Source organism: Phytophthora ramorum, assembly GCF_020800215.1.
Source record: "Phytophthora ramorum isolate Pr-102 chromosome Unknown Phyram_PR-102_s0009, whole genome shotgun sequence".
Taxonomy (NCBI): domain Eukaryota; phylum Oomycota; class Peronosporomycetes; order Peronosporales; family Peronosporaceae; genus Phytophthora; species Phytophthora ramorum.
Window position 1 is genome coordinate 1,062,465 of NW_027150655.1, and position 110,504 is coordinate 1,172,968.

At 54.3% G+C, this 110,504-nt stretch overlaps 16 protein-coding genes across 16 annotated transcripts; 6 read left to right on the top strand and 10 right to left on the bottom strand.

The window, feature by feature from the left end:
- Nucleotides 1–53,170: 53,170 nt before the first annotated feature.
- KRP23_10036 (uncharacterized protein) lies at nucleotides 53,171–55,661 on the bottom strand (the record flags this gene model as incomplete). The annotated part of the gene is made up of 6 exons (XM_067895670.1): nucleotides 53,171–53,317; nucleotides 54,272–54,515; nucleotides 54,611–54,670; nucleotides 54,744–54,809; nucleotides 54,895–55,143; nucleotides 55,219–55,661. The coding sequence occupies 6 exons, from the start codon at nucleotides 55,659–55,661 to the stop codon at nucleotides 53,171–53,173; spliced, it is 1,209 nt and encodes a 402-aa protein (XP_067741865.1).
- Nucleotides 55,662–57,352: 1,691 nt separating this feature from the next.
- On the top strand, nucleotides 57,353–58,578 carry KRP23_10037 (uncharacterized protein; the record flags this gene model as incomplete). Its single annotated transcript, XM_067895671.1, has 2 exons — nucleotides 57,353–57,376; nucleotides 58,366–58,578. 2 exons carry the CDS (start codon nucleotides 57,353–57,355, stop codon nucleotides 58,576–58,578), a joined length of 237 nt encoding a protein of 78 aa, XP_067741866.1.
- A 253-nt stretch (nucleotides 58,579–58,831) lies between these two features.
- Nucleotides 58,832–60,029, bottom strand: KRP23_10038 (DNA-directed RNA polymerases I and III subunit RPAC1; the record flags this gene model as incomplete). Its single annotated transcript, XM_067895672.1, has 3 exons — nucleotides 58,832–59,409; nucleotides 59,509–59,911; nucleotides 59,979–60,029. The coding sequence occupies 3 exons, from the start codon at nucleotides 60,027–60,029 to the stop codon at nucleotides 58,832–58,834; spliced, it is 1,032 nt and encodes a 343-aa protein (XP_067741867.1).
- A 513-nt stretch (nucleotides 60,030–60,542) lies between these two features.
- On the bottom strand, nucleotides 60,543–61,527 carry KRP23_10039 (Cytochrome c1, heme protein, mitochondrial; the record flags this gene model as incomplete). Its single annotated transcript, XM_067895673.1, has 2 exons — nucleotides 60,543–61,316; nucleotides 61,489–61,527. The coding sequence occupies 2 exons, from the start codon at nucleotides 61,525–61,527 to the stop codon at nucleotides 60,543–60,545; spliced, it is 813 nt and encodes a 270-aa protein (XP_067741868.1).
- A 347-nt stretch (nucleotides 61,528–61,874) lies between these two features.
- On the top strand, nucleotides 61,875–62,223 carry KRP23_10040 (Protein kish-A; the record flags this gene model as incomplete). Its single annotated transcript, XM_067895674.1, has 2 exons — nucleotides 61,875–61,877; nucleotides 61,993–62,223. 2 exons carry the CDS (start codon nucleotides 61,875–61,877, stop codon nucleotides 62,221–62,223), a joined length of 234 nt encoding a protein of 77 aa, XP_067741869.1.
- A 489-nt stretch (nucleotides 62,224–62,712) lies between these two features.
- KRP23_10041 (Mitochondrial phosphate carrier protein 3, mitochondrial) lies at nucleotides 62,713–63,750 on the bottom strand (the record flags this gene model as incomplete). Its single annotated transcript, XM_067895675.1, has 1 exon — nucleotides 62,713–63,750. The coding sequence occupies one exon, from the start codon at nucleotides 63,748–63,750 to the stop codon at nucleotides 62,713–62,715; it is 1,038 nt and encodes a 345-aa protein (XP_067741870.1).
- Nucleotides 63,751–63,976: 226 nt separating this feature from the next.
- Nucleotides 63,977–65,149, bottom strand: KRP23_10042 (Mitochondrial phosphate carrier protein 3, mitochondrial; the record flags this gene model as incomplete). The annotated part of the gene is made up of 1 exon (XM_067895676.1): nucleotides 63,977–65,149. The coding sequence occupies one exon, from the start codon at nucleotides 65,147–65,149 to the stop codon at nucleotides 63,977–63,979; it is 1,173 nt and encodes a 390-aa protein (XP_067741871.1).
- Nucleotides 65,150–65,987: 838 nt separating this feature from the next.
- Nucleotides 65,988–66,874, top strand: KRP23_10043 (uncharacterized protein; the record flags this gene model as incomplete). Its single annotated transcript, XM_067895677.1, has 2 exons — nucleotides 65,988–66,225; nucleotides 66,315–66,874. The coding sequence occupies 2 exons, from the start codon at nucleotides 65,988–65,990 to the stop codon at nucleotides 66,872–66,874; spliced, it is 798 nt and encodes a 265-aa protein (XP_067741872.1).
- Nucleotides 66,875–67,033: 159 nt separating this feature from the next.
- On the bottom strand, nucleotides 67,034–68,032 carry KRP23_10044 (Isopentenyl-diphosphate Delta-isomerase I; the record flags this gene model as incomplete). Its single annotated transcript, XM_067895678.1, has 4 exons — nucleotides 67,034–67,306; nucleotides 67,375–67,519; nucleotides 67,613–67,745; nucleotides 67,828–68,032. The coding sequence occupies 4 exons, from the start codon at nucleotides 68,030–68,032 to the stop codon at nucleotides 67,034–67,036; spliced, it is 756 nt and encodes a 251-aa protein (XP_067741873.1).
- Nucleotides 68,033–68,376: 344 nt separating this feature from the next.
- Nucleotides 68,377–68,760, bottom strand: KRP23_10045 (Mitochondrial import inner membrane translocase subunit tim16; the record flags this gene model as incomplete). Its single annotated transcript, XM_067895679.1, has 1 exon — nucleotides 68,377–68,760. One exon carries the CDS (start codon nucleotides 68,758–68,760, stop codon nucleotides 68,377–68,379), a length of 384 nt encoding a protein of 127 aa, XP_067741874.1.
- Nucleotides 68,761–68,959: 199 nt separating this feature from the next.
- On the bottom strand, nucleotides 68,960–70,000 carry KRP23_10046 (Calmodulin-like protein 1; the record flags this gene model as incomplete). Its single annotated transcript, XM_067895681.1, has 3 exons — nucleotides 68,960–69,135; nucleotides 69,239–69,419; nucleotides 69,506–70,000. 3 exons carry the CDS (start codon nucleotides 69,998–70,000, stop codon nucleotides 68,960–68,962), a joined length of 852 nt encoding a protein of 283 aa, XP_067741875.1.
- A 960-nt stretch (nucleotides 70,001–70,960) lies between these two features.
- On the top strand, nucleotides 70,961–73,297 carry KRP23_10047 (Cyclin-A2; the record flags this gene model as incomplete). The annotated part of the gene is made up of 1 exon (XM_067895682.1): nucleotides 70,961–73,297. The coding sequence occupies one exon, from the start codon at nucleotides 70,961–70,963 to the stop codon at nucleotides 73,295–73,297; it is 2,337 nt and encodes a 778-aa protein (XP_067741876.1).
- Nucleotides 73,298–73,648: 351 nt separating this feature from the next.
- KRP23_10048 (Transcription factor IIIB 90 kDa subunit) lies at nucleotides 73,649–75,817 on the bottom strand (the record flags this gene model as incomplete). The annotated part of the gene is made up of 3 exons (XM_067895683.1): nucleotides 73,649–73,723; nucleotides 73,808–73,921; nucleotides 74,003–75,817. The coding sequence occupies 3 exons, from the start codon at nucleotides 75,815–75,817 to the stop codon at nucleotides 73,649–73,651; spliced, it is 2,004 nt and encodes a 667-aa protein (XP_067741877.1).
- Nucleotides 75,818–76,121: 304 nt separating this feature from the next.
- On the top strand, nucleotides 76,122–76,511 carry KRP23_10049 (NADH dehydrogenase [ubiquinone] 1 alpha subcomplex subunit 13; the record flags this gene model as incomplete). Its single annotated transcript, XM_067895684.1, has 1 exon — nucleotides 76,122–76,511. One exon carries the CDS (start codon nucleotides 76,122–76,124, stop codon nucleotides 76,509–76,511), a length of 390 nt encoding a protein of 129 aa, XP_067741878.1.
- Nucleotides 76,512–76,823: 312 nt separating this feature from the next.
- On the bottom strand, nucleotides 76,824–78,637 carry KRP23_10050 (26S proteasome non-ATPase regulatory subunit 3; the record flags this gene model as incomplete). The annotated part of the gene is made up of 4 exons (XM_067895685.1): nucleotides 76,824–77,235; nucleotides 77,315–77,409; nucleotides 77,499–78,457; nucleotides 78,541–78,637. 4 exons carry the CDS (start codon nucleotides 78,635–78,637, stop codon nucleotides 76,824–76,826), a joined length of 1,563 nt encoding a protein of 520 aa, XP_067741879.1.
- Nucleotides 78,638–108,700: 30,063 nt separating this feature from the next.
- Nucleotides 108,701–110,229, top strand: KRP23_10051 (Dynein axonemal assembly factor 11; the record flags this gene model as incomplete). The annotated part of the gene is made up of 2 exons (XM_067895686.1): nucleotides 108,701–109,939; nucleotides 110,008–110,229. The coding sequence occupies 2 exons, from the start codon at nucleotides 108,701–108,703 to the stop codon at nucleotides 110,227–110,229; spliced, it is 1,461 nt and encodes a 486-aa protein (XP_067741880.1).
- Nucleotides 110,230–110,504: the final 275 nt, after the last annotated feature.

A 110,504-nucleotide genomic window follows, 5' to 3' on the forward strand; every position in this document is an offset into this window, starting at 1 on the left:
ACTCTAACTCACGTGTTTACATATGTGTGCAAATTTTCAGAAGATTCCTGAGGCTAGTTTTTCCAGGGACCCCTCTACTAACGGTTCTCGACAGTACCGTATCTTCTCCATAATATAATACCTGTCGAATCCGATCAATCGGTTTCACAAGGGTATTTGTTTTAATATTCATTTTGTCATGTCCAAAAACCTTGTAAATATGATGCCCTGTCAAATCCGTTCATCATTTTTGACGGGATATCAACTTTCCTAAACCTGTAAATTAGCATACCTGTCAAATCAGATCAATCAGTTTCACCAGGGTATTCGTTTTAATTTTCATTTTTTCATGGCAAAAAAAACTTTTAAAAATGATGCCCTGTCAAATCTGCTCATCGTTTTTGACAGGATATCAAGTTTTATAAACCTGTAAATTAGCATACCTGTCAAATCAGATCAACAGTTTTGCCGGGTTTATTCGTTTCAATAGGTTTATTTTGGTCCATTTTGACCCTTTCATAATTGATATCACCGTGGTAACTGATATCAGCTATATCAGGATATCAATGTCCACAGGTGCACAGCCACTTACTAATTTGCCAGGACAAATCTTCATCAGGGTGTTAATATGCAAGATTGGATCTAAACATGCTCTTAAATTGTAGATCAGCCTCCACTCGATACTTTCGCTAATTTGAACCAATCACAACACTGCAGCCTACACTGGATTCCGTGTAGCCTCCACCGGATTCCATGTAAAACATGCTGTTTAACTGTCAGTTCTGCCATTTAACTGTCATTTAGCCTCCACAGCCTCCACCGGATTCCAGTGCAGTGCGCGTATTCTGTATACAGCCCGACGCTAACTCGAAGGGTTTGTGCGAGGACGACTTTGCAGGTTTCTGCGAGGGCGCTACTCCACAGAGGCGGGAGTCACGGAGGGCGAGTGGCGAAGCCGCATCCGCGACAACTCCGGCAGCAAAAACAAATCGCGATTTCAAGCCGTGGAGCTTCTGCAAGCTGCTCCAGTTGAAGACCGCTCGGTTGAGCGGCGCGCTGCCTCGTTGGCGGGCGTGTCACGGCATCTCATCAGTGCACTGGTGGCTGAGGATGAACTGGCAAGGGTTACGGCCCGCATTCGTCCTACTCTAACGGAGGAGAACCGGCTTGCTTGTGTCGAGCATGTTCTCAGTTGTATTGACGATTCGACCCTATTTTTCGAACCCATGGACAATATCGTCCATGTGGACGAAAAATGGTTCTACGAGGACAAGACAAACGCAGCTACCTCTTGTTTCCAGGAGAGGAACCTCCACATTGGACCCGGAAGAGCAAGCGCTTCATCCCCAAGACGACGTTCTTAGCAGCGGTAGCGAGGCCACGGTAAGACCTTTAATATTTAATATTATTTCGAATATGATATCCCTCAAATTGAATATTTGCAGATAATAAAACACGACTCTCATCGGAAGTGCCAATGGGACGGAAAGCTTGGACTGTGGCCGCTGAAAGAAGAGCATTTAGCCCAGCGCCGCAGCCGTAACCGACTCAAAGGCGCGGTTTGTGCACGGAACATTGACGTGGTAAATAGAGATGTTTACAAGGACGATCTGCTGAGGTGTGTCGTCCATGCCATCAAGGATCAGTGGCCTTGTGGGCAGCGCCACCCCATCATGGTTCAGCAAGACAATACCAAGCCGCACGTGTCTCCCCTCGACCCAGACATTGTGGCAGCGGGGATGGAAGACGAGTGGTGTATTCAGCTGCTGTTTGAGCCCCCTAACTCGCCCGACCTCAATGTCTTGGACTTGTGGTATATTCAACGCTTTTCAGAGCATCCAGAACCGTGTGCCGATCCATGGAATCAAAAAGCTCATCACTGCTGTTCAAAACGCATACACCAACATGAATACGAACACGCTGGACAACATATTTCTGACGTTGCAGAGCTGCATGTTATGCATTCAAGTGGAAAGTGGTGGGAATCGCTATGCGCTGTCGCACATTGGCAAGGAAGCACTACAAAGAAAAGGCATACTGCCTAGAGTGTTGAAGTGCGACCAGCATCTGTATGATAGCGCTAAGGCATGTCTAATCGAAGCTGGTCGCCCAAGTCTGATCTTCTTTGATCCTGCTTAGTAGATAATACCTGTTAAAAATGATCGTATCAGTTTTGTAATGCCAATGCTCACCAACTGGACCTATAGCCTGTTATATGTCATTGTTTCCATCAATTTCGACCAGAGGTAGTAATAAATAACCATATCGCAATAACCTCTTTGCGTGAATATGCCTCGTGGTTATTTTTTTTAAATGCTTGTAAATCTTATACCCTTACATACTTTTGAAAGACACAGCTCACTGTAATATTATTGTGGGTGTCATTGTCTGCAAAACCTTTACATTACTGTACAAAACAAGCAGGCTGAAATACAAATTCACTTTCAGTACCGCTAATATTACATATCTCCATTGATTTTGAATCACCCAGGTGACTGTTGACCCTGTCGCCGAAGGTCCCATCTTTGGGCTGGAAGTCATTTAACCCATTCGCGATGAGCAGTTATAAGCTGTTCTACACTATATTATACAAAGTTAAGTCAAATCAACTTAAAAGGGCGCAAAAATCGCCCTTTTAGCAGTTGATAGAGACGGGGAGGGTGAGCAAATCCGACTTGATGCAGTTGTCAGTCATGATTTCCAGGCCAAAAGGGCGCAAAATTCGCCCTTTTAGGTTGCGTTTTGATTGGCTAATATATGAACGTTTGGCGTGACAGAGGCCGATCGAGCCCTCCGCTTTTGTGATTGGTCAAAATAAAATGGTACAGCGTACTCCATCGGAAATATAACGGCGAAACTTACGAAGATATTCGCCTGGCCGAGGTGATGGCGCAGCGGTATCGATGGTGACGCGCCACCGTGGCGAAGATGATGGCTGTGGCATACAGGCTGTGTGGGGTGCGGTCGTGCTCGGGTTGCGTGCCTATAATGGCGCACCCCGCACAGCATTATAACGGAGGCGAATACTAATGGTAAGTCGGCGGTGTGGTGCCCACGTATCATATGTGGTGGTTTTGGTGTTGATTATGTTTATATAACCACTGTTGTACTAGATGAGAAACAGGCACTGATATAGGCAGCCAGCACGCCACACTATCTATTGGTACTGCATATTTAATGCTGTGCTGTAATGGGTCTGCTTAGACCCACTACTTAAGCTTACACGTGTGCGCACGTGTAGGAGGAAGCGTAGGAGTAATTTACTTAAGTTCAGTATACTTGTATCCACAAGTATACTTAAACCTAGATAAATGAACCAAACGAAAGCTTTGGTGGTAAATGAGAACTGTATTGATTGTAAATGGGGTTTCCTCCTAAAACTGATATTTCTAATGAGAGGTTCTGCCATTGGATGGCTGGCAGAACCCCTATCTATTGAATGACTCTCATTGGTAGAAAGGTGTTACTTTCTACCAGTCATATGCCTTTTGCTATGAATGTGGACCACCCTGTGGTGGTCACCTGAATGTGTGCCTTAGTGCATGTTGCACTAAGGTAGGAGGTGAACCGAATGTGTAGCCCCGCTACACCATCCCCCCGTTAGGATTTGACGTACACGTCAATCCGTATTTTCTTCGGGAGAACACGTGCTCTTCCTAATGAGCACGCCAACGACGTCTTCGTCCAAGACGCCGGCCGCTTCGGCAACAGCAAGTGCTGTCGTCGCCTCCAAGGCGACGACGGCCGCTGCCTCAGCCACGACCGCTACTGGCATCGCCTCGACGGCGATGCCGACAAGCGCGGCAACAGAGAGTCGCCTCTCTGTTGCTGGATACCACTCGAGATGGCATGAGAAACATGCCATCCGAAACAAGACAGGCAAGATCATTGCTGTCGAAACCGGAGTGGGTATCTACTCTCCGGGTGGAGAGGGAGTTCCCCTCGACTACGGAAGCGAAGTCGAGGAGGGGGAACTCGAGGGAGACAAGGACACCTTGTCTCCGGGCCACACTGACCCCAATGTGGGTCTACGTCGTCCACGCGAGGACGACTCGAACGCTTCGGGCTCGAAGCGTTCGCGCAGCGGCAGTGGAACACCGCTCGCTGCAGCTGGAGCCTTGACGACTCCGCGGGATGGAGATGACTCCGCTCCATCCGCTGTTGTTGCGGCCTCGCGCACTGAGCGAGTGCGCGAGCCGTGGATGCCGTCTCAATTTGAGATCGGCAGCCGATTCGGTGCGACCGCGCCACCGAATCTGTATGCGCTGTATTCGTGCAACGCCATCGTTGACGATGACGTCGCGAAACGAGTACACTTTGATCCGTTAACGAATCAAAGGCGCGACTACTAGATCGGGCTCTTCCATGAGCTCCGATGGTTTGCGAGCAAGAAGACTTCTCGCAGAAGCAAAGTGCCGGAGTGGCAGGCACTTTGTCAAAGTTGGAGTGCCTTTGTTGAAAACTTCAACAAGAACCCCGCTGGCTATCGTGACCGGATTAGCCAGGCGCGGGAGCGCTACGAGAAGTTCTCGAAGCGTGGTAAACTTGAACGACTGCACCATGGTGCAGTCGGTATTGGACTTCTTTGCGCAGTGCCTTATGACACTGCTTGTGAGTACTGCTACCCTGGAGCATTACGCATCACCGAGCGGGATGTCAACGGGTACACGTCCATGTGTGTACCTGACGACCTCAAGACCCTGCGCGCCAGTTTTCAGGTGCAGGCGTCTTCTAGTGCTGCAAATATCCGCAGCACTTATCCGAGTGCTGTAGGCGACTACAGCGCTCGTCCAAGTTTTACGCCCTTCGGCGGAGGTGGCGGTGGCGGCCTTCGTACGCCGTCACCATTTTCGGAATGTCCTCCATCAGGACATTCCGTGATTCCCACGTATCGTGTTGGGGAGGAAATCCTCTCCAACGAATTCGAAAATGAACCGGACCTTGGGTCTGGTTCCGATGACCAACAATTCGCTGGACGATCCAGCGAGTTGCCCCGCGTGCGTCTCGCAACGGGGGTGGGGGGGGGGGGGGGGGGGGGGGGCGGGTAGACGCCCCGGGTTTGGTCAACCAAACCTTGAGTCTCGCTTGGAGGCTGTTGAGCGTCTCCAAGCGTCGCAGTTCGCTGCTCTGCGTCAGGAGCTGAGCTTGTTAAAGGCTCAGCTCGCGGAGGTTGCGCAGACGACCTCGAACGTAAAGGTCGAGGTCGGGACGAGACTCTCTGGCGTCTCGAAGCGCGTCGCCGCGCTCGAGAGCGCTTTGGCGAGTCACCAGACGTAGGTGACTCGTGCTGCACGTACGGCTTCAGTCGCCCAACGTAAAACGTTGGGTGCAAGCGCATGCTGGACGGTATGTCCAGTGTGTACGCGTTGCCATGCTTCGCCAACACGGTGAATGGCCCAATGAAGCGCGGAGCAAGCTTGCTTGCTCCGAAATCGGAAACTGCATGTTTAGCTAGGTTCTGAGTAGCTAACAGAACTAATGAACCAACTTTGAATTCATTTGTGTTTCCCCTGCCGGTGTTATCGGCATTCAGCTTCTGTCGATCGACAGAAGCTGCTATTGCATCTTGGACAAACCGAATTACGGCTTGTCGACGCTGGACAAAGTCCATTGCATCCGAGCTGAACCCCTGGTTCAGTTCGTGTTCCTTGTTCGCAGCAGGCCCAGCCTGCGCGTGATGTTCGTTGTCGTTTAAAGTGTCTACGCCCGTCGTGGACACTGTCTTGTCGTCGCCATGACTGCGCGCAGTACGTGCGCGAGTCGTTACAGCTGATACATTGCTTGTATCAGCGTGCTTAACCGGTTGTTTTGAATTAACCGGATATCCTCCCCCACTTAAGGAAGGAGCTACCGCACCGAGTACGCTCGGTACGCGTGGGTGCCTCATGGCATTCACGTAGAACGGTGTGTGTCCTGTCGAGACATGCACCGAGTTGTTGCTGGCGAACTCCGCCATCGGCAAGCAGTCGCTCCATTGATGGAACGAGTGCGCGTAGCTCTTCATGGTGTCAACCAGCACGCGGTTGACACGCTCTGTTTGTCCGTCGGTCTGCGGGTGATCCGCAGTCGACATGGACAACTGCGTCCCAAGAAGTGTAAACACTTCTTGCCAGAATCGCGCTGTAAAGCGCGGATCCCGATCCGACACGATGTCGAGTGGTGTCTAAACACCATGTCGACAAACAGACATGCCGTCTGTTTGGCTGTCACCTCGGCTGGTACTGCAGCAAGATGCACCATCTTGCTGAAGCGGTCAACAAAGACCACAATACCAGTCCTCCGCTTGTTGTCTTGCGGAAAACCAAAAACGAAGTCCATTGAAATGGACTGCCAGCACTCCGACGGAGTCGGTAGTGATTGAAGCGGAGCCTGCGAGTTGGGCGCAGGCTTCACACGCTGGCATACCTCGCAAGCACGAACGTACTTGCGTACCCATTTGTACTGGTGACTCCAGTAGAAGTCACGCGCGAGAAGCAAGTATGTCTTCTCACGGCCAGGATGTCCCGATGTCGGGGCATCGTGGTACTCATACGTGATCTTGAGCTTCAGCTCATGATCATCCGGCACGACAATGCGATCTGCGTTGTCGTCGACTGCGCTGTAAAGCAGCAGACCATTGTGTACACGATAACGGTGTACACGGGCACGAAGGTGTTTGGCCAGCTTCTGACGAGACTGGTCAGAAGGTGTGGAGAAGTACTCCACCAATTGCTTCGCATCCGCATCATGTGCGTATGCGGCCTTCACGACATCCAGCAAGGACGACGCCAACTGCGTTGGCGTCGGCCTCTTGCACCGCATAATCTGGTCGACGCGAAAGCGCGTCGGCCACGACATTTAACCTTCCAGGTTTGTACTCAACCTGGGAGTTGTAATCAGCAAAGAATGACAGCCACCGTGCCATTCTTTGGGATATGTGCGGCGACTTGATCGCCGTACGCAACGATGCGTGGTCGGTGTAGACCACGAATGGTCTACTCCCAAGTAGATACACTCGAAACTTTGCGAGTGCATACTTCATGGCAAGGAGTTCCTTGTCATGTACCGGGTAATTGCGCTCAGCTGGCTTCAGCTGACGCGATTGGTAGTAAACCACACGATCACGACCTTCGTGATCGAGTTGCATCAGTGCGCATCCGATCGCGAAATCGGATGCATCGCACACAACGTGGAATGGGCGATCTTGGTCGGCCACCGCCAAGATCGGCGCCTCAGTCAAGCCCTGCTTGACTGCTTCGAAGGCCTGCTGACAATCAGCAGTCCATTCCCATGCAGCCTCTTTCTTTAAGAGCTGCGACAGCGGGCGAATCTTGCCCGCGTAGTTGCTCACGTACTTGCACAAGTACGTGGCGAGTCCAAGGAACTGCCGCAGTTCCTTTACGTTTGAAGGCGTAGGCCATTCATTGATCACTCTGACCTTTCCTGGGTCAGGTCGTACGCCGTTCTTCCCCACGAGACAACCCAAGTACGGGTATCTCGGTCGCCCCGAAGATACACTTCTTCAGGTTCGCATAGAGCTTGTGCTTTCGCATGAGCTCAAGCAACTTGCGGAGATGCTCTGTATGCATCTCCACATCCGATCTCCCATTCACAGCCCGGCTGTGAACGAACACATCATCGAAATAGCTCGGTGCGAAGTCGCGCACCGAGCGCAACAAGTGCGTGATGCACCTGTTGAACGTCGCTGGGGCGTTCTTCAGCCCCTGTGGCATCACGAGCCACTCCCAGAGCATGCCGCTCGGAGTGCTTACCGCTATGAGAGGGATATCACTCTCACGCATGAGGATCTGATAGAACCCGTCTCTCAGATCCAGAGTACTGAAGATAGTACTCGAGGTCATCGAATCGATGATCACATCTTTTCGAGGTATCGGCGTCTGTACCGGTACCGTCGCATCGTTCAGCTTGTTACACGCATGAACAATGCGCCACCCGCCCTGTGGTTTCTTCACACAGAACGTAGGCGCGCTGTGCGGGGACTTCGATTCCCGCACTTGTCCTGCATTGCGACGACTTTCAAAGAAGTCGTCGATTGCCTTGACTTGCTCACGCGGCAGTGGCCACTGTCGCGTGACGCAATACTTCGTTCCCGGCACGAGATCAATCTCGTGCTGAACACCCTTATCCTGCGGTAACTCCGCAGGAATGTCGTCCGGGAGTACATCCTTGTACTCACGCAAGACTTTGTAAAAGGGGCTCGCCTTGAGCGAGTCCCAGCCTTGCTCGTCGAAGTGTTCCTTCTTCGACTTCGCGCTGAGGGCGTCCGCGCCCTCAGAGATGAGCTGATTCAGCTCTTCTGCTTCACACGTCATCCTCTCGACGTCCGAGAGGATGCAGATCTGCTCGATGCGTCCATCGTGCAGTTCGCGAGCGAAACGCTTCCAGCTTGTGACTGGGAGCGACATCAACTCCGACGCTAACGTCGGAGGATTATTCAGCCTCATCTTCTTGTATTGGAGACCAATACTCGTACGCGTCAAGACACTCACTGTCTCGACGGTCGTCTCCAACTCCTGTGTCTGCCCGGCAGACACTGCTTGTAGCGTCTCGGTCCCTGACCGAGACTTGCGCAGCTTTTCTCGCTTGCGCCGTTCACTTCTCGTGTGGAGCCCGGCTCCGCGAGTTTCTTCTTGTCCAGGCCCGGCCGTGGACAGTTGTTCCTTGTATTCGCCGGCGGGTTTTACCCGCGGGCGCACGCGTTCAAGCCCGGCTTGATCGCGCACCGCTTCGTCGTGCAGCCCGGCTGCACGCGAGCTCGCAAGCATTTCCGGTGCGGGACGTTTGCAACCGTCCGCACTGCTTGCAGCGTCGGCTCCCAGAGCCGACGCGCCTTCTTTACCTCGACGCCTAACGGCGGAGTGTCTTTCGACCAATTGTGTGTCGACATTACCTGTCGACACTACCGCGTCGCCCCGGACGCTTCGAGACCCTCTCGAATCGGATTGAACCAGGCCCTGCTGATTCGGTTCACATCTTCTCCCAACGACTCTCGCAGTCGTTGGCGTTCGCTTGGGGTGGCCGGAGACAGCCGCATTCCGCGCTGTCTCTGGTGGAGGGCCGCATGCACCACGCGGTGCATGTGCTGCGCCGACAGGGCCATCGCTCTCTGTCGCGCTGCTGCTGCTCCCGAAGCGCATGATCGTGCGCTTCGTCCAGCCGATCACCGGATCATGCCGTGCAAGCCACGGCATGCCCAACACCATATCGAACTTATCGTCCAGTTCCAGGACGATAAGCTCGTCGACGAACTCCTTCTCTTGGTAAGAGAAGCGTACGCGTACGATACGCTTCTCGGTTCTAACAACGACACCCGTTGCTAGCCTCACTTCCAATAGACTTCGAGGTGTTTTCACCTCCTCCAAGTCAAGCCTTGGAAGGCTCTGCAGTCGAACAAAGTTGTTCGGCGCACCACAGTCCACTAGAGCACGAAGAGACTTCTCTCTCTTCGAGCTTACCTTCAGGATGACAAGGTTCGGCTTGTCATCTTGCTTCTTGCAGTGAGATTGACTCTCACTGGGGGCAGCGATCTTCATTGCAGCGTGTCCGATGTCGACACGCTCGATCGCATCACCAGCAGGGCGCCCCGCGCCTGCTGGTCCCTCTAGTTTTTTGTTAGCCCGTGACGATACCAAGTATCGCCACGACGGCTCCTCGCCGCGTGCACAGGTGCTGTGCACTCGCGGGCATAGTGACCGATGTTTCCGCAGCGGAAACAACGCACATTCGTTGATCCACGACGCTGCTGGGAACCAGCAGCGGTCGCACTCGAGAGGTCCATTGGTTCGGGACCTCCCGACGGCCTTACCACCGGTCGTGGCATCAGCCGTGGGGCGTTCACATGCAGTTTAGCCTGCCGCAGGCTAAACTCTTCTTGCATTGCAAGCGCAATTGCAGCCTCGAGAGTATTTGGATACTCTCGGAAGAGATAGGTCTTCACAGGCCCATCTCTAAGGCCTTTCATGAACGTGACGACCTTTGTCGCCTCGTCAATCGGGTTGGTCACGATGTTCGAGACCATGTACCGTGCTCTTTGGGCGTAAGCATGCACGTCATGCTTGCCCTGTTGCAGATCGAGGAACTCCGCCCTCGATCGGAACTCGTTCTGCGGGGGCTCAAACGCTAGTTTGAGCTCCTCCTTGAACTCTTCGTACGTGCTAAAGCACGTAGGATCTGTGAGTCGGCGTCCGTACGCCCAACTCCTCGCTCGTCCGCCAAGACATGACATGGCGAACGCAACCTTCGACAACGGGTCGACGATACGTCGAGCCGTAATGGCAGTGTCGACCTCGACAAGCCAACGGAGGAGAGGCTCCCCCTCTCTTCCAACGTAGCTGCTTACGTGGAGTTTCAATGACTCCACGCGCGGTGTGGCCGATGGCGACACCGAAGTTCGAGCAGCGGTTTCACGCTGTTCCTTCACGATGAAACCCAGAGCAACACCGTGTTGCTCCGTCGGTGATAGCGTTCGCAACATCGTTGCTACCGCCGCTTCCCCAATGACTGTTGACAGTCGTTGGAGGGCCTCCCACTCTGGTTCCGACAGGTGGGGGCAGTCTGCACGCGCAACATGCGTTGCAGATGTGTTTGGGCTACCCACGGACATGTTACTGTCCGAGGGCAGGTTCTCAGCCCCGCGTTCGTATTCCATACGAACGTGTTAGTCGGTCGTTGGACGGACTACAAAGTGCTACCAGGTGTAATGGGTCTGCTTAGACCCACTACTTAAGCTTACACGTGTGCGCACGTGTAGGAGTAATTTACTTAAGTTCAGTATACTTGTATCCACAAGTATACTTAAACCTAGATAAATGAACCAAACGAAAGCTTTGGTGGTAAATGAGAACTGTATTGATTGTAAATGGGGTTTCCTCCTAAAACTGATATTTCTAATGAGAGGTTCTGCCATTGGATGGCTGGCAGAACCCCTATCTATTGAATGACTCTCATTGGTAGGAAGGTGTTACTTTCTACCAGTCATATGCCTTTTGCTATGAATGTGGACCACCCTGTGGTGGTCACCTGAATGTATGCCTTAGTGCATGTTGCACTAAGGTAGGAGGTGAACCGAATGTGTAGCCCCGCTACATGTGCATTGTTGCATGTATCTTATGCTTTGTATTTGGCAAGATGAACTGTGTATACAATGCTTTGGAAGCCAAATCTTGGCGCCCAAATTTTGTTTGTACTCTATAAATTGATGGCTTTGATTTCTTATGTATATTAACTACAATATCTGTATTTTTTAACCTTTATAGTTTCCACGAATAAACGACGCGTGTCAGCCTTCCATTGATTCTCTCTATCCTTTGGAAATCGCGCTAAAATGGCGGAAGTGCCGCCCGGACAAAAGCGCAAGCACGACGAGCCCGACAATGCCAGAAAGCGCCGCCGTGTGCGTTCCAGCGCCGAGAGACCAGCCATCGAGACGGCCAGCAGCCTTGGAGGCGTTGCGGTGTTTAAGACCGTATGGGGGGCGTTAGTAAAAAGCTGGCTGGACATCCAAGCGTCCCTCCAGCAAGTGTCTCGACTCATGGTACAAATACATCCGGCCTGGAGGGAGGCACGATGGCGAGGGGTCGACTACCTCCTGGGTGAAATTGCCGTATTAATGTAAATTGAAGAAATGCGCGCCCGTGAAAACATGGCAGCCGCCACTCAAGCTGCAGGCGACGCAGGAGGTGCTGTCACTGCCGTGGGGATACTGGTGTTAGTAGTGTGACTAACACTGTATGGGTTTGTGTCGTAGGTGGAGGGGGCGAAGACACCGGTGCGCGGTGCCCGCTCGGCAGATGGCGTCGGTCATCGTGTTCGAGGTTGTTCTGCGCGTGGCGGGCGCGGTGATCGTACGGCTCGATGAGCCGCGAGCACCGCCAGTGCTGAAGGTGAGAAGTGCGTCGTGGCGATGGGAGAGGTGGTGAAGTGTCTGACATCGTACTTGTTTGTGTTCTAGGTGGAGGGGTCAGTGGCGGTGGAGACCGCGGTGATTTTGGTGCCCGCGATGGTGGAGCTATTCTCGGTCGGGTAGCTACCGCCGAATCACCGCTGCCAGGGACCGAAACAGGTGGCGGAACGACGCCGTCACGGACACCACCGATCATGCCGCAAGATGTCTACGCGAGAAAGTTGGTGGCGTTCACGCCCGATAAGGAGAAGTGGATGAAGGCGAAGGCCTATCGTCCTATTGGTACTACCTTCATTATTGGTCAGGTGTATCGCCAAGTGAAGAAAGGGAAAAACGCTTCGCTTTTCGAGATTCGCTGGCTGGACAGCCAGTTCCAGAGCGCAGTGGAGCATATCAGTGTTGGGGCTGTGCAGTTTGGCATCAAGAACTACGTTGCACTAACACTTGTGAAGAACCCGGATTGGCGGATACTGGTTCGACCAGATCTTACCGAGGAAATCGCGTTTGAGAAGGACGATTCCGATTGCAAAGAAGAGGTTCTTGAGGCTTTCGACCCCTCGGAGTTGCTTCCAACCAGCCTCACCGAGGTTGAGGCAATCAGACGTATGCGATTTGTTCCGTCTGGAGAAGTTAAAGGACCATCATACCTGTACGAGCATGGCGACGGATCGACGAAAACCTACTTGCGGTCTGAGTTCAAGCATTTGTTTGACCATTCAGCCAGATCAAGCTTCTTCGCCTATATAGCTCTCTACTTTGGCGCCACGTTCTGCATGAAACCAACAAGTACGCTGTGGTGAACAGCGTCCGTGTGGCCACACCGTTCACGCTTGACGAGTTGATGATTTTTCTGGGCATTCTCTTCTACATGGCCACGAATGATGAGGGTGAGTACGCCAACTTCTGGGATCTTCAAGCCGAAGATCTCATTTTCGGTGGAGTTACCACGTTGCTAGACAGTATCATGACCCTACATCACTTCAAGCTGCTGCGTCGGTGTTTGAGCTTCAATGCTTCTCCTAACACATTAGCCCAAGATGCGACAGCGCATCCGACCACTTCTGAACCTGCTGAAGATTACAGGTGGCCAGTACATTCACGTTGGGCGAAATGTAGCTCTCGATGAAGCCAGCGTTGCCTGTCGCTCTCGACAAGGCCGCCACATGATTGTCTACAATCCTATGAAGCCGACTGGTAAGTACCATTTCCGACTCTACATGGTTTGTTGTTCGACGACGTGGATTGCGCTGAACTACAAGCTCCACTGCAATCGCAGCGACGTCGTGGATCGCCTGAGTGGTGTCGTTGATCAAGTTGACGCACAATCGCTCAGAGAGGAGCTGGAGAAAGTGTCGAAAATCCGACAGCATGTGTTGGAGGTGACGGGGCCACTGTTTGGTACGAACCGAATAGTAAACATGGACAATTACTATACATCGGTTCAGCTGGTTTAAGAGCTTCGACTAAAGGGTCTTTATGCGCGAGGCACTATACGTACCAACAGCAAGTATTATCCAGTCCACACTATCTTACACAAAGATGATGTACCCGTGGAGACTGTCGGCAGGCTGTCTCGCACGACCACAGTATGGTGGCCGCGTCATGGTGCGACGGAAATATTGTCAATATGGTCTCAAATGCTGACTCTACAAACGTGACTACTGTAAATGACTGTTTCGCGCTGCAAGCGCGAAACAGTCATTTACAGCCCCTGAGTGTGTCGCTCAGTACAACGCCAACATGCAAGGCGTCGATAGGCTGGACCAAATAAGAGGGCGATTCTCTACTGCGGACGGGCATTCCTACAAACGATGGCACAAGAAGCTGGCCCTCGCGCTAATCGATGTGGCAAGATCTAACGCGTATCTTACGCGGCGGTTGGTAAAGTCTGATCCAGCGACCCGTGATCCCCACAGACACTTTGTCATGGAGCTTGTTGGAGAACGTTTGAACGGGCAATGGAGGAACGTGCCCAGCGACGGACGCATGCTTTACAGTGGAGGAATGCTGGACGACGGAGAGATAGAGCAGGTTGACACTCCTTCATCTCAGCGGCCGGCCGGCAAAGCCGCTGTTATTGCGACGACTGCATGCACTTCGGTGTCCTCTCTACAAATTCACGCGAAGAAGAGCAGGAAGTGTCGTCGTTGTATTGTGTGCAGATGGGAGGGAAGGTACCCGACTGAGGTGACAAACTATTGCCTGACGCACGGTGTTTGGCTGTGCCGGATTGTGCACGACTGTCCAGCCAAGCCCTGGATGTGTCCGTCAACGACGTCAACATGCTGGGACAAGTTCCATCTGTTTTACTACCTCAGCGGGTTATTTACTGACAAAGTAAACGTGCGTCGCCACTCAAATCTTGCAACGTTGAAGGGGAAGCATGAACCTAGACGTGGAGTCGGATTGCGACCAGCTGTTGCCCGCCAAATTGCGTATGGTATCGGCAGCGATCCGACCGCATACGGACTTAGTAGTACAGGCCTTGGCGTTGGTGGACAGACATGTCGTGGTGAGGGTGGGGGCAGTGGCCCCGATGGGCTTGCTGCGTTTGAGCCGATCCGCAATTTCGATTACGGGCTTGGTGACGCTCTCGTACTTGGCGCTGACAGCACCACAGCCCACACTCTTTACACTAGTAGACGTGGCGTCGGGGGCAACACGACCTACGGGACTACATCAGCTATCGGCGGTAGCGCTACCTACGGTGGCGTAGCAGCACTCAGCAGCAGCGTTTCCCACGGACTTAGCAGAGCCCATGGGCTTGCAGCAGCGCTGCCCACGGACTTGGCACCACGAATGTGGTGACGCCACCGCTGGAGCTTGACAGCAGCGTGTCCCACAGAACTGGAGACGCCCACTCACTTGACAGCACACAGGGGCTTTACAACAGCGCTCTTAACGATGGCGTGGCTGCTGTTGGCAGCGCGGGCGTGGAGGCGCGATCGGTGGAGCTTGGCAACAGTCAGCATGGAAACCGCGCTCACGGACTCGGCAACAGAGCTACTGACACACACAATATTAGCACAGCAATATAGGTTTGAAGTCTCCTACGATAGATGTAAATAGGATGGAATGACGACTTCCAGCTACAATATACTTTTACCTGGCGCTCTAAATCCCAGCACTTGCAATAGGGCTCCAAACATGTGGGGCGACGTCTTGGACAAAACAGCGATGTTGAGACGATCACACGTGCCAACGGCATTGCACTAAGTTCTCTCAAAGCTAATAACTTCGCGTCTTCTTCAAACAAGAAAATGTTAGCAAAGATAATGGTAGCTTCACGCATGGGCGCTTGCCTTGAGAGCGAAACATCTCGAACATCAACCGGAATGAGCAACACCTCTCCAAGCCGTGGGTGGTGTCTGAGCTGGTGTTGTATACAGCTCTGTCTAAGTGCGACCAAATCGTGTCGAAGATCGACACCCACGCACGCTCTCACGTCCGTCATAAGCGCCACTTGGACGAGAATGTTTCCAACGCCAGCTCCGACGTCGAGAAAAACGTCCTCCCCTCCGAGGTGTCCAACTGCTTGAAGTATCCTTGAGACTCCCGATGGTAACACTTCACCAGCATTATCAAAGGTACGACCGGGTTGCCGACGAACGTCGTTAGCGCTTATACCTTCAATAATAGACTCGACAGCCTCCGCCGCTTGCTCTGCGTTGAGAGTCTTGGAGCACCTCCCTTCCATCAGTGACGCCGCACAGCCTCCGCGACCACCGCGTCTACCTGTCCCTCGCACTTCACGACCAGCGACGATTGCCTGACGAGCAGCACCATTACATGTGTCGCCGCCCCCAGCATTTTTTTCTACATCCCCCAACAAACATAGCGGTAAGGACATTCTTAGTATATAGCCCCCTGACACGAGACTGAGTGCAATTTCTCGGTTGGAATCAATGGGTGACTAGTGACGTGGATATGTGCTGATATTTGATTGGCTACTGAATTTTTTGAGTACTGGTTATGCGCATTGCGCATGTTGAATGTGGAATTCGGCTGTGTTCCGCGGAGCGGATGCGCTCAGGCTTTAAGATGGGCCCCCCAGATTTGGAAGGTCAGATTAGGCTCCAAACAGCCTGAAACTGGATCTATGTCTGAATCAACCCCGTCCTTAAGCGGGTTAACCCAATGGAGTTGAAAATGCCTATGTGAATGTATCACATATGGTGTCCCGCCTTGTCTAAAGCCTGAGCGTGTGAATGTCCGTGTACCCGGAGTGCACCGTAAGTCACCAGACGCCAGACAAACAAAAAGCCCGTTGAAGAAATGCCGTGTGGACACTCACAATGAAGTATGATTTTGGTCATGAGACTTTGATCACATTAGATGTCTGAACGCAGATGTCTGAACGCAGATGTCTGAACGCGGATGTCTGAACGCATGTATTATACGTGCTCAAGACTATCCTGTACTGTGAGGTTGTACACACTGGTTTCAGCTAAATGTCCAAGTTGAAGAACCCTGAGCGTGAGTTTGAAGTATCTACGTTCAAGAAATTGGAACCTGAAAATGATGTTCAAGGTCAAGTAACTTGAAAGTAGGTTTGAAGAACCCACGTTCAGACAACCCAGAACCCAATGCGAGGATTTGACTCCTTGAAGATGGAAAGTGAACCCACGAAGTGACAGCCAGTATACTCAAGTCAAGTCAAAGTCAGAAGGTCGTCAGGAAGAACACGGAAGAACACAGAAGAACACAGAAGAACACGGAAGAACACAGAAGAACACAGAAGAACGAAGACAGACAGATACCCTTTACGAAGAAGCTAGCGATCGGCTAGCAAAGATAACAATTAGAGTTCGTTTAACCCCCTACTACGCAAGTCGCTCAAAGTAAGTGAGCTTCTGACAAGCAGGACACGGGTCCGCCGTTCAGTTAAGGGCAGTTCGGTGCGGGGCTCTCTACAAGATTCAAGCCCAGTTGCGAGGGGATCATTCACGTAAGTATTTGACGTGATCCTTGCATTCCCTATATTAGTTGGACCCGCTGCGCGTACGGTAAGGGCGGGGTTTTCATTTCATATTAACAAGGCCTTCTTGGGTGATAGTAGCAGTCATCCCCAGGAATATTTGATAGACTGCGTTTGAGATAGGATTGTATTGGTGTGTATTATTTCCCTCATCTGAGGGTGGTGCGCGTGTGAGGAAAAGGCTTCAGGATTGACCAGTATCCTGGGTTCAGCCTCAGTTGACTGGTGTTCAGACCCACCGTTCAAGGGTCTATAAGAATAAGTAACGGCTGCGTGTTGTATATAACTCTGTATTTGTATTGGGTATCTGAAAGTGGTGTTTGTTCCGAGTTCTCGATACCGGTTCCAGACATTGGAGAAGTGCGTTCAGGAAGTGGACGTTACGCTCAGCATTTTCAAGGCCTATTTGTATTTGACAACTCATTGTGGTGATATATCCGGGCTTCCCCCGAAGCAATCGACGCCGATAGGGATTACACAAGGTGCCACGCCACTCTGAATCACGGTTTCAAGGAACCGCGTTCAGGGTTTACACCCCCCAGGCTTAAGTTTCAGGACTAAGTCTAGGCTACCGCTATACACTTGGGCGAGAAAGTTTCATCGACTTCGTCACCCCCCCCCCCCCCCACACACACACACACACACAAGGCAGGTAGCACCTCCAACACTGGAGCTGATTGCTGGATTTGCTTCGCCTTGCCCCGCCACACGATGAGCTTGGACGTGAGGCCGAGGGGGGAGATGCTGGGAAATGCGGGGTGGTAGCGGCGGGATCCCAGGCACGCGCAGAAGGCATCTAGTGAAAAAAACAAGGCGGGAAGCCGCTAATCGACTTCCCGTACGTCCTCTTGAGGCTGGCCAGACGAAGCCGGAGCTCTCGCGCAGCGCGCTTCAGAAAAGGGTTAAAATACAAATATGAAGTATTTTGGATATCTTGTATGTTGGGTAGACGCGACCGAAACCTATTCCTAGAGAGGAGTCCCCACACTAATCGTGTATCTCCATGATATCAAGAGGAAGATCGACGCGTTATACTGGAAAGTGTATCGTTTTGTGGCAAAGTCAGTACAACATAGCGCTAAAGAATGGACTAAGAATTGCAAAGTCAGGCAAACAATGGCCAAAGCTGTGCCTCTGAAAGACAGATGTCGTTTATTAACCCTTTCGCGATACGAGGGCGCATTTTTCGCCCTTTAAGGCATATCCCAAAAGTGGGTGAGAAATGGCCTTCTTAAAGGGCGAAAAATGCGCCCTTTGAGCTTTACAGCTGTTTTCATCTACCTGGTTTTGTTACTACCAATCAAAATGCACGAGTCGGCAGGGCTAGGCCTAATTATTGGGAAGCCGTCGGATATATTCTCCACTGGTTCAAAAATATCGTAAGATATCGTGCCACGTCGCCCACATCAATTGATTTGCCTGCCATAAAACGTGAGTTTGCGCATCTTTTCTTCATCATTCTGAGCATAAAATGTGGAGATCAGATCTCTGCTGTCCGCAATGGGGGCCACAAGTGGCCCCCAGTAGCATACAAAGGCTAAGATGTATGCATCCTATTTGATCGCCAGCCCATACAAAATCAAAGAGCAATGCACATTTGCTTTCCATGATGAGGACCTCGACCACAGCGCCGCCTGCGAGATCAACGGCGGCCCCAACTCGTTCGAGCCCTGTTGTAATGAGTCTGCTTAGACCCACTACTTAAGCTTACACGTGTGTGCACGTGTATGAGGAAGCGTAGGTGTATTTAACTTAAGTTCAGTATACTTGTATCCACAAGTATACTTAAACTAAGACAAAGGGACCGAACGATAGCTTTGGTGCCAAATGAGAACTGTATTGATTGTAAATGGGGTTTCCTCCTAAAACTGATATTTCTAATGAGAGATTCTGCCATCGGATGGCTGGCAGAACCCCTATCTATTGAATGACTTTCATTGGTAGAAAGGTGTTACTTTCTACCAGTCATATGCCTTTTGCTATGAATGTGGACCACCCTGTGGAGTGGTCACCTGAATGTATCCCTTAGTGCATGTTGCACTAAGGTAGGAGGTGAGCCAAATGTGTAGCCCCGCTACACCATCCCCCCGTTAGCATTTGACGTGCCGGTCTCGACACGTCAATCCGTATTTTCTTCGAGAGAACACGTGCTCATTCCCAATGAGCACGCCAACGACGTCTTCGTCCAAGACGCCGGCCGCTTCGGCAACAGCAAGTGCTGTCGTCGCCTCCAAGGCGACGACGGCCGCTGCCTCTGTCACGACCGCAACTGACATCGCCTCGACGGCGATGCCGACAAGCGCGGCAACAGAGAGTCGCCTCTCTGTTGCTGGATACCACTCGAGATGGCATGAGAAACATGCCATCCGAAACAAGACAGGCAAGATCATTGCTGTCAAAACCGGAGTGGATATCTACTCTCCTGGTGGAGAGGGAGTTCCCTTCGACTATGGGAGTGAAGTCGAGGAGGGGGAACGCGAGGGAGACAAGGATACATTGTCTCCGGGCCACACTGACCCCAATGTGGGTCTGCGTCGTCCACGCGAGGACGACTCGAACGCTTCGGGCTCGAAGCGTTCGCGCAGCGGCAGTGGAACACCGCTCGCTGCCGCTGGAGCCTTGTCGACTCCGCGGGATGGAGATGACTCCACTCCATCCGCTGCTGTTGCGGCCTCGCGCACTGAGCGAGTGCGTGAGCCGTGGATGCCGTCTCAGTTTGAGATCAGCAGCCGATTCGGTGCGACCGCGCCACCGAATCTGTACGCGCTGTATTCGTGCAACGCCATCGTTGACGATGACGTCGCGAAGCGATTGCACTTTGATCCGATGACGGACCAAAGGCGCGACTACTACATCGGGCTCTTCCATGAGCTCCGATGGTTTGCGAGCAAGAAGACTTCTCGCAGAAGCAAAGTGCCCGAGTGGCAGGCACTTTGTCAGAGTTGGAGTGCCTTTGTTGAAAACTTCAACAAGAACCCCGCTGGCTATCGCGACCGGATTAGCCAGGCGCGGGAGCGCTACGAGAAGTTCTCGAAGCGTGGTAAACTTGAACGACTGCACCATGGTGCAGTCGGTATTGGACTTCCTTGCGCAGTGCCTTATGACACTGCTTGTGAGTATTGCTACCCTGGAGCATTACGCATCACCGAGCGGGATGTCAACGGGTACACGTCCATGTGTGTACCTGACGACCTCAAGACCCTGCGCGCCAGTTTTCAGGTGCAGGCGTCTTCTAGTGCTGCGAATATCCGCAGCACTTATCCGAGTGCTGTAGGCGACTACAGCGCTCGTCCAAGTTTTACGCCCTTCGGCGGAGGTGGCGGTGGCGGCCTTCGTACGCCGTCACCATTTTCGGAATGTCCTCCATCAGGACATTCCGTGATTCCCACGTATCGTGTTGGGGAGGAAATCCTCTCCAACGAATTCGAAAATGAACCGGACCTTGGGTCTGGTTCCGATGACCAACAATTCGCTGGACGATCCAGCGAGTTGCCCCGCGTGCGTCTCGCAACGGGGGGGAGGGGGGGGGGGGAGATGCCCCGGGTTTGGTCAACCAAACCTTGAGTCTCGCTTGGAGGCTGTTGAGCGTCTCCAAGCGTCGCAGTTCGCTGCTCTGCGTCAGGAGCTGAGCTTGTTAAAGGCTCAGCTCGCGGAGGTTGCGCAGACGACCTCGAACGTAAAGGTCGAGGTCGGGACGAGGCTCTCTGGCGTCTCGAAGCGCGTCGCCGCGCTCGAGAGCGCTTTGGCGAGTCACCAGACGTAGGTGACTCGTGCTGCACGTACGGCTTCAGTCGCCCAACGTAACACGTTGGGTGCAAGCGCATGCTGGACGGTATGTCCAGTGTGTACGCGTTGCCATGCTTCGCCAACACGGTGAATGGCCCAATGAAGCGCGGAGCAAGCAAGCTTGCTCCGAAATCGGAAACTGCATGTTTAGCTAGGTTCTGCGTAGCTAACAGAACTAATGAACCAACTTTGAATTCATTTGTGTTTCCCCTGCCGGTGTTATCGGCATTCAGCTTCTGTCGATCGACAGAAGCTGCTATTGCATCCTGGACAAACCGAATTACGGCTTGTCGGCCCTGGACAAAGTCCATTGCATCCGAGCTGAACCCCTGGTTCAGTTCGTGCTCCTTGTTCGCAGCAGGCCCGGCCTGCGCGTGTTGTTCGTTGTCGTTTGAAGTGTCTACGCCCGTCGTAGACACTGTCTTGTCGTCGCCATGACTACGCGCAGTACGTGCGCGAGTCGTCACAGCTGATACATTGCTTGTATCAGCGTGCTTATCTGGTTGTTTTGAATTAACCGGATATCCTCCCCCACTTAAGGAAGGAGCTACCGCACCGAGTACGCTCGGTACGCGTGGGTGCCTCATGGCATTCACGTAGAACGGTGTGTGTCCTGTCGAGACATGCACCGAGTTGTTGCTGGCGAACTCCGCCATCGGCAAGCAGTCGCTCCATTGATGGAACGAGTGCGCGTAGCTCTTCATGGTGTCAACCAGCACGCGGTTGACACGCTCTGTTTGTCCGTCGGTCTGCGGGTGATCCGCAGTCGACATGGACAACTGCGTCCCAAGAAGTGTAAACACTTCTTGCCAGAATCGCGCTGTAAAGCGCGGATCCCGATCCGACACGATGTCGAGTGGTGTCTAAACACCATGTCGACAAACAGACATGCCGTCTGTTTGGCTGTCACCTCGGCTGGTACTGCAGCAAGATGCACCATCTTGCTGAAGCGGTCAACAAAGACCACAATACCAGTCCTCCGCTTGTTGTCTTGCGGAAAACCAAAAACGAAGTCCATTGAAATGGACTGCCAGCACTCCGACGGAGTCGGTAGTGATTGAAGCGGAGCCTGCGAGTTGGGCGCAGGCTTCACACGCTGGCATACCTCGCAAGCACGAACGTACTTGCGTACCCATTTGTACTGGTGACTCCAGTAGAAGTCACGCGCGAGAAGCAAGTATGTCTTCTCACGGCCAGGATGTCCCGATGTCGGGGCATCGTGGTACTCATACGTGATCTTGAGCTTCAGCTCATGATCATCCGGCACGACAATGCGATCTGCGTTGTCGTCGACTGCGCTGTAAAGCAGCAGACCATTGTGTACACGATAACGGTGTACACGGGCACGAAGGTGTTTGGCCAGCTTCTGACGAGACTTGTCAGAAGGTGTGGAGAAGTACTCCACCAATTGCTTCGCATCCGCATCATGTGCGTATGCGGCCTTCACGACATCCAGCAAGGACGACGCCAACTGCGTTGGCGTCGGCCTCTTGCACCGCATAATCTGGTCGACGCGAAAGCGCGTCGGCCACGACATTTAACCTTCCAGGTTTGTACTCAACCTGGGAGTTGTAATCAGCAAAGAATGACAGCCACCGTGCCATTCTTTGGGATATGTGCGGCGACTTGATCGCCGTACGCAACGATGCGTGGTCGGTGTAGACCACGAATGGTCTACTCCCAAGTAGATACACTCGAAACTTTGCGAGTGCATACTTCATGGCAAGGAGTTCCTTGTCATGTACCGGGTAATTGCGCTCAGCTGGCTTCAGCTGACGCGATTGGTAGTAAACCACACGATCACGACCTTCGTGATCGAGTTGCATCAGTGCGCATCCGATCGCGAAATCGGATGCATCGCACACAACGTGGAATGGGCGATCTTGGTCGGCCACCGCCAAGATCGGCGCCTCAGTCAAGCCCTGCTTGACTGCTTCGAAGGCCTGCTGACAATCAGCAGTCCATTCCCATGCAGCCTCTTTCTTTAAGAGCTGCGACAGCGGGCGAATCTTGCCCGCGTAGTTGCTCACGTACTTGCACAAGTACGTGGCGAGTCCAAGGAACTGCCGCAGTTCCTTTACGTTTGAAGGCGTAGGCCATTCATTGATCACTCTGACCTTTCCTGGGTCAGGTCGTACGCCGTTCTTCCCCACGAGACAACCCAAGTACGGGTATCTCGGTCGCCCCGAAGATACACTTCTTCAGGTTCGCATAGAGCTTGTGCTTTCGCATGAGCTCAAGCAACTTGCGGAGATGCTCTGTATGCATCTCCACATCCGACCTCCCATTCACAGCCCGGCTGTGAATGAACACATCATCGAAATAGCTCGGTGCGAAGTCGCGCACCGAGCGCAACAAGTGCGTGATGCACCTGTTGAACGTCGCTGGGGCGTTCTTCAGCCCCTGTGGCATCACGAGCCACTCCCAGAGCATGCCGCTCGGAGTGCTTACCGCTATGAGAGGGATATCACTCTCACGCATGAGGATCTGATAGAACCCGTCTCTCAGATCCAGAGTACTGAAGATAGTACTCGAGGTCATCGAATCGATGATCACATCTTTTCGAGGTATCGGCGTCTGTACCGGTACCGTCGCATCGTTCAGCTTGTTACACGCATGAACAATGCGCCACCCGCCCTGTGGTTTCTTCACACAGAACGTAGGCGCGCTGTGCGGGGACTTCGATTCCCGCACTTGTCCTGCCTTGTGACGACTTTCAAAGAAGTCGTCGATTGCCTTGACTTGCTCACGCGGCAGTGGCCACTGTCGCGTGACGCAGTACTTCGTTCCCGGCACGAGATCAATCTCGTGCTGAACACCCTTATCCTGCGGTAACTCCGCAGGAATGTCGTCCGGGAGTACATCCTTGTACTCACGCAAGACTTTGTAAAAGGGGCTCGCCTTGAGCGAGTCCCAGCCTTGCTCGTCGAAGTGTTCCTTCTTCGACTTCGCGCTGAGGGCGTCCGCGCCCTCAGAGATGAGCTGATTCAGCTCTTCTGCTTCACACGTCATCCTCTCGACGTCCGAGAGGATGCAGATCTGCTCGATGCGTCCATCGTGCAGTTCGCGAGCGAAACGCTTCCAGCTTGTGACTGGGAGCGACATCAACTCCGACGCTAACGTCGGAGGATTATTCAGCCTCATCTTCTTGTATTGGAGACCAATACTCGTACGCGTCAAGACACTCACTGTCTCGACGGTCGTCTCCAACTCCTGTGTCTGCCCGGCAGACACTGCTTGTAGCGTCTCGGTCCCTGACCGAGACTTGCGCAGCTTTTCTCGCTTGCGCCGTTCACTTCTCGTGTGGAGCCCGGCTCCGCGAGTTTCTTCTTGTCCAGGCCCGGCCGTGGACAGTTGTTCCTTGTATTCGCCGGCGGGTTTTACCCGCGGGCGCACGCGTTCAAGCCCGGCTTGATCGCGCACCGCTTCGTCGTGCAGCCCGGCTGCACGCGAGCTCGCAAGCATTTCCGGTGCGGGACGTTTGCAACCGTCCGCACTGCTTGCAGCGTCGGCTCCCAGAGCCGACGCGCCTTCTTTACCTCGACGCCTAACGGCGGAGTGTCTTTCGACCAATTGTGTGTCGACATTACCTGTCGACACTACCGCGTCGCTCCGGACGCTTCGAGACCCTCTCGAATCGGATTGAACCAGGCCCTGCTGATTCGGTTCACATCTTCTCCCAACGACTCTCGCAGTCGTTGGCGTTCGCTTGGGGTGGCCGGAGACAGCCGCATTCCGCGCTGTCTCTGGTGAAGGGCCGCATGCACCACGCGGTGCATGTGCTGCGCCGACAGGGCCATCGCTCTCTGTCGCGCTGCTGCTGCTCCCGAAGCGCACGATCGTGCGCTTCATCCAGTCGATCACCGGATCATGCCGTGCAAGCCACGGCATGCCCAACACCATATCGAACTTATCGTCCAGTTCCAGGACGATAAGCTCGTCGACGAACTCCTTCTCTTGGTAAGAGAAGCGTACGCGTACGATACGCTTCTCGGTTCTAACAACGACACCCGTTGCTAGCCTCACTTCCAATAGACTTCGAGGTGTTTCCACCTCCTCGAAGTCAAGCCTTGGAAGGCTCTGCAGTCGAACAAAGTTGTTCGGCGCACCACAGTCCACTAGAGCACGAAGAGACTTCTCTCTCTTCGAGCTTACCTTCAGGATGACAAGGTTCGGCTTGTCATCTTGCTTCTTGCAGTGAGATTGACTCTCACTGGGAGCAGCGATCTTCATTGCAGCGTGTCCGATGTCGACACGCTCGATCGCATCACCAGCAGGGCGCCCCGCGCCTGCTGGTCCCTCTAGTTTTTTGTTAGCCCGTGACGATACCAAGTATCGCCACGACGGCTCCTCGCCGCGTGCACAGGTGCTGTGCACTCGCGGGCATAGTGACCGATGTTTCCGCAGCGGAAACAACGCACATTCGTTGATCCACGACGCTGCTGGTTCCCAGCAGCGGTCGCACTCGAGAGGTCCATTGGTTCGGGACCTCCCGACGGCCTTACCACCGGTCGTGGCATCAGCCGTGGGGCGTTCACATGCAGTTTAGCCTGCCGCAGGCTAAACTCTTCTTGCATTGCAAGCGCAATTGCAGCCTCGAGAGTATTTGGATACTCTCGGAAGAGATAGGTCTTCACAGGCCCATCTCTAAGGCCCTTCATGAACGTGACGACCTTTGTCGCCTCGTCAATCGGGTTGGTCACGATGTTCGAGACCATGTACCGTGCTCTTTGGGCGTAAGCATGCACGTCATGCTTGCCCTGTTGCAGATCGAGGAACTCCGCCCTCGATCGGAACTCGTTCTGCGGGGGCTCAAACGCTAGTTTGAGCTCCTCCTTGAACTCTTCGTACGTGCTAAAGCACGTAGGATCTGTGAGTCGGCGTCCGTACGCCCAACTCCTCGCTCGTCCGCCAAGACATGACATGGCGAACGCAACCTTCGACAACGGGTCGACGATACGTCGAGCCGTAATGGCAGTGTCGACCTCGACAAGCCAACGGAGGAGAGGCTCCCCCTCTCTTCCAACGTAGCTGCTTACGTGGAGTTTCAATGACTCCACGCGCGGTGTGGCCGATGGCGACACCGAAGTTCGAGCAGCGGTTTCACGCTGTTCCTTCACGATGAAACCCAGAGCAACACCGTGTTGCTCCGTCGGTGATAGCGTTCGCAACATCGTTGCTACCGCCGCTTCCCCAATGATTGTTGACAGTCGTTGGAGGGCCTCCCACTCTGGTTCCGACAGGTGGGGGCAGTCTTCACGCGCAACATGCGTTGCAGACGTGTTTGGGCTACCCACGGACATGTTACTGTCCGAGGGCAGGTTCTCAGCCCCGCGTTCGTATTCCATACGAACGTGTTAGTCGGTCGTTGGACGGACTACAAAGTGCTACCAGGTGTAATGGGTCTGCTTAGACCCACTACTTAAGCTTATACGTGTGCGCACGTGTAGGAGGAAGCGTAGATGTATTTAACTTAAGTTCAGTATACTTGTATCCGCAAGTATACTTAAACTAAGACAAAGGGACCGAACGATAGCTTTGGTGCCAAATGAGAACTGTATTGATTGTAAATGGGGTTTCCTCCTAAAACTGATATTTCTAATGAGAGGTTCTGCCATTGGATGGCTGGCAGAACCCCTATCTATTGAATGACTCTCATTGGTAGGAAGGTGTTACTTTCTACCAGTCATATGCCTTTTGCTATGAATGTGGACCACCCTGTGGTGGTCACCTGAATGTATGCCTTAGTGCATGTTGCACTAAGGTAGGAGGTGAACCGAATGTGTAGCCCCGCTACACTGCCATTGGATGGCTGGCAGAACCCCTATCTATTGAATGACTCTCATTGGTAGAACGGTGTTACTTTCTACCAGTCATATGCTTTTGCTATGAATGTGGACCACCCTGTGGTGGTCACCTGAATGTATCCCTTAGTGCGTGTTGCACTAAGGTAGGAGGTGAGCCGAATGTGTAGCCCCGCTACACCTTCCACCCTTTCGTCCATCTTCTGCGTGAAGTGGTTGTTGCTCTTTCAGCTATATTCTCCCACAGAGTGGGCGGCATGAAGAAAAAAAAGCGCCTGATGCTGTAAAACGCAGCTGTCAAGGCCTTTGCTGTTGGTCCATATTCACCGTCGTACAGCCTAGGATAGTCTTTTTGCATCGAGTCTGGAGGTCGTGGCTCGTAGAGCTCGATTAGGTAGTCATACGGAAGCTGCTTGATAAGTGGCGCCCACTTGGTTCTTGCCATCTCGCTCAGCAAGGCGCGTGGTACTGTGCCGGTCAATATCTGACCAACGCCACCCACAGCTTTGCTCAGCGTGTCTTCAAAAAGCAGCTCAGGCAAGGGAGGTGCATCCTCGTCAAGACCCAGATAAGACTCTTCTGCTCCGGTAAGCTTCTCCCTGTCCCAGGCAGCTCCTTCGTCATTTTCACCATCTGAGTCTAGTACGGCGTAACCCGCCCCATCGAATTCTACAAACAACAGCATAATATGAGGAAATACAAGTTAGCAAGTGCAGTTATCATATACATACAAGGTTGACGTACCGGGATCTGCTGCCGCTTCTTTCGTTTCTTCATCAAGCGTCGCTCCGACGTCACTACCGCGATGACAGTCTTCGTCAGCCGACGCACAGTCCGTGCTAACGAACTCAGTGTTCAGGTTTCGTCGCGTCTGGGTAGATGACAAGACTGCATAGCGTACAATTGCCGTATCAGTACCAATCCAAAGAAACAAACCCATCCATTCCAGTTCGTACCACTTGCGATGTCATGTTCGGGAGTACCATCCTCGCTTGGGTCTTCAACGTTGTGTTATGGGTCGTGCGGGGATACACCTTGAACAATGGTCACTTTTACGGATAGGTGGTGGCGTGACCGGTCCAGTTGCCTTCAATTCACAGGAAGGTTCCTTGTGATGACCTATACAGGATATCAGACCAATACAAGATTAGATTCCACCCTATCTGGTATCATACACGAAGATAGCATCGTACCGTCTAACAGTGCTCCAGCATGAGCCACATCAATCCTCGTCGGCTTGCTGCCGCTCTTTGGCACCACCACAGTGTCTCGTCGCTCGGCATGCTTAGCTGCAGTAAAATCACAACGTTAGTATGTTTCAGGCGCTACATCACCAATGCAAAGCTTGTAATACTTGCCCAGGTCCATTCGGTCGAGATACTGCATGAGCGCCTCCTCACCGACGAAGTAATCCAGCCCGCAAATGCCCCCCCCCCCCCCCCCCTTCATCCTCTTGCCTGGCTTCAGGTACATGTAGTCGTTTGAGAGCCCGCTGGGTTTGCTGGAAGACCAGCCAAGCTTGCGCAGTTCCCGCCATCGTGCTTGGAACGCCATCTGCACCTGAGCCGACGATTCTGAAAGTGAGAGAAAAAAACGAGTGGCGGCAGATATTTGATGTGCATCACACACCTTTGATCCGATTTTAACACGAATGTCTATGTCCGGCCAATCGGTTTATGTTCAACGGTGGATACATCGTGGGAGGGTGAGGTTAAACCACCTACCCCTTGTTGACTTGACTTCGTATACTTCAATACAAACTTTCAGTCAAAAATCCTTAACGTGGACCGTACACGTTAACGATTTGTGGTAACATGTACGGTCCAGGCACTCGCGTTCAAGGGGTTAGAAGACGAAAAATGCGCCCTCGCACCGCGAAAGGGTTAAGCGGTTATTTATTTCTACAGTAGTGTTTTTCTTGAGTTAACCCCTCCAGCCCGAAGCGATTTTTTTTGTTTCTAAATTGCATATGCACCATTATTTGACTTGATATTTGTATATAAAGGGATGGGGGTAATTGATGGGTCTGGACAAAGTCGAGCGTAAATGGACATGGACAATGCTATGCTGCATTTAAATTATCATTCGGGAGCGAAATATTCCCGGTTAGTTATGCATTATGCAGCATAATGCGGAATGGAAGAGACAGACACAGTACAGAAACGAAATGCATCCCCCGCTTTATACTGCTCGTAGAGCTCCAATTTTCCGAAATTTGAAAAAGGAACTTCCCATACAAAGCTTAATACTCTCAGGCGGGGTGTCACCCTCATGAACTAACGCAATCAGTTGATGCGCTTCCTGTAGGCATAACCAACTTGAATGAAAAAACATATGTACAAGACCCCAACTACTGCCAGATGAGCAAGCGCCCATGAGATCGTGGAAATTTGCGCAAAGACCAACCTCAAGGACTTGGTCTGCATATATTCAGCTTATGGCGCTACTTTTTGAGCCAATATGCAGTTTACCAACTAGTTGTCCGTCCTACGCCGTTTGTTTCTGCTAGCCGGAGCAAGAGGGGTCAGTGGTGGGACGGGTGTACCTGGCGTAGAAGGTGCTCCTCTAATTGGGTCGCCGGTCCGACGCACTCTGATACTTCTTCCAGTGTCCGCAGGAATCAGCTTGCCATTCACCCACTCTCGGTGACAAATATCCCAGCAAGTAATCGCCACCCCACGGATCTGGCGGTGCGGCTTCATGCACAGGAATATCGGCCCAGCCTCGCTGCATTCGTCACAGAAGAAGGATGCCGTCGTTGAGCGCTTGTCCCCGACCCGTAGCAGCGAGCAGATCTTGCACGATCGCTGGCGACGCTTGGGCTGTGTGTCCCTGTCACGCCACTCGTTGAGTTGCCTGTGAGTGTGGGTCGTCTGGTCAGCTCCAGCTGAGGCGGTCGTTGGAGTATCTTGCTGCGTATCCTCCTGCGCTCCAAATGTGTTTTCTTTGTACATGTCGGATGTTCGCATCTGGCAGAGTTGAAGGTGCAGCTTCTTCATGTACTTGACGTGGGTCAACGGGAGAGACGTATTGTGCTTGTGGAAGGCCCTGTGCACGATGTATCCATTCACGATGGCCATGTCGATCAACCCAAGCACGAGTGACGTATAGTATTTTCGGAACCTGACTGCTCGTTGGATAGAGTACCGCTGCAAGCGGAGCTGATCATGAACATTCACGCCTCCCATGAAGGCGTGATAGTCTTTTACTACGCGCGGGCATGGTACTTCCACCTTGTCTACCCGATCCTGGCGAAAAACGCGATCCAGCTCCAGACTTCCTCCCGTGCACAGGAAGTGAACCGGGCGCGAATCCCACCAGCTAATGACCGCCATGTTCGGCACAAGCTTGGATTTGACACACTTGAAGGAGCCACGAGCAATAGTGGCAGGTCGGGACTTCTTCTTCTCAATGACGCCTTTGCAATAACCCAGCCGATGTGTCATTATAGTCCCTACGCAGTAGAACCCCATGAGTAGCAACTGAATCGCCAAAGCCACCGACGTATAGAAGCGATCCACAACCACAAGTCTCATGCCTTGCTTCCGAGCGTCTGGACCGAATACAGCAAGAAGGTTGCGTATTACAGCAGCTGGACCTGACTTCATGCCCGTTGTGTGGGCGTCGCTGGTGTGCTACTTTCTGCTTCAGTATACCTCGAGCCTGCATGAATGCAGTATTAGAAAACCAAAGCAGTCCATGTCAGTAAGCATAATGCAGCATAAGAAAATATTTGAGCCAAAAAAAAACGTACCGAATGGAGTATGCGGTCTCCGCACTGACAGTATGAAGAGTTTGGTTCCCCATTTGTGCGGTTTATCCTTCATGTACACACGCATCTTGTTGAACGAGGAGCGGCTAGGAAGCATTGCTTCATCGAAGGCCAGGTGCGACGGCGCCACGTATCCACGCTCGAACGTCCTTTGGAGCATCTCAACAACTTTGCGAATCTTCCAAGCTCTGTCAGTTGTTGCCCGTGGGTCTCCGTTTGGATTGAAGTGCAGATTGCGCGATATCTCCATGAATCGATCACGTCGCAGCACGGAACCAACGGCCCCTCGCGGAATGGAACCCTCGTCGGTTGTCTTCCAATGGTGACTAAGCTTTCCGTGATTGGGGGCGATCGTTCGGGCAATCAGCAAACCCACAAAGCGACACAACTCATGGGGCTGTATAGACTTCTTCCCTTCCAGCTCTGTCAGGATGTTGCGCTTTGTCTTCTTGGGGAGGTCCGGTTGGAGACGGTGCTTCATGCGGTAGCGGTTGTACCTCTCATCGACACGTAGGGTAGTCATTTCACTCCCCAACTGGTTCGAGCAGACGGCACTGTGCTGCCATAGCACAACCGGCAGGAAGAAGAAGAAAAGCACGACCGGGGAGTTAGCATTGCGTAGCGCTTCTACGGTAGGGCCCGCGTATCCTTGGCGCAATCCCGGGTAAGTTTGCCTGGTATCGACGGGAACGTACGGCATCCGCAAGTACTCCTCGACATTCGGACCTTCGACATCTTCCCAACCCGTCACCGACATTTCGCGCAGGACCTTTTTTCAGGTTGCCATCCAGGATCCGCTCCTCACCACCAAAGCTATCCAGAAAGCGTTCCGCGAACAGCTCTTCTGCAGTAATCTCCGCCTCCGTTGCTTCCGGATCGTCGCCGTCTTCATCCAGGTACGTTTCAGCGCAATCATCATCACTGTCTTCCCCATCAAACAAGTCATCCATCTCCCCATCGTCACCAGATTCCATTGCGCCGTAATCTGCTTCTACTTCTCCCTCGTCAACGTCGTTGAGAGTGTCGCCCTTGTCGACGAGTAGCACATTGCTGTCGTCAACGTCGTCTGCTTCGCTGGCAGCTATACAGCACAACACATCAGATTTGATGTCAGTATACAATGCAGCATAATATGCAGTACTGTATGCAGTATATATGCAGCACGAGATACAGCATAGTATGCAGCTTACCGTGGTCGTTCTCGCTTTCTTCCTCAGCAGATTCAACGGAGGCATCACCAGGCGGCTCGTACTCACTTGCCTCTTCGGCAGACGCGACTGATGCGTCATCAGGTGGAAATGTTTCGTCCAAGTCGGCGTCATCACCCATAGACACCGCGCTTTCATCACCGATGTGCGGTGACGTTGAAATCAGTCCCGATGACTGGAACGTTGGCTGGCTTGAACGTGGTGGGGGAGTCAAGGCCATCGGGCTCTCAGTGACAGCCAGCGAGCGCCGTGTAGGGCGTGTAGAACGAAGCGAATGCACTGGTGTAGACGGTGGGGCTCTTGGATCATCGCTTGGAGCCCCCGCGCTTTCAATCATGTCGCCGTAGATCTCCTGGACGACTTGAGCTGCCCGCGCCATCTCAGCGTCACCACGATTCGACGAAGGAGAAGCCTACGACCGAGTACGAAGCACTAGGTAGACACAAACAGCGTGTGAGTTCATTGGTGGCAGCCACGTCATCGCAAAACTCGTACAATTCGCGTAATACTCGAGAAAAGCTTGCTCCCCCCCCCCCCCGTAAGAAGTCCATTCCTTCAACTCCGTCGGACCTGCACCCGGGCCGAATATACTGCTACCGATCGTCCAGGCTGCGGCTTGGTGGTCGCTTGTTTGTCCATCCTTGCGCTTTCAGCTCTCTCCACACTGAACGGAACGACAGGTCTTGCGCCCTGACGTCACAGTCGCGGACCACCTTTCCTCTCGGCCGCATCATTTTGTTCCAGCTCCAGCTTGTGCGCTTCACTCGAATGTGGTTTTTTTTACCAATGGCTGGCAGCGGCTCCCTGGCAAATCTGTTGCCTCAATTTTAGAAAAATCAACAGCCAATCTCTTGCGGATACACTGATCAGGTTTAGGTACCGCAACAGAAAAAGAGCCAATTCTCAAATTCGTTTCTCTTAACCCCCCAGTACTCGCGCCGATTTTCACGTCAAGTCCTGGTCTTAACATGTTGTTAAAAACAACATGTTAAGGAAAGCTTACATTTGAGGTTTGTATATACCCGCATAGGTGCGATGTCTTTTTCTGAAACCAAAAACTGGATGTCGGTGCATGGACATTGGTGCAGGACGTCTCTGTCCGTTGAGGGTGTATATGACGCCATCGTTTCGACAACCCCAACGCACATGTCGTATATACTACATCTGTTGATGAACTTTCTATCGAGGACGTCCTTTCCATGGTGGGCCGATGAGCAAAATGCAGACATCAATACTTAGTTTCATGGATTGCACACGTAAAATGTATTGCGCTTAGCGTCATGACGCTACAATGCCGCTCACACATCAAGCGAGACACTTGATTACATTTCCTGCGTGGCGTCTTCACCGGCGTCATCCTCAGCGCTTTCCACGTTCTCTGCAGCGTCTTCTTGCTCCTCCGCCATGTCTTCTTGCTCCTCTGCCGCGTCTTCTTCCTCCTCTGCATCGCTAGCTCGGCGTCTCTTCTTCCCGAGGCCCCGCATCTGGATGTCGCGCCCGACGAGAGGACGCAGTCGGTTCTGGCCGTTGTTCCACTAGACGTGCCATATCTGATGGCACGTCAAAGTGTTGCCGGAGTAGTGGCCGGGCCTCACACGATCGCAAAGGTAAACCCTTCAGGTAATAACAACATGTTAGCTACCTCTCATGTGGTATAATACAACATGCCATCTTACCTCTTGTTGCCGTCACTGCAGGCCTCGCAGAAGAAGCGCGTCGCGCAGCGCTCGCCCTTCTTCTGCTTCCGAATGGAGCAGACTTTGCATTGGTGCTAGGGGCGCTTTCGGATGGCACCGACGTACTGCCAATCCGGGAACTCCGTCAGCTTGTGCTCAGTGGGCACAGCACGCATTCGTTCGCCTTGAGCCGGCGGCCCTGGTGACATCATCTAGCAGTAAAATAGAAAGACAATTAGATAACAATGAAATAAAACGAAATACAATAACTCACCGCGTCCGTGAAGTCAGCAGGCGTGAGTTCCAGCATCTGGGCTTGCAGGACGCGCAGGAACTTGGCATAGTCGGGTGGAGGCTCGCCGCGCTGCTTCTGGGCCTCTCGATAGACAATATAGGCGTTCACAATTGCCATATCGACGAGGCCCAGAAAAATCGTCTTGTAGTTCTTGCGGAACACCACAGCCATTTGCAGCGAGTAGCGCTGCAGGCGGAGTTGGTCGTGAATGTCCACGCCCCCCATCCAGCGCTGGTAGTCGCGCATCATGGCTGGACAGGGGACAACAACCTTCCGCCCGCCTCGCAGGCGTCGCTCTGAGCAAGGCATGCATGCACAACACAAGTAGTTAGATAGTAGTCGAACAGCGAATTCCAAGCAAAAACTTACTGCACGACTGCAGCACTTTGCTGCCGCCTGCACACAGAAGGTGTACAGGTTTGCGGTCCCACCACAGCAAGGCAGTGAGAGGGGGGCAGCACTTGGCAACCGCCATTCTGGTGGTGCCGCGCGGGATGTGCGGCGGGCGATTCTCGTACTCGGCCTTGATCACAGGCGGGAAGCCCTGCTTGTTGGTCTGGATCGTGCCGACCGTGTATACGTTCCGGCTCAGCAACTGCAGTGCGAGCTGCACGGAAGTGGAGAAGCGGTCGGTCACGACCGCATGGAACGCCCCGGCCTGGGGCGCCGGCAAGACTTCGTGCAGATTTCGGACGACTGCAGCTGGTCCCGAGTTCGGGTCCGCCGAAAACTTGGTTGGCGACTCTCCGCCAAGCTCACTGGTGTGCTGGTCAGTCCCGCAATAGACCTCCAACCTAACATGTAGTACATACAACATGCCAGTAATTTAGTATGCTGCATATACAACATGTCCAACTTAGCCACACAAAAAAACACCGCGGACTCCATGATGAAGCCGCGGTGGGAAAAAAAACATACAAATATGCAGCACACCCGTGCGCGTACCAAAGACAATACGCAGTGTCAGTACAGCAGGTCATGTACAACTTGGTCCCCCATTTGTGCGGCTTGTCCTTCGGAAACTGCCGCATCACGTTGAAGCGGCTTCGTGACGGGATGACGGCTTCGTCGAAGGCGAAGACCGGAGGTACGTTGTATCCGGCGAGAAACGTCCGCTGCATGGTCTCCACGACTGGTCTCACCTTCCACGCACGATCCGTATCTGCCTTGGCATCCGAGTTGTCCGAGAAATGCAGGTTTTGCATGATCCTGCCAAACCGAGCTTTCGGCATGTAGCGGCCGAACGTACCAGCAGGAACAGCACCGACAGTTGTAGTAGCCCAATTGTAGCGGGGCTACACATTCGGTTCACCTCCTACCTTAGTGCAACATGCACTAAGGCATACATTCAGGTGACCACCACAGGGTGGTCCACATTCATAGCAAAAGGCATATGACTGGTAGAAAGTAACACCTTTCTACCAATGAGAGTCATTCAATAGATAGGGGTTCTGCCAGCCATCCAATGGCAGAACCTCTCATTAGAAATATCAGTTTTAGGAGGAAACCCCATTTACAATCAATACAGTTCTCATTTACCACCAAAGCTTCCGTTTGGTTCATTTGTCTTAGTTTAAGTATACTTGCGGATACAAGTATACTGAACTTAAGTTAAATACATCTACGCTTCCTCCTACACGTGCGCACACGTATAAGCTTAAGTAGTGGGTCTAAGCAGACCCATTACACCTGGTAGCACTTTGTAGTCCGTCCAACGACCGACTAACACGTTCGTATGGAATACGAACGCGGGGCTGAGAACCTGCCCTCGGACAGTAACATGTCCGTGGGTAGCCCAAACACGTCTGCAACGCATGTTGCGCGTGAAGACTGCCCCCACCTGTCGGAACCAGAGTGGGAGGCCCTCCAACGACTGTCAACAATCATTGGGGAAGCGGCGGTAGCAACGATGTTGCGAACGCTATCACCGACGGAGCAACACGGTGTTGCTCTGGGTTTCATCGTGAAGGAACAGCGTGAAACCGCTGCTCGAACTTCGGTGTCGCCATCGGCCACACCGCGCGTGGAGTCATTAAAACTCCACGTCAGCAGCTACGTTGGAAGAGAGGGCGAGCCTCTCCTCCGTTGGCTTGTCGAGGTCGACACTGCCATTGCGGCTCGACGTATCGTCGACCCGTTGTCGAAGGTTGCGTTCGCCATGTCATGTCTTGGCGGACGAGCGAGGAGTTGGGCGTACGGACGCCGACTCACAGATCCTACGTGCTTTAACACGTACGAGGATTTCAAGGAGGAGCTCAAACAAGCGTTTGAGCCCCCGCAGAACGAGTTCCGATCGAGGGCGGAGTTCCTCGATCTGCAACAGGGCAAGCATGACGGTACTTGGTCTCGAACATCGTGACCAACCCGATTGACGAGGCGACAAAGGTCGTCACGTTCATGAAGGGCCTTAGAGATGGGCCTGTGAAGACCTATCTCTTCCGAGAGTATCCAAATACTCTCGAGGCTGCAATTGCGCTTGCAATGCAAGAAGAGTTTAGCCTGCGGCAGGCTAAACTGCATGTGAACGCCCCACGGCTAATGCCACGACCGGTGGCAAGGCCGTCGGGAGGTCCCGAACCAATGGACCTCTCGAGTGCGACCGCTGCTGGGAACCAGCAGCGTCGTGGATCAACGAATGTGCATTGTTTCCGCTGCGGAAACATCGGTCACTATGCCCGCGAGTGCACAGCACCTGTGCACGCGGCGAGGAGCCGTCGTGGCGATACTGGGTATCGTCACGGGCAATCAAAAAACTAAAGGGACCAGCAGGCGCAGGGCGCCCTGCTGGTGATGCGATCGAGCGTGTCGACATCGGACACGCTGCAATGAAGATCGCTGCCCCCAGTGAGAGTCAATCTCACTGCAAGAAACAAGATGACAAGCCGAACCTTGTCATCCTGAAGGTAAGCTCGAAGAGAGAGAAGTCTCTTCGTGCTCTAGTGGACTGTGGTGCGTCGAACAACTTTGTTCGACTGCAGAGCCTTCCAAGGCTTGACTTCGAGGAGGTGGAAACACCTCGAAGTCTATTGGAAGTGAGGCTAGCAACGGGTGTCGTTGTTAGAACCGAGAAGCGTATCGTACGCGTACGCTTCTCTTACCAAGAGAAGGAGTTCGTCGACGAGCTTATCGTCCTGGAACTGGACGATAAGTTCGATATGGTGTTGGGCATGCCGTGGCTTGCACGGCATGATCCGGTGATCGGCTGGACGAAGCGCACGATCATGCGCTTCGGGAGCAGCAGCAGCGCGACAGAGAGCGATGGCCCTGTCGGCGCAGCACATGCACCGCGTGGTGCATGCGGCCCTCCACCAGAGACAGCGCGGAATGCGGCTGTCTCCGGCCACCCCAAGCGAACGCCAACGACTGCGAGAGTCGTTGGGAGAAGATGTGAACCGAATCAGCAGGGCCTGGTTCAATCCGATTCGAGAGGGTCTCGAAGCGTCCGGAGCGACGCGGTAGTGTCGACAGGTAATGTCGACACACAATTGGTCGAAAGACACTCCGCCGTTAGGCGTCGAGGTAAAGAAGGCGCGTCGGCTCTGGGAGCCGACGCTGCAAGCAGTGCGGACGGTTGCAAACGTCCCGCACCGGAAATGCTTGCGAGCTCGCGTGCAGCCGGGCTGCACGACGAAGCGGTGCGCGATCAAGCCGGGCTTGAACGCGTGCGCCCGCGGGTAGAACCCGCCGGCGAATACAAGGAACAACTGTCCACGGCCGGGCCTGGACAAGAAGAAACTCGCGGAGCCGGGCTCCACACGAGAAGTGAACGGCGCAAGCGAGAAAAGCTGCGCAAGTCTCGGTCAGGGACCGAGACGCTACAAGCAGTGTCTGCCGGGCAGACACAGGAGTTGGAGACGACCGTCGAGACAGTGAGTGTCTTGACGCGTACGAGTATTGGTCTCCAATACAAGAAGATGAGACTGGAGAATCCTCCGACGTTAGCGTCGGAGTTGATGTCGCTCCCAGTCACAAGCTGGAAGCGTTTCGCTCGCGAACTGCACGATGGACGCATCGAGCAGATCTGCATCCTCTCGGACGTCGAGAGGATGACGTGTGAAGCAGAAGAGCTGAATCAGCTCATCTCTGAGGGCGCGGACGCCCTCAGCGCGAAGTCGAAGAAGGAACGCTTCGACGAGCAAGGCTGGGACTCGCTCAAGGCGAGCCCCTTTTACAAGGTCTTGCGTGAGTACAAGGATGTACTCCCGGACGGCATTCCTGCGGAGTTACCGCAGGATAAGGGTGTTCAGCACGAGATTGATCTCGTGCCGGGAACGAAGTACTGCGTCACGCGACAGTGGCCACTGCCGCGTGAGCAAGTCAAGGCAATCGACGACTTCTTTGAAAGTCGTCGCAATGCAGGACAAGTGCGGGAATCGAAGTCCCCGCACAGCGCGCCTACGTTCTGTGTGAAGAAACCACAGGGCGGGTGGCGCATCGTTCATGCGTACAACAAGCTGAACGATGCGACGGTACCGGCGCAGACGCCGATACCTCGAAAAGATGTGATCATCGATTCGATGACCTCGAGTACTATCTTCAGTACTCTGGATCTGAGAGACGGGTTCTATCAGATCCTCATGCGTGAGAGTGATATCCCTCTCACGGCGGTAAGCACTCCGAGCGGCATGCTCTGGGAGTGGCTCGTGATGCCGCAGGGGCTGAAGAACGCCCCAGCGACGTTCAACAGGTGCGTCACGCACTTGTTGCGCTCGGTGCGCGACTTCGCACCGAGCTATTTCGATGATGTGTTCGTTCACAGCCGGGCTGTGAATGGGAGATCGGATGTGGAGATGCATACAGAGCATCTCCGCAAGTTGCTTGAGCTCATGCGAAAGCACAAGCTCTACGCGAACCTGAAGAAGTGTATCTTCGGGGCGACCGAGATACCCGTACTTGGGTGTCTCGTGGGGAAGAACGGCGTACGCCCTGACCCAGGAAAGGTCAGAGTGATCAATGAATGGCCTACGCCTTCAAACGTAAAGGAACTGCGGCAGTTCCTTGGACTCGCCACGTACTTGTGCAAGTACGTGAGCAACTACGCGGGCAAGATTCGCCCGCTGTCGCAGCTCTTAAAGAAAGAGGCTGCATGGGAATGGACTGCTGATTGTCAGCAGGCCTTCGAAGCAGTCAAGCAGGGCTTGACTGAGGCGCCGATCTTGGCGGTGGCCGACCAAGATCGCCCATTCCACGTGGTGTGCGATGCATCCGATTTCGCGATCGGATGCGCACTGATGCAACTCGATCACGAAGGTCGTGATCGTGTGGTTTACTACCAATCGCGTCAGCTGAAGCCAGCTGAGCGCAATTACCCGGTACATGACAAGGAACTCCTTGCCATGAAGTATGCACTCGCAAAGTTTCGAGTGTATCTACTTGGGAGTAGACCATTCGTGGTCTACACCGACCACGCATCGTTGCGTACGGCGATCAAGTCGCCGCACATATCACAAAGAATGGCACGGTGGCTGTCATTCTTTGCTGAATACAACTTCCAGGTTGAGTACAAACCTGGAAGGTTGAATGTCGTGGCCGACGCGCTTTCGCGTCGACCAGATTATGCGGTGCAAGAGGCCGACGCCAACGCAGTTGGCGTCGTCAGGACGACTACACCCTCGTCGTCCTTGCTGGACGAAGTGAAGGCCGCATACGCACATGATGCGGATGCGAAGCAATTGGTGGAGTATTTCTCCACACCTTCTGACAAGTCTCGTCAGAAGCTGGCCAAACACCTTCGTGCCCGTGTACACCGTTATCGTGTACACAACGGTCTGCTGCTTTACAGCGCAGTCGACGACAACGCAGATCGCATTGTCGTGCCGGATGATCATGAGCTAAAGCTCAAGATCACGTACGAGTACCACGATGCCCCGACATCGGGACATTCTGGCCGTGAGAAGACATATTTGCTTCTCACGCGTGACTTCTATTGGAGTCACCAGTACAAGTGGGTACGCAAGTACGTTCGTGCTTGCGAGGTATGCCAGCGCGTGAAGCCTGCGCCCAACTCGCAGGCTCCGCTTCAATCACTACCGACTCCGTCGGAGTGCTGGCAGTCCATTTCAATGGACTTTGTTTTTGGTCTTCCGCAAGACAACAAGCGGAGGACTGGTATTGTGGTCTTTGTTGACCGCTTCAGCAAGATGGTGCATCTTGCTGCAGTACCAGCCGAGGTGACAGCCAAACAGACGGCATGTCTGTTTGTCGACATGGTGTTTAGACACCATGGTATGCCACTCGACATCGTGTCGGATCGGGATCCGCGCTTTACAGCGCGATTCTGGCAAGAAGTGTTTACACTTCTTGGGACGCAGTTGTCCATGTCGACTGCGGATCACCCGCAGACCGACGGACAAACAGAGCGTGTCAACCGCGTGCTGGTTGACACCATGAAGAGCTACGCGCACTCGTTCCATCAATGGAGCGACTGCTTGCCGATGGCGGAGTTCGCCATCAACAACTCGGTGCATGTCTCGACAGGACACACACCGTTCTACGTGAATGCCATGAGGCACCCACGCGTACCGAGCGTACTCGGTGCGGTAGCTCCTTCCTTAAGTGGGGGAGGATATCCGGTTAATTCAAAACAACCGGATAAGCACGCTGATACAAGCAATGTATCAGCTGTAACGACTCGCGCACGTACTGCGCGCAGTCATGGCGACGACAAGACAGTGTCCACGACGGGCGTAGACACTTTAAACGACAACGAACATCACGCGCAGGCTGGGCCTGCTGCGAACAAGGAACACGAACTGAACCAGGGGTTCAGCTCGGATGCAATGGACTTTGTCCAGCGTCGACAAGCCGTAATTCGGTTTGTCCAAGATGCAATAGCAGCTTCTGTCGATCGACAGAAGCTGAATGCCGATAACACCGGCAGGGGAAACACAAATGAATTCAAAGTTGTAACGGGCCAGGTGAGTGCCCGTCACTAGCTTACACGTAGCGGTGAGGAAGCGTCCAATAAGCTCAGGTATACTGAGACCAAGTGTTTAGTCTAGGGTAAAATCAACTCTGGTTTATTATTGGGACCGGGGCGGGTGGCCCTCGGATCCATGTGAACCACTCAAATGCAGGTTGACACCTGATTGGTCGAAAATGGGTCTGGCTCCCCACTTTCAACCAATCGCAGGATGACAACGAGGCACACGCTAGCCGCGTGCCTTTGTCTCTACTTTGTAGATCTACCTATATAGATCTACCTACATATGTAAATGGGAGGGGCCCATTACATCACCCCCCTCTTAAGGTTGCACTCACGCTTCCGTGAGTGCGAGCAAAGAAAACTGAAAGAAAAGAAAACTGGGAAACGGCGAGAACGCGGCGTCAACGGGATGGTCTCAACGGCGACGAGCAGCAACCTCTGCGAACCGCAGAGGCACAATCAGAATTGCGCGATCGGAGACAAGATGGAGCGACAGACGGACACGAGCGCAGGGACTCCTGCGGATGGAACACGCGCGAGCAACTCGGCAGCGGAGATAGCGCGGGCAACACCTATGGCGGCGATCGTGGAGGACCCGCCGCTGGAACTCTCCCAGCGGACACGCGCTATGGACCGGGAGCTCAAGCCTCGGGCGTTGTACGATTTGTCGGGAGCGAAGTCTCCAGGATCCCTGGAGGAGATGACGGGCTACTTCCGCCGATTTCGTGCGCTGCGGGGGAAGTCGCTGACGGGTGTCTCGCACGATGCGCTGCAGCGGTCGTGGTGTGCAATGATCGTCCGGTGGAACCGGATGCATCAGGAGGGGAGCAACTTCGTCGCCTGGCTCACCAGTCGCGAGGAGGTCGTCGGTGAACACTCTCTCAGCGAGCTGAGAGCACGCGTCTGCAAGAACGCCTGGGAGTCCGATCATGATTGTTACGTCCACGTGCGCGAAGGCTGCACGTCGTGCGAGAGTTCCGAGCGTTTGTCCGAGGAAGAATGGCTGCGTCGCGTCACTGAGCATCCGCTCAGCGAAAGTGAACAGTCGTGGATCGCCAAATATCGCCGCACGCTCTCCGAGGTGGCCCAGTCTACTAATCGCGGCGTCGGACGCCGCGGGGATACTCAGCGGAGTCCTCCGCCGCCACGGGGACGTGCACGCCGGCGTTCGCGTTCTCGTTCGCCGCAGGACCGTCTGCGGCGTCGTTCTCGTTCACGATCATATTCTCGTATTCGCGGACAACATCCGGGACATCCCGGAGGAGTGCGGCGCGAGGCTCCCACGTATCTTCGTCCGGAGCGAACCCGAGCCAGCGTACTCGGTAACGTCGCGCGGTCGGAACCGCGTGCTTGGAGCGCGTACTCGTACGGGTATGGGCATACGTACGAGGTGGATCTTCGTGCTCCACAATACGGTCCACGATCCAGCGGATATCACCAGCCGAGTCTACAATCGGCGGGGGACCTTCGCGACGATAGAGCTCGCGTCCTGGTCGCCCAGGATGACGTGGACGAGGCAGTGAATTGGGCGCGGGACGCTCAGCTTGATGCTGAGACGGCGGAGGAGCGGGCTCGTCGGGCGGAGGGTGCAGCAGCGGCTGCTCGCCAAACGAGTGCGGAACTGCTGCAACGGACGCGGGAGCTGGAAAGGCGCGTGTTCGGGGCGCCGCAGACGGCAGCACGTCCGCGCGAGCGGACGGATGGCTCGGATGGCTCGATGGCAAGGCGCGCACGTCGGGAGGGACGTCCTGTTCATGCTGCGCCGGCGGATGCTCCGGGGCCGACGGGATTGTAGCTGCGTGGTATTTCTTGAGTCGCCCGACGTAGAACGTCGGGTGTAGTCGTAGGGAAGATGGTATGTCCAGTGTGTAGGCATCACCGATTACCTTCGTAACCCTGAAGGGACCAATAAAGCGCGGCGCGAGTTTGCTCGCGCCAAGATTCGTTACGGCCGAAGAGCGTATGCCGTCTGTCGACAGGAGCACACGATCTCCTGTCGTAAATGTAGCCACGTTCTTGCGCCCACGCTTGTCGGCGTTCTTCTTCTGCTTATCCACTGCTTCTTGCAGTGCATCTCGTACAAATCGGGTGACCGATTGTCGCTGCAGCACGAACTCAGAGACGGCCGCATCATCGACTGGACGCGCCGGAGGCTTCGGCGCGTAGTTAGCTGCGACGGGATCGGTAGCCGGGCCAGGGTTGATTAACGTGCGCGCAGTCCAATCTGTCAGTGAAGACACCGCGTTGTTCGGCGTCGCAAGGGTCCGTCTCGACTTCGCGCGGGTGACTGCATTCAGCGTCACGGACTGGTGGGCTGCACTCGACAAGGGAGCTGGTGGTGGTGGTGTGCCATCCGTGCTCACCACTGGTAATACCGGTATCGGTATCGGTGTGTCTGTGTTCGTACTACCAGCACCATCATTTCCTTCCCCACCCAGAGTGGAGCCACGAGGCATCGTGGGGTGGCCCACGGCGAGCAGAGCGGGAACGCGCGGGTGCCGCGCGTTATTTACAAAAAAAGGGGTCAGACCCGTCGATGCGTGTTCCGCGTTGTTTAGCGCAAACTCGGCAAGCGGCAAAAAGGAGCTCCAACTAGTGAACGAAGTCGCGTAACTTCGAAGGACATCTTCGAGGACTCGGTTGACCCGCTCCGTTTGACCATCCGTCTCCGGATGCGCCGCCGTTGACATGAGCAGCTTCGTTCCCAGAAGTTGGAAGAGACTCGACCAGAATGCCGACGTGAACCGCGGATCGCGGTCAGAGACGATCGATTCAGGTAAGCCGTGGTGTCGAAAGACCGCGTCAACGAAATGCACCGCGGACTCAGCCGCGGTGATCGTGTCGGACACCGGAATGAGATGCACCATCTTGCTGAACCTATCCACAAACACCAAGACGCCAGTCCGACCTTCGGCATCGGGTGGAAGCCCGAAGATGAAGTCCATCGACACTGAGCGCCACGCCTCAGTTGCAATCGGCAGGGGTCGCAGGGGAGCCTGCGACGACTTTGACGGCTTCACGCGCTGGCAAATCTCACAAGTACGGACCCACTTGCGCACCCATTTGTACATGTGGGGCCAGTAGAAGTCGCGGGATACTGCCGCGAACGTCTTTTCGCGGCCCAAGTGACCACCGACAGGGCTGTCGTGGAACTCGTGGATGATCCGAGCGCGCAGATCATCGTCGTTCGGGATGGCGATGCGGGGAGCATCGAATCGATCGATGCTGTACGTCAGCAGATCGCCGTCGAGTTGATATCGGTTAATCTGATTGCGCGTGTTATTCGGCAGCGCGCGGAGTGTTTTATCACTGGGGGGGGAAAGATGTGCGAGGATGGCGGCATATACCGCGTCGTCGTTGTACGCAACGGCGATTTCTTCGCGTAGCGACATTTCTGGGGTCACGTTCATCAGGTTGACACCTGATGTCAAGCACATCGCGCAGTGATCTTCGTCATCCTCGTCTTCGTCAATCACTTGACGACCCCGCGTCGCTCGTGGATCATAGTCTGGACGCCGAGACAGAGCATCGGCGAGGATATTGTTCTTGCCGGGCTTGTAGTGCACGACGAAGTTGTACTCAGCGAAGAACGACAGCCATCGTGCCATGCGTTGAGACAGATGTGGAGACTTCATCGCTGTGCGCAGCGATGCGTGATCCGTGTACACCGCGAACGTCTGTTCTCCGAGCAGGTACACTCTGAATTTGATCAGAGCGTATCGCATCGCAAGAAGTTCCTTGTCGTGGACGGGATAGTTGCGTTCGGCCGGCTTCATCTGTCGTGATTGATAGCTCACGACTCGTTCGCGGCCTTCGTTGTCAAACTGCATGAGCGCGCACCCGATAGCAAAGTCGCTAGCGTCGCAGACGACGTGAAACGGTTTCGCGTCATCTGGGAGCATCAGTATTGGCGCCGAGGCCAAGCTCTTCTTCACCGAGTCGAAGGCTACTTGATGCTCGGGGCGCCACGACCACGTGGCGTCTTTCTTCAACAGCGACGACAGTGGCTGTATCAAGCCGGCATATCCCTTCGTATACTTGTGCAAGTAGTTAGCGAGGCCCAACCACTGACGCAGCTCAGTGGGGTTTGATGGTGGTGGCCACGAGCAAATAGACGACACTTTTTCCGGGTCAGCACGGACTCCGTTTTTGCTCACGTAGCACCCAAGCACCGGAATTTCCGGCGCGCAGAAGACACACTTCTTGAGATTCGCGTAGAGCTTGTTCTCTCTCATCACTTGAAAGACCTGCCTCAAGTGCCGCAGATGCACGTCGATCGCGCTGAGACCCTCTTCAGCGTGACTGTGCACAAAAATGTCATCGAAGTAACTCGGAGCGAAGTCACGAAGCGGGCGTAGCACATGGGACACCATGCGATTAAATGTGGCTGGTGCGTTCTTCAGACCTTGGGGCATCACGAGCCACTCCCAGAGCATACCGCTGGGCGTACTGACTGCCGTGAGAGGTACATCGCTCTCTCTCATGAGGATCTGATAGAAGCCATCGGTCAAGTCGATGGCACTGTAAATGACGCTGCCCGACATGGAGTCCAGTACCATGTCCTTCCACGGGATCGGCGTCTGCGCCGGGATGGTGGCATCGTTCAACTGGTTAAAGGCGTGTACGATGCGCCACCCGCCAGTAGCCTTCTTCACGCAGAAGGTCGGGCTCGAGTGAGGCGAGATGCTCTCACGGACGTGACCGGCTTGGCGGCGGCCTTCGAAGAAGTCGTCGATGGCCTTGACTTGATCGCGCGGCAGTGGCCACTGCCGCGTCACGCAGTACTTCGATCCAGGCACGAGGTCAATCTCGTGGCGCACTCCGCGATCCGCTGGCAGCTCCGCAGGGATCTTGTCTGGGAAGACGTCGGCGAACTCGCGAGCTGTCTCGTAGACCGGATTGCCGGACGCCTTCAGCGATTCCCACGACTGCGCAGCGAAGCGCTCCTCGCGCGCTGACTTTGGTTCAGCGCTTTTCGGGCGCGACGACGTGTCATCATGGGCAATTGCGTTCGTCTCGTCAGACACTGGGTTGGCATCGGTGATCAGGCACACTTGCTCGATGTCACCAGCCTTGAGATCCCGGAGGAAGCTCTTCCAGGAGAGACCTGGCAGGTCCGTGATGGACTTGGCGTCGCGAGGTGGACTCGCGACCTTGATCATTCGAGCGTGGTTGGGAACACCTCCCACATATTCGACTGCACAGACCGACTCGATTGGTGGCGTCGTGAGTTCCACTGGACTGCGGCGCGGCTTCAAACGTCTCCGCGACCGTCGGGATGTCTTCGTGCGTCTCGAGCCCCTGCTCAAGACCGATGTTTCGCTGTCGCCGGACGATACTTCACCCTCCTCTAGGCGCGAGAGGCCATGCTCGACCGCGCCGCTCATACGCGGGAGCAGCTCCTGCTCGACCGCGGTATCGTCATACGGGAGCCCCTGCTCGACCGCCTCGAAGTCATGCGGGAGCCCCTGCTCGACCGCCTCAAAGTCATACGGGAGCCCCTGCTCGACCGCCTCAAAGTCATACGGGAGCCCCTGCTCGACCGCCTCAAAGTCATACGGGAGCCCCTGCTCGACCGTCTCGAAATCATACGGGAGCCCCTGCTCGACCGTCTTGATGGCATGCGGGAGCCCCTGCTCGACCGTCTTGGTGGCATGCGGGAGCCCCTGCTCGACCGCCTCGTTGGCATGCGGGAGCCCCTGCTCGACCGCTTCATCATCATACGGGAGCCCCTGCTCGACCGTCTCGTAAACACGCGGGAGCCCCTGCTCGACCGTCGGGCTTGTCGCTGGGAGCGCCATGCGCTCCGCCGCCTTGTTCCTCGTCCGCGGGAGCCGCGGATGCTCAACCGCTCGCCTCGCGCGCCCGTAACCGGACGGGTGTTCGACGCTGTCGTCATCAGTCAGCAGTACTGCGCAAGTCGTGCAGAGAGGGCCATCGCTCGCTCTGCGCACAACGTGCGTCGTGGACGTCCCGTCCACGACTGTGACATGGGGCCAGTCTCTTGGTGCCACCAAGAGGTGCGTGAAGACTTCGCTCACATCGAAGTCGCGTCGCCGTTTGACTGACCGGGCTAACCAGTCGATCTGGGGCTGATACCGGGACAGCCATGGTATACCCAGGATACAGTCAAACGCGTAGTTCATCTCAAGCACAATGAAGTTGTCATTGCTGCGGAAGCCGTCGAACGTATACGGCAACGAGACTTCTCGTCGCGCGACACGGAACGGCTTTCCATCCGCAAGCTTGACAACGACATCACCAGGCACATCACGCACGGGAACACCCGCGGGTAGGATCGACAGGCATGAAGCGCGGAAGAAATTGTTCGTCGCTCCTGAATCCAGGAGTGCGCGGAGTGGTCGTCGGGCACCGGCGACATAAAGGCTGACAATAATCAGCCTCGAGTCGCCACTAGCAGTGGTGGCATTAAAGTGTGCATAGAGCACAGGGGGGCTAGGAGGTCGGGCTGCCGCCGGGGGACCCGGACCTCCGTTCCAGCCAGTAGGTCGCCCCGCACCTACTGGCCCCGGCCGTTTTTTGGCTGTGCGGCCGGAATCCTCTCGTCGGGCGTGACGTGCTTCATGTGGGCGAGGATCGGAGCTGGCGCGCGGCACACCGCCGCGCGATGACCAGGCTTTCCGCAGCGGAAACAATTCAGCGAGAGGTCATTCTGACCACCGCGGCCTCTCCCAGAAGACGACCACCGTCGGTTCTGCGAAGCCTCGATCGCATCGATCTCCATTGGCTCGGGTACCGACACCCGAGTTTGTGCAGGCATCGTCTTGGCGTATGACGACGTCACCAGGTAGTCCTCGCGTAGCGCGAGAGCGAAGGCTTCTTCCAACGTGGCAGGCTCGGCGCGCGTGAGACAGTACCGCGTCATACCTTCACACATACCAAACACAAAGACATGGACTTGGGAAGCCATGTCGATCGGCTTCGTGACGATACACGATGCAAGGTGTCGCGTTCTCTGGACGTAGTCGCGCATGGCCATCTTGCCTTGCTTTAGGGCGAAGAATGTAGCTCGAACGCGCGACTCATCTTGCGGTGGTTCGAAGGCGAGACGCAGGTCGCTCTGGAGTGCCTCCAGAGTCGGGAACGCGTACTGGTCGACGACAAGTTTGCCGAGAGCCCATTCTTTGGCCTTTCCGGATAAACGGGATAGCAGGAAGTTCACCTTGGCTGATGGCGCCTCGATTAGCCTCGAGGCGATCGCGATGTCGATCTCTCTGAACCAGCGATTCAGAGGTAGGCGATCAGGACCCTCGCCAGAATAGGAGGATGTCTCCATCTTGACGGCATTGTTCCTGGACGCATGCGAGGGAGTTGATACTCGCCGTTTTGCTTCGGCGAGCTCGCGGTCCATGAACTCTTGGATGGCTTGGCGCTGTTGGTCGGGGGTCGCTGAGCTCAGCAGCGACGTGACGACGGTTTCTCCGGACACCGCCGCGAGGCGGTGCAACGCTTGCCACTCGATAGACGTGAGATGGGGGAAGGCCGCGTGTTCCAGGGTCATCACTGGAGGTCCGGCGGGCTGGTCTTCACTCATCTCGAACTTGGTCATGGGAAGGACTACAAAGTGCTACCAGGTGTAACGGGCCAGGTGAGTGCCCGTCACTAGCTTACACGTAGCGGTGAGGAAGCGTCCAATAAGCTCAGGTATACTGAGACCAAGTGTTTAGTCTAGGGTAAAATCAACTCTGGTTTATTATTGGGACCGGGGCGGGTGGCCCTCGGATCCATGTGAACCACTCAAATGCAGGTTGACACCTGATTGGTCGAAAATGGGTCTGGCTCCCCACTTTCAACCAATCGCAGGATGACAACGAGGCACACGCTAGCCGCGTGCCTTTGTCTCTACTTTGTAGATCTACCTATATAGATCTACCTACATATGTAAATGGGAGGGGCCCATTACAAAAGTTGGTTCATTAGTTCTGTTAGCTACTCAGAACCTAGCTAAACATGCAGTTTCCGATTTCGGAGCAAGCAAGCTTGCTCCGCGCTTCATTGGGCCATTCACCGTGTTGGCGAAGCATGGCAACGCGTACACACTGGACATACCGTCCAGCATGCGCTTGCACCCAACGTTTTACGTTGGGCGACTGAAGCCGTACGTGCAGCACGAGTCACCTACGTCTGGTGACTCGCCAAAGCGCTCTCGAGCGCGGCGACGCGCTTCGAGACGCCAGAGAGTCTCGTCCCGACCTCGACCTTTACGTTCGAGGTCGTCTGCGCAACCTCCGCGAGCTGAGCCTTTAACAAGCTCAGCTCCTGACGCAGAGCAGCGAACTGCGACGCTTGGAGACGCTCAACAGCCTCCAAGCGAGACTCAAGGTTTGGTTGACCAAACCCGGGGCGTCTACCCGCCCCCCCCCCACCCCCGTTGCGAGACGCACGCGGGGCAACTCGCTGGATCGTCCAGCGAATTGTTGGTCATCGGAACCAGACCCAAGGTCCGGTTCATTTTCGTTTTCGTTGGAGAGGATTTCCTCCCCAACACGATACGTGGGAATCACGGAATGTCCTGATGGAGGACATTCCGGAAATGGTGACGGCGTACGAAGGCCGCCACCGCCACCTCCGCCGAAGGGCGTAAAACTTGGGCGAGCGCTGTAGTCGCCTACAGCACTCGGATAAGTGCTGCGATTATCCGCAGCACTAGAAGACGCCTGCGCCTGAAAACTGGCGCGCAGGGTCTTGAGGTCGTCAGGTACACACATGGACGTGTACCCGTTGACGTCCCGCTCGGTGATGCGTACTGCTCCAGGGTAGCAATACTCACAAGCAGTGTCATAAGGCACTGCGCAAGGAAGTCCAATACCGACTGCACCATGGTGCAGTCGTTCAAGTTTACCACGCTTCGAGAACTTCTCGTAGCGCTCCCGCGCCTGGCTAATCCGGTCGCGATAGCCAGCGGGGTTCTTGTTGAAGTTTTCAACAAAGGCACTCCAACTTTGACAAAGTGCCTGCCACTCGGGCACTTTGCTTCTGCGAGAAGTCTTCTTGCTGGCAAACCATCGGAGCTCATGGAAGAGCCCGATGTAGTAGTCGCGCCTTTGATTCGTTAACGGATCAAAGTGTACTCGCTTCGCGACGTCATCGTCAACGATGGCGTTGCACGAATACAGCGCGTATAGATTCGGTGGCGCGGTCGCACCGAATCGGCTGCCGATCTCAGACTGAGACGGCATCCACGGCTCGCGCACTGGTTCAGTGCGCGAGGCCGCAACAGCAGCGGATGGAGTGGAGTCATCTCCATCCCGCGGAGTCGACAAGGCTCCAGCGGCAGCGAGCGGTGTTCCACTGCCGCTGCGCGAACGCTTCGAGCTCGAAGCGTTCGAGTCGTCCTCGCGTGGACGACGTAGACCCACATTGGGGTCAGTGTTGCCCGGAGACAAGGTGTCCTTGTCTCCTTCGAGTTCCCCCTCCTCGACTTCACTTCCGTAGTCGAGGGGAACTCCCTCTCCACCCGGAGAGTAGATACCCACTCCGGTTTCGACAGCAATGATCTTGCCTGTCTTGTTTCGGATGGCATGTTTCTCATGCCATCTTGAGTGGTATCTAGCAACAGAGAGGCGACTCTCTGTTGCCGCGCTTGTCGGCATCGCCGTCGAGGCGATGCCAGTAGCGGTCGTGGCTGAGGCAGCGGCCGTCGTCGCCTTGGAGGCGACGACAGCACTTGCTGTTGCCGAAGCGGCCGGCGTCTTGGACGAAGACGTCGTTGGCGTGCTCATTGGGAATGAGCACGTGTTCTCCCGAAGAAAATACGGATTGACGTGTCGAGACCGGCACGTCAAATCCTAACGGGGGGATGGTGTAGCGGGGCTACACATTCGGTTCACCTCCTACCTTAGTGCAACATGCACTAAGGCATACATTCAGGTGACCACCACAGGGTGGTCCACATTCATAGCAAAAGGCATATGACTGGTAGAAAGTAACACCTTTCTACCAATGAGAGTCATTCAATAGATAGGGGTTCTGCCAGCCATCCAATGGCAGAACCTCTCATTAGAAATATCAGTTTTAGGAGGAAACCCCATTTACAATCAATACAGTTCTCATTTACCACCAAAGCTTCCGTTTGGTTCATTTATCTAGGTTTAAGTATACTTGTGGATACAAGTATACTGAACTTAAGTAAATTACTCCTACGCTTCCTCCTACACGTGCGCACACGTGTAAGCTTAAGTAGTGGGTCTAAGCAGACCCATTACACCAATGATCCGACAGACGTTTGGAATGAGGGCACAGCATGCGTGCAGTCAGCAAACCAATACACCTCATAATCTCGTGGCCCTTGATCGGCTTGTGTTGCTTGATCTCCTTCTCCAAAACCTCGTCGCGTGTCACGTCCTTGTCCTGCTCTCTCTGCTTCCGGTGCATCTCGTCGACGCGCTCGTTCAGGTGCTGATCGTAATACCGGTTGCTCTCCTTCGCAATATGAGTCCACAAGCTCCTAGGCATAAAGAAGAACAACAAATCCAAAGGCGAGGTGGCACGCTCAAGCACCTCAGCAGTGGGTCCGTACTCGCCATCGTAGATTCCTGGATACTCGGTATCATCCGGAAACATTTCGGGATCTGAAGTTGTAATATACAACATGAGTGTCAGTATCACATGTTGTATATCATACATGCAAATATTAGCGCGTACCGAGATTCCAGCCGGTCACGCGCATCTCCTTCAAAGCGTTGGTATCCTGCGCCAGCACTGCTTGTTCCGCAGCAGTGAGAAGATCCCAATTTGACGTCGTCTTGCCCCAGTCCCGGGGCAACTTCTCCACCGCCTCCTTCAAATGTTTCCTGGCCAAGCGCTTGGCCTCGTTCTTCCTGCGCCGAGCCATGATTGCTACTCCGTCCCGTCCGCTTTCCTCCAGCGTGTCACTGTCACCTTCCTCCTCCTCCTCCTCCTCGACTTCTTCCAGATCATCGTCTTCTTCTTCCACGGCAGCAATGTCGTTGAAGTCGTGGGTGAAGTACCAGCTCTCTGAGTCAGAGCTTTCACCTTCGACGTCTGAGTCCATACCAACGGACGCATCCACAGCGCAAGACAATCTCGCCGAGACATCCGTGAGGTCTCCAGGACTAGCTGAATCAGGCTCGTCAAGGTCTAGCGCTCTGTAACACACATGGACCAAATATACAACGTGTGTCAGCCATAACATGGTGTATGGTACGACATGTAAAAAAAACATATACAGTACCTCGCAGTGTTTCGCGTCTGCGCTGTCACTTCGAGCGTCGGCGAAGCATCCATTGGCGCTGCAACCGGCACCGCGGTCACCACTGGTACTTCTGACAATTCACTCGCAGGTCCTGCCACCACAGGATCCCTACATGTGCACATGTGTTTGACATACAACATGTGATAGAATTAGCATGTTGTATAAGACAGCATGTACAAGGCTACCGTACCTCGACGTGGTCCGCGTCTGCGGCGACGGCACCGGTCCTACGGGTGCTTGCGCCGGCACCGAAGGCACTTCCTCATCTGACTTAGACCTTGCGAATATAGGTAATAGCGTCAGTAAATCAACACCATTTCATGAAGCACACAAGTACGTACGGCATTCGAGGTGACGAAACCTCACTCTCGTCGTCTGCATCGACAGCGGCTTCGTGCGGACTTGTCTTCCGTTTCTTGCGTAGACGACGCGGCCGTCTTCTTGCTCCTCTTGCCCTTCTTCGTCGCCTTATCCGTCGCAGCCTTCTCTTTCTTCTTCTCCAGTCGGGCAAGTGCAGCAGCACGCGCGTCAGCACCCCGCTTCTCCTCCTTCTCCAACCTCAGTCGCTCCTTCTTCCGCTCCAGTGACTTCTTGGAAGCCTGGGCGGCAGCACGCGAAACCGCCACGGCCTCTTGCGCCGCCTTCTCTTCCCTCGCCGTTAGCTTCTTCGGTCCCGCCGCTTTCTTGCGCTTCGTTGAGTCCGGGCGCTTACCTTTCGCCCGGCCTCCTTTTCCGCCTTGAGACTGCTCGCTGGGTTCCTCCGCCTCCACCTCCTCCTTCCGCTTCTGCAGTGCTGCAAGATACGCAGCCGTCTTGCCCATCGGCGGCCGCCGCGCGGATGGAGCAGCTCGGGCCACACCAGCAGGCCCTGAACGTGTTGGGGCACGTGGTTCGTCCGCCCCGAACTCTGCGTCGTTTGCTCTCTCGCCAGCGAGGTAGCTACGATGCTCAGCGGTGAGTCGCTGGCGCTCCCCCACGGAGCGCCCTTCCAATCGCGCCAGGAACGCTTCGGCTTCGCTGCGCGTTTCACGTCTTGTCATTGCTCGTTCTCAGTCGTTTTCGCGAATGACTTGGAATTTCCCTTGACGACATCGTCAACCACCAATTCGCATCTGGGCGGGAAATCACTGCACCTTTTCAAACCGGTTGTGCTCATCCCCTTCACTTTTTATGGCATTTTTCAGCCTAGCCCTGTGCAAAACTGCAGAAATAGTGCGAAAAGGCATGTTGTCTTTAACAACATGTTATGAAAAGGTGCAACCAGCGACGTTGTAATATACAACCTTGAGTCCTGGGGGGTTAATGTTTGTATACCCACCGGAAAGGGAAAATACGCTAAATACAAACTTCAAGTCAAAAAGGGCCTTATGTAGCATAATGCAGTTTAAGAAAAATATTTAAACCGCATTATGCAGTACGCCGGGCTGGAGGGGTTAAATTGATATGTTTATTTATCCCACGAGTGAAACGAAGAGAGTGATGTGCATTAACCCAGCTAACGAGATTCCAATAACTGAGCTATATTTCCTCAGCTCTGCAAAACAATGAACTTAGTACAATGTGCTTGTTATGATAACCGAACAACTACACAAACACTGAGTGTGATACATTACGCGTGATTCATCTCCTTCTGTACCGTGCGCAGTACGTACGCGATCTCCGCAGCTACAGGACGGTCGCGTGAATCTTGGGACATACACAAATTTGCGAGGTCACGCACGGTGGATGGACACGATGCACTGATCGTTGGACGAAGCTGACCATTCGCCACCATTTGAAGCACTGCCACCTCTTCCAATTTGTTGCCACTGGGACCCACAGCATTGTTGTACGGAAGGTCATGGGTATCGATCTCAGTTAGCAACACTCCAAAGGAGAAAATATCAGCACTTTGATCGTACTCGGTGCTTCCTGAAATTATCTCCGGCGCGACCCATCGCCCAGTACCAACGCCTACTGTCATTGTACCATCCTTCGATCGGTAACGTGTCGTACCAAAGTCTGTCAGCTTCGCGTGTATGTCCGCCGAAATCAACACGTTGCGTGACTTCAGATCGCGATGAACCAATGGAGGATCAAACGAATGCACGTAAACCAGCGCCTCGACCGTATCAATCGCCAACTGGAACTTCGTTGACGTCCAGTAGCGAGGCAGGTAGGATGCTGACAGATACGTACGCAGGTCGCCGTTCTCCATATATTCGAAGAGCGCCTGAAGATCAGACTGAATACTCCACGCTGCCCCGACAAATTTAACAATATTTGGGTGGTCAAACCGTGAAACCATCTTGATCTCGGCCACAAAATCATGTACACGTTCACGCGTTGTCATATCCTCGCGTAACCGTTTCGATGCAATAAGCTGAGCGTTGCGATATCGAACCAGCCAAACAACTCCAAATGCGCCGCTCCCAATCAACCGTACATCCTGGATATCCTCAACGTTCACCTGCAGAGACAGCAGCTCCGGATCCCGCCAAATTGACATATTGTCGTAATTATCGCGGGTGATGCGCACGGTAGGATCCGTCATGACCAGTGCTTCGAGTTTATTCGTGGAACGGGCTTTCCGGCAATACACGATAGAGCCGATAATTGCGAGTACTACAGCACCGCCAACAGCGACCACCACAATAATCACCGTATTGGAGCTCGAGTTGGACCCTGAACCGTTGTTGCTTGACCCGGAACTTCCCGATTTCGAGCTCACCATGAGATCACTGACGCAGACCGTCAGTCCATGCACGGTGCGCTGCGCAGACGTACCGCAGCTGAAGGCCTCCTGAAAATCGGCTGCGGTCAGGTCAAAATCTGTGAGCCCCATAAGAAAGTTGACTTGGTCGGCTGTAAGCGTTGGGGTCTTCAGGGGGTTCCCTGCTAGATACAGGGACGTCAACGATGTCATCGTAAAAATGACGGCAGGGATCTCCGTGAAGCTGTTCTTATCGAGCTCACTAAGTGTATGTTGTTCATGGTGCAATCAGTAAGAGGTGCTTATGCGTGTTAGATCGACCCCGCGAAAAATAACTGTCAGGATGCAGGTACTTACAGAACAACCAGGCTGGGAAAATCTCCTTCGAAGGATGTCATGCTATTTACCGACAGCCCACTGGACAATGCATTGCAATAGACAACGACAGATTAGCTCAGCCAGATAAAGCAGGGGGGGGGGGACTCCGCACAGATTAATGATCTTAGAAGAGCTGATCGAAGAGTTCACGGCTGTGATATAGTTCATGTTGAGATACCTGCCATTAATATGCAAAGATGCAATTTGTTAGCTTGACACGTTTGCACGAAATGCAAAGTAAACAGCAACTTCTACACACGTACAGTGAGGATATCGAAGGTAATGACAGCAGCTCAGTGGGGAACTCGTGCAGCAGCGTATTCGCAAGGTTCAGGTAGGTGATCGAGAACGGAAGAAGGTCTCGAACAGTACCAACCTGTCCTTTTAGGTTAATACACAGAAGCCAAACCTGCACCACTTGTGTCTGGGAGGTCAGCAAGTCATCTGCAAGGTCCAAGCTCACCACCTTGGACTTCAACGTAGAGTCGAAGTTGGTGCCTCCTGCCAGCACCCTACAGTTCCCAATCGTTGCAAATCGAACGTTAGTCCCGAGCAGCACAACTATATCTACTCTCCATTGAACCTACACCGATTTTGTGGCGGAGGGCAAGTCAAGCGCATCGATGCGCGTGATGATGTTGTTGCTGGCCCAGGCATACGTGCTCGTGTTGTCCGGGAGGCTCTGTAAAGTGGCGTCGTACGTGGAATCCTCGGCTCTGGCGGCCAGCTCCTCTTCGCTCTGGTACGCGCCGTACGTGATGAAGAAGACGAAGAGCGACTGATCTGTGGGTTCCTCTCGATAGATGTTGTAGCACACGTAGTTGCAGTTGCCCGTCGCGTCGGCCACGCAGCTGTTGCAGGACGCGCTGTCTGACACGTTGTATGTGAGGCAGGGCTCGTACGAGTCGCACACACCGCCGCAAGACGACGACAGCGTCGAGCTCTGGGTGTCACACGTCTGCGCACTCACCAAAGCGACTTGCAGAGTGACGAGCAACAGGAGCGACGTCCACGTCGTCTGAGGTCCCATGCTGGCCGCCTGCTTCGCTTTCGTCTTGTTCGGCTGCGATTGGATTGTGCAGAAGGCGACGGCGTGGAAGTGTACCCTTGCACTTGCATGTATCCAGAACGACGCACAGTATATGCTGAAACCATTTTTGCTGTTTGAACAGAGGGGCACTTGAAGTCGATTGCGCCGCTGGTATTTCCAGCGGTGACTGGCACTGTGGAACTGTGCTCTTAAATGCCAACAGTATTCGTGCTCTTCGTTCCTACAGCGTTCGGGCGGAGGATATTGCGATAGGCATTCACATCTCGATTCACGGTAATAGCGTAGCCGCCAATGCTGCGTCACGCTGAGGTACAGAGTCATTTCTGCAACGGCGAATTACGCGAGATCCTCCGTTCATGGGCGCAGTGAAGCTAAAAGTAGGCATCCGGGTGAACGTCAAACCTGAGGTCATTCGTGTATCGCTAACGGCGCGATGTTTCAGCGCCTCCTGTGGTGCCTCCTGTGGCGTGCGTTCGACGAGGATGGTATACTCTGCACGTCGAGCAGAAAGAGCGTACTTGCTGCAGCGACTGCAGATGCTGTATCACTTCTTCGAGCAACAGAATCCAGGCATTTCATCCGCTGTGTTTGACGCCCTTGTAGTCGAAAGAGCTCCTCTTCCCTGACTTGCCATCGCATAGGTGCCCGACGCCGCGTGCGAACTGTATATGCAAGTATTCGCCATCCCTGCATTGCGGCAATTCCCGAGCGACATGTTCGACTCTACTTCGTACTTGGCATTTCGGCAGTATAGATGAACATGGTATTTCGCAGTGGCGTTGCTGTGTGGACTTCCAGTTCCATTCTCCTACTCAATATGGTGTGGATCTCGTTAATCGTAGCAGGATTGTGGGCGTGCATGGTGCCTGCATGCCGAGGGAGTGTGCTTTTGGTGCGTCAACGACTGAAACTCCACGCTAACGTTATCTTCATTTATGCAATCTCGAGTCTTGTTGTACTATATCCGTTGTTTTACTAAGCCTTCTTCCCAAAAGTACGCTAGTGCACAATTCTTGCTAAACTTGGCGCTGGAAAACTGATTCTACTGTATATCATACAACACGCCAGTCTTCATTGCTTTCAACGTCGAGGTTCAATGCACTAAGCTTACTTAATTTAAGTATTCGTATCCTGAATGCGACGTCAATCAGTGTGACGATTGCACTCATAGTTGTCGATTTCATGGGGGGTTGTACCGCGCTAAACGGGTTGCGGAGCGCGATGCTACATATCAATGGTCTGGGCATCAAAATGGGCACTGAGACTACACAAGCACACTGTCACCCTCATTACCATCATCGCCCGGATAGTCTCCTTTCGGAACACAGCGACGATCAAGTGGGGCAACGCAATGGTAGAAATGTGGTGCGAATAAAGAAGAGCACACCGATCCGCCTGTACCGCCGTCAGCAGACCGCAGTCCTAAGCCTTGCCTGCCGCCGTTTTATCGCAGACCAAGTGGTGATAAAATGTAGTACACTGCTGATTGAGCAGCTTTCTCTCGTAGAAAGACAGCCGTTTGTATGCGAAGCATGTCGAGTCTACGGCGAGTTGAGTTTCTACTGCTCATTGAGTACATGGAAGTAATGGTTCCTAGCCGTAAATTGTCACGGGTCACAACCATAATCTTTATCTGGTTGCTAGCTCCTGCTGCGCCTTCAGTTCTGTATATGGCGACATCGTACCTCAACGAGGTATCTGAGACCGACCTCGCCAAAACAATTTGCAGCGTATTGGTCTATGGTTCTCTGCAACTACTATCATTTGTACATGTACTACTTCTGGTCGTGCGAAGTCGACAATCCCATCTCACACCAGGGACGATCTTGCGTTTTGTGCTGCTCCGGGTCATTTATTAATTAGCATCCACGGTATGGGATTTGTGTAAGCAGCGATCTATATGGGAGCTGTTTACCATCTGTCAAACCGGGAGTACTTCTCGTATTTGCGAGACATATCAGAACCTGAGCTTGCTAGTACAATGCGTAGTATTATGTTCTACGGAATGCTGCAGCTGCTGTCATACACAGTGGAGCACCACCATGAAAACGCGTACGTGTATCACGCTTGTACGAACCACGAACGTAGCCAGGATAAACGCGATGAGTGCTTTCCCCGAATGAAACTGTGTGTATAGTTGCAATAGTCGTTTTGCCGAGAAGAATCTTTTGTGCTCTACGTTCACGCCAGCCCACGCAGATTCAACGAAGCGGGCAGCTAGCCTCAGCATTCACCAGCCTAACTTCTAGCGCGCCACCCTTCCGATATTTACGGTGGCCCTCAGCTCAATTCTTGGGGTTTCGAAAGTATTTATGGCAGTTGTTATCGCTGCGGTACTTGTTCTCCTGAAAAAGACAAGATGAGGCCATGACGTTTATCATGGTCAACCGTCCAAACCTTCGGCACCTGCTCTAAATTATAACGTTGTCAGGATTGCTTCGTATCTTCATTACGAGCTCACTCGGGCTGGATGCTCACGAAATCCATCACCACGAGAATGTGAGAGTGGAAGACAAGAGCCAAGGTGGAGCTGTGCATACATGTCAGCGCGCATTGTGACCACCTCGTGTTGGAGACAATCACCACCGGCCGTATCACAGCTTTCGCCCTTTTCGCCACAGAAAATCGTCGTCGAGAAGTGCAATAATGCAGGTCATATGTGTACATGTGGTGTGGCACTCAGCGCCGCCTGTCATCTCGACCCACACCGCCGATACTCCGCAGCCGCACGCGTCTCCAGTTTTTAGCGCCCGCCAACATGTTCATGCTCAAGAAGAAGAAACCGCAGGTGGACGCCACCAAGCAGCTGAAGGCTGTGGCCTGGGACCTGTCCAAGGTCGCGCTCGTCTTCGTGGGCATCCGCGCTGCCTCTGTGTTCCTCAACCAAGAGAACTAGACGGCACCTGACAGTGAGAACGCCTCGATAGACTGCAGCTACCAGAAGCAAGAAGCGACTGCTACGAAACAGGAAGCGACGGTGAATAGATGAACAAGACGACGCAAGCGCAATATCGCAGAGGCTTTTCACTGCAATAAAGACCTGGTGCACGCTGAACAACGACGGATAAGAAGCTCTTCTGAATGAGTAGTAGTATGCATGCATATATTCAGTCGTGGAGGCTCTCGGCTCCAGGCAATCTTCTATCAGTCTACTCCTCTTGCTCTTCCTCCTCCTCTTCCTCCTCGGCCATTTCCTCGTCCTCGTCCACCTGCGTGAACGACTCTAATGCGATGTTGCACTTCTCAGCGAGCACACCAAGAGCCTCCGGCAGCAGCTCTTCGGCCTTCATCATGCCCACAGACTCGACGCTAAAGATGAAGTGGTCGCTCTGACGTCCCAGACGAATCTTCTCGTTCCAACCAGGCTCGCGGATGCAGTTCCTGCACATGGTGCATGCACGCTGGTCCTTCACCACAGCTGTAGGGACGCCGCCAATATCTTCAATGTCGAACAGGCCCATCTGACAATCCTCAACGAGATGCTTGGCATCGGCGCCTTCCACTTTTTCCGTGAACTCCACCTTAGGCATCAAGCGGTACGATGCTGTAGCCACGGGGGAGAACTTAGCGTGGTCCTTGCCCAAGCCCTTGCGGCAGTGTGCCTCCAGCGCAATGCTCTGACCAGGTCGCAGCTTCGCGATCAGAATATCTTCGTGCACCGGGCGAATCGAGCCAAAACGCTCCTCCTGGTTGCCCTGCGGCACCCATTCGAGATCACGCGAGTATACTGCATATGACAGAACCGATTACAGGGAAGACGGCAAGCAGCAAGCGTCAGCAAAATGATCGACTCGTTCGCTAAAGCTGCTGAATATATGGGACGTACCAGAAGAGTGAATCGCCTTGGTCGGGTCTTTGGGGTGTTCGGGGTCGTACTTGCAGGTAACGTCAAGCTTGAAGACGATGGTGTTTTCGTCGGTAGCCTCGGCCTCCTCGTTGTCCGGGAAAGCCTGGAACTCGCGTGGGTCCACCTTCAGCGGAACGAGGCCCAAACGGTGAGCCAGCACTTCGTCCTGGATGATGGACGAGTTGTTCCAAATGTACACGTGTTCGATGGCCATAGTGGGCACCTCGGCTAGCAGGATGCGGCGTAGCGCGTTGGCGATGGCGGCATCCACACCGATGAGGTCGAACACGATCTCGTCGTCCGTAAGGCTCTGGATTTTGACCTTCACCTGGCGCTTGGACTGTTCCACGAAGCTGTAGCTGCTCTCGCTCTCCACATCGGGCTGCTCGTCGACAAACACACACACGGTCAGGCTTGTGGCACAGCACGATGGAAGGCGAGCTCCGTACCTGGTGCGGCGCGTCTTGGCCCACACGGATGACCTTGGAAGTCTTGACCATTCTGTCTCTGTCTTGCAGGAGCGGGTGGCGATTATCCAGCGACGGACCAATTGACACGGCGGCGAACAGACACAAAGCCGAAGCGAGGCCACCAGCCATTCGAAAGCATCTGAATTATGTGTGGAGCACATCAAATGGCGCCAATAAAAAGACACATGCTGGTGGTGCGGACCTTGGCATGCTGTCCACACTCGCCAACGTTCGTTTCTGTGTGTATTTTTTTTCAAGTTTTTCAAGTCCTGCTGCTCACTCCCCGTCTGAATGGACCACACACGCCACTCGCTCCTTTATTTACTGTCTCGACGGTCGGTCACTCCATGCATCGTGCGCGCTTCCCTGTCTGGATCTGCTCAGAGGGAAAAGAGCACGAGGCACGAGAGGCTTTTCAACCGCTCCTTCGTCTGGGGCGAGCTACAATCCGAAGCAGTAAAGTCCCTGACGCCTGCCCTGATCTACCTCTCCATCGCGTCAACCAACCCTTCGAGCAACGTGCGTCGGTTAGTGCGTCGAGCCTTACTTGGTGTAGGTGATTTTACGGGTCTTGAGAGGCGCCCATTTCAGGCGCTTGTAGTAGCCCGTCAGTGCGCACAGCCCCAGAAGAGCGATGGCCGTCTGCATGCCCTGCTTCTTCCGCACGTCGTGCTCAGGCTCGGCGGCCCACGCGAGGAAGACCGACACGTCCTTGGCCATCTGCGAGGTCGTGCACGGCGTGCCGTCCTCGTAATCAACCTGGCCGTCCTGCAGCTGGCGTTCCATAGCAATGGCGCCACCGCCAAAGTACGGGTTGTAGTACAGACCCGGCAGCAGCTCCATGCCCTCAGGAGGGTCCACGTAGCCCGTCAACAGGGCAAACAAGTAGTCGGCGCCGGCGTGGCGAGACTTGGCCATCAGCGAAAGATCAGGCGGGATAGCGCCGTTGTTGGCGGCGGCAGCGGCCTCATCGTTCGGGTACGGTCGGGGAAGCGGGTCCGACAGCTTGCCGGGGCGCTCGAACATCTCGCCCTCGTCGTTGGGGCCGTCAACGACGTCAATGTCAGCCGCAATCTCCTTGAGCTCGGCCTCCGTGTGGGTTACGCCCACCAGGTTGCGGAAGCAGATGCGGTCCAGGCTGTGGCACGACGCGCACACCTCACGGTACACCTGGTATCCACGACGCACACTAGCGTAGTCGAACGAGGACAGCGGGCCCTGGTGGTCGAAGCCGTAGTTCAGCGCCTCGATCTGATCGCTACTGAAGGCCGTGACACCCGTCAGCACCGAGCCGCCCAAAAGAGCGCCGGCGCCCACCTGTACAGCACAAATCCAAGCGTAGAGACAAGTGTCGGAGTTAGATATCTGGGCCATCATTTTGGTGGTCCAGCCCGCCTGCTTGGTGCTAGTGACGATGGTGCCGACAGCAACGGCAGCCGGCAACGCCGCATCTAGCACGCAGGATAGGTAGGTGGCATTGGCTACGGACCTTGGCGGCGCGTTGCAGCAGCTTGGCGCGGTTCATCATCTAGCTCGCAGGTCGCTCGGGAGCTTCCGTGTCTGTGTGCGTGTGAGGCGGCTGGAGCGAGTCCCCCCCAGCCGCACATCGACGGCCAAGCCGCGGCCAGTTTAACCTCTCACGAAAAACCTCGGGGGTTTTGGATATAAACACGTCGCCCCTCCTGATATGTTGTTTGGACGGCACAATATGTGGTGAGGTCATCTCTCCTACGTGGTCCACACACCGTTTTGGTGGTCCGAGGATTAAAACTGGCCGGCTACGGTACACTCGTGCGGCTTTTTTGCGCCTTCCCCTCCCGAATCCGATCTATCAGCTTTGACGGACCATACGCATTCCACCGCGATTGAGTGAACATGGTAAGACGAGCAAGCAAATGCCGCGCGCGCGCTGCGCTGCGTTGGATCAGAACCGAGTCCGATGGCCCGTAACCGAAGACGATTGACACGCGTGTCTCTGTTCTCTTCTTTGTAGTCGGCGCTCTTCAGCCTCCAGGGGTTGCTCACGGTCATCTTGCTCTTCATCTGCACCTGCACCTACATCAAGATGAAGTTTCCCACGCTCTTCGACCGCGGACAGCTGCCGGGCAAGCACGAAGGGCTCGGCGGCCTCTGCTGGAAGGCGTCGCGCATCGGAGAGCGCAAGAGTCAATACGTGGCCGGCGCGCTCGTTGTCATGGCCATGCACACGCTCTTCTTCTCGTAGGTCCAGTGCACATGGAGTCGACCGCGTTGGCGCATTCGTATGCGATGCTTTATTTTGTAAGCAACGGCTTCTCGGCTGTCGCGGGCGTATGGTGCGGCGTTTGCAGACGTGGTCTTAAAAACTCGACCAATAATGCACTTACACCTCTTGCGTTTCTTGCTAGCAATGTTAATTGAGAAGTGCTTGGGCACTATGTTTGACGTTTGGAGCTAGGAGATAGACAATACGAGTTGCAAGATTTCTTCGTTGCAGATACAGTAGCTAAATTCGTGCCTACGTGTCTCCAATGCATCACCTTACGCAAGCACATTCTAAAGCGTGTGCGGGACTAATTACATTCTCCTCCGACCGCCGGGCTTCTCTTAGCACCGTCGGGCGCGCATATTGTTGGTCCTCCTGCAGCTGAGCTGAGCTGAGCTCAGTTACAGCGAAGCCTCGAGTAAAATAGTAACTCAGTCACCGAAGTCTTCAGACTGACAAGAAGCATACTTAGTTCTTCTTGGGGGCGGCACCACCAGACGTGCCCATGCCCATAGCCGTCTTGAACGTGTCGTAGATCCACCACTGCGCACCCGTCAGCGTACCGATCATAAGGATACGCGTGCCAAGACCCTTGGTGGCCAGGTTGAACAGACCGGTCTCGCTGGCGATCTGGCCGAATCCCTTGCCCTTGTTTTCGGCCTTGCCCATGAGCGACACAACCGAGTCAGCGGGGTGCGACACAATGGCGCAGATGACACCAGCCAGGTAACCCGAGGCGAAGGTGACGCCGAGCTGGGTGCTCTTCGGGTACGAGCTCTTAGGCTCCGTGAACACGTGCGTGTAGAAAGCCTCCACCACCTTCTCGAAGAAGAAGAACTTGGCCATCGTGTACGGAATCTGGCGCGACCACAGGGGCACCAGCGAGCCGAACGGGAAGCGCGTCTCAGCCGAGTTGGCCTTCATGGCGGCAACAGCGGCGCCGAACTCTACGGGGAACGTGCCAGCAGGCGAGGTCTGCACCTTCACCTTCACCATCTCCATGGGGCAGAGAGCCATGTCGGCGAAGAACTCAGCCGAGGCCGAGCCGGCCAGGTAGATCGCGCCACGGTACTTGTAAGCGTTCTCCTCGCCGGCCATCGTCGAGTACGTGTCCTTGAAGAACTCGTAGAAGCCGAACTTGCACATGCCCTGCATCGAATAGCCGATGGCCGTGGGGGCCCAGCCCTTGAACAGAGCGCTGGCGCCCTCCTCCGAGGCGATGGTCTTGATGCCAGGCATCAGACCGCTGTACTTGGCCGGGTTCACCTGCATGTTGCACTTGACCACATCAAGCGGGGTGATGCCCGTGTGGGTGAGGCCGCAGGACAGGATGCCGCCGATCATGCACTTGCCGTAGTAGGCGTTGTCGTGGATCGGGTCGTGCGAGAGGCGAGCATCCCACTTGGCGGCCGAGGTGGCCAGGACCGAGGCCGGGCGGGCCTTGGGGGCGGCGACCGACGGCACGGCCGGGTTGAGGGACGAGATGACGGGGAAGAAGGCACTCATGGTGAAGAGGCGGCTGGGAGGTCGACGGGTGGATGGCGAATGACGCAAAATCGGGAGGCGGTCGTGAGATCTGAGGCTGAGGAGACGGGAGTTTCAAACAACGTTTAGTGAAGTATAAAACACTGTGTTTTTTAAAGTGGCACAAAACCATGCGAAAGTGTCCACTTCGTCTAGCGAGTGTCCATCTATCTTTATAGCAAGAGCAAGCGCGGCGTAGACTTGAGATTTAGTGTTTCTTTACGGCGCCGCCGGACGTGCCCATGCCCATAGCCGTCTTGAACGTGTCGTAGATCCACCACTGCGCACCCGTCAGCGTACCGATCATAATGATACGCGTGCCAAGACCCTTGGTGGCCAAGTTGAACAGACCGGTCTCGCTAACAATTTGACCGAAACCCTTGCCCTTGTTTGCAGGCTTGCCCATGAGCGATACAACGGAGTCGGCGGGGTGCGACACAATGGCGCAAATGATTCCAGCCAGGTAACCCGAGGCGAAGGTGACGCCGAGCTGCGTACTTTTGGGGTACGAGTCCTTGGGCTCCGTGAACACGTGCGTGTAGAAAGCTTCCACCACCTTCTCGAAGAAGAAGAACTTGGCCATCGTGTACGGAATCTGGCGCGACCACAGGGGCACCAGCGAGCCGAACGGGAAGCGGTTCTCCGGGTTCGCCTTCATGGCCGCGATGGCCGGAGACAGCTTAGTAGGGAACGTGCCAGCAGGCGAGGTCTGCACCTTCACCTTCACCATCTCCATGGGGCAAAGCAGAATGTCAGCGAAGAACTCAGCCGAGGCCGAGCCGGCCAGGTAGATCGCGCCACGGTACTTGTAAGCGTTCTCCTCGCCGGCCATCGTCGAGTACATGTCCTTGAACACATCGTAGAAGCCGAACTTGCACATACCCTGCATCGAGTAACCGAACGCCGTGGGGGCCCAGCCCTTGTAGAGTGCACCGATGCCCTCCTCCGAGGCGATGGTCTTCAAACCGGACAGCAAGCTCTTGTACTTGGCCGGGTTTACCTGCATGTTGCACTTGACCACATCCAGAGGAGTGATACCCGTGTGCGTAATGCCGCAGGACAAGATGCCGCCGACCATACACTTGCCGTAGAACGCGTTGTCGTGAACGGGGTCATGTGAGAGGCGAGCGTCCCACTTGGCAGTCGAGGTGGCAAGCACAGAAGGACGCGCCGAAGAGGTGGCTGGCATTTGCTTCGGCATGGCAGCCGGATTCAGGGCCGAGATGACGGGGAAGAAGGCGCTCATTCTAAAAGCTGTCTGGACGGATAACTCGAGTTCCTTGAGTGCGACGTCCACGGACAAAAGGTGAATGAGCTGGAAACGCGCGCACCTCGCCCCCAGTGTCGAGTCCGAGCCCGCGGGAGACACCCGACCCGGCATCCAGGACCTCTGGCGCTTTATCCAACAAAATCCTTCACAGTGTGAATCACACGTCACACAGGTGCCTTTCTCAGCGTTGTCGCCCTCGCTGCGGCAACTTTACAGAGGATTGCGCGCCCTCAGGCTGGACCTCCAACCCCAAGCACTCTGATCTCCCATCTTGCAAGCTTGCCAAGGCTTGGTGCAGCAATCGCTATATGTTGTTTTAAACTCCATAAGTGTTTTTTATTACAACCTCTTCCGACTCAGAGGAGCCTGGTGGTCACGAAGACGAGAAGCTCCAGACTCCAGACAGACTCCAAACAGAGACTGCTGCACGAGTTGCATGCTGCGCGAACGATGATATGGTACGGCGCCAACCATTTACTTCGAAGTACGTGATCAGGGAAGTGGTGGCGGCAACTTCTGCGCGTTTGCGGTACATGTACACGCGGTCCGTTTCTGCTGTGGTCGTCCGAAAGCACCGCGACTTTCGTTTTCACTGCTTCGAGTGTGCGCGGCAGCTGGGCACGCGCTCAGGATAGCGATGTCTTCACACGCGGGCCCATGCCCTTGGTGCTTGGTCTCCAACCATGGTGGTGTCGAGCAGTGACACGTGCAGCGTGGCGGGAGCGATGAGCGATGAGCTGATCGGCCAATGCACAAAGGGGGAACGTGACGTTCAACGCCGTTCCGAACGATCATGAAGCAGTGCAATGGCAGAACGCCCGGTGGTTTCGTTGCTTTACTATTTGGAGCAAGTGTGTCAATAACGGCGAGAAAGGTCGGTAAGGAAAACCCTTCAGGCACTTGGCGTTCCTGCTGAAGAAGTACAAGTGCAAGCTGCGACGTAGGCCGTATGCAGCAGAATCGCGTGGTGATCCAGCGAGTGTGGCTGCTGCTCGCTTGGGCGGCAATAATGAGTACACCTGTGCTAGCCATCCAGACCAACGTATCGAGCATTTGCTCCCCGTCAGACCCAGTGCCGCTCGTCGTGAAAGGCGATACCACGTACGTCTGTGTCAACGTGAACAATGAGTATCGAACGCTGTTCACACCTGTTGCCGACAAATTCACCGTGCTACGCGTCAGCGACTGTGAGTATAACCTAGTTTTGACTGAAATCGGCAGCCGATCTGTGCACAAGATCTCTAACTCGCGCTTATCCCGCAACCGTACTGTGCAGCCTGGAATGATACCCGTATCGGTGCAAACCCCTCGGGAGCTTTCCTCACCGTCTCGAGTCTCAAGTATCGCACCAACTACAAGCTCTACTCCTCGGCCTCGACAGGCCGCATCTCTCCGTACATGACCGCCATCATCTCCGTGAAGAAGGGCGCCGTGCAAGGTGTGAGCTGGGATGAGGGGTGCTACTTCTGTACAGCGGAAATGTGTGACTATAACCTGTACTCGAAGCCAGAGGAATCGGCAACGGGGCGGCTCAGTGGCCAAGGCAAAACGTGCTACACCCCCGCCGATAGTTGTCTGGCGTCCTCCAACTCAACAGTTGATGTCGGAGACAGCAGCAGCGCTGGTAGCAATGCCACTAGCGCAAACACAACAGCGCAATGCGATCTCACAATCTACGTAGGCTGGACTGGTACGGACAAGAATGGAGACTACTTGGGCAGTGCATCATTGCGTATGTCGCAGTTCTCAAAGTACTCGATCGGCTCGTTCTTCTCGAATATTGGCGCCAGTCTCTCCAAGTTGGCTCCGACGAGCCGCAGTGAAGCTGCAAGCTAAGCCTGCGCAAACAATATAAAGCCTGCGCACGCGAGGGTTAAAACGTTTTGTTCGTGTTGTATCGTGTTTGGGCACAGTTTGAAGTAATGTATGTGCGCTTGATCTATTAAGGCAGGCAGGCAGGCATGCGCGTTGGGATCGACTTCAGCGCGTGGGTGTCTAACGGAAGTCGTGGATTTGGTGGTCAGCACTGTCCTTCACCAGCACAGCATCCAAGTTGTCCCACCAGTGCGGCAGCAGGTTTGAACCGATGAGGTGGAACCACGGTGAAAGCTTACGCGTGGTGTCGTTGAGTAGCGCCGGCAGGTTTTCACGAGCAATAAACTCGACCTGCTCCACCTCATTCTCGTTCACGTTGTCCAGCGACACCTCGCCACGCGCGAAAAGGATGTGGTCCATCTCGTACTCCGTCCAGTTCTCGTCCGACGCAGCCTGCACCAAAGGAAATCGAGGCATTAGCATTTTGTACGAACGCGCGGGTTGAGCCACAAGCAGCGTGCCTTGTACATGACCGTAGAAACGTAAGCCAAGTCCTCAATCGCGAACGTGGTGGTCGGGATTCCGAGCTCGTGCTCCAGCTTGCGGATGGCCGCACGCTTCACACCGACACCATCTTCGAGTTCGCCTTCCGTGAAGAGAGGGTGGCTGCAAAATTCAAAGGATCGGACACAGCGACTTCAAGTCAATCTCTCGTAGGGACAAAGGGCCGAACTTCACGCTGTAGCGGCACTGCTTTACCTGCAGCACGTGTTGGCCCAGAAACCAGGGAACGTGATCTTCTCGCTCGCCCGCTTCTGGATCAGCAGCTCGTTCTTCGAGTTGAAGACGAAGACGCTGAAGGCGCGGTGCAACACGCCATCGTGAATGTGCGCTGTCAGGATCAATGCGACACACCGAAAACTCATTAGTCAGTCTGCTGTACCGGTCATCATAAAGCTCGCCAGTCTTGTTACCATCTTTCTTGCTGATGGGGCCTTGCACCGCGTCCTGTTCGTCCACCTGCACAATCTGCTCCTTCATGAACTCCAGCTGCTCGGCATCGGCGCCAGCCGTGAGCTCCTCGAATGTAACACGCCCAGCAGTTCCAAAGGCAGCCGCGCCGCTGCGCACCGCTGCTCCCATCAGCGCACCACCCGCGCGCGCATTCGCCAGCACCATCTTGTCCTCTTGCTCCGATCGACGATTGGGAATGACGACTACCTCCGGACAATTCTTTTCAACCAACCAAAACTAGCAAAAATAATCCTGCCGCGGAGAATAGCGGCCACGATGGGATCAGCCAAGGCCAAGGCGTCTCGATAGTATATTATAGAGAGAGCTGTGCATGTATGCAGGACGCCCCACGTCCGAGCAGGAGGCCCAGCTACGTAAAGTTAACTTCCTATTCCAGTCTAGCTTCACCGGCGCGCTTGTCGGTCGGTCCGTCAAAGCGCCCACCATTGACAGTGGGCGAGAAGCTTGAGCCGTCCATTTACCGCAGCAACCGACGCGGTGCGAGCGGCCTACTTGTCGTCTGCCTTGCCACTTGGAGGAGCTTCCTCGTCCGGGTCTTTGAGCTCTAACGCCTCCTTGGCCCGGAAAATCTTGGACTGCAGGTAAAAGGAGCCGCCCTTGGCCGGGTCGTTGGCCTCGAAGTATTTTGTGAACTGTTTCTGAATCTCCTCGGAGGACGGCGCTGCGCCGCTCGTGGGGAAGTTGAGAATCTCGCGCGCCTGCTGCTTGGGCATTTGGTTCTTGCGCACGACCGTCTTGGCCGCCATGGCGCCGGTGTTACCTGAGCGCGCGTTGTGCACGGCTTGCTGGTAGGCCTGAACGAAGGCCTTGGACACGATGCCCGCACCCATGACTACCACCTGCGCGACGATTCTGCCCAGCGGTCCCGACATGGCTGTTGTTTGCTGCTGTGTGTGCTGCGTTCCTGCTACCGCTAATGCTGCTGCTCGCCCGTCGACGTCTGGTTCAGAACTCGCCACAGGTTCCTCCCAACTTGCAACACAATCAGAGTTGCACTGGAGATTAGTTGCAAGTTAAGGGTAACTTGTTTTTTGTATGTCGACAAGTCGAAACTGTACTATGTCATATCCGTCAGCGCAGGTTGAAGCTTGCCGGCAGATCGCCGAGCATAGCGTCTAGGAACTCGGACAGCGTTAGTTTGCGCAGGAGCTGCTGCTCCTCGCTCTCGCCTTCCAGAACGGACCACAGCTTGGCCGTCAGGTGCTCCGTGCCCCCGATACGCTGCAGCTCGGCCGTGATTTCGTCCGCTGAAGCATACAAATCGACACTCCACGGATTAGTCGACTCGACGAGCAAGATCTACCGTTCGACGAGCAGCGGGAAACAACACTTCGAGTGCGGGGGGCTTACCTGAGACGGTTTGGCTGCTGTCCGTATCACAGAGCAGGAACTGGGTCAGGTAGTAAAGTTGGTTGAGTTCCAGGTCTTGCGAGTCTAGCAACGTGCGTACGTAGCAGCCCTTGAACTCCTCCCAGCTCACGCTGCCGTCCAAGTCATCGTCGATCTCCCAGATCATCCACTGAACCTCGCCCTGCGGGTGGTGGCAGCAACGGCAGCGTCAGAGCGCTGTATTTATCATCACTGCAGTTGGCGTTTGCTTAGCAGCAGCGGACGTACCTTCGAGGGCACCCGGTTCAAACTCTTCATGCACGAGCTCAGATCTGCTGCGGTGATCACACCGGACGTGTCGCTGTTGCTCGTGACGACCCCCTTCTGCAGCTCCTTGATTTCGCTGCGGAGCTCTTGCATCGTTGGCGCGCTGGCTTTCGCGGCGACGATGGCGGTCGCCGACGCATTGCGGCTACCAGTCCCGCTCTTGGCAAGAGTCTTGCCGCCGCCGCTCGGACCGTCTGGTTCCTCGCTGGCGGCGAGCAGGTTCAGCTCGGCCACCAGGTCCGTCTCATCGAGCGTCTCGGTCGGCGAAGCTTGCTCCTCGTGCGGCCGCTCCTCGAGGTGCTGCGTCACAGCCGACACCGGCGGCCGCCACGCGTTCAGCTCGGCCGTCCGTCTCGCGATGCGCGCCTTGCGGTCGTGCTGCCGCAGGAAGCAGAACACTCGCAGCAGCTTGGCCGCGCTGTCCGCCGGTAGCACGCCGTCCAAGTCCTTATCCATGCACTCGATGCGGCGGTAGACGGCGCTGTGCGCCTTGGGTCGCCGCCAAAGAAACCGATCTTAGTCGACATTTGCCGATCGGATACTCTGATTTGTGTCGCTTCTTCGGGGACTTCCGAGGCCCGCGTTCAGGCACCCCGTAACGAGATAAACGTTGCTTTCGTATCTGCGTCTGCAGCACGCCACCGACTTTCGCTAGCAATGCAGGTGGCGTGCTCGGACTGCAACGGACTTGCCTAGGGTGGCAACGCTGTCACAGGCATTACTCCGTGGCGGGGTTTTACTGAAGGCGACGGCGCATTGGATCTATGTTTTCGAGGCGGCCAACACCTTCAGTGCAGGAAGGCGGCAAGTCGTGTGCACGAAAAGTTCACCTTCAAAACCGGTTCTTGTTCGTTGCGCGTTCGTCGAAAGTGCACACGTAGAACCGAGGCGAAAGGGCTAAAATGGAACAATAGAACGGGAAGCTCGTGTGCATTACAATATCACCTTGAGAATTTACGTGAAGAGATTCTCTGCCCACACCGCGCTACGAGCTGCGTGAACGAGCTTACTAGCGCTAGTACATGTAGCGCCCCGCGGCGTTGGCAGCGCAAGGCGGTGCCAAATCCTTTGGCTCGGGCGTTCGCTCGCTCGTGGAGCCATGTGGCACATGTCTCCCAAAAGTGGGTTCGCCAGCATGGAGGCCCACTGTCAGATGCCACGACTTCAAAAACAAGGGGCATACAAAGCCCAAGTGCAAAATGGAGATGATCCACGGTCCCCGCAAGCGTATCCCGCATCAATGGGCCCGCCATTCGGCATTTACCCGGAAACTGCTAGCGTCGGACGGCCGGGGGGAATAACACGACTAAGAAACAAGAGCGCGCTCTAGTAACGGAACTTCCCAGGCTGCCTTCAGCCAGAGAGCTTCCAACTCGCGAGGCCGATCCATTTCCCGAAAGGCGCGCAACCGCCGCCATGGTGTTCACCGAGATCTCGGCGCTCGTACAGTCGCAGTGGCAGCTGCTGCGCGGCGTGTTCGACGCCGAGGGCCACGAGCGCCGCGTGCAGCAGCGGCAGGAGAAGAAGCAGGCCAAGCAGCAGCGCAAAGCGGCGCGCCGAGCCGCACGACAGGCCCGGCGGGCGCAGCGCAAGCAGCGCCACCAGGAGCACTCGCCGCTGTCCCCGACGCTGGTCGGCGAGCCGACGGACGACGAGGAGCGGCCGGAAACCAGCCCCAGCGCTATCCGCAGTAGCACCGGTAAGCGACCAGAGATCGCGGCCGTCCCCTTGGGGCCAGGCGGCCTGGCCTGGGCTCGCACGGCCGAGGCCCTTTCAGATGTCGCGAACGCAAATGATAGCGCTGTTTTTTTCAAAAGTGAGCCAAGTGAGGGACGACGGGACGCTGCCCGGCCCCCGCAGGACTCAAGTTCAGAATCTGTCGTCGCCGGGGCTGGCTATGAGAAGGCTGAGGTGGCAGAAGTGGCCCCCGCGGTACTGGTAGTCGCGAAGGCCGTCGGTGCCGCGCCACAGGTCCCCATGGCGCTCGCACTTGAGCTTGAAGCGCAGCTGGAGCAGAAGCAGCGTGAGTTCTACGACTCGCTGGGTGGTTACAGTACTGTGGATGAGGAGGACGACGAGCTGCTGGTAGTCGGACGACGCGCGAGTGATGCCAAGCTTCCCCCCAGGTGGACAGTTGCGGGCATCAAGAAGACAGCAGCTCTAACACAAACGGCGGAGAAGGGATTCTTCAAGTTGCCCGAGGCGACAGAACAGGAGGAGGACGGCGGTGCCAGTGCTGATGTGTCCCAGGCAACTTCTTGTGCGTCCACATCCAAGCCAAAAAGACCAAAGACACTCTCCAGCTCATCTGAATTGCAGACGGAGCCCGAAGACGACGAGGTGGATCTGCGTGACAGCGACGCATTCGACGGCTACAGCACGTTTGACGAGGAGGAGGCACGGGGCTTGTTTATCGCTGACCACGAGTTCGACGGGTTCTGTGCGCCGCCGAGCTCGTCTCCAGCTGCAGTTAATCAGACTAACGCGGAGGCTTCAGTTGGAGCTCTTGATACCGAGGTTGCCACTTCCTGGGCTGAGGTTGAGCCGGAGCTAGAGGCGGAGGACAAAACGGAGGCAACTACTGGGCTAGAAGAGCTTGAGACAAAGCAGCCACCAATGACGCATACCTACTTCAACGACGAAAAAATGATGGAGGATGCCGAATCGCTAGTCGTTAAGGACAAGCTGTTTGAAGAGGAACCGACAGAAACCGAGTTCGGAGAAGAAGAGGTGGAGATATTCGAGGTTGTGGAGGAAGTAACGGAAATTGAAGTGGAGATGAAGGATGGAGCCGAAGGGGTGGAGATAGTAGAGGAGGTGATTATCGTGGAGTTTGAAGAGCCCCTACATCCTGTCGACGAGGACATGTTTGGCCAGCAGACTAGTCTGTCACCACTGGATCACCAGTCTTCAGAGCAGCAGGCCTACTCGGCCGCAACTCCTGGAGTTTACTCTCCGGGCACGGTGGATGAGTACGCTTGCTCCATCTACGAAAACCTGCGCGCGAGAGAGCACCGGTACCACGTCACTGAAGATATTTTTGCGAAGCAGCAGAGTGTTAGCCCCAAAATGCGGGCTGTGCTGGTGGACTGGCTCGTCGAAGTGCACCAGCGATTCGAACTCGAAGCACAGACACTGTTCCTGACAGTCAACTACATCGACCGGTACCTGGCACAGGCATCTGTAAAATCCCAACGGTTCCAGCTAGTGGGGGTGGCGGCGTTACTGATTGGTTCCAAGTTTGAGGAGATCTACCCTTGCGATATGGATGATCTGCTGTACATTTGCGAGCGATCCTACTCGAAGGCAGATCTCGTTGATTGCGAGAGAGACCTGCTCAATGTTTTCAAGTTCAATTTGGCCGTTCCAAGTGTGAGCAGCTTCCTTGGTTACTATCTAGACCACTTCGAAGAGGAAGACGAGCTCATTGGTCAAGTAGCCAGCTTCTTCGCAGAGTGTTCACTGCTAGACTTTACCTTCGGCGCCACTTACGAGCCCTCGATTGTTGCGTGTGCGTGCTTGCTGTCGGCCTACTGCTATATCGAGAACCAACCGCCGACTCTTGTCTGGAGCTACCGTCTTGTGGAGATCACGGGCTACGCAGTGGAGGCGATTGTACCCTGTGCGCGAGATCTGTGGCCAATTTTGATTCAACCGAGCGAACTGACCGCCATCGCGACGAAGTACAGTGCCAAAGAGTTTGGTGAGGTCGCACACTTGCCACTAGAAGACTTGGAAGTGCTGCTATGCTGACTGCATGACGAACACCCGATCTCGCCTTGTTTTGGCTCAGCCACTCGTGGCTGTTATTGTAGATATTGTACATATGTGCTCCACCAGCACCACCACCTATGCCAGGGCTAGACTTAAGTATTTTTCAAGTAATGAATCCCCATAAACAACCTACCAATATTCTCGGAAGATCCAACCAGAGCTCATGGCTGTCATATCAAGCGGTCATCAAACACCAGAGTGCAAGCGTAAGGAGCCGGAATCATTTGCATTTACTCGACGGATACTTGGTCGCTTGCTGCCAAACCTTCGTATCGTGTCCATTTTCCAAAGCGTGTGTCGAGGTAGCTCAACGAGATGAGACGTGCCTGCCTAGAAACCATTGCTTGCCGCTTCGCCAAAGAGCTCGTCGATGACTTCGTAGTTGATTCTTCGGCTCTTTAATTTCTGTGCAACGGAAAAAGTGATGTGACGAGGTCAGAAACGCTGGTGGTGAAGATGCTAGGGGTGCTCGGCAGGAGGGGTGCTCACATAAATTGCGTGTTGCGCCGTGTCCGGGGGTGGCGCGTTCACATCTGGGGTTTTCTTTCTTCTCTTCTTCTTCGGGGCATCAGGCGCTGACAAGCCGAGTAGCCGCTTTTGCTCCTATTAGCAGACAAATAGTTTTACGGCCGTGAGTACAGTAAAAAAAAACTCTGCTCGAAAGCACCATGCCACAGCACCCACCTGCTCCTGGATAAAGTCCTTGTTCATCTTCTCCCACAGCAACTTCTTCTTTTCGGCTTCCTCTCGTGTCAACAATAATGAGTTGATTTCGTCGTCATCCAAGTCCGAGAAAGTGTCCAGTGCCTCTTCAGCTTCTCCTTTCTCAGCGCCATCTTGCTTCTCAGCCAGTTTATTCTCCTCGTCTGGGTCATCCGCGTCCTCCACCTGTTCATGATTTTTGTCACTTGACCTTGACCTCCTTCTCTTATCCTGTCCTTTAGTGCTATCGGCTAAGTCGTGTGATCTTCGTCTTCTTGCCACGGCAGAGTCAGCCTCGTCGTCCGCTGAAGTAATAGGGCTAGTGCTGTGCTCTGTTTCACCGTTCATGTCTTCATCGTGATTCTTCTCCTCACTCTTGCTGGTCCTCGCAGACGTGCTATCCTCCTCGAGCGCCATTGTAAGGTCTCGTTCGATCGTCTTATAGAAATTCGCCTCCTCGCGCTTGCGCATAATGTAACGAGCCGATTTCTTACGCACACGAAGCAAAACTTCCTGCGCCGCCAAGCGACTTGCGCGGTTAACAATCTGGTCGTTGGCATTGTCGAATCCGTAGTCAATTTCTTCGTCGTCATCTTCACCCTCTTCGGCTTTGTTCGCCACAGCGCCTTTCGTTCCCACCATAGCGTTGTTGCTGCCGATATGCGCTTCTGCCTGTTTCTTCTTGTAGTACGCATCACCACTCAAGAAGCGGGACATGTCTTCGTCTTTCATTCGTTGCACTTTCTTCTTCAGCATACCCTTTGACAGGGCGCTACCGCTCACCTCGTCATCTTCGCTGTCATCGTCCGAGTCTAGCCCTCCTTTGGTCAAGCGCTTCCGACCTTTCTGTTCCAGCGGCAGCTTTTCCGACTCGAGTAGCAGCATTTCCATAACCTCCTTCTCGCGGTGACGCTGGAAACTGGGCGGGTCGCACTCTACGCGGGACATCTCCAATTTGCCCACTTGGTCGTAGGTCAGTTGAGCCGTTGGGGTGAGCGAAAACTCGTACAGCCGCTGCTTCAGCGTGCGTTCTCCGATGTTGACGACGTCCATGACGTCGTGCAGGCTGCACATGACCGACTGCGAGCGCGCCGCAATCAGCAGCGCCGCGCCACAAATGCCCGACGGGCGTCGACCGGTCTCGATCCAGTCGCGCTTCATGGTAGCCACGAGCCGCAGCGCCGTGGTGGCGATGCTGTGGGTCTTTCCTGCGAAGTTGAGCTGCGAGGCGAAGCGGTGGATGTAGAGCGAAGGGTCGATGAGCGGCAGGTGAATCTGCAGCAACTTGCAGAACTTGAGGAAGACGCCGCCCAGCACGTACACGTTGATCTGCAGCTTGTCCGAGAAGTCGATGAGCAGGTGCGGCGAGCGCTCTCGCCTGCACACAATGTAGAGGCAGGCGGCGATGACTGTCTGCGTCTTGCGGCCATGTGTGAAGTTGCGCTGCAGCGCGAGCGCGAAGAGGCGGAAGGCCGAGTCCACGTAGTGGTCACCGAGACGGAGCATGCCCGCGATCTGGCGGATCTTCTTCTTGCCGTTGGCCAGCGTGTTGGCTCGCGACTCGAGTCCATAGTTGCGACCGCTCGTGCCGATGTTGCCGTAGGACTTGGAGGCGGTGGCCGACACGAACTGTCCCACGACCGAGTGCGCGCCGCCGCCGGACTCCTGGAACTCGACGGATGACACGATATTGTTCTCCTCAAGGATGGTGCCGCAGCTCACGCACACGGCCTCGCCGCTCACATCCACCACGTCGATCTCTGTGCAGGAGCACGTGGGGCAGATGCTGCTGGCCATGGCAGTGTACGCGCTGCTGTTTGATCAAGACGAGTTGGTGGTGAACAACCTATTCCGGCTACAACCCTTTTCGTCACTTACATTTTGTATTGCAGTTACCCTACACATTGTCAGCTAACGCCACACAACTCGCCATGTTTTATTGGTCGGGCTTCGCCACTATCCGCACACTTCGTCCCCGACCAGCAGCAGCCCCTGAACAACTCCCCTTGACCGCACAACTTGAGGCTGGCCAAGAAGCGCGAAGTCTTAGCCGCCACCGCCGCCCGACACACGCAGCCCCGACCGAGCAACTGACGCAGCCATGGCGACGCCCAACTTCCACGCGCCCAACCAGGAGATGCCGCCGGCGGGAGGCTTCAAGCCCGTCATGTTCGTCAAGAACGGCCCGGCCACGCGCGGACCACCGGGATGGTCGCTCTTCCTCGGCACGTTCCTCGTCACGTCCGTGGGCTTCTACCTCGTTGGCCAACACAACAAACACCACCGCGAGGTGGCCAAGGAGGAGCGCGAGAACCGCATTGCGCTGCTTCCGTTCCTGCAGGCCGAGGCGGACGTTGAGTATCTGGAGCAGGAGAAGCACATCTTGGAGAAGGAGCGCCAGGTCATGAAGAACGTGCCTGGCTGGGTGGCCGGCCAGTCGCCGTATCACTCGGACCGCTACCAGACGCCGCTCTGGGCCCAGAAGAAATGAGCAACAAGAACTGAGAGGCACCTGGGGAATGAGCGAGGTGGCAGAACTGTAACAAGACCATGTGAAGGAAAAATACACTCGCACGTTCGCTCGAGGTAGCAGTCCCCTCGAGCTGGCGAGAATAATGCCATCATGAATATTTGCCGCTGCTGCTCTTCAGCCAGGGTCTTTGATTGTGCGATAAGACAATATCTTTTTCGATCGCTTGTCTGTGAGGGCAACAAGTTACTTCTCACAATTCTAGCACGTGACGAAAGCAGGTGCTTGCCTCTCTCGACAGTACGACAAGAAGCTAGCCAGTGTGCTGCTGACTTACAGCCCCTCGTCCATCTCATCTTCAATTTCCTTGGCGAGCTCCTCCTCCTGCTTCTCGCGCTCAAGACGCTCTTCGGCGCTCTCCAGATCTTTCTTGTAGGCATCCGGCGGGTAGCGCATGGCCTTGACAGCTTCGTTGTGCACGTCCAGGCAGAAAGTGATACGCCTCTGAAACGCTGTCTGCGGGTCGTTGGTGGTGTACACATTAACCGTTTCCTTGAGCTGCAGCCAGCCATTCTCATGGTCAATGACAGCATCAATCACACCGTCACGAATCGCCTTGGCACACACAAACTCCGCATTTTGTGCATTCTCCAAAGCGAGTTTCTCGCAAATGTCCGTGAACAGGATCCGAGAGTACGACGTGCTGATCTTGCGCAGACCCGTCTTGATGACGTTGTGGCGCAAGCTGGTCAAAGCATACAGCAGGATATCATCAATCAGTCCGAAACCTGTAGATAAACTCAAACCAAGATTGCCGTGCTTACCGAAGGATCAGCGTGTACGTGTTATCAGCCTTGAAGACCGCATCGTGCTGCGACAAAACCACGTTGAAGTCTTCCAAATTACCAACGCGAACAGCCTGAGTGCATCAACGAACAGATCCAACCACATTAGCTGTCACCTCCCATAAACACAAGCCCCGCACTCAAGATCGTCTAGGATACGCACATTGGTGAGCTGCAGGTACGGCGCCAGCGCCTTGCGAAGATCATCCTGGTTGAACACATTACGCTCGGGCACCTCGCCCATGAGCAGCTGCACGATAACAGCAAGCTTGTACACAGTACGCCGGAAGCCAAACGCCGTGTTGGCCGGGGCCTTGCGGATGGACTGCATCAGCTTCGTGTACGACTCGGTGTACTCGAGCTGCACAGCCTGGATCTTGCCGACGTAGTACAGGTAGCGAACAAACTGGTTGTTGGACACCGTTTCCGGGAACGTCGTCTTACTCACAAACTTGTAGGCCTGTTCGTAAAGGTTGTCCTTCAAATAGTTGCGCAACAGCAGGTTGATAAGCGTCGCCTGTCCAGCCTCATCGTAACGCAGGCACGACGTGCGGTGAGTAGATAGCAGCGTGTTACGAATCGACGGCAGGTCGTGGCCGAACTGCTCGTGGATGTTGGAGTAGTACGTGAACACCTTGGCCTGGAACAGGTCCAGCGTGCGACGGTTGAACTGCTGGCAGCGAGCCACCACCTTGTCCACCGTGTCCAGCGCCTCCTGCGACAGCTTGTACTTCATCAGCGCCGCCAGCACGTACAGGAACAAGTAGATTTCCACTTCAATGAGGTCCACCACAGGCAGCACCACAGTCGCGGTGGTCGCAGCTGTTCCAACAGTCTCCACTTCGGGTGACGCGTCCGTCATCTCCACATCTTCGTCCTTGGCCACAGCAGCTCGAATTTCAGCAGCAGCAGCCTGTGCCTTGGCGTCGATCTTGACCAACAGCGCCAGCAGCGCCGGCTTGGACGCGTTCTGCGCGGGCAGTAGCTGCTCTACGGCCTGCTGCAACTGCGCCACCGACAGCGTCTTACGCAGCTTGCTGGTGGTGCGGAGGATGCGCGGGATCTTCTCCTTGGCGTTAGTCTTGACCACAGTCTCGAGCAAAGTGATGGTCCGCTTCAGTTCTGCAAACAAACATCAAATCAGCATGTCGATGAGAGAAAAAGATCGCGACTGCCCCTCTCGAAGAAACTCTAGGGCCGCGAACCTTCGTAGACGAGCGCTTCTTCGACCACCACCTCCTTGGGGGTGGGTAGACGCGCCTTGTACGCGGGCGTCTGCGAGAACGTGGACTGAGCGCTCATGTCGTTGGGAAGGGGGGCGTGGGGGAAACTCTTCACTTCAGCTGCGCGATCACTCTGCGCTTCGATCTAACTATGTGATGTGACACACATTACAATGTTTTATGAAAGGACCTATGTTATTTCATAACTTGGTTTGGCCTGAAAGCCTATCCCCTCGGAGCCCTGGGACGAACCGAAGGTTCTAACTTTTTATTTTGAACCCGAACCAGGGGGGGGACTTGGTTCGCATACCATACCAAAATATATCCGACCTCCGACCTTTCCGACCATGTATAGAAAATAGTATGCAATACAAAAGTTGAGTGACCCTGTAAAAATATTCGTAAAAAGGTAAATACGTGTTTTGAAATTGATGGCACTGAGCCCACGTGCCCTGCGCAAATTCGTCGACGCGTGTCAGTGCCCGAGTGACCATCCTGGAGGATGAATTGAGGGAGGTGTGCCGAGCATCGGTGCACTGAAGAGGGTTGTCGCTGCCACGAAGAACTGTGGTTGGTTAATGCTCCCTCGGGCACTCCAACGAGTATACCCTGCGCTGAGTTGTACTAACCCCACCTTAGTAGCTCAGTGGTAGAGCCCCCGAAAGGGATGGTCGTTGGGTCCGATTCCCACTTAAGGTATTTCTAATGTTCGACAGCATATTGGCCGGTGCAAGGCAGCGAGTGCGAGCCTATGTGTGGAAGTATGTGTCGATGTGTGACAGTACATGTGTTGCGTTGTGAAGCAGTGTGTGTGTGTGCATGTGTGTGAACTAACGTGTATTATGCAATTTAAAGTGCTGGCGTATTTACGCACTAATCTGTTCCAATATGTTCTGCGTGTAACCAGGGGCAGGGTCTTGGGTGACAGGTGTCTGGAGAAGCTGTTCGTGGCGCCCAATATTGGTGTTGAGTGTTCCAGCACGATGAAGTATGCGTAGATGCTTGAGGACGGCTCCGGAGCCACGGGAGCTGATGTTGTGCTCACCAAGGAACGCGAGAACAGACTCCTCCGCGCGAGCTCCGAGCGACAGTACCTGATCGCGATAGTTCGGTGCAGTTGGATCAAGCGCAAAGCCGTCCTCCAAGTAAAGCTTCATGTACGCAACAAGTTGCTTGGCGTCAGGCTTCTGCTGCTTCGAGATCGGTGCCCGCTATATCCGTGGTTCATGAGCGTACCACGCGTACCAGGTCGCACGAAGGTGAGTCACTGCTGATCTGCGCTGTTTCTTCTTGACGTTACTGATGTCGCTTGTGTCGGTGTCTGGCTTGTGTCGTTTGCGTGTAGCATGGCTAGGATCGTTGTTTAGCTTACCCTCGAGGGCATCCATGCGAGCATCTTGCCGCTTGACGCGCTGGATAAAATGGTTAATGACAGCCGCTTGGTGATCGATGATCTTCTGTTCTGCGCTTGGCTCCATCAGCTGCTTGGATACCACGGTCTGCTGTTGCTGGTGTGTGCTTTGTTACTTAGTGTCTTCACAGGTTAGCTCTGGACTTGCAAGATGCGACGACCACGCCAGTAACTCAGAGAGCGAGCAGCCGGTGTCAGCTACACAGCCTTCAATGCGCTTGACAGCAGGTGCTTCAGCGTTCAAGTCTTTCAACAGCGGATAGTGCCGAAGCACACTCGAGGTAAGCACATCCGGAACCGCTTGATTCACGTTGTGTCGTGTGGTTTCGAGATGGTGACAGGTCGTGAACAGACGGCGCTGGAAGCTAGCGATCATCGCCCTAGTTTGTTTGTCGAACGTTGTCAAGTTTTGGAGCGACACCTTTGCCTCAGCGCTATGTCCACTGAGTATCTTGCTAGCCTTGTGATCTTCCTTGCTTGTGTTGAAGATGTAGTTGAACCCCTTGTTTGTTGTGCTCATATTCCAGGCACTTCTGTCGAAAATCCACCGCGCCGTGAGCTCCCCGCTCCCATTGGCATGCTGTGCACCGCCGCGTCTGAAGGAATGAGACGTCAGCGCAACCTTGACTCCTGCAGCTGCAGCAATTCGGTTCAGCACCCGGTTCACGTGGGAGTAGATGGTGGGCGTCGTCTCCGCCCCAGCAGTCGACGGTGCATCAAGACCTGTGGTGTCTGTAGGATGATTGAGGATCTCGAGCAGCGGGACATCTGGGGAAAGCGAGATCACGGCTTGGTCAGGCAGCTCCGACAGGTTGTCGATGACGTCGGGAGATGGAGCGGTCTGCATCATCAGGGCCAATGCTATCGCGAGCATTGGGCACGTCGTGAAGTCCGTTCCGGGGAAGAGTGACAAGCCCTGCTCTTCGGATGTCTTCATGCGAATGAAGCGCACGAAGAGCACGTTTCCAGCGTCGATGGAGACATTGGGCTTGCGGATGAGCGCGAGATCTGAAGCTCGCCCGAACAGGTGCCACAGCAGACACAGCAGCGCAGCATCTTGGTAGTCACTAGAGCAGCTTGCATGAACATACAAGTACGCCAGCATTCGTTTCAAGTCAGCCTTTGTACATGGTGGTGCCTTGCTAATGAAGCCACCACCGTCACGTTTCATACAAAAATTGTCTAGAGGCTTCCCCATTTTGAGCAACCGTGCTTCCAGTGCAGCTCGGTGCTGTGGAAACTGATCCAACAGCCAAAGTTTAGCTTCCGATAGTACTGCATCGAAGTGTTCCGTGATAGTGGCTTGCCTTTCTTACCCTCTATGAATGCAAGATGCATACCAAACTTGTCCATTACGGACACAAAGCACTTCCCACTCTCGTCACGCTCAATACACACACGTACATACTCCTCTGTCACACCCTCAGACTTCAAAAATCTCATGAATGCTGACACGGCAGTTGCCTTGGCACGCTTCGTGTTTCCAGGGGCTAGCTCCTCCAAACCCATCCTGCAGGTCGGATCGATGGCAAATATGCGAGTGATATGCTTTTGACTTGCCTTTTGAGAGACGATACACATATTTGATGACTGTTTCCGACCGAATACGTCGAAACGGCTGGCCTACAGGACTTGCCTTATACGTGTCATGCTATTGGCCAAAATACGGTACAATGATTGGTTTAAATTGTCCACCTTGGCTCCCATTGGCCTTTATGCTCAATACAAACTCAACGTACAGTCGGATAGATTGTCATATTCAACCATAGCAAAAAATCTCCGACCTCCGACGGGCTCCGACTGGAACAGAGCGAGTCCAAACTGGTGTAAACATTATGTATTTTGTGTTAATTTGTGTAACGGGTTAGGTGATCCAAACTGGGATGTGTAGTGCCAGAGGGCAGATTGGTGGTGGTTTACAGACGGTGTCACAGGCTCTGAAACGGTCTGTGGGCCGAGAAAAACGTGAATAACAGTTTTCAGGCTGAACGAACCACAGAGACATGTGGGCGTCCCGTGGCAGATTGGCAAATGAGCCCCGCTCCAAAAATCGGGGTCCACTATTTGGAGGACCTGGCTCTTTTTACGATAGAATTTACGCGTACATACACGAGCCATTGCCTGACTTGCACAACAGACGTAGGTAAAGCCTCAGAAACGAGGTTAAACTGAAATGGATGGCTTCTAGCTGCCGCAGAGGACGACACAGTCTCACTCTCCTTTTTTTCTTCGTACCGCACAAGCCCCTGACCGTAGGACCGTCCTGACTAGGCTTTTGGATACTTACATGTTTGTACGATATGCGGCCACCACTGCTGATTGTGTGTGGTGTGCTAGCTTGCGCTGAGATTAATATTGCTGTTCCGCAAGGAGGTTAAGCTTTGTGTTTGACGCTGTACTCATATTGCATGTTCGCGTACTCTGTGACGAGTTTAACTTTGCTGTTCCATCCGAAGGTTAAGCTTAGTGTTCATACAGTGCTACCCGCTGCCTAACGCGAAGGCTCGTAATACACCCCATGTTCACCCTTTCACTTATGCTTTAGTGTCGTTCAGCGTGTTATCTTCCACAGCTTCCTCTTCGATAAGGTCTTGCGTACGAGTAGGCGGCGCTCCCCCTCGAAAGCAGCGACAAGCTTCTCGTTCAAGTGCTCCTTCGGCTCCCACGTTGGCTGTCAGTCTACCAAGTAGTACGTCACGCGCTTCTCACGCTTCCAGTTGAGAAGCTTCTCGACGTAGTGGAAAGGTTCAGCCTTGCGCTCTTCGTCAGCGAAATCACCCGGGGTGTCGTCGTCGTCGTAGGCCGAAGGAGTAAGCCTCCTCAAGGCCGACCCTGCGTGTCTTTCGTTCGGCGAGCGAGGCGATGATGACGCTGATGGCTTCGGGCAGCAGGCTTGAGGAGGCGATCGTCGTGTTCATCGTGAGTCGCAGGTGCCGAATAGCGTCGTTGCTAACTCGTATCTTGTGCGTCTTGCTGGCGGTGGCGGGTAGGGTCTTGAACTCTTTCGCAGAGCTGACCTCGTTCTTCTTAGGCCTGAGTGCAGGCATGATGGCAGTGGTGTGTTTCAGGAAGAGTTGAAGACAAAGTGACAAGCGGCACGACAAGCGGGATGCCAAGCCCGAGATGCAATGAATGGAGCTGATGCCGTGGAGGTAAATTTGTGCGTAATTACGTGCTACCTGTTAATCCGATGATGTTTGTCGTATGCACAGGGGCGGGATCCACGATGCGACCAGCGACTTGAAGCTGCTTGTATCGACGAATGCGTTCGTCGAGGTGGCCAGTCTTGTGGGGCTTGCGAAGGGACTTGAGGACGTTCTGAGCTCCTCGGGCTTTGATCTTGTGTTCGGTCAGAAACGACAGCAGCGCTTTCTCAGCGGTTGTACCAAGCTCCAGTACGTCATCTCGGTACTGCGGCGACTTCGGATCAAGGGCGAATCCGTCAGCGAGGAACAACTTCAAGAACGCAGCAACCTGCTTGCTGGTGGATCTCGTGTGCTTCGTGGAGGTGTCCGTTGAGCTCCAGATCCGGGGCTCGTGTGCGTACCAAGTGAACCAGACACCTCTCAGGTTGGTTGCTACGCCCGTACGGCGTCGCTTGGCTGGTGGCTCGTTGATCGCATCCTCACTTCTCTCATGTGCTGTCGGTGGTGTCTTCTGTGTCTTGTTGTATTCTACATCTTCTAGCGTAGAGATTCGAGAGCCCATCGTGCTGTTGAGTTGGACTAACTGCTCAATCACAGCTGCTTGGTGAAGAAATACGGGGTGCTTGGTGATGTCGGCAGTTGCTTCTTGGGTGTTGGTGTTTTGTACTCGTGTTGCAGGTCAGGTGTGATGACCAAGCTAGGAGCTCGTTGACGGAATGGCCTTGCTGGATCGTACCTGCTTCCAGGCGCTTCACAGGAAGGCCGTTCTCATTGAGCTTCTTCAACGAGGGATAGTGGCGCAGCAGGTAAACCATGAGCGTGTCGAGTACAGTACCGTTCACGTTGTACTGTGATGCCTTGAGTCCGTAGGACGCGTTGAAGAGAGCCACCGCTATCGTGTGGATTTTCGTCTGCGTAGCTGAGTCAAAGACATCGAGCGAGAGGACGTGAAGTTCTTGGTCCGGGTCGCGACCACTCAAGGCGCGAGCCACCTGGTGATCTTCGGCCGGTGTATTGAAGACGTACGCGAATGCCTTGTTCGTCGCCGTCATGTTCCAAGCGCCTCGGTCAAAGATCCACTGGGCACGCAAGCCGGCTCCGTTCACGTGCTGCGCCCCTCCACGGCGGAAGGAATGCGATGTCAATTACCTGCCTTCTCTGCAATCCGATCAAGGACGCGGTTGACGTAGCTGTGCACACCAGGCGCTGCATCAGTACTCGTACCATCGCCAGCTTCGCCAGCCGAATCTTGGGGAGGAGTAACGACTTGTGGGTGATCCAGACGGTCGATGAGTGGAGTGGATGGAGACAGAGAAGCTTGGGAACTTTCGTCTGCTCAGGAAGCTGGTTCAACACGGAAATGGTCGGCGCTGTCTGAGTCGCAAGAGCAACCGCTATGGCAAGCAGCGGACACGTGGTGAAGTCATCGTCGGGAAAGAGCGACAGACCTTGCTCTTCCGATGTCTTGATGCGGTTGAAGCGGACGAAGAAGATCTTGCCCGAGCCAACGGACAAATTTGCCTTTCGAAGCATGGTAAGGTCCGATGCGCGCCCAAATAGGAACCACCAGCACCGCGTCTTGGTAGTCAGCAGCAGTAACCGCCGTCGAATATAGGTACTCCATCATTTTCTTGAGCGCCGTCTTCGTGCATGCCGGAGCCTTCTTCACAAACGCCCCCGTCTCGCGCTTCATACAATGACGCTCCAACATCTGGCCCTTCTTGAGCAGGTTCTTGTCAACCAAGGCTCGATGCTGAGGGAACTGTCCCAACAGCCAGTTCTTGGCTTGCCTGACGTACTGCATAACGGAGTGACGAGCAAGTAGCTGGCCCTTGCGGCCCTCCTTGAACGCAAGATAGATGCCGAACTTGTCCACCACTGCCCCCAGCACTTGCGCATCGATGTCGCGCTTCATGCACGTCTCTAGGTAGTCCCAGGCAACCTCCTCGTCTGCCAGGAGCTTGAGAGAGGTGCGCGATGCGTTTTCTCGGGCACGCTTCGTGTTTGCGGGCGCCAGGTCGATGAGGCTCATCTTGGGTCGGAGAGGTTGGAGCTTGAGTGTTATTCGTGAAATATGGGACTGACTGGCGCTTCGTATGGGCGTATCAATATCTGGAGCAGCGCTCCGACTAGATATGTCGGAGAGGCGGGCACAAGCCCTGCAACAGGACAAATGCAATTTGATTGGTTGAAACTCTGTCACTAAACGTTCCTGATTTGGTCAAAATAATCCCTGATCGTTCAATTTGTCAATATTATACATAGTGAATTCAAGTACGGTCGGAGATGTGATGATATTCATCCGTATCGCAAGTGTCATATCCAGCAGCCAAATTCACGGATATTTGCCTGCATGATTATCCTGTCATATATGATAATAACATTTGCAACGTATTTGAGGAATAGTCAGACATCAAATGGGACAGATCTTCCGGACAAAAGGCCAAGGCGAAGTAGGTCTAATGGCATCACTAAATTCAGGAAAGGGGGGGGGGGGGGGGTCCAGCGAAGTCCTACAAGATAATGCTCGAGTCATGCGCATGTGACCACCCGCGTGGGTAGGGAGATATCAAATGCTCCACAAGGTTGATATCAAACTAAACGTCGGCGTATTCAATGCTGTTAGCAACACGGTCAACGTAGTCCTGGTCCTCCGCCACTTCACCCACCTTCTTATCTAGTAGTCCCAGGTTGTCTAAGCGTTCGACGACGTGGTCAATCTACAGCAAGGTTTGTGTCTTCCCTTGCCCATTGCGTAGTGAGATCGAGATAACAAAGTCTGAAGGAGCTTGCATTTCCGTCCAATTAAAGTGTCCCGGTTTGCTGTCCACCAATTTGGTGTCGGATATAACATTTGTTTTCAAGTATGACATTTGCTCTATTCTTATTGGCTAATTTGACGTGTCGGATACAACAAGTTGCTGGATATGATATTTGCGATACGGTACTTTCCTTTCGAACCGAACTGAACTAGGTCGGGAGCTTAGTTCGTTCTGCAAATTGTTGCTTTTGATTGGCTAACATGATCTCATTTTATTGGTCAAAAATGATCTGGCTCGAAATGATTTAGATCTGCCCAGCTGGCGTTTGGCAAGTCATATTGCGGCCTTCCAGGATTGAGCAACACAACCATGAGGATGACCTTCCAATTATCGAGCTGTCTGAACGTCTTGATGGCGACAGGATTGGGGTGGCGCTAGCTCACGTGTCAGCTCAAACAAACAACATTGCTGCCGTCTCAAGATGACAGCGCTTCATCGCGTGTCCTCTTCTTGCCTTCTCCACTGGCCGTTTCTCCGAGCCAATGTTGTGCGCCTTGCTGACGTGCTGGGTGGTTTTTAACATCTTGCCACCGGACATCAAAAACTTGGCGTCCTGTGTTCGGCAAGTTTCACTCGCCATCCACATCCAGATAGCGGTGGCGCTGGGATCCGCCATGTTGACCAAGCGCACGCCCCACTCATACGCGAAAGACATCTCGCTCGGCTTTGCGGGAACGACCCGTTTTCCAGCTGCTGGGTCAAAGGCCTTGATGGCCTCCCGGACGACGATCGGTACGTCAGTCGTCGTGCTGATGAGGCGTGCAGTGACTGCGGAGGTGACTTATGTGTCTTTTATATCACTCCCTCAGTGACACGGCTGCAGAAGATCGCAATAACAGCTAGCAAACCTGCTTTTAGCACAACCGAATTTAAGAAAAATTGCTAAAACTTAGTTCAAATCAGAAAATGAATTATCCAGATCTCTTGGTTGATGTTCCCTTTATTTTCGAAGGAACCTGGTAACCGGCTCAGTATCGACGCTAAATTCGAGCAAGAACTGAAAAACTGCACATTAATGGTTCCGAACCAAGGCCCCGACGGTTTCCGTCTGATTTTGAGTTCGCCAGCGCGAGGTTCGTCCCAGGGGTGGATAAACCAACTAGTCACTCTCGGCTGGAACGAAATTCAGCAACCCGAAGCGCGAAACACTATGGATTTAGGTTCGTGATCACGAATGCCCTTTTGTCCGAACTTGGATTCACGTTTTTTTGTCTTCCTTTGAAAAACCTAGAGAGCCCGTGAAGCAGTCTGGCCAATTCAGGGTTTTCAGGTTCGTTCTGGAGCCCAGATCCTCAGCAAGGTCCGCAACAGTTTCGTTCAAAAGTCGTTTTCTCGCTTTGCTATTGGAGAATAATGGCGGATACCCTTGCGGCTTTCCTTCGCTTAGGGTCGCACCCTACGCCTTTCATGGGTGTGAGAGGTCTCGTGCGCCTTTCGTGGACGTGGGAGTGCTGGTGCGTCTGTCACGTGTGGGTGTGCTACAACAAGACACAAGTATACGATGAGAATACTTTGGTTATGTACGCCGCAGTTCTTACTTCGCGATTTGATCAGTTCCACGCACCCCACCAAGCAATCGCCAGCTTCACCATCCCATCGTCTCCTTCTGCAATGCACCACTGGTTTCAAGACCGTGAACAGAACTCCGATGGTGAGGGCTTTAACCCGTCGACCCTATCTGGTTCGCCTCCAGCCCTCGACGAAAGCAACTGGCAGACATTGCCCAACCCACCGCGGCGAGATGAACAACCGCCACTTGACTACTGATTCGGTTAGAATACAACTCTAAGTGTAACGTGGTCAGGTTGGTTCAAGTGGAAACACTCAGCGAGAAGATATGCGTCCACAGAATACACACCCTGGTTTGGCTGGTATACCTGCAAAGGTTCAGTTTGCTGTGAGCAATTACCAACCCAAAGTAGGTTTTGATCTCAGTGTCCCTGGTCCGTTAGAACGCTCATTCATTTACAAGTGGGGCGTGCGTGTTCGGCATGTAAGTGACTTAATGGTGTGCGAATATATTTGTTAAACGAGTGAGCATTGTCGCTTTAATGAGAGCGTTCATATGGGCATCTAGAGTGGCAAAGCATTTGAAGCAAGTTCACCAAGTAACTTTGGCAAAAGCTTGGCTGGGAGATACGCGTAAACGAACACGTGACGGTGTTGTTACCCGCATCGGAACAGCTGCTCAGACGAAGGAGAGCTATGAACGGATCAGTTTACTTCTGCAGACATACTGGTTGTGCACAACAATCATCCATTTATCATGGGCGAGTGCGAAGGATCTCGACTTTTGCGGGCTGTTGTCACTACAGACAATTTTCTAGCTGTAGCCAACCGCAGGACAATAGCGCACTCGGGCATTGCGCTCTGCGTTTCCGCCAAACGGGACTTGGCCCGTTTTATCACTGATAACTGACTCCCAGGTGTCAAGCGTTTGGTGATGGTCGCTGATTTCTGAACCGCAAAAACACAGGCACAAATCCTTTGGGCTGCGCATAACTTAATTACTGCCGAATGGGAACTTGTGTCAGTTCTCTTGGGCACTATACACTTCCCGCCGCTGTATGGCAAGCGCGAAGGCTGCACTCGAGGCCCTTTCAAGCGTTGGATCGTTCAAATTGTCAGTGACTTTGTGTAGCGGGGCTGCATAGTCGGTTCACCTCCTGCCTTAATGTAACACGCACTAAGGGATACATTCAGGTTGACCACTCCACAGAGTGGTCCACATTCATAGCAAAAGCATATGACTGGTAGAAAGTAACACCTTTCTACCAATGAGAGCCATTCAATAGATAGGGGTTCTGCCATCCATCCAATGGCAGAACCTCTCATTAGAAATATCAGTTTTAGGAGGAAACCCAGTTAACAATCAATACAGTTCTCATTTAGCACCAAAGCTATCGTTCGGTCCCTTTATCTTAGTTTAAGTATACTTGTGGATACAAGCATAATGATTCTAAGTTAAATACTTCTACGCTTCCTCCTACACGTGCGCACTCGTGTAAGCTAAAGTAGTGGGTCTAAGCAGACCCATTACACTTTGAGTTAACGGTGGCCAAGTTCTTTGGCTCAACTACCGATGGGGGTCCTGATGCCCAGCACATGATGAAATTCAACTTGATGTTTTCGTGGGAATGGTGCATTCCTTACCAAGGTGGCATTTGGTGTGATTAGCAATGTGGCTCGCTCAGAAAATCCGGAAATGCTTCAGCTGCTGAAAATGGTCACGATGACAGTTTATCAGGTCCGCAGCGTGAAAGTTATGGGAGATTTGTACGAACAGCTTGCCCGCCGTCTTGGTGCTGGAAATGAGTTGAAGCTGATTGACTATAAGTAGCACCGATTTATGAGTCTGTCACGAGATTTTCAGCGAATTGTCAAGCAGTGGGATATCCTTTGCTTGTGGTACGATGAGCAATCAAAAAATGCTAGGCGAGACAGTCCCCCAATGCCTTATCAGTTCCCATTAGCGGATAGTCACCTTCTTATGGAGCAGTTACTTTCTTTGATGCTGCTTATTTCAGCGCTCAACATGAAATTTTATGCGAAGATAGCCAACCAAACTGACGTGTTTTTTCGCGTACAAAGTGATGGTGACAACATTAGGACCGGAGGTATCGCTACGAAAGCATGACGCCACCCGCAGAATTTCGACGCCATATCACTATAGCACGCTCCTCCCGCTCGTAACTAAGACACGATCATTATTAAGCGATGCCTTTCACTCACGGTTCGTTTTGAGCTACACTGATCGCGAGGTGATGCGTACCTGTTCCCACGTGTGAGAGATGCACATGCTGGTTCATCTTCATGCTAAAAATCCCGACGGCCCAAAACTGGAGATGGCAAAAACGTGCGGCAAATTCAGGAAGCTGAATGACGACGCCATTGAGCGGAATCAACCGGTTGTGAAGACAACGGTGAATCAAAAGCTGCGGTCTATCATGAGAGATTTACTACCACGAAGTGCTCAATGCTCTAATTCCATTCCCTAGCATAGTGAAACGTATAACCCGGGCGCGTTCTCTGAAGACTTATCAGAGCAGACTTGTCAGAGCTATTTGATTTCCCAACGATGACACTAGAGCCGATGACACCACGCGTACTTCATGAAAGTGATCGATGAAGAACTCAAACGCTGGTTTAGAGGCCCAACGCTACTACAGCCAACCGCCAATGGACTCGAGTTAGAGCTTCGTTTGTGGAAGCGTCAACAGGAATCAGGGACTTATCGCTACTTACCTAGTGTAGCCAAGGTTGTTTTCGCTGTTCTCGCATCTTTCGCCCAAATTGAGTGTGACGTTAGCATCAGTGCTTAAGAGCCCGAAGTCAATGTGAATATTTGTTTTATCTTCTTGTTCTTATTCAGTTTAACCCTACGTATCCGCATATACAGCAGCTCTGTAGTATCAATTGGAGTTGATGTGATTATCATGCAAGTGGGTGCATCAATAGAAGCGAGTTATCTCGTAAAATGTCAATATTGTTTTTATGCGGACCCGTGGATTCGTGATTCGACACGACTAGCTACTGTCCGAATCGCATCTGCTCGGGTCCATTCTAGCTGTGATTGATGGGGTTGATCTAGTATGTTCTCTATCTTATAATCGAAGCTCCATTGTCGAAATGATCATGTCATTTTGTTTCGCATACCGCCTTGAACACAAAGCTCCATTGAGCCAATACTTTCGCTTATTCTCGCCTCCATATTCACTAGTCGATCAGCTGCTTGGTATTTCGTGGCCGTCATTGCTGCTTCGAGGTTGTGATGCATCTTCTCTTCAAGTGTTGTCACCTGTTGGTCTACTGTATTCAGAAGATGAGCTTCGCTAGCACGAACTTTATCACCCACAAGTGGTACAAGGTTTCACGTTGCATGATCAACCTTTGTCATATATTCATCGCAAGCCCCAGCTGAATTCGATGCCACTTCGTCGGATTTGGTCTGCATACGAGCCTCCAAAAGAGCAAAATTACCGAATGCGTCATCGCGAGTAGCAGCGATTTGATGTTGAAGCATATCTCGAACTTCCAAAATCCTTGCTTCGGATTTACTTGCTAGGCTGTCATCACACAATTGTCTGGTAATACCAATCTCCTCGCTAATCTTAGATTAACACACATGTCCCTGTAAATCGCCAGTCACCCTCAGACGCGTACCCTCCACGCATCGAAATGCCTACTCGATCAGCTACAACACAGCCACACGCATACACACTTTCGCCGCCCGGCCGCGCTGCTCCGATGCTCGTGTAGCTGCGTGCTGCCGGTTCTTCCTGCCGCTAGCCTGCCACCAGCCTGCCTCCTAACCTCTTTGCCATGCTCGGTCGGACACGCATTCGTTTGCGCTATTTACTTGAAACACTTAAGACGCTCTGGCGCATGCAATGCATGCCGGCAAGATTTCGCCAAAACCACCTCCAATACCTGTAGCTCCCTAGAAAGCGGGATGGTCTTCGGACCTTCAGCATAGTCCTCCAAGCGGCGTCCTTACTCGCGCAGATGGCCTCCTTGCTGTCGCCGCACGCAAGCCAAGTGCGATGGGATATCCCGAGGTCCTGCGCGACAGTATTGACTCGAATCCTCGCCGCTGTGCTGCGCGCCGGTTTCCGCGATGGAGCGTCGTGCACTTGTCTTGTCGTGGGACAGTACGGTGCGCCTTCCTGTTGGCTGGGTAAGCAGGCTTCAGTGTGGCGATTTGTGGCGATTTGTGGCGATTTGTGGCGATTTGTGGCGATTTGTGGCGATTTGTGGCGATTTGTCTGGACCGTACGCGCATGCACATGCTCGTTGGTCGGGTGAATCGGATACTTACTGTTGGCCCTGATGCAAGCTGTGATACGATCCGTCGATTCGGAATCAGCAATGCCATGATCTCTCTGCGCACTGGGGGACGTGGAGCATTGCCGGAGAGGCGTGAATGACCCCCCGAAAAGGCGAGAGGTAAAGGCGTCCATTTGGAATGCAAAATGGATCCGACAGCTGTGAGATTTGAACTCACGCGGGTTACCCCAATAGATTTCTAGTCTATCGCCTTAACCACTCGGCCAAGCTGTCGTTGAAATGGGACCAAAATCACCACACTCATCACATTCCCCCAAACCAACATCTACCCAACACCCCCAACGGCGCGCCAGACGCCCCTCTCCTCCGCATTGCTCGACACCCACACCGACGCCCACACCGACGATGACACCGACGCCGACGCACTCTCATGTCTCTGCACACACGCACACTAGTCTACGCCGGGTGACCATGGATGGCACTCTTCTCGTGCTGGCGCCAGCTTCCGTGTCACCGACGGCTTGGTGCAAGTAGCATACAAGCAGAAGCGTGGCCACGGAGCTTGAAGACAAGAAAAGAAGGCAACAAGGTGTGTAGCTGGCTGGCAAAGCGCCAAACCAAGTGACATTTGCCGAGGAGCAAAAAGGCAAGAAGATATCGGAGGAGGGGATCGAACCCTCGATCTTGAGCGTGTTAAGCTCACGTCCTAACCACTAGACGACACCGACACTCGACGGAATCAATCACCCTCACGCCCCACAATTTTCACATACCATTTACGCCGCACACACAACGCGACTGCTCGCTCCACGCGCACCACACACATGCTTGTGCATCACCCTCAGACGCGTACCCTCCACGCATCGAAATGCCTACTCGATCAGCTACAACACAGCCACACGCATACACACTTTCGCCGCCCGGCCGCGCTGCTCCGATGCTCGTGTAGCTGCGTGCTGCCGGTTCTTCCTGCCGCTAGCCTGCCACCAGCCTGCCTCCTAACCTCTTTGCCATGCTCGGTCGGACACGCATTCGTTTGCGCTATTTACTTGAAACACTTAAGACGCTCTGGCGCATGCAATGCATGCCGGCAAGATTTCGCCAAAACCACCTCCAATACCTGTAGCTCCCTAGAAAGCGGGATGGTCTTCGGACCTTCAGCATAGTCCTCCAAGCGGCGTCCTTACTCGCGCAGATGGCCTCCTTGCTGTCGCCGCACGCAAGCCAAGTGCGATGGGATATCCCGAGGTCCTGCGCGACAGTATTGACTCGAATCCTCGCCGCTGTGCTGCGCGCCGGTTTCCGCGATGGAGCGTCGTGCACTTGTCTTGTCGTGGGACAGTACGGTGCGCCTTCCTGTTGGCTGGGTAAGCAGGCTTCAGTGTGGCGATTTGTGGCGATTTGTGGCGATTTGTGGCGATTTGTGGCGATTTGTGGCGATTTGTCTGGACCGTACGCGCATGCACATGCTCGTTGGTCGGGTGAATGGGATACTTACTGTTGGCCCTGATGCAAGCTGTGATACGATCCGTCGATTCGGAATCAGCAATGCCATGATCTCTCTGCGCACTGGGGGACGTGGAGCATTGCCGGAGAGGCGTGAATGACCCCCCGAAAAGGCGAGAGGTAAAGGCGTCCATTTGGAATGCAAAATGGATCCGACAGCTGTGAGATTTGAACTCACGCGGGTTACCCCAATAGATTTCTAGTCTATCGCCTTAACCACTCGGCCAAGCTGTCGTTGAAATGGGACCAAAATCACCACACTCATCACATTCCCCCAAACCAACATCTACCCAACACCCCCAACGGCGCGCCAGACGCCCCTCTCCTCCGCATTGCTCGACACCCACACCGACGCCCACACCGACGATGACACCGACGCCGACGCACTCTCATGTCTCTGCACACACACGCACTAGTCTACGCCGGGTGACCATGGATGGCACTCTTCTCGTGCTGGCGCCAGCTTCCGTGTCACCGACGGCTTGGTGCAAGTAGCATACAAGCAGAAGCGTGGCCACGGAGCTTGAAGACAAGAAAAGAAGGCAACAAGGTGTGTAGCTGGCTGGCAAAGCGCCAAACCAAGTGACATTTGCCGAGGAGCAAAAAGGCAAGAAGATATCGGAGGAGGGGATCGAACCCTCGATCTTGAGCGTGTTAAGCTCACGTCCTAACCACTAGACGACACCGACACTCGACGGAATCAATCACCCTCACGCCCCACAATTTTCACATACCATTTACGCCGCACACACAACGCGACTGCTCGCTCCACGCGCACCACACACATGCTTGTGCATCACCCTCAGACGCGTACCCTCCACGCATCGAAATGCCTACTCGATCAGCTACAACACAGCCACACGCATACACACTTTCGCCGCCCGGCCGCGCTGCTCCGATGCTCGTGTAGCTGCGTGCTGCCGGTTCTTCCTGCCGCTAGCCTGCCACCAGCCTGCCTCCTAACCTCTTTGCCATGCTCGGTCGGACACGCATTCGTTTGCGCTATTTACTTGAAACACTTAAGACGCTCTGGCGCATGCAATGCATGCCGGCAAGATTTCGCCAAAACCACCTCCAATACCTGTAGCTCCCTAGAAAGCGGGATGGTCTCCGGACCTTCAGCATAGTCCTCCAAGCGGCGTCCTTACTCGCGCAGATGGCCTCCTTGCTGTCGCCGCACGCAAGCCAAGTGCGATGGGATATCCCGAGGTCCTGCGCGACAGTATTGACTCGAATCCTCGCCGCTGTGCTGCGCGCCGGTTTCCGCGATGGAGCGTCGTGCACTTGTCTTGTCGTGGGACAGTACGGTGCGCCTTCCTGTTGGCTGGGTAAGCAGGCTTCAGTGTGGCGATTTGTGGTGATTTGTGGCGATTTGTGGCGATTTGTCTGGACCGTACGCGCATGCACATGCTCGTTGGTCGGGTGAATGGGATACTTACTGTTGGCCCTGATGCAAGCTGTGATACGATCCGTCGATTCGGAATCAGCAATGCCATGATCTCTCTGCGCACTGGGGGACGTGGAGCATTGCCGGAGAGGCGTGAATGACCCCCCGAAAAGGCGAGAGGTAAAGGCGTCCATTTGGAATGCAAAATGGATCCGACAGCTGTGAGATTTGAACTCACGCGGGTTACCCCAATAGATTTCTAGTCTATCGCCTTAACCACTCGGCCAAGCTGTCGTTGAAATGGGACCAAAATCACCACACTCATCACATTCCCCCAAACCAACATCTACCCAACACCCCCAACGGCGCGCCAGACGCCCCTCTCCTCCGCATTGCTCGACACCCACACCGACGCCCACACCGACGATGACACCGACGCCGACGCACTCTCATGTCTCTGCACACACACGCACTAGTCTACGCCGGGTGACCATGGATGGCACTCTTCTCGTGCTGGCGCCAGCTTCCGTGTCACCGACGGCTTGGTGCAAGTAGCATACAAGCAGAAGCGTGGCCACGGAGCTTGAAGACAAGAAAAGAAGGCAACAAGGTGTGTAGCTGGCTGGCAAAGCGCCAAACCAAGTGACATTTGCCGAGGAGCAAAAAGGCAAGAAGATATCGGAGGAGGGGATTGAACCCTCGATCTTGAGCGTGTTAAGCTCACGTCCTAACCACTAGACGACACCGACACTCGACGGAATCAATCACCCTCACGCCCCACAATTTTCACATACCATTTACGCCGCACACACAACGCGACTGCTCGCTCCACGCGCACCACACACATGCTTGTGCATCACCCTCAGACGCGTACCCTCCACGCATCGAAATGCCTACTCGATCAGCTACAACACAGCCACACGCATACACACTTTCGCCGCCCGGCCGCGCTGCTCCGATGCTCGTGTAGCTGCGTGCTGCCGGTTCTTCCTGCCGCTAGCCTGCCACCAGCCTGCCTCCTAACCTCTTTGCCATGCTCGGTCGGACACGCATTCGTTTGCGCTATTTACTTGAAACACTTAAGACGCTCTGGCGCATGCAATGCATGCCGGCAAGATTTCGCCAAAACCACCTCCAATACCTGTAGCTCCCTAGAAAGCGGGATGGTCTCCGGACCTTCAGCATAGTCCTCCAAGCGGCGTCCTTACTCGCGCAGATGGCCTCCTTGCTGTCGCCGCACGCAAGCCAAGTGCGATGGGATATCCCGAGGTCCTGCGCGACAGTATTGACTCGAATCCTCGCCGCTGTGCTGCGCGCCGGTTTCCGCGATGGAGCGTCGTGCACTTGTCTTGTCGTGGGACAGTACGGTGCGCCTTCCTGTTGGCTGGGTAAGCAGGCTTCAGTGTGGCGATTTGTGGTGATTTGTGGCGATTTGTGGCGATTTGTGGCGATTTGTGGCGATTTGTGGCGATTTGTCTGGACCGTACGCGCATGCACATGCTCGTTGGTCGGGTGAATGGGATACTTACTGTTGGCCCTGATGCAAGCTGTGATACGATCCGTCGATTCGGAATCAGCAATGCCATGATCTCTCTGCGCACTGGGGGACGTGGAGCATTGCCGGAGAGGCGTGAATGACCCCCCGAAAAGGCGAGAGGTAAAGGCGTCCATTTGGAATGCAAAATGGATCCGACAGCTGTGAGATTTGAACTCACGCGGGTTACCCCAATAGATTTCTAGTCTATCGCCTTAACCACTCGGCCAAGCTGTCGTTGAAATGGGACCAAAATCACCACACTCATCACATTCCCCCAAACCAACATCTACCCAACACCCCCAACGGCGCGCCAGACGCCCCTCTCCTCCGCATTGCTCGACACCCACACCGACGCCCACACCGACGATGACACCGACGCCGACGCACTCTCATGTCTCTGCACACACACGCACTAGTCTACGCCGGGTGACCATGGATGGCACTCTTCTCGTGCTGGCGCCAGCTTCCGTGTCACCGACGGCTTGGTGCAAGTAGCATACAAGCAGAAGCGTGGCCACGGAGCTTGAAGACAAGAAAAGAAGGCAACAAGGTGTGTAGCTGGCTGGCAAAGCGCCAAACCAAGTGACATTTGCCGAGGAGCAAAAAGGCAAGAAGATATCGGAGGAGGGGATCGAACCCTCGATCTTGAGCGTGTTAAGCTCACGTCCTAACCACTAGACGACACCGACACTCGACGGAATCAATCACCCTCACGCCCCACAATTTTCACATACCATTTACGCCGCACACACAACGCGACTGCTCGCTCCACGCGCACCACACACATGCTTGTGCATCACCCTCAGACGCGTACCCTCCACGCATCGAAATGCCTACTCGATCAGCTACAACACAGCCACACGCATACACACTTTCGCCGCCCGGCCGCGCTGCTCCGATGCTCGTGTAGCTGCGTGCTGCCGGTTCTTCCTGCCGCTAGCCTGCCACCAGCCTGCCTCCTAACCTCTTTGCCATGCTCGGTCGGACACGCATTCGTTTGCGCTATTTACTTGAAACACTTAAGACGCTCTGGCGCATGCAATGCATGCCGGCAAGATTTCGCCAAAACCACCTCCAATACCTGTAGCTCCCTAGAAAGCGGGATGGTCTCCGGACCTTCAGCATAGTCCTCCAAGCGGCGTCCTTACTCGCGCAGATGGCCTCCTTGCTGTCGCCGCACGCAAGCCAAGTGCGATGGGATATCCCGAGGTCCTGCGCGACAGTATTGACTCGAATCCTCGCCGCTGTGCTGCGCGCCGGTTTCCGCGATGGAGCGTCGTGCACTTGTCTTGTCGTGGGACAGTACGGTGCGCCTTCCTGTTGGCTGGGTAAGCAGGCTTCAGTGTGGCGATTTGTGGTGATTTGTGGCGATTTGTGGCGATTTGTGGCGATTTGTGGCGATTTGTGGCGATTTGTCTGGACCGTACGCGCATGCACATGCTCGTTGGTCGGGTGAATGGGATACTTACTGTTGGCCCTGATGCAAGCTGTGATACGATCCGTCGATTCGGAATCAGCAATGCCATGATCTCTCTGCGCACTGGGGGACGTGGAGCATTGCCGGAGAGGCGTGAATGACCCCCCGAAAAGGCGAGAGGTAAAGGCGTCCATTTGGAATGCAAAATGGATCCGACAGCTGTGAGATTTGAACTCACGCGGGTTACCCCAATAGATTTCTAGTCTATCGCCTTAACCACTCGGCCAAGCTGTCGTTGAAATGGGACCAAAATCACCACACTCATCACATTCCCCCAAACCAACATCTACCCAACACCCCCAACGGCGCGCCAGACGCCCCTCTCCTCCGCATTGCTCGACACCCACACCGACGCCCACACCGACGATGACACCGACGCCGACGCACTCTCATGTCTCTGCACACACGCACACTAGTCTACGCCGGGTGACCATGGATGGCACTCTTCTCGTGCTGGCGCCAGCTTCCGTGTCACCGACGGCTTGGTGCAAGTAGCATACAAGCAGAAGCGTGGCCACGGAGCTTGAAGACAAGAAAAGAAGGCAACAAGGTGTGTAGCTGGCTGGCAAAGCGCCAAACCAAGTGACATTTGCCGAGGAGCAAAAAGGCAAGAAGATATCGGAGGAGGGGATCGAACCCTCGATCTTGAGCGTGTTAAGCTCACGTCCTAACCACTAGACGACACCGACACTCGACGGAATCAATCACCCTCACGCCCCACAATTTTCACATACCATTTACGCCGCACACACAACGCGACTGCTCGCTCCACGCGCACCACACACATGCTTGTGCATCACCCTCAGACGCGTACCCTCCACGCATCGAAATGCCTACTCGATCAGCTACAACACAGCCACACGCATACACACTTTCGCCGCCCGGCCGCGCTGCTCCGATGCTCGTGTAGCTGCGTGCTGCCGGTTCTTCCTGCCGCTAGCCTGCCACCAGCCTGCCTCCTAACCTCTTTGCCATGCTCGGTCGGACACGCATTCGTTTGCGCTATTTACTTGAAACACTTAAGACGCTCTGGCGCATGCAATGCATGCCGGCAAGATTTCGCCAAAACCACCTCCAATACCTGTAGCTCCCTAGAAAGCGGGATGGTCTCCGGACCTTCAGCATAGTCCTCCAAGCGGCGTCCTTACTCGCGCAGATGGCCTCCTTGCTGTCGCCGCACGCAAGCCAAGTGCGATGGGATATCCCGAGGTCCTGCGCGACAGTATTGACTCGAATCCTCGCCGCTGTGCTGCGCGCCGGTTTCCGCGATGGAGCGTCGTGCACTTGTCTTGCCGTGGGACAGTACGGTGCGCCTTCCTGTTGGCTGGGTAAGCAGGCTTCAGTGTGGCGATTTGTGGTGATTTGTGGCGATTTGTGGCGATTTGTGGCGATTTGTGGCGATTTGTGGCGATTTGTCTGGACCGTACGCGCATGCACATGCTCGTTGGTCGGGTGAATGGGATACTTACTGTTGGCCCTGATGCAAGCTGTGATACGATCCGTCGATTCGGAATCAGCAATGCCATGATCTCTCTGCGCACTGGGGGACGTGGAGCATTGCCGGAGAGGCGTGAATGACCCCCCGAAAAGGCGAGAGGTAAAGGCGTCCATTTGGAATGCAAAATGGATCCGACAGCTGTGAGATTTGAACTCACGCGGGTTACCCCAATAGATTTCTAGTCTATCGCCTTAACCACTCGGCCAAGCTGTCGTTGAAATGGGACCAAAATCACCACACTCATCACATTCCCCCAAACCAACATCTACCCAACACCCCCAACGGCGCGCCAGACGCCCCTCTCCTCCGCATTGCTCGACGCCCACACCGACGCCCACACCGACGATGACACCGACGCCGACGCACTCTCATGTCTCTGCACACACGCACACTAGTCTACGCCGGGTGACCATGGATGGCACTCTTCTCGTGCTGGCGCTAGCTTCCGTGTCACCGACGGCTTGGTGCAAGTAGCATACAAGCAGAAGCGTGGCCACGGAGCTTGAAGACAAGAAAAGAAGGCAACAAGGTGTGTAGCTGGCTGGCAAAGCGCCAAACCAAGTGACATTTGCCGAGGAGCAAAAAGGCAAGAAGATATCGGAGGAGGGGATCGAACCCTCGATCTTGAGCGTGTTAAGCTCACGTCCTAACCACTAGACGACACCGACACTCGACGGAATCAATCACCCTCACGCCCCACAATTTTCACATACCATTTACGCCGCACACACAACGCGACTGCTCGCTCCACGCGCACCACACACATGCTTGTGCATCACCCTCAGACGCGTACCCTCCACGCATCGAAATGCCTACTCGATCAGCTACAACACAGCCACACGCATACACACTTTCGCCGCCCGGCCGCGCTGCTCCGATGCTCGTGTAGCTGCGTGCTGCCGGTTCTTCCTGCCGCTAGCCTGCCACCAGCCTGCCTCCTAACCTCTTTGCCATGCTCGGTCGGACACGCATTCGTTTGCGCTATTTACTTGAAACACTTAAGACGCTCTGGCGCATGCAATGCATGCCGGCAAGATTTCGCCAAAACCACCTCCAATACCTGTAGCTCCCTAGAAAGCGGGATGGTCTTCGGACCTTCAGCATAGTCCTCCAAGCGGCGTCCTTACTCGCGCAGATGGCCTCCTTGCTGTCGCCGCACGCAAGCCAAGTGCGATGGGATATCCCGAGGTCCTGCGCGACAGTATTGACTCGAATCCTCGCCGCTGTGCTGCGCGCCGGTTTCCGCGATGGAGCGTCGTGCACTTGTCTTGCCGTGGGACAGTACGGTGCGCCTTCCTGTTGGCTGGGTAAGCAGGCTTCAGTGTGGCGATTTGTGGCGATTTGTGGCGATTTGTGGCGATTTGTGGCGATTTGTCTGGACCGTACGCGCATGCACATGCTCGTTGGTCGGGTGAATGGGATACTTACTGTTGGCCCTGATGCAAGCTGTGATACGATCCGTCGATTCGGAATCAGCAATGCCATGATCTCTCTGCGCACTGGGGGACGTGGAGCATTGCCGGAGAGGCGTGAATGACCCCCCGAAAAGGCGAGAGGTAAAGGCGTCCATTTGGAATGCAAAATGGATCCGACAGCTGTGAGATTTGAACTCACGCGGGTTACCCCAATAGATTTCTAGTCTATCGCCTTAACCACTCGGCCAAGCTGTCGTTGAAATGGGACCAAAATCACCACACTCATCACATTCCCCCAAACCAACATCTACCCAACACCCCCAACGGCGCGCCAGACGCCCCTCTCCTCCGCATTGCTCGACACCCACACCGACGCCCACACCGACGATGACACCGACGCCGACGCACTCTCATGTCTCTGCACACACGCACACTAGTCTACGCCGGGTGACCATGGATGGCACTCTTCTCGTGCTGGCGCCAGCTTCCGTGTCACCGACGGCTTGGTGCAAGTAGCATACAAGCAGAAGCGTGGCCACGGAGCTTGAAGACAAGAAAAGAAGGCAACAAGGTGTGTAGCTGGCTGGCAAAGCGCCAAACCAAGTGACATTTGCCGAGGAGCAAAAAGGCAAGAAGATATCGGAGGAGGGGATCGAACCCTCGATCTTGAGCGTGTTAAGCTCACGTCCTAACCACTAGACGACACCGACACTCGACGGAATCAATCACCCTCACGCCCCACAATTTTCACATACCATTTACGCCGCACACACAACGCGACTGCTCGCTCCACGCGCACCACACACATGCTTGTGCATCACCCTCAGACGCGTACCCTCCACGCATCGAAATGCCTACTCGATCAGCTACAACACAGCCACACGCATACACACTTTCGCCGCCCGGCCGCGCTGCTCCGATGCTCGTGTAGCTGCGTGCTGCCGGTTCTTCCTGCCGCTAGCCTGCCACCAGCCTGCCTCCTAACCTCTTTGCCATGCTCGGTCGGACACGCATTCGTTTGCGCTATTTACTTGAAACACTTAAGACGCTCTGGCGCATGCAATGCATGCCGGCAAGATTTCGCCAAAACCACCTCCAATACCTGTAGCTCCCTAGAAAGCGGGATGGTCTCCGGACCTTCAGCATAGTCCTCCAAGCGGCGCCCTTACTCGCGCAGATGGCCTCCTTGCTGTCGCCGCACGCAAGCCAAGTGCGATGGGATATCCCGAGGTCCTGCGCGACAGTATTGACTCGAATCCTCGCCGCTGTGCTGCGCGCCGGTTTCCGCGATGGAGCGTCGTGCACTTGTCTTGTCGTGGGACAGTACGGTGCGCCTTCCTGTTGGCTGGGTAAGCAGGCTTCAGTGTGGCGATTTGTGGTGATTTGTGGCGATTTGTGGCGATTTGTGGCGATTTGTGGCGATTTGTGGCGATTTGTGGCGATTTGTCTGGACCGTACGCGCATGCACATGCTCGTTGGTCGGGTGAATGGGATACCTACTGTTGGCCCTGATGCAAGCTGTGATACGACCCGTCGATTCGGAATCAGCAATGCCATGATCTCTCTGCGCACTGGGGGACGTGGAGCATTGCCGGAGAGGCGTGAATGACCCCCCGAAAAGGCGAGAGGTAAAGGCGTCCATTTGGAATGCAAAATGGATCCGACAGCTGTGAGATTTGAACTCACGCGGGTTACCCCAATAGATTTCTAGTCTATCGCCTTAACCACTCGGCCAAGCTGTCGTTGAAATGGGACCAAAATCACCACACTCATCACATTCCCCCAAACCAACATCTACCCAACACCCCCAACGGCGCGCCAGACGCCCCTCTCCTCCGCATTGCTCGACGCCCACACCGACGCCCACACCGACGATGACACCGACGCCGACGCACTCTCATGTCTCTGCACACACGCACACTAGTCTACGCCGGGTGACCATGGATGGCACTCTTCTCGTGCTGGCGCCAGCTTCCGTGTCACCGACGGCTTGGTGCAAGTAGCATACAAGCAGAAGCGTGGCCACGGAGCTTGAAGACAAGAAAAGAAGGCAACAAGGTGTGTAGCTGGCTGGCAAAGCGCCAAACCAAGTGACATTTGCCGAGGAGCAAAAAGGCAAGAAGATATCGGAGGAGGGGATCGAACCCTCGATCTTGAGCGTGTTAAGCTCACGTCCTAACCACTAGACGACACCGACACTCGACGGAATCAATCACCCTCACGCCCCACAATTTTCACATACCATTTACGCCGCACACACAACGCGACTGCTCGCTCCACGCGCACCACACACATGCTTGTGCATCACCCTCAGACGCGTACCCTCCACGCATCGAAATGCCTACTCGATCAGCTACAACACAGCCACACGCATACACACTTTCGCCGCCCGGCCGCGCTGCTCCGATGCTCGTGTAGCTGCGTGCTGCCGGTTCTTCCTGCCGCTAGCCTGCCACCAGCCTGCCTCCTAACCTCTTTGCCATGCTCGGTCGGACACGCATTCGTTTGCGCTATTTACTTGAAACACTTAAGACGCTCTGGCGCATGCAATGCATGCCGGCAAGATTTCGCCAAAACCACCTCCAATACCTGTAGCTCCCTAGAAAGCGGGATGGTCTCCGGACCTTCAGCATAGTCCTCCAAGCGGCGTCCTTACTCGCGCAGATGGCCTCCTTGCTGTCGCCGCACGCAAGCCAAGTGCGATGGGATATCCCGAGGTCCTGCGCGACAGTAGGAGCCCATGTTTCTGTGTAAAGGAGTGCTGGAAGCGTTCACGATGGGGTATTGCCTCTCGTGACGTGTTGTGATGGATCAAGTAAACGATGCAGACGACAGACGATGTATGATGACGAGAGGGAGGGAGCGAGAGGGGGGGGGGGGTCCAGCGAAGTCCTACAAGATAATGCTCGAGTCATGCGCATGTGACCACCCGCGTGGGTAGGGAGATATCAAATGCTCCACAAGGTTGATATCAAACTGAACGTCGGCGTATTCAATGCTGTTAACAACACGGTCAACGTAGTCCTGGTCCTCCGCCACTTCACCCACCTTCTTATCTAGTAGTCCCAGGTTGTCTAAGCGTTCGACGACGTGGTCAATCTACAGCAAGGTTTGTGTCTTCCCTTGCCCATTGCGTAGTGAGATCGAGATAACAAAGCCTGAAGGAGCTTGCATTTCCGTCCAATTAAAGTGTCCCGGTTTGCTGTCCACCAATTTGGTGTCGGATATAACATTTGTTTTCAAGTATGACATTTGCTCTATTCTTATTGGCTAATTTGACGTGTCGGATACAACAAGTTGCTGGATATGACATTTGCGATACGGTAGATGCAAAAGCGTTACCTCCTTGACTGCGAAGAGGATGTCAATCAGATGACGCGAGATAGTCTCCAAGAGTACAACATTGTACTCGTTCAGAACCATGGTTCTCATCGCGCTGAGAGTGTACAAGCAGCACTCGTTCAGCCACTCTTCCAACGAGGCCTTAATTTCGGTCGTGACCTTTGTGGCTCGCACGTCTCCGCGAGGAAGACCCTCGGCAAGGCCGCTGCTCACGAGGTGCTCGGCAGTCTGCCGAGGGAAGCCGTTGTGGCGATCCACCGCGCGCCAGTCGTCTCCGGAGCGGTATGCGTTACACCTTAATCGGGCATGTGGTCAATTCGGAAGCGCTGCAAAACCCCCACAAATCGCCACACTGAAGCCTGCTTACCCAGCCAACAGGAAGGCGCACCGTACTGTCCCACGACAAGACAAGTGCACGACGCTCCATCACGGAAACCGGCGCGCAGCACAGCGGCGAGGATTCGAGTCAATACTGTCGCGCAGGACCTCGGGATATCCCATCGCACTTGGCTTGCGTGCGGCGACAGCAAGGAGGCCATCTGCGCGAGTAAGGACGCCGCTTGGAGGACTATGCTGAAGGTCCGAAGACCATCCCGCTTTCTAGGGAGCTACAGGTATTGGAGGTGGTTTTGGCGAAATCTTGCCGGCATGCATTGCATGCGCCAGAGCGTCTTAAGTGTTTCAAGTAAATAGCGCAAACGAATGCGTGTCCGACCGAGCATGGCAAAGAGGTTAGGAGGCAGGCTGGTGGCAGGCTAGCGGCAGGAAGAACCGGCAGCACGCAGCTACACGAGCATCGGAGCAGCGCGGCCGGGCGGCGAAAGTGTGTATGCGTGTGGCTGTGTTGTAGCTGATCGAGTAGGCATTTCGATGCGTGGAGGGTACGCGTCTGAGGGTGATGCACAAGCATGTGTGTGGTGCGCGTGGAGCGAGCAGTCGCGTTGTGTGTGCGGCGTAAATGGTATGTGAAAATTGTGGGGCGTGAGGGTGATTGATTCCGTCGAGTGTCGGTGTCGTCTAGTGGTTAGGACGTGAGCTTAACACGCTCAAGATCGAGGGTTCGATCCCCTCCTCCGATATCTTCTTGCCTTTTTGCTCCTCGGCAAATGTCACTTGGTTTGGCGCTTTGCCAGCCAGCTACACACCTTGTTGCCTTCTTTTCTTGTCTTCAAGCTCCGTGGCCACGCTTCTGCTTGTATGCTACTTGCACCAAGCCGTCGGTGACACGGAAGCTGGCGCCAGCACGAGAAGAGTGCCATCCATGGTCACCCGGCGTAGACTAGTGTGCGTGTGTGCAGAGACATGAGAGTGCGTCGGCGTCGGTGTCATCGTCGGTGTGGGCGTCGGTGTGGGCGTCGAGCAATGCGGAGGAGAGGGGCGTCTGGCGCGCCGTTGGGGGTGTTGGGTAGATGTTGGTTTGGGGGAATGTGATGAGTGTGGTGATTTTGGTCCCATTTCAACGACAGCTTGGCCGAGTGGTTAAGGCGATAGACTAGAAATCTATTGGGGTAACCCGCGTGAGTTCAAATCTCACAGCTGTCGGATCCATTTTGCATTCCAAATGGACGCCTTTACCTCTCGCCTTTTCGGGGGGTCATTCACGCCTCTCCGGCAATGCTCCACGTCCCCCAGTGCGCAGAGAGATCATGGCATTGCTGATTCCGAATCGACGGATCGTATCACAGCTTGCATCAGGGCCAACAGTAAGTATCCGATTCACCCGACCAACGAGCATGTGCATGCGCGTACGGTCCAGACAAATCGCCACAAATCGCCACAAATCGCCACAAATCGCCACAAATCGCCACAAATCGCCACAAATCGCCACAAATCGCCACACTGAAGCCTGCTTACCCAGCCAACAGGAAGGCGCACCGTACTGTCCCACGACAAGACCTCCACCGAGTCCAGCTCGACCCCGGCCTCCATTGTGTCCGACTCGCCTCCCACTTCAGCACCGTGGTGTCCATCGTCGGTGCCTTCGACATGCAGCATGGACGCCTTCTCTTCGGTGACCAGGCCCCCTCCTCCCAATCGAGCAACTCATCGTTAGCTCTCACTTTTGCACAAATTGAGAGTACAACAAGAGAAGTCACCGTGCAAGATGTACGGGATGCATGCGTGTCGTCCAAAACGCAGCGCGCATATCGAGGGAGCTTGGCAGTTATATCTCGGTGGATCCGATCAACTAAAGGCGACGAAGAATCGACGTATTTTACAGGCACAGGTCACCTCGACCTCACGCACTTTTCTTCGGGAGATTTTGAGACTTTCCTGTTAGAGAAGAGGAAACGTGTCAGTGTGGGGAGACTAAGTGGGTATCGCAGCGCAATAAAGGATCTTTATCGACGTCGAGAAATTCCACTTCCTGCAGCTTACGAGAAGGGAATGGCTACATTCTTTTCAGGGTTCAGACGCATGGAGGCTTCAAAGCTTCAGTCGGGGTCACCAAAGGAGTCCGGATACCGTTTTTGTTGTATCGAGGGCTGTGCCGCGCCACACTAGCTCAACAGGATGGCGGCTTTGCCCACATGTTTCTCATAGCCCAATGGAACTTGATGAACCGATCGGAGTACTATGCATCGAAAGCATGAGCAGCCACGACGATAGTGTTGGGTGCATCATGTACAAGTCGAAGACCAATCAGGAGGGCAGTGGCCCTAAAGACCCCCGTCACATGTATGCAAACCCTCTTAGCCCGGAAACATGCTGGATAACAGCCTTCGCGCTCTATTTAGCATGCAGACCAACACAGTTACCAGGTCCTCTGTTTCCTGGATCAGAGCAGAAAGCTACATTCTCCGCAATCTTGTCGCCGAGCTCAAGCACCAGACGCATTATGGAACGCATTCAATTCGGAAAGGTGTTGCGATTTTCGCTTGCAGTGGTTCTACTGATGGACCGTCCATCGCTAGCGTTGCTTACGTGTAGGATGGTCGCTCGGAGGCGTCCAAGATCGCTACATCAGATACAAAGCTGCGGGAGATCAGTTTTTGTTGCAGGGCTCCCTCTAAACCGTCCAGCATTTGCCATGCTGCCGCCGCACTTCAAATCCTACGAGAGCTCTGCTCTATGCTCCTGTGTTCGAGAGATGCATCCATCACAACACGAAGTCAGCGGGCTTAGTGATATTCTTAAGTTGTGCACAGCATCTTTGGTACAGCATTCGGTGTTTCTTCGTGAGGCACTACCGCAATCGCACCCACTGCTATCTACTGCTCTGTTTCGGAACAAAGCAATGCTGGCTGGGATTTCGGGAGCTTTGGCCGCTGGTGATGAAACGTGGATGACCCCCACCGGAATTACACCACATATGGAACTGTACAAGCAGCTTCAAGATGTCCAGCGATCTATTGACAATCTACCACCAGTTCTTATTGATGACATGAGTGAACTAATAGAGAGCAAGGGGGTTACAGCAGGCAATATCACTCGAGATGTCTTAGAAAGAACTATGGAAAGCGCACTGGAATGCGCCGATCTTGCTCATGCTCAAGCAGAGGCAACACAACTATCATCACCAGAATCATGTTCGAGTATGGCGCATTGTTACAACAAACGGCAAATTCCACGTGCTTCCAGAGACGTTTGAGTTCCCCAAGATAGGGGTGTTTGGAACGTGGCAGTTGTGGTGGTTTGGCGACAGGACAAAAGGCTACCCACCGTTGAAGCGAAGTCCGCACGCATTATCTTCCTCGTGAGCGAATGCGAAAAACATTTTCGGACTGGACAAACCTAATAAAACGTATTGCTGAATCAGCAGCAGAGGTAGGCTACGAAACTGGATTAGACATGACTGAACAGCAGGCACAAAACAATATTTAGGATAGGGATGGAGAACTTGCCTCTCCTAGCTTCGACTCGCAAGCGCCGAGTATCCGAACTGTCCCTCAGAGCTACGCTCCGCCTTGCTCGTCAAGCATCTTCTAAGCGCTCTCGAAGTCCACCGTGACTGGAGAAAAGTTCGTATGGCTCCACCAATAGTAAAAGAGACTTCGTTGCCCGCAAGAATTCCTACGTTTTTCCTAGATAAGTGAATATACAGCTCGCACAAAGTCGAGGAAAAAACCAAGGAGTGAATACTGGCAGCAAAGTTTGGAGTTTTCAAGACGGTTGGTGTCGCGACGGATGTATTTGAAGACAGGTTTAATGATTTGATCCTGGAGGTGGGTCATCAAGTGCAGTTGCTGCACAACATTGTATGTACTGGTATCCAGAACATGTTTCTTGTATACACGTCGACCACTGCTGTTATACGGGGTCGTTCACAGTTTCGCCGAAAATCGCGCTTCCTGGACACACTGAACGTGAGGACCAAAGATTGCCAACCCTAGACCGACCCTTGAAAATACCCAGAGACGTGAATCGAGCTCCACCACCCTCCATAAAAGACCCTGGTCTTGTGATTTACCTAATCGACGTGCCCCGAGCATCAGGTTGATGGAGAAGGAGCGTCAACGCTCGTTCGTCTTCGCCGGCTTGAGTGATCGTGGTAAGATTTTGACCTAAAGGTTAAATAGTAACATAGTGCGAAGACAGCAAACTTGCATTTCATGCCCAATTTTAACCATTGTCGATGTGGACACTTCCAAACGGAACGCCAAATTTGATCCTTTTGTTTGTCCCCCAAACAATTGTTGGCGAAATCTACCTCATGTTTATTTGAAACGTTTTAGCGTTTAAAAGCGCTAAAACGTTTCAAATAAACAGTTAAAAAAATTTCTGCGAAATAAAGTACAATAGCAGTTAGCCGAATATTCGACACAAGCATTTCTTCGAAACGACGCCAAAGATACATTTCCCTAGAGTTCATCATGCCTCGCATTACGGTGGAGCTTCTGCGCAAGAGGGCAGAGCACAATGAAGGCATTATCTCCAGCCTCGAGGAGATTTCGCTGCACCAAGAGGAGCTGGAGAAGGTCGAGGTGATCGGTACTTTGTGTCGCAAGCTGCGGATTCTGTACCTGCAAAACAACATCATCGAAAAGATAGAGGACTTGACGCACATGAAGGAGCTGCGGTACCTCAACTTGGCGCTCAACAACGTCAGCAAGATCGAGGGCTTGCACAGCTGCGAGTTCCTCAATAAGCTGGACCTCACTGTCAACTTCGTGGACTTTGACACTCTGGAAGACAGCGTCGACCATCTCAAGTCTCTACACCACCTCCGAGAGCTCTACATGCTCGGCAATCCCTGCCAGTCCGACTGGGAAACGGGCTTCAGGCAGTACGTCATCGCCTCGCTGCCTCAGCTGGAGATCTTGGATGGCAAAGAAATCCAGCGCAGCGACCGGATCAAGGCACTCCAGGTGTTTCGAGAGAGGCAGCAGTACGTTCGGAGAGAAGCCAAGAAGGTTTTAGCCAAGAAGGAGCTCGATCGAGAGAGCCCTGCAACAGATGAAGCGGTGATTGAAGTGGTGGGCGGACAAGCGACTGACATTTCAGAGGCTCAGGCAGCAGAGAAGGTGGGGAAGAAGTCTGTGATGGCGTCGACGGAGAAGGTGCCATATACGCCGCACACTCGTCGCGAGATGTACCTGGAGATGGCGGAGCAGAAGGAGGAAGAAGAGGCTCGGCGACGCGAAAACCAACCGAAAGAACGGAACACCGAGGTTGAGCACGAGGAGACACTGCGGAAGGCTCGAATGAAAGAAGAGCGGGCGGACGGGTCCATTCGGCAGTGCAATGAAGGCAAGTGGGAGTTCCGTCTGACTGACGAAATTCTCGACATTGTTTTGGAAGTAGATCTGCCTCGATTCCTTGACACGTCGCTCGTGGATGTGGATGTTCATCCTTCGTACGTCTCCATCGTGGCCAAGAACAAGGTTCTGCGTCTCAAGTTCCCTGAACTGGTTCATTCGGACGCTGGGAAAGCTGAGAGATCGAAGATCACAGGCACTCTTCGCTTGACGCTGCCAAAAGCCCACGTTACCCCGACGCAACAGCTACGTGCGCAACTTTATCGCGAAGAGCAAGAGAAGGACAAAACTGCAAAGAAGAAGCCGTGTACGAAGACAAAGACCACTACACGGCCCTCGAAGATCTCGGACGAGGTAAGACGGATCTATTTGCTTACGACTTATCTACAGCATTCATGTTATTTTTCTACGAATGCCTCCAGCTGCTTCAAGCTGTAAACCATCTTTTGCCAGGCCAACGACATGGCGGCGCTGTCAATATCCGCGGCCTGGTCAAGAAAGACGATGGCGACGACAATAATGCTTCTCATGGGCGGTTGCAGATGACACCGCTAGTTACCAAAACATCTGCGAATCACGCGATAGCAGCAGGCCCAGAAGTTGAGTTGGAGGCGGACGAAGACGCTCCCCCGCTTATTTTCTAAATGAAAACCTGCACGTTTCCTTGACTGAAAAAACATGGCCACGAATGCCTCAGTATGGATGCTGCTTTATTTTTGCATGCCGTCTCAAGCGAGTTAAACGGACTTCAAATAGTTCAACGGCTTGGAAAAGTCCAACCAACAACTGCCAGTTGAGAATTTGCCGGAGACACCACTGCGTAGTCAACATCAAAGCCATGAACAGATCGGACCACTGTAACTCACGTGGGAAGTCGAAGCCACCCCTATCACCGCAGTCGCTGGCCTCGCAGAACTAT